At 49.7% G+C, this 131393-nt stretch overlaps 4 protein-coding genes across 8 annotated transcripts in view; 2 read left to right on the top strand and 2 right to left on the bottom strand.

The window, feature by feature from the left end:
- Positions 1–40626, bottom strand: part of OLFM2 (olfactomedin 2) — a 73431-nt gene extending 32805 nt beyond the window's left edge. The window contains exon 1 of one of the 2 annotated variants that reach the window (XM_040240762.1): positions 40465–40626. In XM_040240762.1, coding sequence (XP_040096696.1) covers positions 40465–40539 — 75 coding nt within the window. In that variant the 5' untranslated portion in view covers positions 40540–40626. Of the gene's footprint in view, positions 1–21746; positions 21890–40464 lie in introns of those variants that run through there. The other variant, XM_040240761.1, reaches the window with a different exon arrangement.
- An 18561-nt stretch (positions 40627–59187) lies between these two features.
- Positions 59188–104719, bottom strand: COL5A3 (collagen type V alpha 3 chain). The gene is made up of 67 exons (XM_040240760.1): positions 104471–104719; positions 100498–100656; positions 100225–100414; positions 99993–100149; positions 98345–98464; positions 97890–98027; positions 95104–95217; positions 94852–94998; positions 93250–93297; positions 93136–93177; positions 92754–92816; positions 92214–92288; positions 92029–92112; positions 91601–91657; positions 91449–91502; positions 90856–90909; positions 89903–89956; positions 89767–89820; positions 89520–89573; positions 88920–88964; positions 88755–88808; positions 88526–88570; positions 87675–87728; positions 87497–87541; positions 86312–86365; positions 86166–86210; positions 85975–86028; positions 83942–83986; positions 83779–83832; positions 83534–83641; positions 83061–83114; positions 79497–79550; positions 78518–78562; positions 78283–78336; positions 78114–78158; positions 77656–77709; positions 77511–77564; positions 77208–77261; positions 76966–77073; positions 76700–76789; positions 76291–76344; positions 75122–75229; positions 74920–75027; positions 74776–74829; positions 74075–74128; positions 73336–73443; positions 73206–73259; positions 72800–72853; positions 72640–72693; positions 72449–72502; positions 71558–71665; positions 70830–70883; positions 70612–70665; positions 70319–70372; positions 70080–70133; positions 69303–69410; positions 69072–69125; positions 68371–68424; positions 68075–68182; positions 67660–67713; positions 67544–67579; positions 67063–67116; positions 66314–66521; positions 66116–66228; positions 62808–62876; positions 60295–60534; positions 59188–60197 (listed from the first exon to the last, which is right to left on the bottom strand). Exons 1-67 carry the CDS (start codon positions 104556–104558, stop codon positions 60051–60053), a joined length of 5238 nt encoding a protein of 1745 aa, XP_040096694.1. The 5' UTR covers positions 104559–104719; the 3' UTR covers positions 59188–60050.
- Positions 104720–107084: 2365 nt separating this feature from the next.
- RDH8 (retinol dehydrogenase 8) lies at positions 107085–113673 on the top strand. Its single transcript, XM_040240759.1, has 6 exons — positions 107085–107187; positions 109892–110053; positions 110696–110875; positions 111867–111960; positions 112325–112508; positions 112619–113673. The coding sequence occupies exons 1-6, from the start codon at positions 107085–107087 to the stop codon at positions 112832–112834; spliced, it is 939 nt and encodes a 312-aa protein (XP_040096693.1). The 3' UTR covers positions 112835–113673.
- Positions 113674–127395: 13722 nt separating this feature from the next.
- The window catches only part of LOC120863991 (complement C3-like), a 29823-nt gene continuing 25825 nt past the window's right edge, over positions 127396–131393 (top strand). For 3 of the 4 annotated variants that reach the window (XR_005721116.1, XM_040240756.1, XM_040240757.1), the window contains exons 1-7: positions 127396–127560; positions 127673–127880; positions 129488–129662; positions 129809–129879; positions 129968–130056; positions 130140–130222; positions 130473–130560. Coding sequence is in view for 3 of the 4 variants with exons in the window: in XM_040240756.1 (XP_040096690.1) it covers positions 127490–127560; positions 127673–127880; positions 129488–129662; positions 129809–129879; positions 129968–130056; positions 130140–130222; positions 130473–130560 (785 nt within the window). In the remaining variant the exon portion in view is untranslated. The remainder of the gene's footprint in view (positions 127561–127672; positions 127881–129487; positions 129663–129808; positions 129880–129967; positions 130057–130139; positions 130223–130472; positions 130561–131393) is intronic. The other variant, XM_040240755.1, reaches the window with a different exon arrangement.

Genomic DNA, 131393 nt, shown 5'->3' with positions numbered 1-131393 from the left:
CTTCCCCAGTGTGGCCCTGGGACTTCCTTTAGCCAGTACCGTGTGGGTGGAAGTGACCTCCGGGGAAGAACTCTAACAGCCAGTGCGTGATTTGCCACATTCTTGCCTCAGTAACTGGAAGAGCATGTGGATGAGAAGCCTCCAGCAGTTGGCCACATGAAGCAGAGACCCCTGCCAACCGGCATGCAGCGTGAGCAACTGCTCATTTGGTTGTGCTAAACCACTGAGATTCGGGGACTGTGTGTTAGGCAGTGCAGCCTTGCCTGCGCTGACGGGCACAGAGCCTGAGCGTGTGAGATGGATGAGTGGCACATCTGTGTCCGTGTGGCCAAGAACACACGTGAGTGCGTAGCCGAGTACAGGCCTAAGTGTGCAAGCATCAGCAAGGGTATGGAACTATACACATGAGTGTATAAAAAGGGACTGAGTAAGAGTGTGCAAGGCTCTGTAGGTGGGTAAGAAAAACGTGAACATGAATGGCCAGGCACTGCACTGCACTGCACAACTCCAGGGGGCACTGTTCTCCGAGAACCCATCCCCTAGAGTCGGGGCATTGCTGTAAACATGAAAGTATCATAAGGTGGGAAGCTGTGTCTGAATGTGCTGCCTTGGCTGGCTGGCAGTGTGTTTGTGATTCATTCTGTGCCCGTGTGTGTGTGTGCAAGGATTTATATACAGCTACCGTATCAATGTGCATATATGTCCAAAGCGTGTTGCTGTGGGTTTGAGGAACGTGTATGGGTTTGGATGCTGTGTGTCTGTGTGCTGCAGTGTGATCTGACCCCCTGGTGTGATGAGTCTGTGTGAAGTGAAAGCACCGCTCTAGTCTCCATCAGAGTGGTCACAGCCAGCATGGAGGGAGGCATGGCCACCTTGGGCATTCCCAAGCTGTCAGCTCTGCTGAACATGTTTCTGGGCTCAAAGGCCTGAGCTGGCTTCAACTTACATCCTAGGATGACCTGGCACTGGAAAATAAAATTCACTTCCCCTCATTAGTCCTGGGACATGCTATGTCATTTACAGTGGACATTAAGCAGCAGTACTCAACTGTTTGAGCAAAGTGGCTCAACAGGTAGGGAGATCCCTGCTCTCCTCAACTTCCCCAAGAGAAGCACAGTTTCTTTTTCTATCCTCATAACCTCTTCTCTGGTCTCAGGATACGAGGTCAGCACTGGTCCATCTCAGGGAAGTGAAAGAAGTGAAAGTGTTAAGTTGCTCAGTCGTGTCTGACTCTTTACAACCCCATGGACTGTAGCCTGCTAGGCTCCACTGTCCATGGAATTCTCCAGGCAAGACTAGTGGAGTGGGTTGCCATTTCCTTCTCTAGGGGATCTTCCTGACCCAAGGATGGAGCCCGGGTCTTCTACATTACAGGAAGATTCTTTACCATCTGAGCCACCAGGGAGGCCCTTGGTCCATCTCAGGACTTAGGTTCAACTCTGGTCCATCTGAGGACCTGGATTTGACCTTGCCTACTATCTCAAGCTTGAATTGTAGCCTCAATTCATCCAGGACTTGGGTTCATTCCTGGGCTCCTAGGTCTCCTAGGACCAGGTTTATCTTTGGTCTATCCCTAGACTGAAGTTCAGTCTTTGCTGATCCAGGGCTTGGGCTTGACCCTAGACTGTCTCAGAGTCAACTGTGGAGTATCTTAAGACCTCATGGGTATATCTCTGCTCTGCAGGGCTTGAATTACTCTCCAGTCTCAGAACCTGAGTTAAGTCTGTTCTGACTCAGAGCCCAGCTTTCCCCAGATCTATCTCAGGATCTGAGCCCCCCTTACCCAAGCTCAACTTTCAACAATCAGTGGTAAACCCACAGCTGACATTTCCTCTTTCTGAGCATCTCCTTACTCATGGATCACTTCCCCCAACAAGTGCTTAGGCTTCCTGAATGAATGTCCACTTCAAATGATTGGTGTGTCCCATGATTAATGAGGGTAGGGGGATTTTCTCTCTCCAATGCCATTATCTAAAATTCACCAGCATGAATTTTATGGGTCTTTCAAGGATTATTGCAAGGCTTTCTTGATAAGCTATTACAAGCAGCATTAATCTTCAAGAGTTGGGGAGTTTACGAGAATCCATCATGAGTCCTAACTCATAAACACTGGAGTTGGACACCCCCTCCCCATCTGATCTCTCTCTAGGCTCAGAGGCCCAATCTGAGGCCAGGAGCTCAGTAGCAGACTTTGAAGAGGGCCTTCTTCATGGGCGTGTACAATGGGAACAAACACCTGCACACTGTCATGGGGCGACTTGAGCTAAACTGGGAGGCTCAAACTATTCTCCATTTTCCTCCAATGTTCCCTGAACTCCCAGGGAAAATCATAGCCATAAAGTGGACCCTCTCTTCTCCCCTGACATATTTTACAAACATTTGCTCCAGTCTGGCCCCTCCCTCCTGTTACAATAGAGGAGTTGCCCTTCATTTCAAAGACCATGCATCTCTTCTTGCTTTGGTCCTCTTCTGCCTTCTTATGTTGCTGTTGCTCAGTCGCTAAGTTGTGTCTGACTCTTTGCAGCCCCATGGACTGCAGCACGCCAGGCTTCCCTGTCCTCCACTATCTCCCAGAGTTTGCTCAAACTCATGTCCATTGAATCGGTGAACCATCTCATCCTCTGTCGTCCCCTTCTCCTCCTGCCCTCAATCTTTCCCAGCAGCAGGGTCTTTTCCAATGAGTCAGCTTTTCGCATCAGATGGCCAAAGTATTGGAGCTTCAGCTTTAGCATCAGTCCTTCCAATGAACATTCAGGGTTGATTTCCCTTAGGATTGACTAGTTTGATCTCTTTGCTGTCCAAGGGACTCTCAAGAGTCTTCTGCCTTCTTATACGATCTCTTTTATCTGTATTTATCTATTTATCTTATTCATTTTAAACTTTTTATTTTGTAGTGGAGTATAGCTGATTAGCAATATTGTGATGCTTTCAGGTGAACAGCGAAGGGACGCAGCCATACGTATACATGCATCCATTCTCCCCAAGCCCCCCTCCCATCCAGGCTGCCACATAACACTGAGCAGAGTTCCCTGTGCTCTACAGTAGGTCCCTGTTGGTTATCCATTTTAAATACAGCAGTGTGTGCATGTCGATCCCTAACTCCCTAACTATCTCTTCCTCCCATTCTTCCCCCCAGCAACCATTAGTTCGCTAAGTCTGTGGATCCATTTCTGTTTTGTAAGTAAAGAACTTTCTCATTGGTTTTTAAATAAACTCAAGTCTCTCCTATGAAAAAACAAAACGCCTTACTTGACTCCTCCTTCCATCTGTCTTCAGCTCCCCTCCTTCTCTTTTCAGTTGCCTACACTAACTGCCTCCGTTTCCTCACTTCCTGAACTAGCACCTCCACTGCTCCTGTCTAGTTTCTGACCCCATCATACCACCGACACAGATTTTGCCAAGTCCACCCACGGCTTCCATGTTTCTAAACACGATGGCCATTTTTCAGCCTGCCGTCTCTCTTGACCTCTCATCAGGGTTCAACTCTGTTGACTCTTCTCTCTTTCTTGACATATTTCCTTCCCTGGCTGCCTTAACACATGTTTGCGTGGTTCCTTCCCACCCTAGTGCATCTCCTTTGCAGACTCATCTTCCTCCACCTGGTCATTAAATGGTACTCAAGATCAGGATAAGTCAACCTGAGCATGACAGATATTGTGGCCAGATAACAATTCTGTGCATTGTAGGATATTCAGCAGTATGTCTGGCTTCTACCCGCTAGACACCAGTCGTATCCCCTTTCAGCTGTGACAACATGTCCCCAGACAATGCCAAATATCTCCCTGGGTGCAGAATCACCTCCAAGTTGAGAACTAGTGCTCCAGACTCAGTCTTAGGCTCTCTCGTTCCTTCGATCTTTCTCTGAGGGTATTTACTCTTACCAAATCTCCTGTCATCACTTGCATGCATGTACATCCTCAGAACTCCAAATACGTATATATATCTGACTCCTTGATCCCCTCACCCTCACCCAAGACCCTTGGACATCTCAAAAGCATCTCAGTCCCCAAAATGCTCAAAATGAAATGCAATCTTCTCTCCTGAACCGAGTTCAGATCCAGATTCCTATGTTAACTTCTCCAGCCCCTTCCCTACCCCCAGGCAGTGGTTCAGATGCCCAGGCATTACCCCCACCCCCATTTCTACTCTCTCACTTGGTCTAGTTGACTTAACTCCTAGATACTTTTACAACTCATGCAGGGTTCTCCACACTGTATCATCACTCAATGGTCCAAGCCACCCTCACAATTCAGAAAGTCTATCTGATCTGTCTTGATCTACCATTTCTCTTACCAGTTCACTCCACACATGGGAGCCTCAGGAACCTTTTTTTATATATATATTCCTTACTCCATTATGGTTTATTACAGAATACTGAATATAGTTTTCCTGCACTATACAGTAGGGCCTTGCTGTTTATCCCTTCTGTATAAAATAGCTTGCATCTGCTAATCCCAAACTCCCAATCCATCCTTTTCCGTGCCCCTCCCCTTTGGCAACCACAAGTCTGTTCTCTGTATCTGTGAGTCTGTTTTTGTTTTGAAGATAAATTCATTTGTGTCATATTTTTAGATTCCTCATATAAGTGATATCATATGGTATTTGTCTTTCTCTTTATGACTAACTTCACTTACTATGATAATCTCTAGGTCCATCCACATGGCTGCAAATGGTATTATTTCATTCCTTTTTATGGCTTAATAATATTCCATTGTGTATATGGACTACATCTTCTTTATGTATTCATCTGTCAATTAATATTGAGGTTGTTTCCATGTCTTGGCTACTGTATATAGTGCTGCTATGAACACAGAGGTGTGTGTATCTTTTTGAATTATAGTCTTGTCTGGATATATGCCCAGGAGTGAGGTTGCTGGATCATATGCTAACTCTATTTTCAGTTTTTTGAGGAACCTCCATACTGTTTTCCACAGTGGCTGTACCAACTGACATTCTCACCAACAGTGTAGGAGAGGAGGGAACTTTTATAATGCATACTGATGATATCATTCTCCCAACCAAAACCTCAGTGGCAGATTTCTTTTATTCTTAGGATACAGATAAAACCCCTTAACACAGCCACGAGGCCCTGCCGGCCTGACCTGTATTTACTTCTCTGCTTTCATGCTACGTTGTCTCTCCCTTCCAAGGCCATCTTTGGTCTGCCATATAGTGTGCCTCATCCCAGAGCCTTTGCATAAGCAGTTCTCTCTGCCTAGAATACCCTTTGCTCTCTGCTTCAGATGTCAGCTCTTACTTCCTCTGACTTTCCAAATTAGATCAAATCCCCTTATTAGACGCTCTTTTGACATCAAGAATCTTTCTTCAAGCTGTTATCACAGCTGCCATTTATATTTATTTGTGAAATTTGGTCATCACCTGTCTTTCTGTTTTGAAGGAGGCTCCATGCACTGCTTGGCTCACCATCTTATCCCCCAAGAAGGACACATAGTTGGTCCTCAATGGTTATTTGTCGAATAAATTAATGATTGGATAAATGGCCACACTGCTTTCAGGATCAAGTTAGAGTGATGTGCTCTGGCATTTGAGAATCTCCATGACCTCGAGGACTGAGCTCTCAGTCCAGGTAAAGGTCAGAACAGAGACCAAAAGGCACAAGACACAAAGTGGAGAATAATAATTCTGTAGAAGTGGGAAGTCAGAGGCAGGGATGACCAAGAAAAAACAGGCCCTTCAAGGAGCGTGGGGGGTAAATCTTGGGGAATGAAATGCCCTTCACAGAACTTAGAAGGGAAATTCAGGCCATTATATCTACCTGATTATTAATGGGCAGGGTGACCCAGCTGGTATTTGGTCTGCTCTATTCACCACCCTCCACACCCCAACCTTTAGAAATGGTTCCTAGGTCTCTGGTTCTCTACAAACATCACCCCATTTCTCTGTTCCTCACTTTCTCCTCCCCGATGTCAACTGGGTCCATCAGCAAGCCCTGATGGCTCTCCCCTAAGAAACGTGCCAATCTGCCCACTGTTCACTTTTCCAGAGGCTTCTTTCCCAGCCCAGCCACCTCTGGCTTTTGCTTGGACCATTGCAGTCACCTCCTCCCCGATCTCCCTGCTTCCACGCTCACTCACTGGTATCCTTTCCCCATCACCGAAGTTAGAGGGATCTTTAAACAATGTGAATCAGATCATGGCTCCCCTCTCCACTGCAACTTATCCAGCAATTTCTCATTGCATTTAGAATAGAAAACTCACTTTGGCCCGTGAGGCCCTGCATTAAGTGTCCCCTACCAACCTGTAAGACCTTAGTCCTCTCCTCCTCTTGAGTAACCCAGCCCTCTTTCCAGAAGGCATGAAACTCATTCCCATGTCAGAACATTTGCACTGTGGTTCCCCCTCCTAGAATGCTCTTCTCCCAGAATGCTCTTCCCTCTCCCAGAATGCTCCTCTCCCAGAATGCTCCTCTCCCAGTTCTCTCCTTCTCTCAGAATGCTCTTCTCCCAGCTCTTTCCCTTTCTCAGAACACTCTTTTGCCAGAATGCTCTTCCTTTTCCAAGAATGGTCTTCCCTTTCTCAGTTCTTTCCATGGCTGGCTGCTTCTCATCTATCAGGTCTCTGTTGACATGTCACCTCTTCAAACTTCTAAGATGAATGAATTCTGGGGATCTAACGTACTGCATGGTGATAATAGTTAACAACACTGTATTATATACTTGAAAGTCGCTAAGAGAGAAATCTTAAATGTTCTCACCTCACACACAAAAATGGTAATGATGTGAGGTGACGGAGGTGTTAACTAACTCTGGTGAATATCATTTTGTAATACACGTGTGTATCAAATCATCTTCTTGTACACCTTAAAGTTACACAATGTTATATGTCCATTATATCTCAATAAAGCTGGCAAAGAGTCACCTCCCCAGAGAGCCCTATAATGGTGTCTTGACAAAATGAAGTTCTCTGGTCACTTTCACTTGTTAGTTTCATTACAGCACGTATCTCTCCAAAACGAACTTGTTTATATATCTGCTTAGATGTTTGTTGCGTCTCCATGTAATATACACATCACAAGACTGAGGTAGACCCATCATATTCACAGATGCATCTCAGCCCCTACAACAGTGCCTGAGACTCTAGGCATTCAATCAGAGTTTGTGGAGTGAATGCATTCATGAGTAAATGAGTGATGATGTCTAGCACTGCTTCCCTTCCCAGTGACCCTTCCAAGAGAAAACTCCTACTTGTAAATCCCAACTGGGTGGAAGACCTCCAAACCACATGTTCCCAGGCACCCAGGGTGTCTGACAAATTGGACAACAAGTGGGTTCCTGATACAAGTTGAAAGAGACAAATTCTCTAGTCCAGGGAGATGGAATTGGAACATGGAGGTCAAGGCAATTAAAAGGTATGGGGGCCAGTGAGGCCCTGGAGCTGGAGATGCATGGCGGATCAGGGGCTGCAGAAACCAGAGCCACGACAGGCTGGAATGAGGAGTGCAGAAATGAAGACTCCTCAGAGTAGGGGGTGGACAGAGAAGAGGGTTTCCTCCTGAATCCATAGGAGCCCCACCTCCACCACATCCCTCACCCTAGTTTACGTCTGCACGGTGCTGTTACCGGCTGATCATCTCTCATTTATTACCAGTCTCTTTTCTTAAGTATAATTTTATTTATTTACTTATTTTTATTTTTGGTTGTGCTGGGTCTTCGCTGCTGCGCAAGCTTTTCTCTAATACAGCAAGTGGAGGACTACTTTCTAACTGTGATGCTCAGGCTTCTCACTGTGGTGGTTTCTCTTGTTGCCAAGCACAGACTCTAGGGCATGCAGGCTTCATTAGTCGTGGCTCCCGGGCTCTAAAGCACAGGCTCAACAGCTGTGATGCATGGACTTAGTGGCTAAACGGCATGTGGGATCTTCCCGGACCAGGGATCAAACCCATGTCCCCTGCCTGCATTGGCAGGCAGATTCTTTACCACTGAGTCACCAGGGAAGCCCTGTTACTGGTCTCTTTCCACTAAAATATCAGCTCCATGAGAGCAAACACCCTGTTTTTCTTGTCTACCTGGCGCCTAGTAGGTGGAGAATAAATATTTGCCAACTGAATTGCTAAATGAGTGAGTGAATGACAGCTTCCCGAGTCCCTGAAGTCCCTGTTATTGGGTTTTCTGAGACTCCCTGTACTCTTTATCAAAAACTCTTACTTCACTGGGCCATATTAGGGGTTTTTTTTATTCCAAATAGATGTTCCAACATCCCCAGGCAGACAGACAGGAACTGTGATGTTTGGAGGCAAATAAGAATGAAGAGAGATGTCAGGGAAGAGTGCACAGTGGGAGAGGAAACCATGGCTTTAAAGGACTGACTCTCAGAGCAGGAGAGAAACAGATGAAGCTGGAAGGCTACTGGGACACTATGATGATAATGCCAGGACTGAAATGCAGAGGATAAAGAATCTCTTTGCATTTCAAAAATATTCATAATAGGGAACTTCCCTGGCGGTCCAGTGGCTAAGACTCTGTGCTCCCAATGCAGGGGGCCTGGGTTCCATTCCTGGTCAGGGAACTAGACCCCACATGCCACAACTAAGAGTTGGCATGCTGCAGCTAAAGACCCCTTGTGCTGCCACTAAGATCTGGTACAGCTAAATAAATAAATAAATAAAAGAATAGTCATAATGATGATTCTATTCCGTGTTAGAGATAGTCCCTAACACACGCTGAGCTCCACCTGTGCTGGGTGCCACTTTAAGCCATACCTGAGCATTGGCAGCCATAACTGGCCCTGATGGGAGAGGGGTGTCAAACAGGGGAGAATCTCAGCTAAGACAGCCTGAGTGAGGCTGACTCGGGGCTCCATATTTGCACTTGTGTAACTTGGGTCTTCTCCTCCATGGTTCTCTAAAAAGGGTCTGAAAAGGTCACTCATGCTGGCTTTGAGATCTCATTTTGCCAGGAACCCTGGAGAATTTGGGGGGGAGGTTGGTCATTTGCATCCCAAATAGTGACATGTGGGTACTGGGGTACACAGGGGGCTCTGTGACTGTGGACATCAGGGCCCATCCACAGGCACCTGCGAGCATCTGCATTCTGGACATACACAGAACATCTGGACACATCTGTGACGAGTCGTGTGCACGGGCGCATAGGAGCATACATCGAGGGCAATGCTGGTGGGCATCACTGGGTGAGGGCAAATACACATGCCTCTTGCACTGTTGTCCATAGCTGTGAACATTCCCTTCGTTCAGACGTGTTCACAAGCGTCTATTCCCATATGCAATTTGTGAGCCCACAAGTCAGTCTGCATAAGGACTCTTAAATATATATATATACATATTATACATACATATGTACATACATATATATATATGTATATATGGGCTTTCCAGGTGGCTCAGTGCTAAAGAATCCACCTGCCAATGCAGGAAGACTCGGGTTCAATCCTTGGGTCGGGAAGATCCCCTGGAGAATGAAATGGTAACCCACGCCACTATTCTTGCCTGGAGAATCCCATGGACAGAGGAGCCTAGCAGGCTTCAGCCCATGGGGTCACAAAAGAGTTGCCATGACTTAGCAACTAAACAACACAACATATCTTTATATAGATCAGTGTACACTGCATACATGTGTATTTATATACCTCTCTCCTTGAGTCCTCAAGTCCATGTGCTACTGTGTAGCCACGTACAGAAATGCACACTGCTTAATCCAGAAACTGCACCGCCACAGTGCCCATCACAGAAGGGAATGCCCCCTTATACATACCCATGACCCTCTGTGTGCTAATCTGCACAGCCATGTACGTATCTGTGTGTCTAATCAGGAGCCACAAGCATGTCACACATTTGTGTCCATTCAAGAAGATCCCTGCCCTTCCATGTATTAATATAACTCTCCATGTGCATTTGTGTCCATCTGCCTGTAACAGTAACTATTTCCACATTCCTCTCAGCAGGAACTGACATCTGTATATGTTCTGTCAGTTGCCCTCTTAGGTCTCCTCAACCAATTCATTAGCATGGCAGTCAGTCCTGAAATATTCCTGCAGAATTTATGCTTTACTAATAAGCCTGGTGTCCTGCTGAGGTCACATGGCACTTTACAAGGGCTAATGGAGCCAGCTTCGGCCAGCAGGGCTGGGGATTCCTGGTCTCCTAGAATAGCCAGAGAATGCGCTCACTGGAATGAGCAAATTTCTCTTCCTTCTCACTGCACCAAATGCCCCAGCCAACGCCTGTCTGCAGAACGGAAGTCACATTTCAAGGTATGTTTATCACCCAAATGCTACCCTGGCATCACATTAAGGGGGGCATCATCATCTTTGTCATTATACTGAAGGCTGCATCGCTGGTGGACACTATGCTGAGGGCTGCCTCAACAAACTGTGCAGTGGGAAGGGACAGGCAGAGGTAAGAAGTAATCCCAAGGGACCTGGTGGGACTAGAGCAATGGAAGAAATGGGGACCCTGGCGCTATGTCCTGGGGGAGGGAAGCTACAGAGGAGCAAATAGGGCATCAAGACTTGGCACTCAGGGACTTCCCTGGTGGCCCAGTGGCTAAGACTCCAAGCTCCCAATGCAGGGGCCTTGGGTTTGAGCCCTGGTCAGGGAACTAGATCTCACATGCTGCAACTAAGACCCAGTGCAGCTCTGGGGGAACCAGCAGGTCTCCAGCCTCTGCTTGAGTCTATGCACCTGAGGCCACCTTGCTCTTCTGGATGGATGGATAGGGCAGCGGGGAGAAGGCTGTTATAAATTAAACATTGAGACACCATCTGAGCACCAGACTGCCGTCACCTCATTGGCTGGTTCTCTCCCAGGAGGCTGCGGGACCGCAGGGTGGGGGAGAGGGCGGGGGAAGTGGCTCGCTTAATTAATTAGTCCTAATTGAGATATCTTTGTAAATACCCCTTTATGGAAGGACACGATCCCATCATTTCCTGGGAATTTGCCATCTCTATTTGTCCGCAGCCCCTGAGCATCGCAGAAATGACAACAAAAGAAAGAGCAGTCCAAAAGACTGCTGGAGATTTATCTGTGCTTCTGATGATGACAGCAGCACCGAGGGGTTGGGGGAGGAGGCTCAGAGATACACAGAGACCCAGGCGGAGGGGCAGGCAGAGAGACAGAGAGGTGCAGGCAAGGAGAGATGGGGAACTGAAATACTGGGCAGGAGGCGGCAACAAGCAATAGGGAGACCAAGCGACATAGGCAGAGTCAAGAAATTCAGGCTCTGGAATACAGGAAGAGGGAGAGACAGCCAGAGATGGGCGGAGAAACTTCACACCAGGGAAGACCAGAAGTGGGGACAGATGGACCACGGCTGGGCCAACAGACCTTCCTCTGCCTTTTCCCGCCTCGCCCGGTCTCCCCATCTCTTAGGCAAACTACCCACTGCGGCAGCGGCAACCATCAAGCCTGATTCCTCTTTGGCCCTTGCTCCCCTCCCCTTCGCTCTCCCTCCCCCAATCACTCCTGCAATCATCTTCCTTGTTCAAAATGAGCTTCCGCAGCTGTAGCCCAGACAGCTGTTCCATCTTGGAGCCAATGCTGGGTCCTGGTGGCTGGGTCCTAGAGGGACACCCTCCTGGGCAGCAGAGTGGGTGGGGGAGGGTGGGGGAGGGTTCAGGCTCACCAAGAGCTTGGGCACCCACTCACCCTTCACCCCAGACTCCCATTAAAGTGTGCCTCCCATCCCCAGCATCACCAGGGGTACAGACACTCCCCGCTTGTCCCTCTAGGGCCTTCAAGGGCTGATGCTGGCCTGGCCCATCCTGTCCCACTCACTGAATCCTGCCCAACACAGGTTCCAGCTCTGTCCTATCTCAGGAGCCCTCTCAGGTCTGAGAATTTGAGCCTCACCCCGACCCCCTGCCAGAGTCCTGGACTGTGATGCGGCAACTATGGCAATTATGGAAACAGAATCCTAGAGAGAGACACAGATAGACAGAGACTGAGAGACAGATGTGGCTTCCCACGTGGCACAGCAGTGAGGAATCCACCTGCCAATGCAGGAGATGCAAGAAACGAGGGCTCGATCCCTGGGTTGGGAAGATCCCCTGGAGAAAGGAATGGCAACCCACTCCCGGATTCTTCCCTGGAGAATTTCATGGACAGAGGAGCCTGGTGGGCTAGAGTCCATGGGGTCGCAAAGAGTGGGACGTGACTAAGCACACACACACGGCATGGCCCAAGAGCTAGACATGGAAGAGATATAGTGACAGACACATCAAGAGGCAGAGATGACAGAACCAGAGCCAAAGAGACACATAAAGACACAGACACACAGGAAGGGGGAAGGAGACTCACAGACAGAGAGAGACAAGAGAGAGATGGAGAGAAGACAGTGGGACAGAGACAAAGAGAGGCAGACATGAGACACAGGCAGACAAACAGATAACCATCAATATTCACTCAACAAACACTCTTTGAGGGGACTTCCCTGGTGGCCTCGTGGCTATTATTCCACACTCCCAATGTGAAGGGGCCTGGGCTCGATCGCTGGCCAGGGAACTAGATCCCACATGCTGCAACCAAGAGTTCACAGCTGGCAACTATTAATAAAAGATCCTGCATGCTGCAACTAAGACTCGGTGCAACCAAATAAATACAAATAATAAACAAAGGAAAAAAGCCTCCATTTATTGAATGCCTATTATGTGATGAATCTGCCTGCAACGTGGGAGACCTGGGTTCGATCCCTGGGTTGGGAAGATCTCCTGGAGAAGGGATAGGCTATCCACTCCAGTATTCTGACCTGGAGAATTCCATGGCCTGTACAGTTCATGGGGTTGCAAAGAGTCGGTCACGACTGAGCAACTTTCACCTTTTCACTTTCTATTATGTGATAGCGATACACAGTGAAGATAAAGAGAGAGGAATAAAGTAGCAAATGAGACAAAGATATGAGAGACAGAGAGAGAGACACAGAGAGAGACTTAAAAGACAATGTTTAAAAATAGAGAAGCATCAAGGCTGAGACAAGAGAGGACTGAGAACCAGCCTGGTCCCTCAGATCTCTCAGTGGCAACTTCTTCACTCCCACACACAAAGACACCCAACCCCACATCAAACTCTCTCCAAGCGCCTGAACCTCCCCCGGAAGGCTGCTTTTCTTCCTCGCCCAGCTTCGCGGCTGCTCCTCTCGAGCTTCACAAAGAGGCGTTAGCCACCCAGGGCCAGAGGTGAGAAGGATGCTGGGGGGAATGCAGACACCAAGAGGCAAAAACCAGAGCTTCCCTCTGGAAGAGGAGGAAGCCAGTTTTAACTACACTCAAGCAGCCCCAAGGTTCAGACTACCCTCCCTTGGTAGCTGTCCATGGTGCTGTTAGTGGTGCCAATTGGATGGGCAAAGGCAGCATTTCAAGCCATTTCTATGTGTTGCATCAAGCTCGGGTGGTAGTCAGCAGCACCCAACAGCTTGGTCCCTGCCTATCTCACCAGATCATCAAACAGAACACCTGCCATTCCATCCCAACACCTTTACATCCCCTGTTCTCTTGGCCTCTCTCCCTCCAAGTTACCAGCTCCGTCTTTCCCCAGCTCTTACTCATCCTTCATGTCTCAGGGCAAACATCACCTCCTCAGGGAAGGTGACTAGTCCCTCCCAACTTCCTGTCCTCATAGTTCCACACCTTCTCCTTCACAGCCCCCGCTAATTTTTTAATAATCTAGAAGCCATTTGCACAATTCCAGGTTCACTGTTTCCCTACGAAGCTTTGTGAGGAAAGAGACCAAGTCTTCCCTGTTCACTGCTGTATCCCCAGCCCTCAGCACAGGACTTGGCACGGAAGAGCTCAGAGATCGCTAGTCGGGGAAGATTGCTTTCTGGTTGCAAGATCACTTCATAACTTTTACGTGGGCTGCTGGCAATGTGCCCGTTTGTTGGACATCCATTCAAACAGAGAAGAGTTGAGAAACAAAGACACAAGGAGAAAAAAAGTTTTAAGAAACAGACATTTCTGAGGAATTCTCTAGCAGTCCAGTGGTGAGGACTCTGCACATTCACTGCTGAGGGTGAGGGGTCAATCCCCCATTGGAGAACTAAGATCCTACAAGCCACAGTGCCAAATTAATTAATTAATTAAATAGAAAAGAGAAAGAAACGGGCACTTCTGAGCCACGGGGGAAGGTTGAGTTTTTGTTATTCAGTTGCTAAGTCATGTCTGACTCTTTACAACCCCATGGACTCCAGTGTGTCAGGCTTCCCTGTCCTTCACTATCTCCTGGAGTTTGCTCAAACTCATATAGTCACAGAAATACTCAATCAAGGCTCAGAAGTTTCACATAGCAGAAAGAAGGGGCAGTAGTGTCACGGGGCAGAACTGAGACCATTCAAGAAATACCTACTGCCCCAAACGAGACAATTCCAGTACAAACAAGAGGGACAAAAGTTTTTGCTTGCACGGCGCAACCATTCTGTTGGTAGAAGACAGTTACAACATGATTTCAGATCAGTATGAGTACTGGGAAAATAACAGAACAGGTTCAAATAATAAAGTGGGGGCATTTTAGCTGGGGAGGCCAGGGGAGCTCTCTCTGAGGAGATAATGTTTGAGCCTGAATCAGAGGGGTGAGAAGGAGCTGGCTAGAGGAAGGATGTTCCCAGAAGATGGGAACAAGTTCCAGAGGCAGGAACTAGCATGGGATAGCAAAGTGGTCCTTCCTAGATCTGAAACTCAGGCAGGTATGGATTTGTGATAATAATAATAGCTAACCTTCACAGGCTCCTTCCATATGCCGGGCACACTGCTAAACACAATGCTATACGGTATATAATATATATATATATTGTTGTCCCCATTTTATGGATGAAGAAACTGAGGTTTACTGAATTGGGCCAGGTAAGGAGTTTAGATTTGGTGCAAGGGAGATGGGGAAATTTTTAAGTGAGACAAATTTCACACTCATAGTCTAGAAGGATATGCTAACAATTAGGCCTCTAGAAAAATGCATTTCCTGCTCTGAAGTCCTCCAGGTCTCCCATTCTTTGACACTCAGAACGAGATAAAGGCAGACTTCCCTGGTGGTGCACGGGGTAAGAATCCGCCTGCCAATGCAGAGGACATGGGTTTGATCCCTGGTCTGCGAGGATTCCACATGCCACAGAGCAACTAAGCCTATGCACCACAAGAATTGAGTTTGACCTCTAAAGCCCACAAACCACAACTACTGAGCCCACACGGTGCATCTGCTGAAGCCCATAAGCCTAGAGCCTGTGGTCCACAAGAGGAGCCATCGCAATGAGAAGCCCAACATAGAGTAGCCCCCACTCAACACCACTAGTGAAAACCCTCACCAGCAAGGAAGACCCATGCGACCAAAAATAAAAATAAATAAATAAATAAATTTTTTAAAAGAATGAAGTATAGGCACCTCAGGCCAAATCCCATCATGACATGGTCCCCCCTGGCCACTTAGGCCACTTCCAAACCCTTCCCATCCTGGTACATATTGGTGTTTAATAAATAGCTGTTAAGTGAATAAATGGGATGCCAAGGAGGGTGCTGAGCACAAGAGGGATGGTGACTCAGGTGTTCAGTTTTTCTGAATTGCTTGCATCTCTCTGTCCTCAACAGGATACTCCTCACCTCCGAGCCTTTGTCCCTGCTGTTCCTTCTGCCTGGAGCCCCCCTGCTCTGCTTTCACCTGGCCAATTCCTTCTCCACTTTAAGACATCACCACCTCCAGGAAAGCTCCATCACACCTCGGCTGATTTCAATGCCCCTCTCCTGTGTCCCCGCAACACTCTAGAAATATCCCTGTCTCCAGGCATACCATGACGTGTCACAAGTACTGTGGATGAGACAGTGATCTGATTGAAGTCAGGGCTTTATTCACCTCTATATTCCACAGTCCAGGACCCTTCCCAGTACAAAACAGGTACTCAAATATTTCCTGACATATTGAGGTGTTTGAGCAGAAGCCATAGTCCACAATTAGGAGCAGGTGAATAGGCAGGTGTGGGTGAAATCCACAATACTTCACCTCCTTGGTTCCTGCCCTGGTCCAGTCCCCATCATCACTCACCTGGACCAGGGCTGCAGCCTCTTCCCCAGTCTCCTGGCTCCTGCCCTTACCTCCCACAGTCTGTCCATCCTACAGGGGCCAGAGAAAAACTGTGAACACCTGAGTCACCACCCCTCTATGCTCAGCATCCCCCTGGCATCTCATTTATTCATTTAAAAACTGTTCATTGAACACCAACTGTGTGCCAGCCCCAGTGCTAAGGCACAGGGGCTACGACAGTCAACAAAAATGGATTAAAAAAAAAAATCTCTGCCCTCATGGAGCTAGCGTTTCAAGGGGGAGGATCAGACAACAAAATAAACAAATCAACTACACTGTGAGCAACAGAAGGTTAAAAGTGCAATGCTGAGGGCTTCCCAGGTGGTCTAGTGGTTAAGAATCTGCCTGCCAATTCAGGGGACAAGGGTTCAATCCCTGGTCCAGGAAGATCCCACATGCAGTGGAGTAACGAAGCCTCTGTGCTGCAACTACTGAAGGCTGTGTGCCTTGAGCCCGCGCACCACAAGAGAAACCACCACAACAAGAATTCCGAGCACTGCAACAAACAGCAGCCCCCTCTTGCTGCAACTAGAGAAAGCCCGAGTGCAGCAATGGAGACCCAGGCACAGCCAAAATTAAATAAATAAATTGTTTTTTTAAAGTGCAATGCGGAAAAGGAAAGCGTGAAAGGAGGACAGATAATGTGCAACAAGTTGCAAGTTAAATCTAAAATCCTTGCAAGTCTCTCTCCCACAAACATGAGGTGGCTCCCACCACCTCCCTACCCTCATTTCTTCTTGCTTTCCCCCTCACTCACTCTGCTTCAGCCACACTGGTTTCCTCACCGTCGCTCCAAAACTTCCGACATATTCCCACCTCAGGGCTTTTGCATTTGCTGTTACCTCCACTTGCTTCCTTCAGATCTCTGTTCAAATGTCACCTCCTAAGAGACATCTACTCAATCTAAATAGTCTCCCCAAGACTCTCCACTCCCCTTATACTGCTCTATGGTTCTTCACAGCACATTTATCACTCTGTGTGTGGGGGTGGGGGGGGTGAGGGGGGGTGTGAGCTCAGTCGTTTTAGTTGTGTCCAACTCTTTTTGACCCCACAGACTGTAGCCCACCAGGCTCTTCTGTCCATGATATTCTCCAAGCAAGAATATGGTTGCCATGCCCTCCTCCAGGAGATCTTCCCAACCCAGGGACTGAACCCTGCATCTCCTGCATTGCAGGCATATTCTTTACCGCTGAGTTACGGGGGAAGCCCTGTATCACCATGTATATATTATCAATTTATCTGTGCACTTATCTATTTGTCCCCCTTCCTTCCCTAGAATGTCAGTTCCCCCAGGACAAGATATCTGTCTGTTTTGTTCACGGTCATATCCTTGCCATTTTGAAGAGTGCCTGGCATGTAATAGGTGCTCAATAAATATTTGTTGAATGAATTAATGCATGGAGAGAATCTCCAAGAGAATTCTTGTTATAGAATAAGAGGAGGAGGGATCAGTAGTATACAGCCATGTTTAGGGTTGTTCATAAATATCTGGCCACGTCTCTCTGTTCCAGGTCATAGTAGGGCCCCCTGTCTCACCCTCTTTGGGGTTAAGCATGCCATGTGACTTGTGCTGGCCAATGAAATGTGAGCAGAAGTAACAGGGGGTTTCCAGGGGAAAGCTTTAGGAGGCAGTGAGGGGGGCTATGCTGTGCCTTGCTCTCCCTGTTTCAATGATCATGTCACCATAGAGCCTCCCTCATTCCAGGCCCCTGACTACCACCGACAGAGCTCACCAGCCAACACGGATGCATAGTGCAAGCACAAAATAAACCAGGGCAGTGTTAAATCCCTGAGTTGTGAGGCCACTTGCTACAGTCCTTCCTTGCCTCAACTGACTGTGTATTAGGGTCCTTTCCCCACTGAAAACCATCAAGAAAAGAAAAGGATTCTGAACTTTGGTTCTTACTGGGAAGGCCTCAAAAAGCCTCTTGATGATAGCTGCCAGACGGTCCCTGTTTCTCCCAGGAGGAAAATGGTCCTCCCCAAACAGAATATTCCTCCTTCATCTCCCTTTCCTTCCCTCCATCCCTCAAGCAGGAGGGGATGGACAAGGGCATAACATATAAGATGCAGGTAACTCACTTCAGGCCCTGTAATGACGGCAGCCGCTGGCAATGGGGCTGACAATGCTCAGTCTGGCTCTGAATTTATGACCCCCAGGTGAGAAACCATTCCGCTGAAGGCTCCCATCCCACAGGGATGGTTTATGGCTGGGAGTTGGCCAAAGGTAGTAGCAGAGGCAGTTCCCCCTCCCCCTCTCTTCCAGAGACAGTTTGTAACAGCATCTCTCAGAATCTCTTAGAATGCTAAGCTGCTTCTCTGGATCAGATCAGGGAGGTGAAGAACGGCCAGAGGATCTGGGCTCATTCCATCCTCAAAGAGACCCTTTTTAAAGGGTCTGCTTCAGGACCAGGAATTCTCACTACCCAGGTTCCTGAACCCCTCAGCTTAACCATGTTGCTGCTATGTACCTTCCCGCAACTCTCCCCTATTAAACACCTACTCTGCGCCTTCCATGTGTTCCTCAATCCTTATGAAAGTGGATTACTGATTTGGACACTTGACAAATATTTATTCCATGTCTATTATGTGCTTGGCTGTAACGGCAAACAGAGAAGCCTCTCCTTACTGAACCTAGCCATTTGTTTTTATTTGAAGGTGGAATCTGTATGAAGATGCAATTGTTGATTCAGCCACTTGATAAATACTTATTGTAGGCTTACTATACATCAGGTCTGAGGTTTCAATAATGAGTAAAACACAGAAGTCCTCATGGATCCTGTGGTTTAGTGGGGACCCTCCTTGACAAATGAGGATATTGGAACTTAGAGAGATTAAATAATTTTCCCCAAGGTCATACGACTGGTAACTTGTAGGACCAGAATTCAAACCCAGATTCATCTGACTCAGAGTCCTGCTGCTGAGCATCTACTATGTCAGGCACTGAACTGGGGTTTTCAGGCATACACACACTTGACATAAAGAAAATACTCAATAATTTTACTGAATAAACAAAAGAGTTGGATGGATAGAGAGATGGATGGATGGAAGGATGGATGCATAGAAGAATTGATTAAGAGATAATGAATAATAGGTGAATGGAAAGATAGATGGATGGAGAGGTGGATGGAGACACAAGTGGAAGGATGAAGAGATGAATGGGTAGGAGGATGGTTGACTGGATGAATGGATGGATGGAGAGGTGAGTGGATGGATGTTTGGGTGGATGAAACAATGAGTATAAAAATAGTTGGATGGATAGATAGATGAAAGGATGAATGGATGAGGACCTGGATGACAGCCCTCTTACCCACAACAGTTCTGTGAGGTAGAAATTATCATTCCCATTTTATAGATGAGGAAACTTCTGCCTACAGTGGTCACGTCGCTGGCCCGGAGTGCAAGTCATAGAGCAAGCTGGGGCAAAGTGTGCATTTCCACCTGTGTCTACAGAGTCTCAAGACCCTTTCTAGAGCACCCTCATGTCACAGGCTCCTTCTAGGTGCTACCCTGAGTTCTCTGGCATCTCACTCCATAGAGCTCTTCTAGCAAGGCTGAGTGAGACTGAGGGATGGGGATGGGGATCAAGGATTCGAGAACTACTAGCTTTTAGTAGGTGACTTCATGGAAGCATTGGATCAAGGTCCTGCCAGCTACAGATAGGCTAGAGTGGAGACCACGTCAGACCACACACCCCCTCACACTTACAGAAAAATTGACACACACAGGAATCCACCCACACATATAAACTAGGCACACACACCATTCATAGATAAACACTTGAACATATATGCATGCACTTCTAAAGACATGTCCACATTTATATGCACACGAACGTATCTGCAAAGACATATTTACACACACAAAGTCATAATTCAGAGACATGCTCTTACACACTTATGTACACATTCCCCAGACATTACCCATATGCTGTACATAATACGAGCACACATTTACACTGACTCACACTTTTTAGATGGTAAGGGAGTGGAATAATCTGGCTTCTGATTTCAATGAGACGCCATCTCTCCCCGCCCCCAAAAGGCAACAGTAAGAAGTCTGTCTCAGAGTCATGTAGACAAACATATGCACACATGCAATTACATACATGCAAACCCACAGTCAGGGACATACAACTGCAGATACACACTTAGACACATCCACACCCAGACACAGTGAGTACCCAGGGACACACCCACTCAGTCTGGAATGCACCCTTACATACAGGCAGACACATCTATGCCCTCATGCCAGCAAAGCACATGAACTTTCTCAAAACCTCCACTCACACACGCCCCCATACACACACCAAAACCCAGGCATAGACAGATACACCAGGACATTGCTTGATGTGACTGACACACAGGAAGACATTGTTTCACACACTGACTTCAATTCTGAGGATTCAGACTGAAAGCCCTCACCTGGGCCAACCCCAGTGACAATTCCTTCCACGGGCTGATGAAGCCTGAGCACAGGACACAGCACCCCTGCCTCTACTTGCCCACAACCCTTGGGAGCAAAGACCTCTTTCCTTTCAGGGTGGTGGCCACTGGAGGCTAAAGAAAGGAGCTAATGAAGCTGGGGGACCGTCAAGCAGGAAAGGGAGACCCCATGAATTCCAGATCCAGATAATGGGAGGAGTCCCAAAACCAGACTGAAAAGGGGAAGGGATGAGGGGTATGGGGCATACCTAGAGGAGCCTGAGGGAAATTTGTCCAGGAGCATGTCTCCCCAGGACACCAAGACCACCGTTATTAACCCTGAAGGAGCACCGCCCCCCCCCCCCCACCCGCCCGGACACACACACATCCTGCCCTCTCTCCTTGTGCCCCCTCAACCCCAGCCAAATTCCATGGCTTGGGAAGCTAGAGGATGAAGGTGATAGAAGAGGATAGGATGGTATGGGGAAGGCAGCAAACCTGGAGTTTCTGGGGGCAGCACAGAGCCCCACGCCCTGCTCTCTGCACCCCCCTCCCGCAGAGTCTGAGACCCCATCTACCTCCTAGGGTTTCAGCACATGGTGAGAGGTAATTAGAAGGGAGATGCTGGGGGGTGGGGCGGGGTTGCACAGGGGAGAGGAAAGGAGAGACAGAAAAAAAGAAACACTAAGTCAGAGACAGCTCAACAGAGACTCACAGAGAGGGGAAACAGAGAAACAAACCAGAGGAAAAAGAAATCAAGGAGACAGAGCGAGACAGACAGGGAAACCCACAGACAGAGACAAAGCTAGAAGAGAAGGAGAGAGACAGACAGATTGATAGGCATACGGGACTACTCAGAGACATCAAGACAAGCAGGGAGAGACTGTGACAGTGGAGACGCTCTGAGACCCCGAGATTTCCCCATTCAGAGGCTGGGTTCCTCCCAGACCCCCGAATCTACCCTCCCTCTTCGCCCCATTCAGCCCGGACCAGGCTCAATTCCGCAGCCCTTGCTGCCCGTGCCCCGGGGCCGGAGCGAGCCTAGTACCTTGTTGCCACTCGGACACTGCACATTAAGCCTAAGAAATAATCATAACAATAATAAAGGCGCCGCGGAGGTGGCCGGGGGTCCCAGGGCGCCTCCGCCTCGGCGTCCAGCCCCCAGCCCAGGGAGGGCGCCCCTGGGACCCGGCGCGCGGAGAAAGCAGGGGGGCGGGGGCCCCCGGGGGCTGCGGCGGCGGCTCGGGCACCACGCCCCCCCTCGGGAGCGCCCCCTGCGCGGCGGCCACTCACGATTTTCTCGGAGGCGCCCGCGCGGGACACGGTGCCGTTGAGCCCCACGAGCGAGGGCAGCGTCTGCGACATCCAGTTAGTGACCATGGCCATGGTGCTGAGCACGGCCCCGATCTTCAGCAGCGGCACCGACATCGCGCCCCCGCCTCATGCCCCGTGGCCGCCCGCCGCCTGGCGCTCCGTCCCTCGCCGCCCAGTCGCCCCAGGGGACGCGAGCGCGAGCTGGGGGCCGGGCCGGGGCCAGGCCGGCCGGGGGGCTCCGGGACGCGGGCTGCGGCTCTGCGCGCCCGGCGGGGCTCCGCTTATAAAGCGCCGCCTCGGCCCCCCCCGCACCCCCTCCCGCGCCTCCGCGCCGGGCACTTCCAGCCGCCGTGACGTCACGGCTCCGGCCCGGAGCCCGGCAGGGGGCGGGGGGCGCCCGGACTACACCCCCCCGGGCCTGGCCGCCCCGCTCTGCGCGGGACCCACCCATCCCGCGAGGGGCCCCCTCCGGCGGCCTTCCCCACCTGCCCCACCCCCACCGCCGCGGCATCCCGGCCCCGCCCCCATTGGTGTCCCCGCCTCGTTACCCCCCAACACCCCCAACCCCAGTGAGGTATTCCCGGGCCACTCTCCACGCACAGCCCCTCTCTTAGACCCCCGGGTGCTCGGCCAGCGTCTAAATGGGCACCTGCCCCACCCCGACCATCCAAAGCTGGCAGGGGGCGGGGGAGGGGCGGCCGGAGTCACAAGTCCCTATCCACCTACTGCTAGGACACCGACACCGGCTCCCTGAAAACTGGGAGACCAGGCATGGGGTGGGGGGACTCTGGTGCGCTCCCTTGAATGGGAAGGCCAAGGGCCTCCTTTTCCTTGGGGAAGGGGCACGCCGGTACCAGGACCATTCTGGAGACCACTTGGTCGTTTTCGGACGAGGGAAGCCTAGAGTGGCGCGTCAATAGATGTGATTACTCGGATGAAGGTTCGGGAATGGGGTCACTTTTGCAGTAGGAGGACCCGCCCCCCCACATGACTCCAAGGGGCGACATGGCCACCCCCGACGGCTGAGACAGGAACTAGCCTTTTGCAGACAAGTCCCAGGCGGGTCTCCACTCACAACTTGAACTTAGGGTGAGGGCGGGGAACTGATGCTTTGGACCCTCCTCCAGACCCCAGGGACCAGCTCCCCGGCCCGCCCCTTCGAAGGACGGGGGCGTGCAGTGGCCCCCGACTTTCCAACCACGCACCAGCCGGCAGCGGGGGCGGTCAGGCCGCCAGGAGGAGAGCCCGGCAGGTTTTAATTTCCTCTGTTTTCCCTGCACTCACGCCCCCTCCTGGAGTCGCCGCATCACCTCGCGTGGCCGCCGCCACCGTCGCCTTCAGCCCGCGGCCGCCGCCGTCTGGAGGCGGCGATGACTCAGGCCTTTCCTGGGTAGTGGCCGCTCACCGCCCTCGGGAGAAGCGCTGGGCATGGGGGGTACTGATGGTGGGGGTCTTGAACAATCCTTTTTTTCTGAGCTTAACGATCCGGAGAGGCAGGTTCTGCCCTTTTGTGACCTCAAGAAATGACCTCTCTCTGCCTCAGTTTCCTCATCTGCAAAGTGGATGGTTTTAAGGACCCGCAGACCTAACACCTATAAATGGCTCCCCTGTCCTGACAATCAAGCAAAAGATTTATTGAGCATCTACTATGTCCCAAGCACCATGAACAACAGATTTAAAAAGCCCTGCCTTTGTGGAGCTGAACATTCTATAGCCAACAAAGTTCCTTCTAGTCATAGCTATGGTTTTTTCAGTAGTCATGTATGGATGTGAGAGTTGGACCATAAAGAAGGCTGAGTGCCAAAGAACTAATGCCTTCAAACTGTGGTGTTGGAGAAGATTCTTGAGAGTCCCTTGGACTGCAAGGAGAGCAAACCAGTCAATTCTAAAGGAAATCAACCCTGAATATTCATTGGAAGGACTGATGTTGAAGCTGAAGCTCCCATACTTTTGGCCACCTGATGTGAAGAGTCGACTCATTGGAAAACACCCTGATGCTGGGAAAGACTGAAGGTAGGAGGAGAAAGGGACAACAGAGGATGAGATGGTGGGATGGCATCACCGACTCAATGGACATGAGTTTGAGCAAGCTCCGGGAGTTGGTGACATACAGGGAAGCCTGGTGTGCTGCAGTCGATGGGGTCACGAGGAGCCGGACAAGACTGAGCAACTGAGCAACAATAGGATCAGAAGACAACAAATGGTGATGGAGAGGAAGGGGCATATGGACTAAGGAGGGGAGTAAAACTTTAATCGAGGTGCTTGGGAAAAGTGACATTTGAGCAGAGACCTGAAGACAGTGGAGGGAGCCACTTGGATATCTGAAGGAAGAGCTCCAGGCAGGAAGCATAGCAAGTGCAAAGGCCCTGAGACAGAAGCAAGTGTTCAAGGAACAGGAAAGACGCCAGTGTGCAGGTTGCAGCAGAGTAAGTTGGGGAGGGATGGTGCTTGTAAAGCACTTTGCTGCTTGTCTGGGACATCGTGTTTCATAAATAGCTGACATTGTTATTATCTGCAACTGATAATGAGCTTTAGAAAAATGAGATGTCTCTTTGCCTACTTGTACTACAGCTTGCATTTAGGAGTGCTGAACACTTTGCAAATATACTTGCTGAGTACTGGGTGAAATCTCCCGTAAAAAGTACAGCACCTTCCCTATTTACAAGAGAGGACACCACTCAGAGAGGAGCCAGGAGATAAATTTGAGCCCAGGATTTGAACCTAGGTGGGTCTGATTTCAGATCCCCAAGCCGTTGGGCTCCAAGCCCTCCCAGTTTAGAGAATTTGAAACAGGATGATACTCTCACTCACTAACTGTTGGTGATGCAGGAAACTGCACTAGCTCCTTCCAGCCAAACTCCTTCAAGGAGTGGTCTACACTCACATCTATACTTGCTGTCTCTGCTCCCTCACCTCCCATTTCCTGTATGCTTCCCCACAGTCCTCTCACTAAAGGACCAGTGGCCCTACAATTTGTTCATCCCACAGGCTCATTCGGTCACTCTCACAGGTAAGCCCTTGTGGATCATTCCCTTCTTGAAAGTCATCTGTCCTTTGAATTCAATGCTGCACCATCACTGTCTCCTGCCTTCTTCCTAAATGTCTCCTGGGGCTTTGTCCTAGGTTCCTAGCCCCTGTCATTCTGTATTCTGTGCCTGGACCATCCATCACACTCACTCCTAGGATTTTGGTTGCATTCAGCACACTCCCACCTCAGGACCTTTGCACTTGCTGTCTTCACTATTAACACAGATATACACGTTGTTTGTTCATTTTTAAATTTTTTACTGAATGTATTTATTTCGGCTGTACCATGATATGTGAAAGCTTCCCTGTTGGCTCAGATGGTAAAGAGTCCGCCTGCAATGTTCAAGACCCAGGTTCGATCCCTGGGTTGGGAAGATCCCCTGAAGAAGGAAATGGCAAACCACTCCAGTATTCTTGCCTGGGAAATCACCATGAACAGAGGTGCCTGACAGGCTACAGTCCACGGGGTCACAATGAGTTGGACACAACTGAACTACTAACACAGGCGGGACAAATGGCATGTGGGACCTTAGTTCCCCAACCAGGGATTGAACCCAGGCTCAATACATTGGAAAACAGAGTTTTATCACCACTGGACCGCCAGGGACGTCCCTAACTTTATTTATTTATTTGGCCATGCCACCTGGCATGAGGGATCTTAGTTTCCTGGCCAGTGATTGAATCTACACCCTCGACCGTGGAAGCACAGAGTCCTAACCACTGGATGGCCAAGGAAGTCCCTGTGGTTTATTCCTTCATTTCACTTATATTTCTGGGCTCTCATTGTGTAGGTCAGAGCCATACTCTACCTTTCTCCAGAAAACTACACTTCCCAGGTTCTCTGGCACCCTGGCTTCCTGTTAGTCCCACCCCATGAGAGGCCCTGGAGGGAGACTGGAGAGTGAGCAGGAAGGGAGAGGGCCAGGGTGTTTCTTCTTTCTCTCTCTGCTTAGGGTGGCAGTGTGTATTCTGACGGTGGCCACACCTTCTCTATGACCCCATGATCCCAGCTCCCACAGCCGCTTCCTCATCACACCCTTCCTTTTGTCTTGTGCCTCCAGTAGCTTTGTGCTGTGGCTTATTCCTGGATTCCCTGATCATTCCATCAGTTTGGCGTCTCAACTCTTCCATTTCGTGACAAACTAGTTCTCTATATTATTAATACACTTCCTCTCGCTGAAACACGTAGACTGGTTTGTTTCCCTGCCTGGACTCTGAGTGATCTGACCGCTGTATCCTGAAGACCTCCCCTGGCCACCCCCGCCATCTCCATCAGCACCACCAACACCACTACCACCTCTCCATCCCTTACTCCGCTCTACTCTTTCCTGAACAATATCTATCACCATGTGACACTGTATTGTACTTTTGTTTCTGGTCTGTCTCTTCCACTAGACTTTCAGCTTCACAAGGGCTCCTACATGCCTATGTTTTCCACAGCTGCATCCTTACAGCTTAGGATAGTGCCTGGCATATAATAGTAAGTGCTCAAGGGGCTTCCTGGGTGGCTCAGTAGATAAAGAATCTGCCTGCAATGCAGGAGACACGAGTTCAATCCCTGGGTCAGGAAGATCCCCTGGAGGAAGGCACGGCAACCCACTCCAGTACTCTTGCCTGGGAAATCCCATGGACAGAGGAGCCTGGTGGGCTGGCTACAACCCAAAGGGTCACAAAAAGTTGGACACAACTGAAGCGATTGAGCACACACGCACGCATGCACAGGTGCTCAAGAAATTATTGAATTGACTGAATCTACAACTGAGACTCCCAAAGGTATTTCTACAGGCCTTATCTCCACCTAGAGCTCAAATTCCTATGCCCATCTCCTCCTTGCACGTCTCCACCTGTGTCTTTCACAGGGCTAATCACATATGACATCCACCAGCCAAACCTCAATCAAAAAGACAGGCAGAAGCAGGTGCTGGTGATGATGTGAAGAGACCAAAACCTCTCGCTAGTGGAAATATAAAATGTTGCAGACTTCTCTGAGGGCCCAGTGGGTAAGAATCCACCTGCCAATGCAGGGAACATGGGTTCGATCCCTGATCCGGGAAGATCCTATATGCTGCAGAGCAACTAAACCCATACACCACAACTTGAACCTGCACTCTAGAGTCCCTGCTCCTCAACAAGAGAAGCCACCACAGTGAGAAGCCCCTGTACCACAACCAAGAATAGCTTCTGCTCACTGCAGCTAGAGAAAACCCATGCGTAGCAAGGAAGACCCAGTACAGCGAGCCAAAAATTAATTTAAAAAGTAAAATAAACTGTTGCAACTACTTTGAGAAGCAGTTTAGCAGTTTCTTAAAATGTTAAACAGAAATTGACCTTAAGACTCAACAATTCCATCCACTCAAGAGAAATGAAAGTATATGTCCATGGAAAGACTTGCATATGAATATTCATAACAGCATTGTTCACAATTAAACAATTCAAACGCTCATCAACTGGTGAAATGATACACTATGTGGTACATCCATACACCGTGGTACATCCATACCATTGTGGCTCAGTGGTCAAGAATCTGCCTGCCAATGCAAGAGGTGTGGCTTCGATCCTTTGATCCAGGAAGTTCCCACGTGTGGCAGAGCAATTAAGGCCATGTGTCACGACTACTGCACCTGTGCTCTAGAGACTCGACTACTGGGCCCACAGGCCCTGAGCACCCTAGAGTCAGAGCTCCACAACAGGAGAAGCCACTGCAGTGAGAGCCTGAGCTCAGCAACAAAGGGTAGCCCCCGTTCAATGCAGCTAGAAAAAAGACCTCACAGCACAACTAAAAATAAATAAAATTTAAAAAAGAATAATAAGGAACAAACAACTGATATATGCCTCAACATGGGTGAACCTTAAACATATTTTGCTAAGTGAAAGAAATCAGATACAAAAGGCCACATTTTGTATGATTTCTATTTACACAAAATGTCCAGAAAAGGCGAATACAGAGACAAAGAAATTAGAGCAGTGATTGTCTGAAATGGGATGGGGTGGGAATGAACTGCAAACAGGCGTGAGGTATCTTTTGCACGTGATATAAATGTCCTCAAACTAGATTGGGATGATGTTTGCACAACTCTGAAAATTTACTCAGTCACTGAGTTGCACAGTTAGGTGGATTTAATGGTATACAAAGTGAAAATGAAAGTTGCTCAATCATGTCAGACTCTTTGCGACCCCATGGACTGTAACCTGCTGGGCTCCTCTGTCCATGGGATTCTCCAGGCAAGAATAGTGGAGTGGGTTGCCATTTCCTTCTCCAGGGGATCTTCCCGACCCAGGGATCGAACCCAGGTCTCCTGCATTGTAGTTGGATTCTTTACTGTCCGAGCCCAGAGAAGACCAATGCTATATAAATTATACCTCAAAAAAACTGTTTAAAAGGGGGACCATCCCTAAACTTTCCCTGGAAGCTCCCTCCCCCGAGGAACCCTATACTGACATGAGAATGCAGCTGCTGGTGCTAAGTCACTTCAGTCGTGTCCGACTCTGTGTGACCCCATAGACAGCAGCCCACCAGGCTTCCCCGTCCCTGGGATTCTCCAGGCAAGAGTACTGGAGTGGGGTGCCATTGCCTTCTCCGGACATGAGAATGAGTTCTTCCTTAATTTTTTTTTTTTTTCAGCATGTGGGGTCTTAGTTCCCCGACCAGGAATTGAACCCACAACCCCTGCAGTAGAAGCATGGAGTCTCACACTGGGCCACCAAGGAAGTCCCTTCCTTAAATTCTACATTCTATATTTCTTGCTTGCCCTACCCTGGTCCCAGCCCAGATGTACACACAGTTAGAAACTATCGATTATGCCCCTCTTGTGTTCTTTCTCTGTCCTACTTCTCCATTCATATTATCACCAATGCCAGCTGAAACTGATGTAGAAATATCTCCAGAAAGTGTCCCTTTTTCACTGTCACCATCACCACTCTAAACATCGTGTTGGGGAGTGCTACAGATTGAATGTCAGTATCCCCCTACTCCTTCCAAATTCACATGCTGAAAGCTAACCTTCAATGTGATAGTGTCTGGAGGTGAAGTCTTTGGGAGGTGACTGGGTCCTGAGGGTGGAGTCCTCATGTACAGGATTAGTGCCCTAACACAGAGACCCCCAGAGAGCTCCCTCTCCTTCCACGTGAGGACACAGTGAGAAGACACCAAATAGCTGGTCCTTACCAGACACCAAACCTACCAGCACTTTCACTCTAATCCGGGGCTTCCCCAACTCCAGAACTGAATAGAATTCTGTTGTTTATAAGCCACCTGGTCTATGTTATTCTATTACAGCAACCTGAACACACCAGGAGCCATGAGAAGAAATCTTTTTCCCCTGACCTGAAAATTATCAGGAGGAAAAAAAGTTTGTAACAGTCAGAAATAGTGACAATAATTGCTAAGGTTTATTGAGTACTTATTATGAGAAGGCAGTGGCACCCCACTCCAGTACTCTTGCCTGGAAAATCCCATGGACAGAGAAGCCTGGTAGGCTGCAGTCCATGGGGTTGCGAAGAGTCGGACACAACTGAGTGACTTCATTTTCACTTTTCACTTTCATGCACTGGAGAAGGAAATGGCAACCCACTCCAGTGTTCTTGCCTGGAGGATCCCAGGAACAGGGGAGCCCGGTGGGCTGCCGTCTATGAGGTCGCACAGAGTCGGACACGACCGAAGCGACTTAGCAGCAGCAGCTGCAGAAGCAGAAGCTTTCTTTGGAAGGAAAGCTATGACAAACGTAGACAGTGTATTAAAAAGCAGAGACATTATTTTGCCAACAAAGGTTCATATAGTCAAAGCTATGGTTTTTCCAGTAGTCATGTAAGTATGTGAGAGTTGGACCATAAAGGAGGCTGAGCACTGAAGCATTGATGCTTTCAAATTGTGGTGCTGGAGAAGACTTGTGAGAGTCCTTTGGACAGCAAGGAGATCAAATCACTTGATCCTAAAGGAAATCAACTCTGGATATTCACTGGAAGGACTAATGCTGAACCTCCAGTACTTTGGCCACCTGATGCGAATAGTCAACTCATTGGAAAAGACTCTGATGCTGGGGAAGATTGAAAGCAAAAGGAGATAGGGACAGAAAAGGCTAAGAGAGTTAGATAGCATCACCAACCAATGGACATGAATTTGAGCAAACTCTGGGAGATAGTGAAGGACAGGGAAGCCTGGCATGCTGCAGCCCATGGAGTTGCAAAGAGCTGGACACAACTTAGCAAGTGAACAACAACATGAGCTAGGCACCATTTGTAGCAATGTACATGTAATCACTCATTTACCCTCAGAATACCAATATGAAGTAGATAATTTCAATTTTTAAAATGAGGAAATAGTGACACAGAGATGCTAAGAAATTTTTCCAAGATCCCCTGGAATCTAGCCCAGACTCTGGAGCCTGTTCCTGGATCATTCGGCCCTATTCAAACGGGAAAGAATAAATGTTGATCTGTACCTCACGTCATATACAAAAACCAATTCCAGGTAGATTTTACATCTAAATATGAGAGGTAAACAATGAGTATTTTAAGTAAATATAGAAGAACATCTTCATGCTGTAGGATGGGCAAAGATTTCTAAAACAGGACACTAACAAGCACTAACCTTGAAGGAAAAACATTATTATTTAAACTACATTCAGGGACTTCCCTGGTTAGTCCAGTGGTTAAGCATTATCCTTCCAAAGCATGGGATGTGGGTTTGATCCTTAGTCAAGGAACTAAGATCCCACATGCTGTGGGGCAACTAAGCCTGCAAGCTGCAACTAGAGAAGCAGCACAACGAAGACCCAACCCAGCACAGCCAAAAATAATTAAAGTTCATTTGTTAAAAAAAAAAATACCATAGTTAAAAATAAACTACATTCAAATTAAATTCTATTTATCAAAGACATTAAGAGAATGAAAAGACAAGCCACACAGTGGAAGATACTTGCAATCCTATGTCCAACAAAGAACTGATATCCTAATTTTAATTTATATGAGAAACAGAAATACAGATACAAAATTTGGATGTATACAAAACACATATTCTTACAAATCAATAAGAAAAAGGCAGACAGCCTAATAGCAAAATGGGCGAAAGACTTGAAAAGGCATTTCACAAAAGGAAATACTCAAGTGGTCAATAAACATGTGAAAAGGTATTTAAATATTATTAGTCATCATGAAGTGTAAATTAAACCCAAAATGTGATACCACTATACACCCATCAGAATGTCTAAAGCAAAACAAAGACAACACCAAGTGTTGGTAATGACGCAGAGCAACTGGAAGGCTCAGACTCCACTAGTGGCACAGTAAACTGGTAAACTCTTTGAAGAGTCTTTGAAACTTTCGAAGACTGTTTGGCACCTACCTCCTCAAGTTCAATATATTCCTCCCCTGTGTATGCGTTCAGTTACTAAGTCATATCTGACTCTTTGTGATCCCAAGGACTGTAGACCACCAGGTTCTTCTGTCCATGGAATTCTCCAGGCAAAAATACTGGAGTGGGTTGCCATTTCCTATTCCAGGGGATCTTACTGATCCAGAGACCAAACTCGTGTCTCCTGCATCTGCTGTATTGGCAGGCAGCTTCTTTACCACTGAGCCACCTGGGAAGCCCATATTCCTCCCCTATGACTCAGCAGTCCTTCTAGGTATATATACTTGAGTCTCACTATTTGTGGGTTCCGTGTTGTCAAACTCACCTACTCACTACAATTTATTTGTAATCCCAAAATCAATCCTCCTGGAGATTTTGTGGTGATCCATGGATGTCCACAGGGTAGCAAAAATACTGAGTCACTGACACGCAGGTTCCCAATGGAGAGCCAATGCAGCCATGCTGTGGGCCTCTTGTTTCAGTTCTCATAATTGCAAACAACTTTCTTTCTCACAGTCTACTTGACGCTGAAATTTTCAACATTCTTATGCACTTTATTGGTGATCTCGCTGTTTTAAGGGACCACGTGCACAGTGCTAAGTTCTGTCTAGTGTTCTAGGCAAAGGAAGGTTGTAAAGTGTCCTCTAGAGAAAATAGGACTCATTGATAAGCTTTGCTCAAGAGTGTCTTTGGGGGACTCAGTTGGTGGTCCAGTGGTTAAGAATCTGCCTTACAATGCAGGGGCCGCAGGTTCGAGCCCTGGTTGGGGGAACTAAGATCCCATATGCTGAGGAGTAACTAAGCCTGAGTGTTTGCCTGCATGCTCTGGAGCCCGTGCACCACAACTAGAGAGCCCCTACGACGCAACTACTGAACCCTAGAGACACAACTAGAGAAAAGTCCAGGCACCGCAAGGAAACATCCCACAAGACGCAAGATCCCGCGAGCCACAGCTAAGACCTGATGTAACCAAGTAAATTAATTTAACTAAGTTTTAAAAAAAGAATGCCTTTGGCCATGAGTTTGATGCCAATGAATCAGCAACATATATTAAATAAAGTATTTTTAAACACAAACATTCATAAAACGGGTTTGCATATCGTTTCGTAAACAAAAATGTGACCAGAGCCTTGCAGGAATCTAATGCCATGATGACTCAGTATTCACAGCATACAGTCTTTACCTCACCAATTCTTTATAGAACATAATCACTTCGAAAAAAGAGAATCTACTGTATATATACACCCAACAGAAATGCAAACAAGCATCACTACAGGCAGGGATCAGGGTGTTTATTTAAGAATGTTTGTGTCAGCCACAAACTTCACCAACCCAAATGCCAAGAATGGATATATCACACTCGAGATATTCACACAATGGAACACCACAAAGCAATAGAAACAAGCAGTCTACCACAAAACAATAATATGGAGGAATGTGACAAGCACTATGCTGAGCAAAACAAACTAGGCACCAAAAACAATATATTTAGTGACTTCATTAAGTTGAAAAGCAGGTCAAACCAGTGCATAGTAAGACTGCACTAGGTGGACGGGAACGTGAAAGCGCAGATGGGAACTAGAAGAGGCATCGGGGGCCCCGGATTCTTACAAAGCTCTGTTTCTCTAGCCGGTACTGGTCACATTATGTCACTTTAAGACACTTTCTAAAGAGCACTGTTATGATTTGCATACCTCTTTGCAGATATGTTTTATGTCAAAAAGGAAGTTCGCTCAAAAATATGAACTAAGATAGCAAGCATAAAGAGACTTCCCAGGTGGCTCAGTGGTAGAGAATCTGCCTGCCAATGCGGGAGGGCCGGGTTCAATCCCTGGAGAAAGAAAAGACAAGCCACTCCAGTATTCTTGCCTGGGGAATCCCATGGACAGAGGAGCCTGGCAGGCTACAGTCCAGAGTCCTAAAAGAGCCGGTGACGACTTAGCAACTTAACAACAACAACCAAGTATAAAATGTAAGTGTCATTTCTGTTTGATATGCAGCAGGTAAAAATGCTAGAATGTCCAGTGGAAAAGCTAGAAAACAAACCAAGCAAAACTCAGTGTCCTTTGCAAGAAGCCAAGTGGCCTCTGTCAAAGGGACCATGCTGGCTCCCATGATATTTCATTCACACAGAGGAAAGGCATGGATTTCTGTGCACACATACAGAGCTTTGCATCCCTCAGAACACACAGACACACATGGTATTAATCTTCTAGCCTGTGCCTGCCTTGAGCTTTTTTTTTTTTTTTTTTTTTTGCTTCGTTACAACAAGTGTTTAGAAATGGTGTTGAAACATCTTCTCCCAGGAATTCTCTATCTTGCCATCTCTGCTTTCCTGTCTGGTTCAGAATTCCAAGAGGAGACTCCAAAGGAGACAGCAGGCCTGGCTGAGGACTTCGGCCACTAGTCAATGAGACGCGCATTCCCCCTACCCGCTAAGTGTTGGTCCTGCTCTACCCACGGCTGCCGCCAACTTGCCTCTGGTTTTGTTAGCTCTTGTAATAATTCTGTTTTCATACCTTTACTCTCCCTATGCCAGTCTGTCTTCCAAGTTACAACCAGAGGATCTCTCCCTCTTACAAATCCAACCATGTCTCATTCTTGGCTTTAAAACCTTGTATTTAAACAACAAAAAAGCAGACATCCCAATTTTGAAAATGGACAAAGGTCTTGACTAGACATTTCTCCAAAGAAGATATACAGATGGCAAACAAAAAACACATGAAAAAATGCTCAACATCATTAGCTCTTCTTTTTCCAACATCACTTAATGAAATGCAAATTGAGGCCACAATGAAGAACCGCCTTACACACCTGCAAATGAGAGCCCAGGAGCCACAACTATTGAGCTGATGTGCCAGAAGTACTGACGCCCAAGCGCCCTAGAGCTGGTGTTCTGCAACAAGAGAAGCCACTGCAATGAGAAGCCTGTACACCATAACTCGAGAGGGGCCCCCATTCAACACAACTATATAAAAGCCCACGAGCAACAAAGACCCAGCACAGCCAAAAATAAATAAATAAACTAAAAATAAATAAAATTTCTTTTTAAAATAATAACACTTTTTTTTTTTTTTAAGAGTAAACCAGCACTGAGAACCTACTGGGTTTCCCAGAAGCAGCACAAGTCAGTTTCTCTGCACAGGCTTCATGGAACCTATTCTGACTCCTCTCTGCTCCTTCTGGTTTCTTCTTGATCTGTGGCTGAGCTCTGAATGGATGAGGGCCTCCCTGGTGGCTCAGATGGTAAAGAATCTGCCTGCAAAGCAGGGGACCTGGGTTTGGTCCGGGGATCAGGAAGATCCCCTGGAGAAGGGAATGGTTACCCATTCCAGTATTCTTGCCTGGGAAACCCCAGAGATAGAGCTATAGTCCATGGGGTCTCAAAGAGTTGGAACACAACTGAGCAACTAACACTCTGAATGGATGGGGGTTGTGAGACAGACCAGGCTTCTGTTCTGGAAGTGAAGATAAATCAGTATTCTCAGACATGAGTTCCTGGAAAAACGCGAACAAAGTCTCCTGCCCCTGCCACAAAGCCCTTCTCCCCAACACAGCCAGGCTCAACTTGAAAGAAGTTAAATCTTCATCTCACTCCTTGAAAGCTCAAACAGTCACCCAGCCTCGGTGTCTGGTATAAGGCTTGAAACACAGAAGACTCACAATGGATGCTTTCTAAATGAATACATGAATGCATGAATAAATGAAAACAGCCAGTCACTGCTTCCCAGGCACTGGCCACCAAATTCTGGGGACAGAGTCATTGCTAACACCAGCTGCTGAGATCATAAGAAATCTACACACATCCATGTGGTCAACTTGTATGGATATAGAAAATCACTGTGCCTATATACCCATAGGGGAGATACGGCACACGTGTGTCCCGGTGCCCAGTTTGACCAATGCCAAGAACGTGGCTCCTAAACGTACACACATACGCGCATGGACACTATAGACACACTACTGTTGGGGCAGGGTTAGAGTGAAGTGAGTCACACACAAGCAGACTTTGATCCCGCCTTTATTTAAAATTTCATTATTTTGTTCATCATGGATTTTTTTTGCATTGATTTTGATTTTCTTAAAATATTGCATAAAAATATTTATCTTGGGGGCTTCCCAGGTATCCCAGTGGTTAAGAATCTGCCTTGCAATGCAAGGGACACTGGTTCGATCCCTGGTCCAAGATCCCACATGCCACGGAGCAACTAAGCCCGTGGACCACCACTACTGAGCCTGTGCTCTGAAGCCCTTGAGCCACAACTACTGAACCCACAGGCTTCAATTACTGAAGCCCGAGCACCCTAGAGCCTGTGCTCCGCAACAAGAGAAGCCACCACGATGAGAAGCCCGAGCACCCCAACGAAGAGTAGACCCCCTCTCGCCTCAGCTAGAGAAAAGCCTGCGTGCAGCAGTGAAGACCCATCACAGCCAAAAAGTAAAAATAAATCTTTTTTAAAAAATATTGGTTTCTGAAACTATTGGCCCCTCCTTCAATTCTGCACCCAAGGCGAGTGCCTCACCTGTCTCACACCCTGGCCAGGACTGTGATTGACACACACCCCCGACCAAGGGCATCTGCCTGTACCTTCTCACCAGAGTCAACGGGACACACACACAGTCTCTGCACAAACCTCATTCTACCGCTAGATGTCGCCCCAGCTCCTTCAGCTTGAGCTCAGCAGCAACCCCTTAGGAAGAAAACGTCCAATTCACTTAATTATCTGGGAGTCCTCGAGATTTCCTTTTACTTCCCTCCACCCGAAACATTTACATTCTCTAATGAAGCCCTGGGGGAACAGCGTCTTAATCCTAAATAGTGGTGCCCTGGAGTGCTAGAATTTTTAGGCACAGATGAAGACGGGTTTTCCTAATGCCTGTGATCCAGGAGCGATGGTTGACTTGAAATTGGTGTGGGATAACCCAAGGGGACCTTCCCTTGGCACGAGTCCCACTGTTTGAGAAAGAAAGAGACTCTGTGGGGGGAGGAGGAGGAGGGACTGATCCATTCATTCGACAGATATTTTTTGAGATCCTACTGCATGCCAGGCTCTGCTGTAAACACTGATACAACAGATCACCGGACCCCGATAAGTTGCCCCTCTAGGGGGAGAGAGACAATAATTTGTTGTTTTGTTGTTGTTTAGTCTCTAAGTCATGGCCGACTCTTTTGTGACCTCATGGACTATAGCCCGACAGGCTCCTCTGCCCAGGCTCCTCTGTTCCTCTGCCTGGGATTCCCCAAGCAAGAACACTGGAGTGGGTTGCCATTTCCTTCTCCAGGGGATCCTCCCGACCCAGGGACTGAACCCATGTCTTCTGCATGGCAGGCAGATTCTTTACCACGGAGCCACCTAGGAAGCCCAATAAGTGAATAAACAAATCCTGGAAATGTAGTGACAAAGGCTATCAAGAAAAACAGCACGGAGTCAGAGCTCTCAGAGGAGGCGACATTTAAGCAGAAGAGGAGGGAGGAAGTTGAGTAGCCACCTAGGGGAACAGTCTCCCAGGCAGAGGGAATGACACGTGCAAAGGCCCTGAGGCATGCAGTATAAACTGAGCTATTCCTCCTGTCCCATCCTGTGAGGACCCCAGGAAAGAGGGGACCCCAAAGTCACACAGTACCAGAGATGTAGCTAGATCTTTTTTATTTTTTTGACTGCTGAGTCTTCATTCCTTTGCTCGGGCTTTCTCTAGTTGCTACAAGTGGAGACTACTCTCTGGTTTCGATGCAATGGCTTCTCATTACAGTGGCGTCTCTTGTTGTAGAGCACAGGCTCCGGGGCACACAGGCTCAGTAGCTGAGGTGCACTGAGGCTTAGTAGCCCTCCATGGCATGTGGCATCTTCCCAGACCAGGGATTGGACCAGTGTCCCCTGCATTGGCAGGTACATTCTTAACCACTAGAATACCTGGGAAGTCCCAATGTAGCTAGATCTGAAACAGGACTTCCCAGTGGCCAGGAAGGGAGCATCTTTCCAACAGGAAAGATGGTGAGCCTTGAAGCTATCAAGCTCTCTGGTAGCTCCAGACCCTGGATGGATGGACGACAACTCTGACATGTATTACTTTCCTGTTCTCAGGGTAAAATCCAAGCTCCTATCCACAGCCCACAAGTTTCTACTTGGTCTGATCCTTTTTTGGCTTCCCTGGCCTCATCTTCCCCTCGACTTTTCCTTCCCTCACTCTTCTCTAGCCACACCAGCCTTCTTGCTGCTCCTCAAACACTCCAAGCTTGTTCCTACCTCAGGGCCTTTGCACTTGCTGTTCCTGCTTTGAAAGCTTTCCCCTTGGACACAGAAGGCATCTCTCTCACTTCTCAGGGAGCCTCAAATACCACCTCCTTAGAGACACAGTCTCTATCACACCTGCTAAAGCAGCTCCCCACCCCACCCACCACCATCATTCTTTAACCTCCTTTGTTGTTTAGTCACTAAGTGGTGTCTGACTCTTTTGTGACCCCATGGACTGTAGCCAGTCAGGCTCCTCTGTCCATGGGATTTTCCAGGCAAGAATACTGGAGTGGGTTGCCATTTCCTTCTCCAGGAGATCTTCCCCACCCGGGGATAGAACCTGCATCTCCTTGTGGATTCTTTACCACTAAGCCACAAAGGAAGTCCTTAACCTCCTTTACCCTGTTTAATTATTCTTCATGCCACTTGCACTGTATTATATATTGATTTAGTTGTTCACACTGTATTATATATTTATTCAATTTTTGTCTGTCTCTCCTACTACAAGGTCAACCTCAGGAGGGCAGGGACTTGATGACTTGGTTCAAGGCTGTATCTCCAGTGCTTCATCATATCTGTTGATTGAATGGACAAAGGCATAATTTCCAGAAAGGACCCCTGGTGGAGCCCAGGGCCCATCAATGACGGGGAAGGAGGTTCTGGGAAACAATGGAGGAGACTAGGAAGGGACAGAGTGTCCATTTTCCAGACCTCTCTCTTCGCTGGGGCGCTAGGCTGGGTGGTGTCACTCAGACACCACTTAGTGACTAAACACAGTAGCGCCCACTGTAGCTAGTGGTAGGACCCGACCAGCATCACCCCAACTGCTTACCCCAGCTAAATTCTGCCCCATCCACCGTTTAGCCCCGCCTCCCGGACTCAGTTTAGTCCCGCCCCCAAACAGCCTCATTTAGCTCCTCCCCCATGAATTTTCATGTGAGCCCCGCCCCCAAGCGTCTCCCACCCTTCTCTGGTGTCACCCAACAGCACCTCTCACTGCACTCTCCCGCACCCCTAGACAATCTTGGCCACAGGACAGGAAACCTAGTTTCCTAAAGGTTAGCAGGGGTGAGGGAAGAGTCCCCAGATGGTGGTTCCAAGGATCCTTCTTGGAAACGCAATTCAACTTCCCTCCTTGTGCATTTTTATCCACCAATCTCTTGAGTGTACGCATCTTTTGGTTTCTTGTCTCTCACTCAGCTGACTTTCTTTACTTCTTTGGGATTCGTGTATCAATCGAGCACCTGTAGTGTGCAGCCTGATGCCTGGCATTAAGCACACTCCCCATCCCAGTCAGTACTTGGATACTGTGATGGGAGAACAGAGTGAGGGAGGGGACCTCTTGAGGTCTTCTGTGACCTGGAAATCCTTCTACCTAGAGTCTGATCTCCATCCCTCCCAATGTCCCCAGACCCCTAGGGTGGGCACAAGGGTCTGATTTCTTTCTTCTCTCTCTCTCTCTCTTTTTTTTGCCACACCACGCATCTTGTGGGATCTTAGTTCCCTGACCAGGGATTGAACCCAGGCTCTCAGTAGTGACAGTACAGAGTGCTAACCGCTGGACTGTCAGGGAAGGCTCTTTTTCTTCTCTTGACCACAAAAGAGAAGGTACCAGGACTGTTCTTCCTCTGAGTTTCTACCTAGAAACCCTTCTAGTGTGTACACAGGCACAGTCCACACCCATAGAGTAGATTATTTAACAAGACAGTAAATGTGTGGGTTCAGGAGCCTTGGTTCAGTCCTAGCTCTGCCACACCCTAGCTGTCTGAGCTTAAGCAAGTGACCTAACTTTCCAGTGCCTTGGTTTCCCCATCTGTAAACTGAAGGTAACATGAGCACCCATTAATTACTGATTAAATACCTTAGTTCATTCTGTGTGCTTGAAACAGTGCCAGGCACATAATAAGCATTTAATAAGTGTTAGCTGTTATCATAATTATTATTTTATTATTTTGGATTCCAGCTTCCTTCTGAGCTTCTGAGATGAGAATTTAGGGGGCTCCCACCCCCATGATGGAGGAGGAAAGAGGTTTCCCAATAGCATTAGAAAGCTGGGACCACCCCTCCTTTTGCAAAGCCTGCTCAAGAGGTGAGGTAGCATGGAGAGGGAGACATGCTTCTGTGAAAGCATGGATTGTGCAGTGCACACACACACACGGATATACACGTTTGCACACACAGTCCTTGCCCCACACACCCCCTTTTAGAATGACTTGGGCACAGAACAACACACAATTACCCAAAGCTCCCGCACAGCCACACACCTGGCCGCACACATTTTGTACAATACCCAGGCAGATGAACAGAGTCATGGGAACACTGACACACACAGTCCTTTACACACGGTCACAGCTGCCCAAATGCCACTGGGATTAACACAGACCTCACTTGCTGCCACTCTGCCAGTCACACACACATACACAGCTCCAGGTTGCAGACCCACAAGCCTCCCACTGTCACAACAGCCCTTCAAGTCACAGCTTCCAGCTGTGACACTCAGACTCTGCCTCACGTACACACACCCTCTCCCAATCCCGCCCCAACTCACGCACAGCCGGCCCCACACCTGCACAGCCACACACGCAAACTCTCAGTCACACCCAACCGTGACACAAAGGCCCCCACGTTTACCCAGCACCCCTCCAGCACCTCACACACAGCCCCATCAGTCACACACATGTGAGTCCCACCCCCTGCCCACACTGGGGGGTGCTGGAGAGGAGTGGTGGGGCTGTGATGGGGGGAGTGAAGGACAAGTAATGCCCAAACCCCCCTGAAGTCCCCTCCCACAACCCCACTAAGCTCGAGCGAGATGGCGAGTGTAGGCTCCGGATCACCAAGAGGTTGAGAACCCCGAAGCTGGAGTCAGGTGGTCCCCCAAACCTAGGATGCTTTGAAGCTGAATTTAAAGCTTCCCTTATTCCCAAAGCCAGGGTGGACGGCCCAGCCCCTCCCCCGCTGCGACCCCCCTTCCCTCACCGCCCCGGGGGGGAAGCCATGGAGCCCCCAGTCCCGTTTCTGCGGGACCTCCTGAGCCCCCTCCCCTCCTGGAGCCCTCCGCGCCCGCACCTGCCCGCCGGGCCCCTACCTGTCCGGCGAGGCCTGAACACAGTAGCAGCAGCAGCAGCGGCGGCGGCGGCGGCGGGACCGCGAGCGGCCACATGACGTGCCCCCGGCCCGGCGTCCCGTCCCCCGCCCGCCCTAGCGGCGCCTCGGCCCGGGGACCGCCACCAGGCGCGACCCCGCCCGCCCGCCGGCCAGGGCGACCCTCCGCCGCCACCTCCCCCGCCTCGCCGGCGGCTGGGATCCCGCCCCACCCCCGCCCCCCGCGCTCGCTCAGAGTCTTTGTTGCGGGCTCCGCCCCCCAGCCCAACCCCCAGCTCGTTTTTCGGGAGCGGATCTTACTGGGTCTGGGGGTGGGGAAGAGGGGGAAGGAAGAAGGGGAGGGTAGCTGGGGACGCGACCCAGAACCCCAAGGCCATGGGGGGTGGTCAGGGAGATGGGGGGAGGGAGTGAGGTTCCATCACGTGCTTGTCAATTTCCCCCTCCCTGGACATTTCCTACGTTGTCGTGAGGGGTGGGAGGGGGATCAAGGGACGGATTAGTAGGAGGAAGGCCTGGTAGCAAAGAAGAGACAGTGAGAGGCCTCATGTTTAAAGAAGTCAGGAGTGAACGGAGAAACTGAGGCAGAGTGTGTGAAACTCTTCTTTGCAGGAAGGGGTCACGGCCACGACATGGGGGGCGACGGGTGGAGTGGAAGAAGGAGACAAAAAGGAAGACAGATGCAGCGGGCGGGAGATCGTTAGACTAGGCCGAAAGGGGTGACCAGCTGGTGGGCACCTTGTTTTCACCTCTTCCCCTTCTCCAGGGGTCCTCGGGCTGTCTCCCTTCCCCCACCACATCTGCGACTGTCTCTCCCTCTCATTTCAATGCCCCAAGGCTGGAGACTAGAATCCTAAGAGAATCAGTACTAATGCCACCTCCGCACGAAGCTATTTGCAGATGAAGAGCGTCCTTGTCTTGCCTCCATCCTTTCTCTGCCTCCCGGCTCATCGGCTTCCCCAATCATCTCTCCAAAGTCCTTCCATGGCTTTTTTGAGGGGGAGGGGTAGTAAGGGAGCAGGCCAGTCAGGTTATAGAGGAATTGATCATAAATATTGGGAATGGGGAAGCATGGAATTTTGCTGATCCTATTGTGTGGGACAGATAACAAGTTATGCGTGTTTTTGTCAAAGCAAGGAGAAAGAGCTTGTTATACGATAAGACCTGGGTTCCACCCTGGTCTGTCCCTTCTCGGCCATGCAATGCCAGGCAAAGAGATTTCCTTCTCTTGGGAGAACTGTTTCCTCTTGAGTTGTTGGGGACTTTGTGACTCACGCATAAAGAGAGCACCTAGCCAGCGCTCAATTCCCAGAGGGCATTACTACAATGAAGGATATATTAAAATTATGATCAGGTCATACTCCGGTCAGGGTCATACTCGGTGTCCTGATTGTACATTGTCAGTTTGGACATCAGCGCCATTGGGTGTCCTCACCATGGTTCATTCAGTTCCTGCCAGGTGGCCGTTACCCTGGTAACCCGCTCCTCCCTCTGCTGCTTCAGCCCTTGGAGGTAGTAGCTTGCTACTCCTGAGTAGATTCACTTTCTCCCATTTACTTTTAAAGCCTAACTGCCATCTCTGTGACTAAATCCCCATATACAATTCTTGCTATTGAACTATCTGGTGTGAGCTCTGTTTTTCTGACCGGACCCTGACCAATACATTCAACAGCTGTGGTCAGTGGCCAATTTCAGTGTCCTGATCCTGCTGTAGTCAGTGTCCTGTTAAACTATGATCTGTGCTGGCATCAGCATCCTGGTCCTACTGGGGTCAGCCCTGCAGTCAGTACTCTGGTCTCTACTGGTCTTAACTGTGCTGTGGTCAGTGTGGTGGTCAGCTTCCTGGCTGTGTTGTGCTCAGAGTCACAATCACTGTCCTGGTCATGCTGTGGTCAGGGTTCTGACCTAGCTTTGGATGGTGCCCTGGCCACGCTACCATCAAAATCATGATCAGGCTTTACTGTGCTCAGTGTGATGCTCAGTGTCCTGGTTGTACAGTTGTCAGCTTTGAGAGCAGCATCACGGTCAAAGCTATGATGAGAATGGTGTCTGCCTTCCTCTGTGGTTAGTGTCGTGGTCAGAACTGAGCACAAGCATTGAAAAGAGATCGGCTTCTCAAAGACCTTATACAACAAAACTGTTGGGCCAGGGGGCTTGGGGTTTGGCACTGGCAGTTAGCTCTCCACAGTGTGCAGAGGTAGGGTAGAAGGGCAATGGATCCCTGCCAACTCTCATCAGGTGTCATTGGGTTTTCTTAATTGGTGCTTGGGTATCCATTGGCTTTACTCATCTATGACCCCTCTATGTGTCCAGCTAGAGGAAGAAACAGTCCAAGCCTTTGTTTTCCTTTACTCTTCACAAAGCCTGACATGGAGAAGATGATCAAGAATAATTTAATGAGTAAATTAACCTAAGCCGTGCATGTCTACCCATGCCTTTGCTCTTGCTAACCCCACCATATATTATTCAGTGCTCCTTTGATAGCAAGTAGCAGAAAGACAACTTGAATTGTCTTAAACAGTAAAGACTATCTATTATCTCACAAAACTGATTAAAAAAAAAAAAAAAACAGAGGTAATGGAATTTAGGCATGGCTGGATCCAGGGATTCTGTTATATCATCAGAATTCTGTCTCTCCCCATTTATCATCTCTACTATTCTCTATGTTGTTGATGTTGTTCAGTCACTCAGTCATGTCTGACTCTTTGTGATCCCCTGGACTGCAGCACGTCAGGCACCCCTGTCCTTCACTATCTCCCAGAGTTTGCTCAAACTCCTGCCCACTGAGTCAGTGATGCCATCCAACCATCTCATCCTCTGTTGCTCCCTTCTCCTCCTGCCCTCAATCTTTCTCATCATCAGGGTCTTTTCCAATTGGCTCTTGGCATCAGATGGCCAAAGTATTGAAACTTCAGCTTCAGCATCAGTCCTTCCAATGAATATTCAGGACTGATTTCCTTTAAGATTTATTGGTTGGATATCTTTGCTGTCCAAGGGACTCTCAAGAGCCTTCTCCAGTACCACAATTTGAATGCATCAATTCTTTGGCACTCAGCTTTCTTTATAGTCCAACTCTCACATCCATACATGACTATTAGAAGAACCATAGCTTTGACTAAACAGACCTTTGTCAGCAAAGTGATGTCTCTGCTTTTTAATCCCTATTCTCTATAAGGGATCTCTTTTAGCCAGGAGATGACATAGATACTTCCCAGAAGCTTTCATCTTCCAAGCTTAGCAGCTTTAGCAAAAAGAGAGCTTGCAAAATAATGAATCTCATTGGCCTGTCTCAAGTTATGTGCCTATCTCTGAGCCAATCATATTTCAGAGGACTTGATTGTGTAGCTTGACCAGACCTGGTTCATAGATCACCCCTCTGGAGCCAGAAAGAGGAGTTAGCCTCATTTAAACTATATTGGATAGAAAACAAGGGAGTAGGGGTGGAGGATATGAAACTTTTACCATTGAAAGAGGGAAAAAATTATGTGTATCAAAACCAAGAGACAATGAACTGTCTCAGCACCATCCCAAGCCCCTAGTGTGCCTTCCTATACTACAGAAGCTGCCAAGCTAAAAACTATGTTTGCCAGACTCCCTTGCAGCTAGATTTCTGTATGGCAGTGAGATTCCATCAATTAGAAGCATGAGATGTGGGTGGGGGAAGTGAGTGAAGGTGGGTGGAGGTCATCTTTCTATTGTGTTACAGTGATGCCTAGCAAGCACAGATGTAGAGACACTAGGTTTTCCTGCAGGAATGCTGCTGTCTACAGTCACCAGTGTCACTCACTTTTGTTGAGAGGCAGTTGCAAGTGACAATGATGGAAGCTTCCAAATCTCTAAGTTAAAACCAGGGAGAAATATATGTGTGTGTGTGTGTGTGTGTGTGTGTATTTAAGTTTTATTGAGATATAATTCACATACCATATAATTTGCTCTTTAAAATGTACAGTTCAGTGGGGTTTGGTATATTGCCGTATTAGTTTTTTTAAGTTGTAGTAAAATACATGTATCATAGAATTTACCATTTAAACTATTTTTAAGGGTACAGTTCTGTGGTATTAACTACCTCTGTGGTGTTGTGAAACTATCAACACTATTTTTTTCAATTTTTAGTTTTTATTTATTTATTTTTAATTCATTTTATTGGAGTATAGTTTATTTACAAGGTTGTATTAGTTTCAGGTGTACTGAACAGTGAATCAATTATACATATACACATATCCACTCTTTTTTATATTCTATCCCCATATCGGTCATAACAGAGTACTAAGTAGTTCCCTGTGCTATACAGTAGGTCCTTATTAGTTATCTATTTTATATATAGTAGTGTGTATATGTTAATCCCAATCTCCCAATTTATCCCTCCCCCATGAAACTGTTTTCAGAACTTTTTCATCTTCCCAAAATTTTAGATATTCTATATAAGAAGAATCATACAGTATTTGTCCTTTTTTGTCTGGCCTCTTCACTGAGCATAATGTTTTCAAGGTTCATCCATGGTATAGCATGTGTGAGAACTTTATTCCTTTTTGTGGCTGAATAATATTCCATCATGGGCTCCCCAGATGGCGATAGTGGTAAAGAACCTGCCTGTCAATGCAGGAGACAAAGAGATGCGGGTTCGATCCCTTGGTGGGGAAGATCCCCTGAGGGAAGGCATGGCAACCCACTTCAGTATTCTTGCCTGGAGAAGCCCCATGGACAGAGGAGCCTGGAGGGCTACAGTCCACAGGGTCACAAAGAGTTGGACACAACCAAAGCAGCTTAGCACACAATATCCCAATGTATGGCTGGACCAGATTTTATTTACGCATTATGGTACATTCTTGAAGTCAGTAGTTCCCAGTGTGTTATTCCCCACCTTCCTGTGAATAATACAGGCAGAAGCTCCTGGAAGCACAAATTTCCCGGATTTTGGTCCTTATTTCCTACAGCTAATCCCTGATTGACACGTGCTTGGAACATGCATTCCTCTTATTTGTATGGAGAAAACCTCATCATTCACGAAGCCCTAATACCCCGGGCTATGTGAGACTACCCACTCAGGTCTACATCTCTTTAAAAAAAATTTTTTACGGCCATGCCTCACAGTTTGTGGGCCCCTAACCAGGGGCCAACCCCATGTCCCCTGCTGTGGAAGTGTGGAGTTTTAACCACTGAACCAGCAGGGAATTTCCTACATCTCTTTAATAACAACCATCCCACTCATCGAGCTCCCACTTAGGACTCAACACCAGGTGAAGTCTTTTCCATTGCTTGTTTGAATTCCTCCAACAACCCTTGGGGTAGAAATTACTATCCCCATTTTAAGATTGAAAAGTCTGAGGCTCAGAGAGGCCAGGTAACTTGGCCAAGGCCGCCCAGTTATGAATAGCAGACACAGAATTCAAACCTAGTTCTGTCTGACACAAAGTCAACCTATTGACCTCCGTAGTATTTTATTGGGTTATTTGTTCTGCATCTTTCCTTTCCTATCAATTCCGATTAGACAACTGAGGGTCAGTCCTCCTGGAGACCCCTGGGAGAGTGTGTAGATGCTGGCTGCCCTTCAAAATTGTCCCACAGGAGGGTGAGGGAGGTGGGTTTTTATTCTCCAAGTCCCACGTGTCACTGGGGCAGGGCTGCTCCCAGAAGTGTCAGCTCCTCAGCATTTCTGGTCTGGCCAGCCTGTGAGCTGAGACATCCCTGAGGCTGAAATGTGCATGGGAAACCCTGAAGGCAAGGGGTATACAGGCAGGGAACTGACATCATCTGCCTTGGTCCCATTTTCCAGATGGAGAAATTGAGGCTCAGAGAACTTAAGACACTTGAGCAAGGCCACAGAGGGTGTATAGTAGAGCTTAAGACCATAATTTGATTCATGTCCAATTCCAGACACAACGTACTTTTTTTTTTTTAATTTAGTTTTAGCTCCACTGGGTCTTCATTGCTGCGTGTAGTCTTTCTCTAATTTTGGAGACCGTGGGCTACCCTTCATTGCAGTGGCTTCTCTTGTTGCAGAGCACAGGCTCTAGGGTGTGTGGGCTCAATAGTTGTGGCACATGAGTTTAGTTGCCCCGCAGCACATGGGATCTTCCCAGACCAGGGATGGAACCCGTGTGCCCTGCATTGGCAGGAGAATTCTTAACCACTAGACCACCAGAGAAGTCCAGAAGACTCTTAATGCTGTGGTTGCCAGGGATATCTGGGCCAGCTCCTCTGGTGTCACATGGCTTCCAAAACACCTGGTCTATCCCAGGTGAGCTGAGCATCATCTCTTCCCCCTCCCCAGCTTCCGCATCTCCATGGCGATCATTCCAGGGCCCTTCCAGTCCAGGGCTCCCAATCCTGCCCCTCCCACTGCTCACCCAGAATGGAGCCCAACTCTCTTTCCGTGTCCTGGAATAGGTTCCAAGGTTGAGCCCTTGAGCTTGGGGTTCCTCACAGACTGTCCCCACCATCCAGCCCCATTCTTTCCTTCTTGTGAGGCTTTCTCAGTGTGGGACTGTAGCCACCCAGGAAATCCCTCCTCTCCAGGTATCACACACACACACACACGCATACACACTGAATGAGCACATGAAAATAGGAATTTGTCCTCCAGTTGCATAAGACCGGCCTCAGGTCAACTGACACACAAGCACACAACATGAGCATACAGTCACCCAGGGACACTACACCCCCATAAGTGGTCCAGGCACAACGCCATGCTCAGACCGAACAGTGTCACCCAGAACCAGTACACACAACCACAATCTACATACAGCCAGATACGTGTTCCAGGCACAAGGGTCCATAGAAACCACCCCACCACCGCTGACACACACACACACCCATCAAAGGGAGGAAGAACATCAGAGGTGAACCAGCCAGTTACCCAGGAACCAGCACTCACACAATTGACCCAATGCACACACAGACCCCCAACAGAAGAAATACACAAACCCCAGAGTTCCGGCACACAGATTCACACACATAGAGATTTGTAAACAGATTGTTACTACATTGACATGCGGGACTTCCTTGGTGGTCCAGTGGCTAAGACTGCACTCCCAATGCAAGGGGCCCAGGTTTGATCCCTAGTCAGGGAACTAGATCCTATATGCTGCACCTATAAGTTTGCATGCCACAACTAAGCCAAATAAATAAATAAACATTTTTTAAAACTACAGTAACATGCACAAACCCACAAGACAATCACACAAAACAGGACGGATAGACTACATGCAACACCATTCAGACACAGTCACACGCACAAAAAGTACAGGCAGACAGCTCAGACACACACACAGACCCACAGGGACCCATGACACGATAACAGACATCCTGGACACGCGAACCCCAGGCCGGGGCAGCGTGGGAACGAGGCTGTGAGAAGCTGGGAGAGGGGAGGTGGACCAGATGACTCAGGAGGCCTCTCGGGGAGGAGGTGGAGGAGGGCAGGCGGATGGGTGGGCAGGCGTCCAGCGCATATGGTTCCCATTAAAGGCTTGGGAATTGAGGGTTGAGTTGGCGGGACAAGGAGACCCAGCACTGCTCTCCAGCCCTGCCAAGCCAGGAAGGAGTGAAGGCCTAGTCCAAGGTTGTGGGGCTGGAACTTGGCTCTGAACCACAGAAGCTCCTACCAAGAGTGGTCTATCCTGAGCCAGGTTCGGCTGGGGCTCATTTGAACCCCTGCAACAGCCCTAGGAAGGGTTTCACAGATGAGGAGCGTGAGGGGCTCAGAGGGGTTAAGACACTTGCCTGAGTTCACACAGCCAGGAAGCAGTGGAACTGGGATTGGAGCCCAGGTGTCTCTGCAGCTGCTGCCCCAGCCCCAAGACAGATGCAAGGACTCCTCCATTTAGCCAGCAGCAGAGACCTGGAGCTCAGTCTGGGCCCAGCCTGAGGCAACCCCATTTTCAAATAATTGAAAATTAAGAGTGGGGCAGGGTTTGCTGACTGGGGGTGTCAGCATCAGAGAGTGACACCAGAGTTATAACCTGAAAGCTGAGTAAGAGCTGACAGGGTGTGTTGGGCAGAAAGAAGTGCAGGTGCAAAGGACCTGAGACCATAGGGTGCAGAAGGCTATGTCTTCTGGTGAGTTATGGTGACAAGTGAGACCAGAGAGGCAGGTAGAAGAACTTGGACTTTGTCTCAGGGCCAACAGGGAGCCTCAGGAGGGCGGTGAGCTGAAAGGTACACAGTGAAGTTTGGACAACCAGCATGAAGATCATACTCAGGATAGATGAACATGTACTTTCTCCCTGACCCAGAATTTCCTGTTTTATTATATATTTATACAATCTAGAAGGGGAAGATCCCCTGGAGGAGGGCATGGCAACCCTACTCCAGTATTCATTCTTGCCTGGAGAATCCCATGGATGGAAAAGCCTGGCTGGCTACGGTCCATAGCGTTGCAAAGAGTCCGACACGACTGAAGCGACTTAGCACGCACGCCCTGGATACACTTAGCCATATGCACACATGCCTGGATGTTTGCAGAGGAACAAAATGGGAAACACCTAAAAGTTTATGAGTAAGAAAACAGCTAACTCTGTTGAGGTAAACCTTTTCAAAGCAATTAAAAAGACAAGATTAGAAATACTTGTGTCTTCATGGAGAAGTTGGGGGAAAAAATCTCTGGCTGAGCTGACAAAGCAAGTCGCAAAAGAGCATGTTCAATATTGTACCCGTGTGAGACAGTTTAGAAACTTGCCAAATCATGTTGTGCATCACCCCTGGATACAACTTCCTGTATGAGGTAAACATGGAGAAATAATGAGGTCAAAAATTCCCACAACCTAGGGAAAGGAAAAAATAGGGAGTTAGGGTTTTATGGGGACAGAGTTTCAGCTGGGGAAGATGAAAAAGTTCTGAAAACGAATGGTGGAGATGATGGCTCAACAATGGGGCACTGAACCAGACATTTAAAATGGGTAAATGGTTTAAATTTTATAGTATGTACTTTCAACCACAATTAAACCCATGTTTTTTCACTAAAATTCATCTACACTTGGTGGAGAAGGAAGAGAAATGCCATGGTGGAAATATACTCTTGTGTGTGTGCGTGCTAAGTCATGTCTAATTCTTTGCTACCCTATGGACTGTATCCCACCAGGCTCCTCTGCCCATAGGATTCTCCAGGCAAGCATATTGGAGTGGGATGCCATGCCCTGCTCCTTCCCAACCCATGGATCTCAACTGTGGTTGTGATGCTTTATTCTTAGGTTGGGTGGTAGGCGTGTGTGTGTTCATTATTAAATTTCTCTCTTTTTCTCTCTCCATATGTGGATGTGGATGTTGTATTTAAGTGTTGGATATATACGCATATTTTTATATATGCAACACTTAAATACAACATTTGTATAGCATTTACCTCATGGCAGACATTGTTCTAAGTGTGTGATCTCTTTTAACTAATTCAACCCTCGCACAAATCTGATGCTGTAGGTGCTATTATTCACCCCATTGTACAGCTCTGGAGACTGAGACTCGGTGTGGTGAAGATCACATCTGTTATAGCAAAGGAGCTGACACTTGCACCCTGTGACTTGGCTCTAATACATTCTGCCACACAGCCTCTGTACAACTTCCATGTTTCATTCATAGGTTTTGTCACACATGGAATGGATCTGAGAAGAGGGTGTGTCTGCGGGGGGGCATGGGAAAGGACGTGAGGAATTTTCTGGGTGCTGGAAACAGTCTACGTCTTGTTTAGGGTGTGTAGACAATTGTCAAAATTCCTCCACAAGAACACTTAAGATCTATGCATTTTATTGTACATCATGTGTGTCTGAATGAAAACAACTTCTAAAAAGAAATAATACCCAATCCAGCAATTCCACTTCTGAGTATAGATCCAAAAGAATCAAAAGCAGGGTCTCAAAGAGATACTTGCACTTTTATATTTATAGCACCATTATTTACAGTAGCCAAGACCTGGAAGCAAAGCAAGTGTCCATCAACAGATGAATGGATAAACAAAACGTGGGCCAACCATCCATTGGATTATTACTCATCCTGAAAAAGCAAGGAAATTCTGACACATGCTATAACACAGATGAACCTTGAGGATATTATGCTAAGTGAAATAAGCCAGTCACAAAAAGACAGATATTGCATGATTCTACTTGTATGAGGTCCCTAGAGGAGTCAAATTCCTAGGGACAGGACTTTCTAGGTAACCCAGTGCTTAAGAATTCACCTGCCAGTGCAGAGGACATGGGTTCATTCCCTAATCCAGGAAGATTCCACATGCCATGGAGCAACTTAGCCCGTGTGCCACAACTACTGAGCCCGGGCATCCTAGGGCCTGTGCTCCACAACAAAAGAAGCCACTGCAATGAGAAGCCCTCGCACCACAACTCAAGAGTAGCCCCTCATCGCTGCAACTAGGGAAAGCCCGTGCAGAGCAACCAAGACCCAGCACAGCCACAAACAAACAAACAAACAAAAAATTAAAGGTGAGCACCAGGGATTGATGAGGGGGAATGAAGAGTTGTTTAATGAGTATAGGTTTTTGGCTTTGCAAGATGAAAAAGTTGTTGCCCAGCGGTGTGAACATACTTAACACTACTGATCTGTACAGTTAAAAATGGTAAATGGTAAATTTGATGTTATGTAGTTTTTCAACACAAAAATACAGTAAAATAAATATTGCAGGGGAGGAAAAGCGTATATAAGGGAGATGAGACCAGCATCACAGGGACAAGACCATCTCTTGATATCAATCTGGTCTTTCGTCTGCTCAGCCTCCCATCTCTCCTGTGCTACACAGTCATCTTCAGGGTCCAGGCCCGTCCTCTCGAAAGGAAGTTCTGATACGTCTGGGACACTGAGCATGGGAGGCCACACGTCTGCTCCGGTGGGGTCGGGACCTCTTTGTGTGACCAGGTGGGGATCGGCATGGTTCTGAGTGGTTCACTGCCTCTGGGCCTGGCTGTGTGAGGTGTTGCTTGGCTCCCTCTCTCTCTCTGTATGAGCCTCCACTTCAAAGATGCCTTCTCCAGAAAGGCTTCCCTGACTACCCTGTCGTAAAGAACACCCCTCTAGTCCTCCTCCCTGCCTTATTTTCAGAGTGCCACCTGACATATATATATATATATATCTGCTTACTGCCTGTCAGCCCCACTAGAGTGTTAACTCCACGAGGGCAGGGAATCTTTGTTTTGTTCACTGCTGGGTCCCTGGAGCCTAAAACAGTGCCTGGCACATGATAGGTACTAAATACAGATTTCTTGGGACTTCCCTGGTAGTCCAGTGGTTAAGAATCCATCATGCAAGGGAGGGGACAATGTGGATTCAGTCCCTGGTCAGGCAACTAGGCTCCCACATGCCACAGGGCAACTAAGCCCGTGCATCACAACTACTGAGTCGCCCACGCCACAACTAGAAACTGTGGGCCCCTGCAATGAAAGACAGAGAAAGCAATGGCACCCCACTCCAGTACTCTTGCCTGGAAAATCCCATGGATGAGGAGCCTGGTGGGCTGCAGTCCATGGGGTTGCTAAGAGCGACTTCACTGTCACTTTTCACTTTCATGCGTTGGAGAAGGAAATGGTAACCCACTCCAGTGTTCTTGCCTGGAGAATCCCAGGGACGGGGGAGCCTGGTGGGCTGCCTTCTGTGGGGTCGCACAGAGTCGGACACGACTGAAGCGACGCAGCAGCAGCAGCAATGTGAGATCCTGCATGCTGCAGCTAGGACCCAGTGCAGCCAAATAAATAAATTAAATATTTTTTTTAAAAAATCAGTGGATTGATTGAGTGAATGAATGTGTGGGCAGAGCAAGGGTTGTCTCTGAAACAACCATGATGGAGTTTACCTGGACCCACATCTGTGGCCTGTATGTTGGTGGCAGTCTCTGTGTGTGGGGTTGTGTGTCCGTCTGTGTATCTAGCGTCTGCCAGGATGTGGTACTTCTGTGTGTGACAGTGAGGATCTCCCTCCAGAGGTGGCTCCATCTCTGAGTGTGGGTTTGTAAACACAGTTGTCTGGGGGGCTCTGGGTGTGCATCCAGACACAACTGTGTGTGGCCTGCTATGCATGTCACCATATCTGCATCTGGCTAAGGATGTAGGGGTGTATGTGAGGCAGGTCTGCCTCTCTGAGTCTGCTTGTGGGCCCAGACTTGCAGCTGTTGGTGGCAGAGGAGGAGGGGAGGTGACAAGATGCGGGTCAGATTACACCTGCCCTTGGTCTGTGTATGTCATTGTTTGTATCTCTGACAATGTTGTCAGTGAGTATGTGTAAATCACCCTGCTCCAGCCACCCTCTACAGCCCTGTCTAAAGCCACAGGCAGGCCTCCCCACTGGCAGTCCCATGCCCGCCCCCCCCCAACCACCACCTCGAGAGTAATTGCTCAAGAAGCACTAGCAGTGTGATTAATTATGGCTGCTGAATATGCAAATCAGCTGGGGGTTTCCTAGCAGCCGCCTGGGTGCTGGTGATGATGCTGAGTAAATACACAGAGCAGAGGCGAGCCAGGCCTAGAATTCCCTCCTTACATCTTTGTCAATTACCCTTTAATTTAGCAGGGCAGATTTCTAATTCTTTAATGAGCTTTTACCTAATTAAAGAGTCCTCATTACACTATTAATTGGTCCTCCCCTCCAAAATACCTGTACCAGCCTGAGATTGGAGTTGCCAAAGCAGATGCTGGCTGGACTGCACTCAAACCCTGGGGTGTTATTGGGTGTAATTTTTAAGATTATGTTGGAAATAATTCCCTTTAGGGAGAAGATAGCTTTTTGCTTAGCAAAATCTTTAGCTGTAGACTCTGGGCAAGTTACTCTCTACCTGTTTCTTAGCTCTGTTATCTGCAAAAAGGAGGTAGTAAGAGAACCTAGTGTCTCAGACAGTAAAGAATCTGCCATCCTCTGGAGAAGGGAATGGCTAACCACTCCAGTATTCTTGCCTAGAGAATTCCATGGACAGAGGAGCCAGGCAGGCTACAGTCCATAGGATTCCAAAGAGGCGGACACAACTGGAGTGACTGAGCACAACAGAACCCTCCTCAAAGGTGGTGATGAGAAATAAAGCATTCAGGAAAGACATTTGATGAACAGTGTCTGGCATGGAGACAATTGATGGTCTTTATTAATATTATTAACAGTGTGAGTTGAACTAATCATGGATCATGTGGGCATGGAGACAGGGTCTGAACCAAGGGTTGAGGGGATTGCTCTTCATAAGAAAGAGAGATAAATTCGATCTAGCAAGATAAGTTTGATCCAGGGAATTCCCTGGTGCTCCAGTCATTTAGGGCTCTGTGCTTCTACTCCAGGGGGTGTGGTTTCGATCCCTGGTCAGGGCACTAAGATGTTACAAGCTGCACTGCATGGCCAAAAATTAAAAAAAAAAAAAAGAGCAGAAAGACTTAGAGGAAGGGAGTGAAGACTCAGGCAAGGAGAGCTACCAGGGAGGGAAAGATGGTCGGGTGTGGGAGAATGGTAGGAAATCTGGGCTTGGGAAGAGCATACCTCCAGTGACAGATTCACAGTGGTGGACACATTTGAAGATAATGATATTCAATAGTAAACTTTTGGAGAAGGCAATGGCATCCCACTCCAGTACTCTTGCCTGGAAAATCCCATGGACAGAGGGGCCTGGAAGGCTGCAGTCCATGGGGTCGCTAAGAGTCGGGACACGACTGATCGACTTCACTTTCACTTTTCACTTTCATGCATTGGAGAAGGAAATGGCAACCCACTCCAGTGTTCTTGCCTGGAGAATCCCAGGGACGGGAGAGCCTGGTGGGCTGCCGTCTATGGGGTCGCACAGAGTCAGACACGACTGAAGTTACTTAGCAGCAGCAGCAGCAGTAAACTTTAGCTTGATTTTCCTGCAATGAGACCTCCTGGTTTGCACACATGCTTACATGCTGATCTTCAGTAAAAGTTGGATTTATTCACTGTGTTAGGATAATTAATGATAGCTGCTGTTAACAAGCAACTCTTAAAAATCTCAAGGGCTTAAAACAAGTAATTTCTTAATCATATCTAATGGAGTTCTCCCTGACAGCATTCTTCCAAGTGCAGTTGACCCTTGAACATGAGTTTGAACTCACAGTTTTTTATATGTAGATTTTTTTTCCAATAAATATTTACAGTACCACAGGCTTCCCTGGTGGCTCAGCAGTAAAGAATCTGCCTGCAAAGCAGGAGCCACAGGAGATGTGGGTTCGATCCCTGGGTCAGGAAGCTCCCCTGGAGGAGGGGATGGCAACCCACTCCAGCATTATTGCCTGGAGAATACCATAGACAGAGGAGCCTGGTGGACTACAGTCCATGGGGTCACAAAGAGTTGGACGTGACTGAAGCGACTTAGCATGCTCACATAGTACTATAATGACCTGAAGTTGGTTGAACCCATGGATTCGTAATCATGGATGCAGAGGTCTGACTATAAAGTTATGTGCAGATTTTTGACTATGCAGGGGTTGGCTTTCCTAAACCCAGCCTTGGTTCAAGGGTCAGCTGTAATAACTAATGGAAGCAGTCTTTCTAGTTTCACATCTGATACTCTCATCTGACACATGTGATCTCCAAGATCTTCATGGATGGAGAGAAAGAGCAAGGAGGGCTGTGTGGGAGGTTTTATGGCTACACACATGCTATTGGCCAAGACCCAATTGTCCCCAACTTGACTACAAGGGAAGCTGCGAGATGTGATCTCAATTATGTGTGCCCAGGAAGAGGAAAATAACATACAGCACTGGTGATTCTATTATGCATTCTTCTGGGGGGCTGTGATGGGTCTTAACTGCAGCACGCAGGATTTTGATTGCTACACGTGGAATCTAGTTCCTTGACCAAGGATGGAACCTGAGCCCCCTCCATTAAAAGCTTGGAATCTTAACCACTGGACCACCCGGGAAGTTCCCCCTATAGGCCTTCTTTTTTCTTTTTTTCTTTAAAAGATGCATTTAATTATTTATTTTATTTAGCTGTGGTGGGTCTTTGTTGCTGCATGCAGACTTTCTCTAGTTGCAGCGAGCGCAGGCTACTCTCTAGTTGCAGTGCGCGCGCTTCTCTGCCGTGTATTCTCTTGTGGTGGAGCACAGGCCCTAGGTTCGTGGGCATCAGTAGTTGCAGCTCTCAGGTTCTAGAGCACAGGCTCAGTAATGGTGGCGCATGGGCTTAGTTGCTCTGCAGCATGTGGGATTTTCCTGGACCAGGAATTGAACCTGCATCCTTGACATTGCAAGGCAGATTCTTAACCACTGGACCACCAGGGATGCCCATCATATGCATTCTTGAGTTAAAGATGTTTGAGAGAGGAACTAAAAGAAGGCAGGGCCAAGTCAACATTTGGAATGATAAAAGTCAGGATGAAGAAATCAGCAAAAGCCACACATCCAGAGAAGAGGTGACTGGGAGAAACACCATCCTCTCAAGAGCCCTCATGGGTATTTGATGCTTTCCGGGTTCTGACACTGTGTGTCAGATACTTCCTTAAGACTTCACATGGTGAGTTCCCTGGTGGCCTAATGGTTAGAATTTGGGGCTTTCACTGCCATGGCCTGGGTTCAATCTCTGATCGTGGAACTGGAATCCCAAAAGTCAGGTGGCCAAAACAACCTCCATACGGCTCTTCTCTCACATCCTTCAGATCTCTGCTAAAACACCAGCTCCTCAGCAAAGCCTGATCTGACCAACCAGTTCCAAGCAAGCCATTACTCCATCAGTCTCTATCCATGCAACTTGTTTGATTTTCCTTCACAACAATTGAAAGTGTTAGTGGCTCAGTCGTGTCCAACTCTGCGATCCCATGGACAGAGGAGCCTGGAGGGCTACAGTCCATGGGATTCTCCAGGCAAAAATACAGGAGTAGGTTGCTGTGCCCTTCTCCCCTTCTCCAGGGGATCTTCCCAGCGGACTCTTTACCATCTGAGCCACCAGGGAAGCCCTCACCACAATCACTACCACCTGAAATCATATTACATAGCTATTTGTATATAATCTGTTTTCCACGGGAATAAGATCTTAAGGGCAGACACCACATCTTTCTTTTATCCCCAGCATCTGGAAACACGCCTAGTTCAGAGTACACTTGCCACAGAGATAAATGAATGAATGAATAAGTAAATAAGTGGATGACCTCTGGGCATCAACATTCTTCACAGAATTTCAACTCTTAGTAACATTTATTGAATGAAGCTAAAGCTGAAACTCCAGTACTTTGGCCACCTCATGCGAAGAGTTGACTCATTGGAAAAGACTCTGATGCTGGGAGGGATTGGGGGCAGGAGGAGAAGGGGACGACAGAGGATGAGATGGCTGGATGGCATCACCGACTTGATGGACATGAATCTGAGTGAACTCCGGCGGGTGCTGATGGACAGGGAGGCCTGGCATGCTGCAATTCATGGGGTCGCAAAGAGTCGGACACAACTGAGCGACTGAACTGAACTGATTGAATGAATAAATGAATCCAGGTGGCCTTAGAGAGCCGGCTGGCAGAAATAGTAGAGTAAGCCCTGGTTTGGGCTTCCCATATGGCTCAGTGGTAAAGAACCCACCCGCCAGACTCGTGTTTGATCCCTGGGTCAGAAAGATCCCCCAGAGAAGGAAATGGCAACCTACTCCAGTATTCTTGCCTGGGAAATCCCATGGACAGAGGAGCCTGGGGGGCTACTGTCCATGGGATGGCAAAGAGTCAGACATGACTGAGCATGCATGCATGCAAGCCCTAGTTTGGAAGAGGCAACTTACTCCAACCTGTTACTTCTGCCCACCCAATCCCACCTGATCCAACTTAATGCACACCAGCCCTCCCTCACTCCTAACTCAATAATGTCTATCAACCCAATGAATGGATAAACAAAATGCAGTAAATTATTATTCAACAATAAAAAGGAATGAAGTTCTGATACATGCTGCAACTTGAACTGTGAAATTATGCTAAATGAAAGAAGCCAGACACAAAGGACCACATGTTGTATGATTCCATTTATGGGAAATGTCAAGAATGGGCAAATCCATAGGGACAGGAAGATTAGTGCTTTTCTACCACTCAGAGGTTTGGAGGAGATGATGAGTGACTGCTAATGGATATGGGATTTCTGTCTGAGGTGATGAAAATGTTTCAAAATTGATTGCGGTGATGGTTGCACAAGTCTGTGAATACCCTAAAAACCATTTAATTATGTACTTTAAGTGGGTGGATTAGATGGTACGTGAATGACATCTCAATTCAAGCCGGTGGCTTGTGGGATCTTAGTTCCGCCACCAGGGACTGAACCTCAGCCACAGCAGTGAAAGCACCAAGTCCTAACCACTTAATCGCCAGGGAATTCCCAATCAATCTGTTTTTTAAAACCCTCAACCCAGGGACTTCCCTGGTGGCGCAGTGGATAAAAATGTGCCCACCAATGCAGGGGACGTAGGCGCAGTCTCTGGTCTGGGAAGATTCCACGTGCTGCGGAGCCACGAGCCCATGCACCACAGCCCGTTCTCGAGCCCATTCTCGAAGGCCTGTGAGGCCCAAATACTGAGCACACGTGCTGCAAATACAAAAGTCTGAATGCCCTAGGGCCCGACAGCCAGGACTAATGAATACCTGTGCCACAGCTACCAAAGACTGTGCGCCCCAGAGCCTTCGCTCCACAAGAGAAGCCACTGCAAGAAGGAGCCTGCACGCTGCAACTGGAGCAGCCCCTGCTCTCCAAAATGAGAGAAAACCTGCGTGCAGCAACACCCAGTACAGCCCAAAACAGATAAAAATAAAGCAGTGTGTACACGTCAAAACCAAAGTGAAAATCCTCAACCCAACATCTAATCCCCAACACAAGTCATCCCACATCCAACTCATCTTAACTGATCCCATTTTGACTCACCAAATAGGCAACCCTCCACCTCAAATTCATAATAACCCCTACTCACCTCTACTCCACTCAATCTACTTCTTAAGTCAACCCTAATTCAGCTCAATCCAGTATCCAATTTCAAACCCTTAACTCAGTCCTCTCATCATTTCAACCTCCAACTCAACGGATCCCCAGACCGACTCAACTCACTCCAAACTACCCTCCAACCCAACTCATCTTTAACCCACCTCCCCAGTGGCTCAGGGGATAAAGAATCTACCTGCAATGCAGGGGACACAGGAGGTGTGGGTTCAGTCTCTGGGTTGGGAAGATCCCCTGGAGGAGGAAATGGCAATCCACTCCAATATTCTTGCCTGGAGAATTCCATAGACAGAGGAGCCCGGTGGGCTACAGTCCATGAGGTCACAAAGAATCAGACACAATTGAGCATGCCCGTGAATCACTAAAGCTAACTCTACCAAAAGGCACAATTAATTAAGACAAGTGATGGCAAGATGCCTCGGGTAAGACAAGAGCCAGACCCTAAGAGAGCATCAGTTGACAGACACAGACAAGGAACCTCCCTGGTGGTCCAGTGGTTAAGAATCTGTCTTGCAACGCAGGGAACATGGGTTCTATCTCTGGTCTTGGAAAATTCCATATGACTCGGGGCAATTAAGCCCATGCACCGCAACTACTGAGCCCACACTCTCACACTCTAGAGCCCACAAGCTGAAACTACTGAACCCATGTGCGCTAAAGTCCATGCTCTGGAATAAGAGAAGCCACTGTGATGAGAAGCCCAGAGACCACAGCTAGAGAGTAGCCCCTGCTCACTACAACTAGAATAAGGCTGTGCACAGCAATGAAGACCCAGCACAGCCAAAACTAAAAATAAATAAATAAAAACGTAAAAAGAAAGAAAGACACAGACAGGACACAGTTCACTGATTTATTCTCAGACTTGAGATGCCAATTATGCCCTATGGCCTGGGGCAGGTGGTGGTATGGGGGAGTTAGGGCGGGGGGATGGGGATTTCTCTCATCATATCCCAGCCTTCCCTAAGGAGGAAGCAGATTAAATATACAACAGAGGGGATTCTCCCTTTTAATACAGACCCAGGTATAAATAGGGCAGCACCATTAGAATCCTGGTTTCCCCCCAACCCCACCAGTTCGGTCCCCACGCCACCTGGCATGGCAAGGTGTATTTGGGGAGGCATGGAGGGAGACAATATTCAGAGCTGGGCTGAGGCAGCAGAAAGAGTACGCAGCTCAGTCCAGGGAAGTCCCACTTCCCTCCGTAGTCTGACATCAATCCCTTCACTGCAAACCCACCTGAAAAGAAGAAATGAGCGAAGGGATCCCAGTCTGGGTTCAGGAGACATCCAGTGCTTAACTATGGAGAAGGTAGCACCAAAGGGTGTTGAGAGCACTGACTGAGGGGGTGGGAGGCGGGCGTGGGTGGGGGCATTCATCAGCTCTGAGTTAGAAGTTCATTGCTGGGGTGGGGGTGGGGGTTCAGGGGAAGGAGATGAGTGATGGGCACCGAGGGGAGAAAGAGCCAGACTACAGTTATGCCAGCCGGGGCGCAGTGCAGAGAAACGGGACCCATGGACCAGGGTAGTCCAGCCCCCAGACCCCCTGGAACGGAGAAGGAATATTGTTTGACCATGATGAGCAGACCGTTTCCTGGCTCCACGCAGTCACAGGAGACGATAAATCCGACGGCTTCAAAGCCTCAGCACCAAATGTGGCCCATCTGGGGGCTCCCTCATTGTCCCTCCAGCCCCCGAAGCTCTCAGCTGCTAAAGCAGACGGGGCCCAGTTCAAACCCAAACTTCTGGTTCGTCTGGCCAAAGTCAGCAGCTGCCACGTCCAACAAGGGCAGAAATCCCACTCGGGAGGAGCTGAACTCGAAGAGGGTCTTCGACTGTCCCTTCCGGAGCTGACACGGGAAGACACGGATGGTGGATGAGTCAGGGGGAGGGGAGTAATCACAGGCTCCCCTCCCCAATCTGGCCAGTCCCTGCCCTCTTCCTTACCCTGCAGCCATCGTAGGGGACCGTGATGGTGGCGGCTGCCGTCTGGTTGAAGGACAGCTCCTCCCCATTGGCCCCGAGGAAACGGGCAGAGCGGTTGTGGTCACCTGCAGCTTCGTCCAGCCAGGCGGCCGAGTTCTGGCAGGTGTACGTGAAGCTCTGGCGGGCCGTGGCACTCAGCAACTTCAGGAAGGTCAGCTGTACCACACTCACCGGGGCCCCATCGGCATCCACGTAGGAGAACTGGAGGTGGGACAAAGAGGAGGTGAGGGTATGTCCTTCGCCTCGACTCTTTCCAAGGTACCCGCCTCCCAGGATCTCTGTCCACTGCCGACCCGCCCCTGCTGCCATGACTTCCTCTTTGGCTGCCCCACCAGCCATCTGATCATCGCTGGTTCTCCTGCAAGCCCCTAGGCCTGTGTGGCTATTGAGCACTTGAATGGTGGCTGGTGAGACTGAGAAACTTTTCATAATTTCAGTTAAATTTTAATTTTGGGGGGGCGGCACTCATTTCTTAAGAATTGAAGTATAGTTGATTTACAATGCTGTGTTAGTTTCAGGCTTATAGCAAAGTGATTTAGTTATATGTATATATATGTATATAGATATACACACACACATATATATATACATATATTCTTTTCGATTACAGTTTACTACAAGATACTGAATATATAGTTCCCTGTACTACAGTAGGCCCTCGTTGTTTATCTATTTTATACATAGTGGTGTATAGTGTGTATATGTTAATCCCAAACCTCTAATATATCCCTTTCTCCCTTTCCCCTCTGGTAACCATAAGTGGGTTTTCTGTGTCTGTGAGTCTGTTTCTGTTTTGTAAATAAGTTTGTTTGTGTCATATTTTAGCTTCCACATGTAAGCAATATCATCCGATATTTGTCTTTTCTGACTTATGACACATAGTATGATAACCTCTGGGTCCATCTATTTAAATTATTTAATTAAAAAATGTTTAACTTCATTTAATTTATAACTAACAATTGAGCCTCAGTCCATTTATCAGAAAACTGCCGTTTGGAACAACTTGAAGATGCAAATCTACTTTTTCAACTGCAGGTTTTATGCAATCTAAGTATTTCCAAGGAAATTTAGTATCAAAATTATGATGTGCTATAAATATAAAATATGCACCAGACTCTGAAGAACTCACAGGGAAAAAGTTGAAAATGCTTCAGTAATCTTTATATTGATACGACAATATTTTGGATATATTGGGCTACATAAAATATATTATTAAGTTATCACTGGCTTGAGATAACTAGCCCAGTAACACATCTTTTTTGGCTTCCTTCTCTTCCCTGTATCATTTCACATTTCCTGATTTATGTTTTCTGGACTCACATCACAGATCAACCCCTCGCAATTGAGTCTCAAGTCTGTTTTAGGGGAACCCAAACCCATATACCACTTGACATTATATGATAGCTTTGTTTCCTTGGTTATTCTCTGTCTGTTTCCTTGGTCCCATTCCCAATAGAATATTAACTTCAGGAAGTCAGGAACTGTGTTTCCTTTGCTGCTATGTTCCCAGTGCTTAGCACACATACATATGTTACATAAACAAATCTCAAATGGACCCAAGATCTCCCCACCACTGCATAAACCTGATCCTCTTCCCATTTATTTATCTCAGAATCTCACTACACTGTTCTTCAAACCAGGAACCTAGGCATCATCTCTATCTCTTTATTTTCCTGCCTTCCATCTCATCAATTACTCATCTCATCAATTAATATTGATAGGTCCTATTGACTTGCCATCTCATCAATTAACTAGGTCCTATGGACTTGCCCTCTTAGATAACGTTCTAAGCCATTCCTCCTCCTTCATCCCCCATGCCACTAGCTCCAGCCTCTTCCCTTCCTTGCCTTTCTAAACCAACACATCAGTCTCCTTCTGGGTCTCCCAGCCTCCAGTTTCCCCACAACCACCAGCAGCAGCCCAGAGGCATTTTCCTATCATAGAGATTGAATCTCAGTCCCTCTCACTTAAACACGTTCCATGGCTCCCTACTGCCCATAGTCTTTCTCAGGAGGTGGTCTTAGCTCTCACCTACCTGCCCAGCCTCGTCTCCTACCACATTCCCCCTCACTCTCTCTAGAGCAGAGCAAGTTGCTTTTTCTTCTTTTAATTTACCAGGCTTTCTCTTGACTCTGGGACTTTGTATATGCTGTTCCATCTCTCCAGAACACCCTTCCTTGTCCTTCCAAACTTGCAAACCAGTTAATTCCTTAGACCTCAGCTGAGCTGTGACTTCCCTCAGGAAGCCTTCAGGTCCTTCCAGCACTGCCTTTAGATCAACACCATGCCCTGTGTTTCCCCCCATATCACACATCTGGTGCTGCTCCCTCCCCCCCGCCGCCCCCCCCCCCAAGCCTATAATCAGCATAAAGGCAGAGACGAGGCTATCCTGCTCATCTCGCCTCCTCCAATTCCCCATGCTGGTTTACACCAATTTTTATACCATCCCCACCCTGGCTTTGCAGGCAACTCACCTTTTTCCCTCGACGGAATGTGCTATACCAGCCACCTGGCTTTTCTTTGGACCAAGAGGCCAGTTTCACCTGGGGGACAGAGGGAAGGGTGTAACAGGTGCCCTGGGGTGGGGGGGCTGGCAATGTGTCAATTTTGCATTTACCACCCCACACTGAAAACCATGAAATTAAAAGACGCTTACTCCTTGGAAGGAAAGTTATGACCAACCTAGATAGCATATTGAAAAGCAGAGACATTACTTTGCCAACAAAGGTCCGTCTAGTCAAGGCTATAGTTTTTCCAGTAGTCATGTATGGATGTGAGAGTTGGACTGTGAAGAAAGCTGAGCGCCGAAGAATTGATGCTTTTGAACTGTGGTATTGGAGAAGGCTCTTGAGAGTCCCTTGGACTGCAAGGAGATCCAACCAGTCCATTCTGAAGGAGATCAGCCCTGGGATTTCTTTGGAGGGAATGATGCTAAAGCTGAAACTCCAGTACTTTAGCCACCTCATGCAAAGAGTTGACTCATTGGAAAAGACTCTGATGCTGGGAGGGATTGGGGGCAGGAGGAGAAGGGGACGACAGAGGATGAGATGGCTGGATGGCATCACTGACTCGATGGACTTGAGTCTGAGTGAACTCCGGGAGTTGGTGATGGACAGGGAGGGCTGGCGTGCTGCGATTCATGGGGGCGCAAAGAGTTGGACACGACTGAGCGACTGAACTGAACTGAACTGAACTGAAAGCTACTGACTGTAGGGGACTTCCACGGTGGTCCAGAGGCTAAGACTCTGCACTCCCAATGCAGAAGGCTCGGGCTCAATCCCTGGTCAGGGAACTAGATCTCACATGCTGCAACTAAGATCCAGTGCAGCTAAATGAATAAAAAGAAATCTATTGCCTATAAATATCAGGAACTCTTAGGTTATTCTCTGGCTGTGGGACTGGGCTTGGCTGGTACCCAGGACAGATCCAAGAGGCTGGGGGTTTCTGACTTCTGAGGGTGCCTCCACTGATGATTGACAAGAGCTAGTGGATAAATGCTCTGGCTCCCACTTCCCCCCAACCCCTCCGAGGTGAGGTAACTCCCAGGAGCCTGCCCTACACTGACTCCCTGAAGCCTGCTGTGGATTGGAGCCTTGGGTGTCCAATGGTGATGTTTTAACAATACACCCCTTGGGATTTCCCTGGTGGTCTAGTGGTTAAGAATCCACCTGCCAATGCAGGGGATACGGGTTCAGTCCCTGGTCTGGGAAGATGCCACATGCTGCATAGCAACAAAGCCTGTGCACCAAACTAATGGGCCTGTGGGCCACAACTGCTGAGTCTGTGCACCTACAGCCCATGCTCCTGAAAAAGAGAAGCCACTGCAATGAGAAGCCTGTGCACCACAGCAAAGAGTAGCTCCCGCTCACCACAACTAGAGAAAGCCCACACACAGCAACGAAGACCCAGTGCAGCCAAAACATAAATTAATTTAAAAAAGAAGAACATTATTACTGTGCACTTCTGCAGGCCCTGTGCTCGCTATGTGGATTACCAGCAGTAGAGATATTAACGAAAAGTGTTAGTCAAGTGACTCAGTCGTGTCCAACTCTTTGCAACCCCATGGACTGTAGCCCGCCAGGCTCCTGACTGTCCATGGAGTTCTTCAGGCAAGAATACTGGAGTGGGTAGCCATTCCCTTCTCCAGGGATCTTTGCAGGGATCTTCCCAAACCAGGGATCCAACCTGGGTCTCCTGTACTGCAGGCAGATTCTTTACCATCTCAGCCACCAGGGAAGCCCCAAGAGGTACTAACACAGCACTGCGCACAGTCAGGGTATCAGTGTCATCTGATATGTGTCCTGGTCACATGACTGCACAACTACCCTATGAGGGAGAGACTTTCTTGAGCCCCCACTTTACAGATGAAAAAACTGAGATAACAGATCTGGATTCCAACCCAAGCAGTCCAGGGTCCAGAGGCTCACTGCTCACCCACTGCTCTCTACAGCTAAGCCTGGTTCTTAGTGTCAGAGACTGGTTAGGCTCCCTGATGGAGAACCCCAGGACTTCTGGGGGACCAGATGGGACCTGGAGAAGGCGATGGCACCCCACTCCAGTACTCTTGCCTGGAAAATCCATGGACAGAGGAGCCTGGTAGGCTTCAGTCCATGGGGTCACTAAGAGTCAGACACGACTGAGCGACTTCACTTTCACTTTTTACTTTCATGCATTGGAGAAGGAAATGGCAACCCTCTCCAGTGTTCTTGCCTGGAGAATCCCAGGGACAGAGGAGGCTGGTGGGCTGCCGTCTATGGGGTCGCACAGAGTCAGACACAACTGACGTGACTTAGCAGTAGCAGCAGCAGATGGGGGGCAGTTAACCCATGGGACCTATAAGACAGCAGGTTAGGAGGCAGTGTAGATGGGTGGTTAAGGGCTGAGACAAGGGCCAGGTGGTCATGGGTAATCTTGTCCTCCATGCCTCAGTTTCCCTATCTGGGGGGTGATAGCGGAATTGTTATTTTTTTAAATGGAGACAGAGCTGACTTCCAATGTTGTGTTACTTGCAGGTGCCCAGCAAAGTGAGTCAGTTACACATATATATCTTTTTTTCTTTTCCGACTCTCTGCCCTGATGTTGGTGTTTAGTCTCTCAGTTCTGTCCAACTCTTTTGTAGCCCGATGGACTGCAGCCCACCAGGCTCCTCTGTTCATGGGATTTCCCAGGCAAGAGTACCAGAGTGGGTTGTCATTTCCTCCAGGGGATCTTCCTGACCCAAGGATCTGACTCAGATCTCCTGCTTAGCAGGTGGATTCTTTGCCACTGAACAACTAGGGAAACCCTTTCTCCCCTTATAAATTATTACAAGATATTGAGTATAGTTCCATGAGCTATACAGTAGGTTCTTGTTGGTTATCTATTTTAGGGATAATAATAAAATGACCACATCAGTGGCTGGGACTCAGTAAGTTAATGCAGCTGAGTGCTTAGGGCTGGCACATATATCCTACTATTTCAAGATTCACCACTATTATTGATTTCTTTACTATTTTTTCTTATCTGTCTTTCCCCACAGAAAATAAGCTCCATAAAACAAAACGGAGCAAAGAAGGGTTTTTTTTTTAGTTTGTTTGGTTTGTTTTAGATTCTCTGCCGTAGCCCCAGCATTTCAAGGACTTTGACATACAGAAGGTGCTCAATAGATGTCGGTTGAAGGAAAAATAAAATCCCAATCAGCTCCTGGTTGGGGGGAGGGGGTTGGGAGCGGTGAGGTATGAATGAGATATTTTCGAGTCCCTCCTTCCACCAACCCCTCCCAGCCCCCTTCGCAGGTACTCACGGTCTCAAACTTCTTGTCTGGGTAGAGGCAAGTTTCTCCTCCTGCCGTGAAGTTACAGAAAACCCTGAGCGCATCGCGCGCGCAGCCTTGATTGGGGTCAATCCAGTATTCCCCTGCCGCAGAGCCAGTGGGGAGAGGATGAGCCGGGGGCTGGATCCCACGGCTCCCCGCCCTCCGGGGGGAGGGGCGGGACCTCACCATCGGGCAGATGTGGATGGCTGCGCTGCAACTCTTTGCACACGAGGCCCGGGCGCTCAGCCGTGCCGGGAGGGTGCCGCAGCTGCTCTAACTCGAAGCTCAGCGACGCCATCGAGGCCAGCACCTCCTCCAGGCCGCCCTCCGGGATCCCCAAGCCTGGCAGGGAACGTCGGCGCCGGCGCAGCCCGTGCAGCTCCGCAGAGGGACCCTGGGCAGAGGTGGGGATGGAGGAGAGGAGGATGGCAAGAAGAAGAGACAGGGAGAGACAGGCAGAAATGAGAGATGTGGGAGGCAGAAAGACACAGGGGTGTGGGGGGAGGAAAAAGAGTAGGGAGAGATACAGACAGGAACCAAGGACATGGACAATGAGAGAGAGATAGAGACACAGGAAGGAGAGGGACAGAAAGGCTCAGAGATGGGAGGTGGAGAGAGGAAAAAGAAGAGCCAGAACCACAGTCAGACAAAAGAGAGAGACAGAGAGAGACCCGGAAGACAAAAATAAAGATAAAATAGTGAAACAACGTTTTGAGGTAGAGACAGAGAAAGTCCAGAGAGATGGACAGACAAAATCCAATCAGAGCCCCCATGGAGGTCCCCCCACCCCCTACACACAGCCCAGATCCTCCTTCAGCTTTTGAGCCACCTCCCTTCCCACCTGCAATCCCTGAACACGTGGTGTGCGCTCCGCCCACTTCTAGTCACTGAGGGACCAGGGGAGACACTTGGACAGAGCCCCATGGGGAACTTACCGGTGGACCAGGAGGACCTGGGGGGCCGGTGTCTCCACGAGGACCTTGGGATCCCTGTAGGGAGAAGTCACTTGGGTGTGAACTCTGTCTATGGAGACCCCTGCCTGCCAACACACACACACACACACACACACACACACACACACCACTGGAGGAAGGACATGCAATTTTCAGCCTCAAGCATAAAATGCAAATTTTCTTTCCATATTTGAACATCTCTGAAATCAGCATCTCAACATCTATGACAAGTCATCATTTACTTGGCAGAACTGTTTTCTTCTGTGCAGTTCATAAAACAATGGCGCATCTTACAATGGATGACATCTTAGATTTGATAAAATACAATGGTAAGTGTTGAAGAAATAGTTAAATGCCTGACTGAAAAACAAACGAATGAACCCAAAGGCATTGAGGGTTCTGGTACAGAGAAGGGGGCTGAGGAGCTGGGAGGTGAGAGCCCAAGGGAGCCGTGACTACTTACTGGGGACCCCTTTGAGCCTTTCTGTCCTGGAGGACCCTGTAGGGTAGAAATAGGGGGGCTTGGACTCCTGGCCCAACAGGGTGACCCCCCCACCCCCACAAACCCCTCATACTCACCACCACACCTTGGGGCCCAGGGTGGCCCAGAGAGCCACTGGGGCCAGGGGAACCCTGGGGAAAGGACATCAGAGTCATCACTGATGGGTTCATCCTTATGGTCCAGACACATCCCCCAGACCCCATGGACTGCAGCCTACCAGGCTCCTCCATCCATGGGATTTTCCAGGCAAGAGTACTGGAGTGGGGTGCCATTGCCTTCTCCGATCCCCCAGACAAGTCCCCTCAAAAGAAGACCCTCAACCCCAGACACAACCTTCAAGTCCCCCAGATAGAGCCCCACATTTCCTTCAGACACAATCCCTATTGTTCGAGACCCAGGCTTCCCAATCCCCCACACCCAAACAAGCCCCATTTCTGCTTTCCCATCCCCCTCGAACACAATCTTCCCTCTTGGGGCAGGATGAACACTCACCGGTTCTCCCTGGAGGCCAGGGGAGCCTTGCACTCCTGGCAACCCCTGATCCCCTTTCTCACCAGCCTCCCCAGGGGGGCCGACGAGACCAGTTAATCCAATGTGGCCCTGGAGGATATGACAGACACATGTGGGAGAAGAATGCGGGTGGGGAGTTGACAGACTGTTCCCTTCCAGCCTTGGGGTAGTGAGTTTGGGAGCAGAGGAGACCCCAATCTCCTAGCCCCCTGGCTATGGAGGGAGGTAGCTGGGGGAGAAGAATAAAATAAGAAGAGAATAAAAAGAGGCATCCTTACCTTTTCTCCCTTGGGGCCAGCATCTCCCTTCAGCCCTGGTAGGCCAGAGGGCCCCTGGAAGGAGAGTTAGGATCAGTTGAAAGAGACAATGTTAGTCACTCAGTGGTATCTGACTCTGCAACCTTATGGACTGCAGCCTGCCAGGTTCCTCTGTCCATGGGATTCTCTAGGCAAGAATACTGGAGTGGATTGCCATGCCCTCCTCCAGGAGATCTTCCCAACCCATGGACTGGACCCAGGTCTCCTGCATTGCAGGCAGATTCTTCACTGCCCTAGGGTCAGTTGTTAAGTCTCAAACAGAAAGCCTCATGTGAGTGACTGGGGGGGTGGTCAAATGGGAAATTACCTAGATTTCAAATGGAATTACCAGGGAAGTGGTCACGGGGGTGGTCAGGAGAGAGATGATGAGAGATGAATGGAGGGGTTTTTGGAGGATGGTCAAGATAAATGATCTGTAGTCAACATTGGTGTGGGTAGTCAATGTAGACTATTAAGATAGATGGTCAGTTTGGTCAGTGTAGACCATCAAGATGAGTGATCTGAAGAGACGGTTAGTATAGATGGTCAGGGTGGACCATCAGAAGGTTAGTCAGTGAGGGGTCAGTCTGCACTATCAGTACCCGAGGTCACTAGATGGTCACTGGATGGAGGCCCTGTGTGATTCTCAGTGCTGGGACCTCAGGGATGAAGGAGTCTCTTACCAGGGGACCAGGAGGGCCTAGCAGTCCAGGAGGTCCCAGGAGGCCTGGTTCACCCTAGGGCAAAATAGAACATGAGGGACCTGCACTCTGCCAGAACTCAGTGTGGCGCCCTCCCTCCCACCTCGACCAGGGTCAGCTCCTCCCAACTGTGATGACAAATTACAAGAAGTGAGCAGACAGGGAGGGCCTGATCCCACCCCCCAACCCCATCCCTATTCCCAGTCCACTCACCACAGGTCCAGGGATCCCACGAAGACCCTCAGGTCCAACACGTCCAGGGGGCCCTAGAGCCCCCACAGGGCCTGTCCTCCCTGGGGGTCCATCGGGACCTGGTTCCCCCTGAAAAGGAGCAACGTGGAAGGGAGGAGGCAGAGAGAATCAGGGGGAGCCTGCCTCCTGACCCTCTAGCCAAGAACCATCAGGGAGTGGGGAGAAATTGGGGCAACTGTGGTGGTCACAGGTCCCTCCCCATTCTGCTGGCCCAACTGTTGACCAACGGGTCAGGACAAGGACCACTCCCTGGGACTTCCCTGATGGTCCAGTGGTTAAGAATCCACCTGCCAATGCAGGACTGCTGCTGCTGCTAAGTCGCTTCAGTCGTGTCTGACTCTGTGCATCCCCATAGATGGAGCCCACCAGGCTCCCCCGTCCCTGGGATTCTCCAGGCAAGAACACAGGAGTAGGTTGCCACTTCCTTCTCCAATGAATGAAAGTGAAAAGTGAAGTCGCTCAGCCGTGTCCGACTCTTAGCGACCCCATGGACTGCAGCCTACCAGGCTCCTCCATCCATGGGATTTTCCAGGCCAGAGTGCTGGAGAGGGTTGCCATTGCCTTCTCCACCAATGCAAGGGACATGGGTTTGATCCCTGCTCTGGGAAGATCCCACATGCTGCAGGGCAGCTAAGCCCGAGCACCACAGCTAGAGGGTAGCCCCCACTTGCTGCAACTTAGAGAAAGCCCACACACAGCAATGAAGACCCAATGCAGCCAAAAATAAAAGGAACTCACCTTGGCACCTTTCTCTCCTTCTCTGCCTTCTCGACCCATGCGACCAGAAGGACCCTGAGGGGTGAGTAGAAAGTGTAAGTAAAGAGCTGTGAGCTGAGTAGGGGGTTGTGATGGTGAGTGGAGGGCTTGTAGGGATGAGTGGGGGCCTCTAGGTATGAGGGGAGCTTGTGGAGGTAAGGGGGGCCTAGGAGAGTGAGTGGAACCAAGTTAGAGCCAGGGGGTGGGGTGGCATCACTCACCCTTTTACCAGGAGGCCCAGGGGCACCAGGCTCCCCAGAAGCGCCAGGAGGACCCTATGGAGATTGTAACCAGCATGGGAGTCAAGGATGACAGTTTCAGGATGCCTTCGCTGGGAAGACAGCCTTCCCCAAACATCACCCCAGCACCAGCCATCCCTCCATCCCCCCCTGCCTCCTCCTCACATTCATGGTACAAAGCAGATGCATCTCTGGGGGCCCTGGGGACCTCACTAACCCATTCTCCTGGCACGACACCCCTCTTTAGGCACCACCTCCTCTGTTCCCCTACTCACCGGTCCCCCCACATCTCCAGGGTTTCCCTTCTCCCCTGGGGGGCCACCTTGACCCTGTGGTAGAGGAGATGAAGTTGGGAGGGGTCGTGAGGGCACAGCAGAATGTTGGGGGTGATGCTTGGAGGTTTTGCTTCATTGACCTCGCTCAGGTTTGTGATGAGATTGGGGACAGAGTAGGGATATGCTGGGCTTTGGAGAAAGAGGGGGGTAACACTCACCGAAACTCCAGGGTCTCCGGGGGGGCCTAGATCTCCTGGGAGGCCTGCGGGGCCCTGGGACACAGAATGATGAAAAATCATCTCTCTGAGTGAGGGAGCATTCATCCATCCATTCATTTATTCATTCATCCAGCTGTCCTCAGACACAGTTCTGGTTGCTGGGGATGCATTGGTAAAGAAAACACAAAACCCCAGCCCTGCTAGAAGGAACATTCTGGTGTTTAATGGGAGCTAAAAATGTTCCATGAATCATTTCACTGCATCCTCCCAGCTAGGGATTCACAGATAAAAATCAGAGAGGGGACCTGGTAAGGGGTGGGGTGCTGAAATTCAAATCAAGGTCCCTCAGACTCTGAAGCTCCTCACCACCCTCCCTCTCCACCCGGAGCCCCATCACCATGGCAGGAGGGGCTCAACCTCTACCCTGATGGCAAATCCCAATCAGCCAACCCTGATCCCTCAGCAGTTTCAACTTTGACCTTTCCAGCACTGTTAGAATGACTCTGTGGAAGCAAGTTTCCCCTGCTGCCATGACCAGTTACCACTGTATGTTTACACTGATTCATTCTTTCATTCAATCATTCATTCATTAGGCCACGTTCTAGGTTGCTTGTGGAATCAGCACACTGATCAGCACACAGGACCCCTGGCTGGAATTTGGGGAGCAGGTTCGAGTTGACACATGTGCCCCTCCCCAGGTCATGGCCTCCATGTGCCCCAGGACTCACCACATTCCCCTTTGCTCCATCCTCTCCAGGGGGTCCTTTCTTGCCTGGGGGTCCAGCAGCCCCAGATGGGCCTGTATCCCCCTTTTCACCAACTTCTCCCCTGGGGCCCTTGGCAGAAACAGAGGTCAGAGGTCAGAGTAGCCTCGACTCTCCAGGGGTCAAGGATAGCATACCTGAACTCAGGAATCTGCATGGCTTGGGACTTTCCTGGGGTTAGGGGTCAAAGTAGCCTAGACTGCCCAAGGGTCAGAGGAATCTAGGATTTACCAGAGTCAGGGGTCAGGGTGATCCAGTTGACCAGAGGTCATGGGCAAGTTTGGGCTAGCCCATGTGCCACTCTGGGGTGAATCAGAAAAGGGATCCCAGGACCTTCCTAGTGGTCCAGTAGTTAAGAATCTGCCTTGCAATGCAGAGAACACAAGTTCAATCCCTGGTCGGGGAACTAAGATCCCACATGCTGTGGAGCAACTAAGCCCACATGCCATAACTACTGAACTCTCGTGATACAACTAGAGCGTCTGTGCACCCCAAGGGAAGATCCCACACGGCCCACCTAACACTGGACACAGCCGAACAAATGAACGTCAATATTTTTAAAAGGGAGAAAGAAGGATCCCCTCTGGGCAGCTCATCCTCAAGCCAGGGCTTGTGCTTTAGATCTGAGCCCCACCTGCCCCCTCAGCCACACACCCTTGCACAGTACACAACCTAGAGAACTTGATGTAACAACCTTGACACCTTTCAGGTCTCTGTCATCAAGATAACTGGGGATGCCCAGAGGTCTGGGTCCATGAGTGACCTAGGGCTGCCCAGAGGTCATGGGGGCCCAAGATGCCCAAGGGTCGGGGATTCCCTGAGATGGGTACAGGGGCCCAGAAGAAAGTCACTCACTGGGGTGCCTGGGGTCCCTGGGGGTCCTGGGTCTCCAGGCTCTCCTGGCTCACCCTAAGGGAGGCAAAGTGAAAGTGAAGAGGGGTCCCCTCCTGGCAGCCAGAACTGCCACTACCACCTCCCCCCCACGCAACCAGGCAGGACTGGTTGAGCCTCCCCAACCCTGGGCAGCCCCTTGTTCTCTCTCTCACCTTCTCACCCACAGCGCCGGGCTGACCAACTCCCCCAGGCAACCCTGGAGGGCCCTGGAGAGACAACGAGGGGTACAGGTGGGATGGAGGGATTCCAACAGCCCCTTCTTGGGAAAGTGATGTCCTGAGGCCTCCTGAGGCCCTCCCCCCAAGTCCTTACCTCTGATCCGCTGGGGCCCTGGGGGCCCCGAGGGCCTGGAGCTCCATGGGGACCCTATGGGAGAGTCAGAATAGCATCCAGTGACCTCACAGCCCCTCAAAAAGCTCCAAGCAAGAGGAGAAGGGAGCAGCAGAGGATGAGATGGTTGGATGGTATCACTGACTCAATGGACATGAATTTGAGCAAACTCGGGGAGACAGTGAAGGACAGGGAAGCCTGGCGTTCGGCAGTCCATAGGGGTCACAAAGAGCCCAACACCACTGAGTGGCTGAACAACAAACCACAACCACCACCCTTGATACTGGTGACCCGCATGATCCTTAAAACAATGTGCCCCATGACCCCCCAAACCGATCTGATGGCCAACCCTGCCCTACCACCCCTCCCATTCCCCCATAGTTCATACCATGGACCCTACATCTCCAACTTCTCCCTTTTCTCCAGCAGGGCCTGGCATTCCCTGTGGAGCAAAGAAGCAAAATTGGGGCACAAAGTGGGGAGGACCAGAGGCCATACCCTCAAACTCAGACACCCACCTGTAGGCCAGGAGGACCAATCAAGCCAGGGAAGCCTCTCACTCCATCATCTCCTTTCTGCCCAAAGAGGCCTGGGGGTCCCCGGCGTCCCTGAGCCCCGTCTGCTCCCTAGAAGGACAGGGCAGGACACAGTTAGAGTCTGTTGTCAAGGGTTGGGGTTAGGTTCAAGGTCAAAATCAGGATGGAAGTTCAAGGTTGGGATGAAGTTTGGGGAGGGTCAGGGTTGGGTCTGAAGCTAGGGGTGCAGGTTAAGGGTCAGGGGGTTTAGGAATGAAATCCAGGACTGAGTCAAAGTTTTGAGATGAGACTTGGTGGAGAGTCAGGGTCAAGCTGAGGTCAATTAAGGTCCAAGTGGGGTTGCAAGGTAGGGTTGGGCTTGAGCTCAGGTCCGAGGTAAATTCAGAACTGGAGCTCAGGTTTGGGGTCAGTATTGGAGGGTGGGTCTGGACTGAGGTCAAGGATAGGACTGGGTCAGGTTCAGCTAATGTTGGATGTGAAGATAAGGTCTGAGTTGGGATTGAGGTTAAGGTCACAATTAAAATTAGGGTGTTAAAATTAGGGCTGTGATGGAGTTTGAGGGTTGAGGTCAAGACTGAGTCAAATTCTGGGGTGAGTTTGAATTGAGCATTGACACGAAGGGGTAGGGGTTAGGGTTGAACTGGGGCCTGAGTCACAGTGGAGAACACTGTCCCTTCCCATAAGGGATCCAGAGGAGGACCACAAAGCTGGGAGTACTCACCGGAGAGCCTGGGTGTCCCACCAGACCCCGTATCCCTGTTGGTCCAGGCGGGCCCTGGAGGCGGGAACAGAGTCAAGAAACCCTTGGGTTTAAGATTAAGGTTGCAGGTGGGGACCTTCCCTGGTGGTCCAGTGACTAAGACTCTGCACTCCCAAGGGGGTCAGGATTCGATCCCTGGTTCAGAAACTGGATCCCATGGGCCACAACGAAGATTAAAGATCCCATAAGCAGCAACTAAGACCCAGTGTAGCCAAATAAATAAATTTTTTTTTAAAAAATTGAAAAAAGATGAAGGGGGACACTAGCGACATCAATCACGGCACCCCTGTCCACTCCCCACTCCACTAGAAAACTGCGCTTCTCTCCCCACAGCCCTGTCTTCCTCGCCACCAACTCATGGGACCAGACACAGCATCTCTCATAAGCTTGGCCCATCAGAACGTTGGCCCCAAAGTCCCATCAAATTCCCAGGACTGAGCTGGCTTCCGGGTGATGGGTGCTGAGACTGAATTCCTGGAGGGAAGTTGGGAACGCAGTTGGCCCCTTTATTCTGGGTAGCTTAAGTGACTTCTGTTACTTGCAAGTGTCAAGATGGGGCTCAAGAAGGCAGGAAACCCCGTGACCCACCCCCTTGCCCATCCTCTCAATATCCCTTTTACCCTCTCCAAAGACCAGCTCCCTCTCTGGGGTGCCCCACTCACCGCATCTCCCTTGTCTCCTTTGCTGCCTTTGTGACCAGGGGCACCCACTTCTCCCTGCAAAGGAAACACAGGATGAGCAAAGACCCAGCCTCCCTCTTCCCCTCTCCTCCCCCAGCCCCTCCCTCTGCAACAACTCTCTCTCACCTTGTCCCCTTCCTCGCCAGAAGGCCCTGCAGCCCCAGGGGGTCCAGGAAGGCCCAGGGGCCCGGGGATCCCATCTTTACCAGTGGGGCCAGGGGCGCCACGTTCACCCTGTTAGGGGGAGTAGAAAGAGTCAGGGCAGAAATACAGTCTTGGTATGCAGAGGGCTGGTTCTTGGGGATGAATGGAGGGTGCAGGAACTTACCGGGGAACCCTTCTCGCCTGCGGGGCCCACGGGGCCTTGGCTTCCACTTTGACCAGGAAGCCCAATGCCCCCTGCTGGGCCTACAGGACCACGCTCCCCAGGGGATCCCTGAAAACGGGGGGGAGGGTCAGGAATGATAGCAATAACAGTAGATCTCATTTATTGGAGGGTTTGCAAGCAGCCTGAGTTAGGTGGTTACCACCAATCCAGGCCGTTCCCCACACAGCAGCCAGGGGGCGCTGTGAACATCCAAGTCAGAGCACGTGACTTCCTCTCCCTCCAAGGCTTCCACCTCACTTGGAGCGAAAAAGCTCTCCTGGCAGCTCCTGAGGCCCTGCGCGACCTGCCCCTATCTCCTCCCTGCCGTCACCTGCTCCCACTCACTTCCCTCCAGCCGCACGGCCCCCCTCACTGCTTCCTCCAGCCTCAGGACTTTGCACGTGCTGTTCCCTCTGCCTGGCACCCACTCTTCTAGCCAACCACATGGCTTTTTCCTCAGGTCTCAGCTCACATGTCATCTTCTCAGGAGACTCTCCCTAGTCAGCTTTTTAATTTATTTTTTGGTGCCTCAGGGTGGCATGTGGGATCTTAGTTCCCCCACAAGCGCCCCCTGTATTGCAGGCACGGAGCCTTCACCGCTGCACCTCCAGGAAAGTGCCCTGGCCAGACTATTTAAGGGCTCTCCCCTGCTCCCCACTAGCCTGTGTTATTTGGCTTTGTGGCATTCACCGCCGCTGATCCATTATCTCCTTGACTAGACAGTAGTAAGCTCCAGAAGAAAAGAGGTTTTTAAAGGGGCTCATGTCCAACTTCCCTGAGGTCCAGTGGTTAAGACTTTGCCCTTCCAATTCAGAGGGCACAGGTTTGATTCCTGGTCAGGGAACTAGGGCCCACATTTAAACGGTAAGGTCTGGGATGCAAGTAAGTATGCGTTGGACACATCATCTCATTGAGGTTTACAACCTAGAGACAGGACTATCTTACAGACAAACCAACTGAGGCTGGTGGAATGATAGACTGCCTGGCCAGTGAGTGGCAGAGAGGAGTGTGACTCAAGCCTGTTTGGCTCCCAAAATAGCTGAACATGATCATGACCATACCCAGCTTCCCAGATATTTTGAGACCCCTCCACCCTGCCCACCCCCCATAGCAGATGGATTTACACTTACGTTGGCACCGACAGGACCTGGGGGGCCCTTGTCACCCTTTAAACCAGTCGGTCCCTGAGGAGGAGATGATTCATAGTCAAGAGACCCCCAAAGGTAATTCACTGGTAGTCCAGTGGTCAGGACTCTGCTCTCATTGCTGAGAGTCTGGGCTCAATCCCTGGTCAGGAAACTAAGATTCACAAGCCCCCATGACTTGCTTCCCCAGAAAGAGAGACCCCCCCTCCCGAAAGTACTCCCAGGTCCTATGTTTACTCTGGGGGGCTCAGAGTTCCCACCCGCTTCCTGGCACTGAGATTCAGGGATCCATCCCTCCTCCTCCATGGTCAGGAGGCTATAGCCATATCCCTCCTAAGCCCCCCTTTCTTTCTCCACTTCACAGCCCAGCCAGGCACATGCAAACCATACTTACTGGTTCCCCGGGGGCTCCATGAGGACCAGGGAAACCTCTGGGTCCAGGTGGCCCTTCCTTCCCAAGGGGTCCCAGTGGTCCCACGTCCCCCTGCAGGAGTCCAGGGGAGGGAAGTCAGACTGTGGAGGAGGGGGTGTCTCCCCTCAATCTGTGAGTCTGGGTCCCCTCCCCCACAGGGTTGATGCTGAGCCTGGAGATGACAGTAAGGCCATTCCAGGATCTTTGAGGTCACTCAACTGAGATGTCCCATAGGGTGGTGGTCTCACCTTGGCCCCCTCTCTGCCTTCCAGGCCCGGAAGACCTTGTTCACCTGGAGGTCCAGGGGGCCCTGGGGGCCCCCTCTCACCCAGAGGCCCTGCTTCTCCTGTCTTTCCCTGGAGAAGAAGAAGGCTCATCTTGAATGGAGGTGGCCTGGGGTAGTGGTTCTGTCTGGGATCACCATCTCCCCTCCCCCCAAATATCCCCAAACTGGTGCAAAACTGGGGAGACCTGTGGGGGCCACTCTGACCTGAGGACCCACGACACCAGCCGGTCCAGGTGGGCCTGTCTGACCTTGGAAACCCTGAGGAGAAACATTGAAAGAAGGTGTCATGGGACTTCCACGGTGCTGCAGTGGTTAAGACTGAGCATCCACTGCACGGGGTGCAGGCTCCATTCCTGGTAAGGGAACTAAGATCCCACATGCCACAAGATGTGGCCAAAAGAAAGTTTTTTTTAATAAAATATAAATGAAAAAAATATCATGGAGTGGAAGAAATGAAGAGCCCAATGGGGTCAGGGGTCAGGGGTCAGAGGTCAAAGGGTTGCTCACCAATTCTCCTCTCTGTCCAGGGTGTCCAGGTAGCCCATCTTTCCCCTGGGGACCCTGACGGACAAAGCATGAGAGAGTTGAAGCACAATAAGGAGTTTCCCCTCTGCCTGGCTCCCGCTCCCCCCAGCAGGATATGCTGACTTACAGGGGGACCCTTTGGTCCAGAGAACCCAGGAGGACCTTGCAGGCCTGGGAGGCCCTGAAACGGAAGCAGAAATCATTAGAGCATCCTCTCTGCTTTCCTCCCCCTCCCTCTGAGTCCCACCTAATGACAACAAGCATTTTGGGTGCTTCCTGCAGGCCAGGCATGGGGTCAAGCATTCTGCCTGCAGGAAGTCATTTCATTTGCCACTGCAGCCCTTTGGGAGGGGAACTGTGGTTATTCTCATTTGGTAGAGGGAGAAACCAAGGCACAGAGAGGTTAGGTGACTCAACCAAGGTCACAGAGCAGGTGAGCAGCATAGTTAAGACTTGAACTCACAGCTCTCAGATATCAGAGGCTCTTTCTGCATTCTGCATTATAATGTCTCCCTACCTTCTGGGCTTGTCTCCCACCCAGAATCACACACACACACACAAACACACACTCACTCACTCACTCACCTTTTCTCCAGGGAACCCAGGGGCTCCATCCTGGCCCACATCACCCTAGGATAGAATGAATTAGACTCAGGCTGCAGAACAAACTCAACAGGGATGTATTGGGAGGGACTTGGTGGGCCTGAACCAGAAGGCTTGCATGGGGGTGCCTAGCCACCCGTCCTCTCCATACCTTAGGGCCCGGCTGCCCTGTGGCACCTGGTTGCCCTCTCTCTCCACGGGCACCCTGAAGAGAAAAGAAGCAAAGATTAGAAGGGAGAGGGTAGGGGGGCCCAGGAAGTGAGGCCAAGTCCTTAGGGTCCCTTCCCTCTGTGACCACCTAAGGACCACCAACATGCCCCAAACTCTCTTCCCACCCACCTCTCCCCTCGTAGCCCATCTTTCTGGCCCTGTCCCCATTTTCTTACTGGTGGTCCCCGCTCTCCTTCCAGGCCTGGCTGCCCGGCCTTCCCCTGGAATATAAATTGGGGTGAGGGGGAAGAAGAAGGTGATGATGGTGCAAAGACAGGACAGAAACACACAAATACACCCAGTCAGAGACCTGGAAAGATGTCTGTCTCACATTCACTCACAAGCCTTTCACTCACTCATATACATAAACACAACTTACACATCCAACTATGAACAGATGACACACACCCAGTTATATTATGATTGCACCTACAGGGTCCACACCTAGAAGCATGCTCACTCACACAGACACCTGTTAATTATCACAGCTGCATGGTGTGCATAGAGGATTGTGTACCACCATGGCATGCAAGGGGTAACCACAGCTTCGAGATGATACATGGAGCTTGTCGTGTAATATGTTCTTTGCCCATGTGTCTACCCAATGTAGTAAACACATATGTACGTGGGCTCATGTGAGGACACGGTCTTGATAAACACAGTAGTATACACGCTGGGTGCATATACACAATATCCATTTACATAGCTGCAGTGCACACATAGCCAAACCATGCATGCAAGTGTACACAACCCCTCAGGTGCACAGAAACACATACACCTATGTGTGTTTCCCTATTCTTTCGTACACATCAACATGCCCTCTCATGCATTTATGCCCACAGTCACACAACAATCATGTAGCTGGTGCCCTTGTTCACCCAGTCACAAGCCCCGAGGCTGCAGCATCCAGGCCCCATCTGATTTGCACTGAAGGGCATGTAGAATGCACATGGACACATGGACACACGTGCTGTAGTGCCAGGTGGGATCACTTACATGTGCCCTGCATTGCCTGTGGCAATGTGTGTGCACACAAGTGCTTCCAGGCATAGACACGCCTGCCTAAGGTCCCACCTGCTGTCACGCACAGCCACACACACTCCTCCTCTCCTGCAAGCCCTTCCCCTCCCCCCTGACCCCTAGATCATGACTCACCCGCTTCCCTTTTTCTCCTAATGGTCCCAGGGGTCCCGGAAAGCCAATAGATCCCTGAATCAAGAGAACGAGAGAGAAGAAATGGAGATGAGGAATGGGTGGTGGGCAATGTTAGCCCTCCATTTGGCCATCCCATCGTTTCAGGCATTTCCAGGCCACTGATTCCAGAGGCTTCTTTGGTCCCTCCAGCCCCTGCCTCCTCCAAGACAGCCCTCAGGCATCCTCGCCTCTCTCCTCTTGCTCTCTCCTTTCCAGCCACACTGGCCTCTTTAATGCTACTCACATACCAGTACATTCCTGCCTCAGGGCCTTTGCACTGTCTGCCTTTGCCTGAAATTCTCTTCTCTCAGATCCCCTCCTCATCTAGATCCCATTCAGATGTCACCTCCTTCCAGAAGCCTCCCACCACCATCTTGACCACCTCATCCTCAAATCACGCACTAACACATTTTCCTATTTTGTTTCCCCTGTAATATTTGTCTTGAAATGACCTTGCTTATCTGCTTACTTGTTCAATGACTGGGACATAATGCTCTGGTCCTAATCCCCACTGCCTGGCATATTAACTGACTCCAGTAGTTGCTCTCCTGCCCATCTTGGAGGCATCCTCCCTTGACCTGGGGGGAAGACACCATAGGCTCCAATATCCCCTCTCACCCCTCACTGTGTTTTGAATCCTAGATCCATCACTGGACTAGCTGTGTGGCCCTAGACAAATGGCTGAAGCTCTCTGAGCACCAGTCTCCTTGTTTGTAGCCTGGGATGATATGAACAAAACCTCCTTCACAAGGTTCTGGTTAGGATAGATGGGATATGTGTAGAAAGTGTCTTGTTTAGTTTTATTTTTGTTACAAAGTACTTGGTACATAGTATGAATTCAAGGAATGTTAATTGTCCTTTTATTCACGCAATTACTAACTGCTATGGGTTGAATGTTTGTGTCTTCTAAAAATTCATATGTTGAATCCTCAATCCCTAGTGTGATAATATTTGAAGGTGGGGCCTTTGGGAACTAAGTAGGTCATGAGGGTAGGGGCTTCGTATATAGGATTAGTGTCCTTATAAGAAGAGACTACACATACTGAGTGAAGGAAGTCAGACAAAGAAGGAGAAATATCGTATGACATCCCTTATGTATGGAATCTGAAAAGAAATGATACAAATATACTTACTTGCAAAACAGAAAGAGACTCACAGAATTAGAGAACCAACCATTGCTGCCAGGGGAAGGATGGGGGAAGGGATAGTTAGGGACTCTGGGATGGACATGTACACTCTGCTATATTTAAAATGGATAACCAACAAGGACCTACTGTAGAGCACATGGAACTCTGCTCAATGTTATGTGGCAGCCTGGATGGGAGGGGAGTTTGGGGAGAATGGATGCATGCATATGTATGACTGAGTCCCTTCATGGTTTACCTGAAACTATCACAACATTGTTAACTGGCTATATCCCAATACAAAATTAAAAGTTTTTTTGTTTTTTTGTTTTTTTTTAAGAAAGGAGACTATATCTCTCTCGGTCTGTGTCTCTCTCTGGCTCCTCCCTCTCTCCTTTGTTGTTCCAGGGACTGTAGCATGCCAGGCTTCCCTGTCCTTCACTATCTCTCAGAATTTGCTGATTTGTGTCCATGGAGTCGATGATGCCATCTAACCATCTCATCCTCTGCTGCCCCCTTCTCCTTCTGCCTTCAATATTTCCCAGCATCAGGGCCTTTTCCTCCCCTATGTGAGGACAAAGACAGAAAATGTTCATCTACAAATCAGGAAGAAAGCCTTCACAGAATCCAACCATGCTGGCGCTCTGATCTCAGACTTTTGGCCTCCAAAACAAATTTCTATGTTTAAAACATCCAGTCCAAGGCATTTTTATTCTAGCAACCCAAAACTGACTTCAACTTAACTAATACATCAGGCCTCCGGTAATGTGTTCAGTGCCTGATGCCCAAGGCACACTGCTCAGTCTTGGCTATGAGCCTTTGAATTTCTTTGAACTCCCAGGAATTCCTGCTCCAACAGGCTGAGTTCTGCTCCGAATTTTGGTGCCTTGAGTTAATTCCCAAACCTGTTTATAGCAGTTACCCTTGCCAATGGACTCATGTGATTTAATGAAAGCTTATGAAAACAGATGAAATGTAAAAAGGGAAAAGAAAGATATCTCTAAAATAAAGTTACATGGAAAAGACAAGAATTCCCTGGCAGTTCAGTGGTTAAGGCTCAGAGCTTTCTCTACCAAGGGCCTGGGTTCAGTTGTTGGTCTGGGAACTAAGATCCTGCAAACAGCAGAGTTCAACCAAAAAAGAGAGAGAGAGAGAAATGGAAAAGACTTAATATAAAGGAAAGCAATTAAAAAAAAAAATCACTGTCAAATTAGGCATGGGCAAGATAACTATGGGGCTTCCCAGGGGGCGCTAGTGATAAAGAACTCATCCGCCAATGCAGGAGTAAGAGAGGCGGGTTCCATCCCTGGGTCTGAGAGATCCCCTGGAGAAGGGCATGGCAACCCACTCCAGTATTCTTGCCTGGAGAATCCCACGGACAGAGGAGCCTAGCTACAGTCCATGGGGTCGCAAAGGTCGGACATGACTGAAGCCACTTAGCATGCACGCAGGCAGGGCATCCAGGCTATGCAGGGCCCTGGTTAAAGGGAAGCCTCAGAGGCAGCACCAGGGGCAGGGTCAAGAGTGTGGGGGCGGTTGGGTAAGGGGCAGGTTAGAGGCGGGAAGATCCCCTGCAGGAGGGCGTGGCAACCCACGCCAGTATTCCTGCCTGGAGAATCCCATGGACAGAGAGACTAGCAGGCCACAGTCCATGGGATTGAAAAGAGTCAGACACAACTGAAGAGACTTAGCACACACAAACGCAAGATAACTGTGCCAGAACAAGACGCCAAAAGTATGGAACTCGAGGATTCTGTGCTCAGATTTCTTCTAAATGTCTTTGATTTTTCTGTTCCACTTTATGTAAATAAAAACTACAAATCATTAGTGACGTAAAACGGGTGTGGCTTAGGCAGAAAGACATGGCTTACCAATAGCCTCATCCATCAAAATACTGGCAGCCAAAGGTACATTTTTACACAAATACACTCTAAGTTATAATTAATTCAAGATATGTAAGCTGCATGTTTTTTATGATTCTCCTCCTTACTGACTTTTTGTTTGAGCCAACCTTAATCATACCAGTAAGAAGGATCCTACAGATTTATTATCACCAAAATCATCAACATTATTATAATCAAATTGATGAGGTAGCTACTGCTGGTATCTCCATTTTGGAACTGAGAAAAATGGCTCAATAGACTTGTTCAAGTTCATTTAGCAGGTATTAGGGGGGTGACTTACTCAAGGTCACTTAGCAGGTGAGGAGTGACTTACCCAAGGCCACTTAGCAGATAAGGTTGGGTATTCGAGCCTAAGTTTGATGCCAAAGCCCACATCTTACACTTTCAGTGCCCCATGAGGTGGCCAGTTCACACCCCCAGACCACAGCCTAGAACCCCAGATGTTAATCAGTCTCTAAACCCTACCCTTGCCCACCACCTGCCTCCTAGCATCTGACCTTAGGGCCTGGACGTCCTGGATAACCTGGAAGACCCGGCACGCCAAGCTTGCCCTGCAGAGAGATTGTAGGAAAAAAGTCAGAGATTGCAATTTGGGTGTCATTGGGGGAGGAGCAGGATGGCTGGGGCACGGTGGCAAAGGGAGGAGGCTGGGATCCAGGGAAACATGGGTTCAACTCCTGGTCCCTGCCTGCTAGGGGCATGTTCTTGGACAGCTCATTCAATCGTTCCAAATCTCAGTTTACTTGTCTGTAGAACGGGGATAAAAATGTCTGTTGCCTGTAGTGGTTATAGGGGTATAAATAAGATAGAGTGCATGGCATTGCTCTATCATGCTGAGCTCCAGAAGTGAAGAAATGGAGAGCCTCCTAAAGTTGGAGATAAAACAACAGAAGGCTGAGGGCAAAGGGCCAGGGAACACCTTGGCTGGAAGCTGGGGACAGACTGGAGGGGGGTGACCAGGTCCACTCACCTTCTCCCCAGCTGAGCCTGGGGGGCCCTCCTCGCCAACCAGCCCCTCCTGCCCCTTGAGCCCTTCAGGACCATCCTCTCCCCGAGGACCTGGAGGTCCGGGTTGCCCCTGGAACAGAAAAGAGAAACCCTGATATCAGTCCTTCTTTGTCACCCCTGCCCCTTGTCTTTGCCCCAGTTCACCTCCTCACTGTTTTTCCCAAGTCTCCCAGATTCACCAGACTCCTCCCCTGGAGAGCATCTTACCCGATCTCCTTTAAGCCCCGCATCACCCTTGAAGCCTGGGAAACCGTCCTCTCCCTGGGTGGAAGACAGTACAGAGATCAGAAGCCAAGGTTTTCACGAAGAGGCAGAGTCAGAGCCCCATTATTAGGGTTCCCCTCTCCCAAGGAATCCCCTTCTTTCTTACCCTCTCTCCTTTCTCCCCCTGGAGGCCCCGGTTGCCAGAAGTACCCTGAAAAGAAAGAAGCTCTCAGTCCCCACACTTGCCCCCACTTAAGAAGGGCCCTGAACTCAGTCCTCTGCCTGAAATAGCCAGGACAATCCCAAGAGGATGCAGGACTAGAGGGAGGGGGTGGGGAGCAGCCCCAGAGAAAATTATCTTGTCCCATCATCTGCTAGCATGGTGTACGAGAGATTGCATTTCCTCCGTCCCTTCTCACTGGCAGCCTCCCAAGGTCATCTGTGTGGGGGTGTGAAGGGAAGGCCAAATTTCCAAGTAATTGATTTCCATCTCCTAGGGACACTGTGTCCACAGTTCCTTCTGGCAGGAGGAAAAGGATGAACATTCCAGAACCCAGCTTCATTCTAAAGGCGAAGGAATGTTTCCCATTGTGCTGGATACAGTGAGACTCTGTGCCTGGCAACAAGGGGAGTCTGTGCTTGGCTACAGCCCGACTGCTCAGTGCAAGCCCAGATGCTGCTCACACCAAATTCTTGGCTTGGGCCCGAAGAAAAGCTGCGCTTGGCTACAGTGTAACTGAGCTCAGTGAGTTAAATGAAATTGTACTTGGATTCACTATAACTATGTTTTGACAATAGCATGTCGGTGTCCAGCCACAGGGAGACACACTATAATGGAATTCAGTGACTACAATGAAGTTACACTTGGATACAATGTAACTATGTGTTTTGACAATATCATGACTGTCTCTAGCCACAGGGCAATTCGTTGACCACGATGTAACCAAGTTTGACTACAATTGTTCTCTGACCATGGCTATGGTGTAACTGCTGCTAAGTCACTTCAGTCGCATCTGACTCTGTGCGACCCCATAGACGGCAGCCCACCAGGCTCCCCTGTCCCTGGGATTCTCCAGGCAAGAACACTGGAGTGGGTTGCCATTTCCTTCTCCAATGCATGAAAGTGAAAAGTGAAAGTGAAGTCGCTCAGTCGTGTCCTACTCTTTGCGACCCCATGGACTGCACCTCACCAGGCTCCTCCATCCACAGGATATTCCAGGCAAGAGTACTGGAGTGGGGTGCCATCACCTTCTCCGATGGTATAACTAGACTCAGCCAAAACATAGCCTTCAACTCTATATAGAAAACCATGCCTGACTTCTAATGGAACTCTGAGTTTGGACACCCACAGGACTTCATGGCCAGCTACAACATAACTACACCTCCTTGGTTATAGGGTAACTAATCTGGTCTATAATGCAAAAATGTGAGGAGCTGGCTTTTAGACTGTTCTTAGACTAACCACTCTGTTCTTAGACTATAGGTAATGGATACCTGTACTTGGCTACAAGGTAACTGGACTTAGCTACCACACATTTTAATTACAATGTCCCTACAGCTGGTCAATAGTAAATCTCTATTCAGTACAGCTCTCAACTGATCCTAGCATTTCTAGGCTTGTAGATTGTAGGGCTCTTGGCTTGAGTTTTTGTTGCTTTTGTTTGTTTTAATTTATTTATTTTTAATTGAAGGATACATGCTTTACAATGTTGTGTTGGTCTCTGCCATCCATCAACATGAATCAGCCATAGGTATACATATGTCCCCTCCCTCTTAAACTTCCCTCCCACCTCCCACCCCATGCCACCCCTCTAGGCTGTTACAGAGCACTGATTTAAGCTCTCTGCATTAAACAGCACATTCCCACTGGCTATCTATTTGAGCTTTTAAAACAACCCTCTGCTTGATTATAATGTGTTGACCTGGGGATGTGATGTGTGTGCTTAACAGTGAAATGGGTTCAGCCTGTAATAGGTTTAACTATTCTCAACTACAAGGCGACAACTGTGCTGTAATGTTACCCTTTGGCTGTTCAGCTTCAAAGTAGCACACACCCTACTGTATACGGTCAGTCCTACCACACCTTGCCTGGCAGGCTGACTCCTCTCTCACACCCTTGCAGAAGTGTCTGACGGAGCCAGCTTCCCGAAGTCAGTGCTGATGAATCAGCCCTAACTGCAGGCCCCAAGTATCACTTACCTTCACACCCCGAGGTCCCGGATAGCCCAGAGGGCCTGCTGACCCTGTTGGACCCTGAGATGGAGATAAGATCAATGTCAACCTGTTCTTCCCCTTCCATGTTCCCAGTGCCCTCATCTCTCTTCTCATGAGACTCCTGGCCCTGCCTGCCAACCCCCATCCCCAAATCAGGCCCTCTTCAGGTCACTTACCTGGGCCCCTTTCTCTCCTGTTGGGCCCTCATGACCTGGATGACCCTGGAAGAAAGACGTTCTGAGTTGTCAAAGACCTGACTTGCCGTCCAAACTCCCAAGCCTCCCCCTTCTCCTTCCTCTTTCTCCCAGAATCTAGTTCTCACCGGAGGGCCTTCAGATCCTGGGAGACCTGGAATTCCTGGGTTTCCAGGGGGACCCTGGAAGATGAAAAGTAGGGAGAGATACAGGGTCTCAGAGCCTGGCATTCCACCAGGAACATCCCCGCTCAGACAGGCAGCTACCTCAAGGTTAGAGAAAAAGCGGATTCTACTGGTCACACAATCTATTCTCAGCAATTCCGAACTTGCTGTATGACCCTGGACAAGCCGCCTCCCCTCTCTGTGCCTCAGAAAGCCTCTGCTTCTGGGAGAATTCAGGCAAGGGATATAAAAACAGTGTGAGAGACATGCTGGGATGGGGGACTCCTTCCTTTAGAAGGCCCTTCAACCCATAGTTCCACCAAAGAGTGGTGGGTCTACACAGGCATGGGGTGACCTCTCTATGTCCTGCAAACAGTTGATGAGTCCGGAGGGGGGATCCTGGCCAGTCAGCTAAGCCAGTCAGACTCTCTCCTGAAATTTTAAGGGAAGTGACACCTTGCCTCATAGAAACTATGATCAGATGGATTTGGGTAAAGAAACTATAAGATCCTAAGGAGCTGGGGACTGAAATAGTGACAGCAGTACAAGATTGTGTAGAAATAGGATTTGGAGTAAGAACAGACTCAGACGGTAAAGAATCTACCAGCAACACGCGAGACATGGGTTCGATCTCTGGGTTGGGAAGGTCCCCTGGAGAAGAGAATGGCAACCCACTTCAGTATTCTTGCCTGGAGAATCTTGTGGACAGAGGCACCTAGTGGGCTACAGTCCATGGGGTCAGAAAGAATCAGACGTGACTGAGCGACTAACATTTTTGCTTTTTCAAGATGTATATAGAAAGAATCCTGTCCTTCAGGGGAGATGGAAACAGACTTGCAGAGGAACAAAGATGACACTGCAAGACCCCAAAGAAAAGGATTTCTTGGCCCATGAATCTTGGTAATACTTTCTGGCTTCTGAGAGATTCCCCCGTGTGTTGATAATATCCCCTTGTACTCTAAACTTGGTGGAGGTCTATTTCTCACAATCAGCCCTTCTCCAACAATGACACTTGGTTACTCTGAGCTTGTTTAGGGACTGTTGCAATTGATCATTATCCATGGCTTACAAAAGGGGCCCAATGGGAAGTTTTTCCTGCAGGCAGAGTTGAAGGAAGAGGGGAGGAGGGAAAGTAGGGCTGTCACTCACCTTCTCCCCAGGAGTGCCGATGGGTCCCTGGGGACCAGGAATACCCTGGAGATATTTTAAAAGAGAGAGAAGAAAAGCTTTAGAAAGGGACAGTGAGTGCAGAAGTTGGAGAAGCTAGGAATGATCTATGACCTTCATGGACCACCGCTCCCCCCCTTATTGGAAAAATAGCTCAAACCTGGGACCCAGGATTTCCCTGCTGTCCTGGGGGGCCTGGTTCTCCTGGAGGACCCTGGGGAGAAAGTGAGGTTTCTGTGAAGCTAGAAAGGTTGTGGTGTTGAGGTGTCAGTGAAGCTGAAATGAGGGAAGGGGTCATGGGAGTGGACAAGGATATGGGTGGCCATAGGGTCAGAGTGTCTGAAAGCATCAGGGGGACTTCCCTGGTGGCACCCTGGATGGGAATCCACCAACCAATGCAGGGGGCATGGGTTCAATCCCTGGTCCAGGAGGATTCCACATGAAGCGGGGCAACTGAGTCCTTGCACCACAAGTACTAAGCCCGAACTCTAGAGCCCACGAGCTGCCACATACTGAATGGGCCTAGAGCCCATGCTTTGCAACAGGAGAAGCCACCACAATGAGAAACCTGCACACCACAGTGAAGAGCAGCCCCGGCTTGCCACATCTAGAGAAAGCCTGTGCCCAGCAACGAAAACCCAGTGCAAACAAAACTTAACTAATTCATTAATTTAAAAGAAAGCATCAGGTGGGGCTTCCCTGGTGCCTCAGTGGTAAAGAATCCACCTGCCCATGCAGGAGACACAGGTTGGATCCCTGATTTGGGAAGATCCCACATGGCAAGGAGCGACTAAGCCCGTGCGCCACAACTATAGAGCCAGCGCTCTAGAGCCTGGGAGCGAAACTATGGAGTCCACGCTCTGCAACAAGAGAAGCCACTACAATGAGAAGTCTGTGCCCTGCAACTAGAGAGCAGCCTCCACTTGCAACTAGGAAAAAAGCCCATGCAGCAGCAAAGACTGAGTGTAGCCAAAGATAAAGAAAGCAAGCACCAGGTGTTGGAACACGTACCACATTTCCTTTGGCACCTGGAGCACCATCACTTCCAGTCACACCCTGGGGGAGGAGAGGGTGTGAGACCGGGGCAGACACACGTGCAGGAGCCTGCGTCTGAGACGCTGAGAGGCTCAGGGGGAACGGTGAGTGGGCAGAGAAGCCAGGCAGCAAGGAATGGACACACAGAGGAGAGAACGGTGAGGAAAGGACAAACAGGGATGTAGAAAGACAGCGACGTTCTCACCGGGCGTCCCAGGGGTCCGGGGGAGCCTCTAGGGCCAATCAGTCCTCGGGGGCCCTGCAAGGAAGCGGGAGCTAATGTTATTCCAGCATCCCTGCTCTGAGGCCCCAGGAGGCCTGCCTCCCTCCTCTGTGTCAGACAAGCAGTCCAGGGGTCCCTCATACTCACCGGCTCCCCCGCCTGGCCAGTGGGCCCCGGAGGTCCCTCTGCTCCCTGTGGGAAAATGGCATCACTTGGGGAGATAAGGGTATAATCTTCAGAGAATCACCTTCCCTCATCTGGGCATCCCCTTCCAGGGGCAGAATCCAGCCAACGGGGTGTACGTGATTTGAAATTCAGGCCCGTGACCCCAGTCCTGGACCTGCAGTCCTGGGCCTCACCTCTGAACTCTAGTTGTTGTTTAGTCTCTAAGTCAAGTCTGACTCTTTTGTGACCCCATGGTCTCCAGGCTCCTCTGTCCATGGGATTTCCCAGGCAAGAATACTGGAGTGGGTTGCCATTTTCTCCTCCAGGGGAGCTTCCCCACCCAGGGATGGAACCCATGTCTCCCGCATTGGCAGGTGGATTCTTTACCGCTGAGCCATAGGGAAAGCCCGGTAACTCTAGCACTAACCCCCAGCTCTCCATCTGTCTCTTTGAGCCCCTGATGGGGCCTCCTGACTCTCCAGTGCAGACCTTCACCCCTCCCCCCAGTCTCCTGAATGTTCTATTTCCCTCATTCTGGCTTTCTGGCTTCCAAACCACCCCCTAACTTGCTTCCAGACTTACCTTCCGCCCATCCTCTCCTGGGGGACCAGGTTTCCCCACATAACCAAAGTCACCCTGCAGTGGGGAACACAGAGGGCCATTCAGGGTCAAAAGGTGAGGGTAGAGAGCAGCCCCCAAGGAAGGGAGATGGGGTGTGAGGGGTGAGCACTCAGACACAGGGGTGGAGGCTCTGATATTGGGGGTGGGGAGAGGGTCATGAATATATTGGGAGGGGCTTGGGTGTGGGGGAGGGGCCTCACACACTCACCCTTTGGCCCTTCTCACCAGGCAGCCCTGGCAGGCCATTAAAGCCCCGATCACCCTGCACAAAGAGACAGCATCTGAGCCCTGAATCCTCTACCCTGACCGTCCCTCCAAGTCCCAGTCTTGGCCACATCACCCACCTTAGGTCCCGTGGTGCCTGGGAGGCCCCGAGCCCCATCTGCTCCCGGGCGGCCCTGTGGGGGAGGGGTCACATAGTCGAGATGCCTACTGCCATGTGTGGAGTACCTTCCTCATGCAGCGCCCTGTGCTGGCAGTTTCTCTGTGTACTAACTGAAGCTCTCAAGTATATCTCAAACCCATCCATTACTCTTTATCCCTAGTGCCCTTTCTCTAGTCCAAGTCACCAGCATCACAAAAATGAAGAACCCTCATCTTCAGGGAATTCCCTGGCAGTCCAGTGGTTGGGGCACCATGCTTCCACTGCAAGGGGGCAAGAGTTCCATCTCTAGTTGGGGAACTAAGATCCCACATACCGCATGGCCAAAAAATAAAATAAAATAAAAAGAGGACTTCCTTTTTGGTCCAGTGGTTGAGAACTGGTCCCTGGCCCAGGAAGATCCAACATGCCATAGTGCAACTGAGCCTGTGCACAACTACCGAGCCTGGGCTCTGAGCCCATGAGCTACAACCACTGAAACTCGTGGGCCCTGGAGCCTGTGCTCCACGAGAGAAGCTTGTGCACCACAACTGGAGAGTAGCCCCCACTCACTGCAACTACAGAAAGCCCTTCACAGCAATGAAGACCCAGTACAGTCAGAAAAACTAAAAATAAATAATATTTTTAAAAAGAGAAGAAAGAGTACACTTAAAAAAAAAAAAAGCCCCCATCTTCAGTCCCCATTAATCTCCTTGCTGTATGTTCCCCATGGAACGTTAATACTATCTGGAATTATCATTTCCCCTAATGTGCCAGTCTTTCCTTTTGCAAAACCCTCAGTGGCCTGCCATTCCCTGTCCTCAGTGCTCTTATCCCACCAATGACACCAGCAGACCCTGAGAGCACAGAGCCGAGGCTCGTGTTGGGTGCTGAGAGATGGCTAAGGGATGACCTGAAGACCTACGAAGCACTCACCATCTTTCCCTCTCTGCCAGGGGGCCCATGAGGTCCCTGAAGCCCTCGGGGACCCTAGAAGAGAAAGAAAAGGAGGCAGAAAAAGAATAACAAAGAGTAAGGACTTCCCTGTTGTGTTCAGTCACTAAGTCATGTCTGACTCTTTGCGACCCCATGGACTGCACCACGACAGGCTTCCTTGTCCTTCCCTATCTTCTGAAGTTTACTCAAACTCATGTCCATCAAATTTGTGATGTTATCCAACCATCTCATCCTCTGTTGCCCCTTTCTCCTCCTGCCTTCAATCTTTCCCAGCATCAGCGTCTTTTCTAATGGGCTGGCTCTTCGAATTAGGTGGCCAAGTTATTGGAGCTTCAGCTTCAGGATCAGTCCTTCTAACAAATATTCAGGGTTGACTTCCTTTAGGATTGACTAGTTTGATCCCCTTGCTGTCCAAGGGACTCTCCAGCACCACAATTTCAAACATCAAAAAGGCAGTAATTGCAAGTGTATCACCAGCCCTTTTGCCATTTTCCCCAACTCGCACTTTATCCTGTGGCCGTGGGAGACACCCACCTTCCCATCCACCCTGCCCCTCACCCCACCAATCTCACCTGCGGCCCCATTTCTCCCATCTCTCCTTTCAGACCTGGATACCCAGGGAGACCCTTGGAGGAAGAAAGATAGGGTGACGCACTTAGAGGGAGTGTGAGTTAGAGTCATCTCCACGGATGTGTCCCCTCTTCCATGCAGCCTCCTTACTCACCACGGGACCTGGGCGTCCAGTGAGCCCCACCGGGCCAGGAGGGCCTTTCATAGAGAGCTGAAGAGACAGAGGGGAACAGAGCCTCAGGTCCTCCACACCCCCACAAACTCATCGTCGAGAGTTAAATACCCACCTGTCTCCTGACTATTCACTGTCTCCCATCTTCGGCATTCTCTCAGTGTCCTCCCATTACCTCCCGACATGCCTGCTCAGCTGTATGCCACCTCATAGACAGTAGCCTGCCAGGCTCCTCTGTCCATGGAATTCTCCAGGCAAGAATACCCGAGTGGGTGGCAATTCCCCTCTCCAGGGGATCTTCCCGACCCAGAGATCAAACCTACATCTCCTGAATTGCAGGCAGATTCTTTACCGCTGAGCCAGTGGGGAAGCCCCACCCTCCAACAGTCCCCGGATTATCCTCCCCTCACCTGAGCTTGTTGCAGGACTGCCTGAGCCTGGGCCTGCTGGAAGGATACTGGGGGTCCTTTGTGAGAGCCTCTTGCAAACTGGAACTAGAGGGCAACTAGTAGTGAGGGTAACTTCTACAAGAGGTCCCCACTTCCTGGGTCAGGACTCCACTCCCCAAGGCCAGGCCAGCCTGTCTCCCTCTTACCGGTATCATGATCACAGTGCCTGGGAGTCCCCGGATCCCATCAATGCCAGGGATGCCTGGGAGGCCAGCAGGGCCCTGAGAGAGGAAGAGAGACACAGAGGGATGGAGATAGAGAGATGGAGCAAAAGATAGGGGAAGGAGGGGACAGAGAGAAACAGAGTGGGAGAGAGGGAGAGAGAGGGGCAGGGAGAGAGAAGATACAGAAGACAAGACAAACACAGAGAAATGGAGGGAGGGAGGGAGAAAGTGATGAAAAGTGAAAGAGAAACAGAAAGGAGACAGATGAAAGAGGGGTGAGGAAACAGACATAGAGAGAAAGAGACAAGAAACACTCAGGGATAGAGACAGAAGGAGGAAAGCAGCGGATGGTCCCACCCCCAAGATGGAAGAGGAGCCAGATGGCAATTCACAAATGGGGAGGGGTCAGTGCCAGCCCCAGCCCCAAGGTGGGGGCTCCAGCCCCAGCCATGCTCCTAGCTTCAGCTCCACAGCTTGAAATCTCCCTCCCCCGAAGGTTACATGCCAGAGAGACTCTCTTACCGGTAGACCACGGTCTCCAGGGAATCCTGGGGGCCCAGGAGGGCCTGAGGGGCCAACTACCCCCTGTTGCGGACAGAGGAACAGAGGTCATGAGAAGTGCAAAGTCTGAGCCAAGCGGACTTGCGCCCCACCACTGACCGCGGCCCTGTGTTGACCTTCCTACCCCATTGCTGAGCCACTCCTGGCCCCTTAATGCTATGCTGATCTATATAAAGCTCCAACTTTACCTCTCAATCCCCTTTTTTATTCATCTTTTGAGCCTCAAGTATCTAACAGTCTTTGAATGATCTGGCAACATTACACTCCAACTCCCTACCCCAGGAGATCAAACACCCCAACTGGAAGTAAAAGGCAAGAAGAGGGGAATGCCGTCATGACTCACTTGGGGTCCCGGGGCTCCTGGGGGTCCTTCAAACTGCTGTCCCTGGGGGAGAAAGGAGTGTGACCTCCATTCTTGCCCATACCCCTGCAACTCTACCAGCCCCAGACCCCTTACCTGTTCGACTACGGCCGGTTCTCCTTTTTCTCCTTTCTCCCCAGCACCCTGGGGCAGGGGGTGGAAAGAAAAGAGATGTGAGCCTGGAACTCAGACACAAAACTCTCAGCTAACTGACTTCACACTAAACACACGCACATACACGCATGCATACACAGAGTCCATTCTCTGAGCTGCCTCTGTTGTTCTTTCTTCAACCAATATGTTTCGAACAGCTCAGCTTCCAGTTGTGAGCTGGCTGTGCTGCAGCAAGGTGAAGACCATGAACTCTGGGGCATGCTGTGAGACCTTAATCCTGGAACTGCCTCTCACTTATTCAACTTATTCAACTCCTGCAGACTCACCTGCAAAGTTCATGGGTCAAAGCCTACCCTATACATCCCATGGGAGGATGAAGAAGTTAAAACAATGCTTAGTACATCACAAGAACTCAGGGTAAGATGGTTAGGCTTATTCACTTTCTTCCCTGTCCAACATCAAGGTTTGGTTGAATAGAAAGTGGTAACCTGGATGAGAGCAGTGGTGGTGGTTGGGGGGCCTTCCCTATCTGCGGTATTTTTCTAGACAATCTCCTCCAATCCCTGGACTAAAGATAGACTCTCTCTGCTAATGAGTTCTAAGTCTTTATCTCCAGTCTAGACCACCCCTTGAGCTCCAGAATTTTCTAGCCAATCACTTGCATGGACAACCGAACAAGGGTTGCCAATTTGTCACTGTTGTTTAGTTGCTCAGTCAAGTACGACTCTCTGGGACCCCATGGACTGAAGCCCCCGCCAGGCGCCTCTGTCCATGGGATTTTCCAGGCAAGAATATGGGAGAGGGTTGTCATTTCCTTCTCCAGGGGATCTTCCCAACCCAGTGATCGAATTAGCGTCTCCTGCACTGGCAGGCGGGTTCTTTACCACTGAGCCACCAGGCAAGCCCAGTTGCCAATTTAGCACATCCAAAATAAGATCACTGACCCTTTCCACCTGCTCCTCCCTCATTCCCCATCTTACTCAGTGGTGCCACCATGCATCTACCCAGTCATCTTAGCATCTTTCTTCACCTTCAGCAGCAAGAGCAAAATGGGGCATGGTTCAAATCAGTCCACTCCTGTCTATCTGCACCCCCACCCCTGCCCTCCCCCCCCACCACCACTCTCATCCAGGTTACCACTTTCTATTTTGCATGTGTGTGTGTATTAATTGAGCAGACATGTCCTACTCTCTGCACCCCCGTGGACTGTAACTGGCCGGGCCCTTCTGTCCGCAGGATTCTCCTTTTGCGTAGACCGCTAGTTTCCCTGCTGCCCTTCTGGCTCCCCCTACAGTCCATAGGCTGTTCAGCACCAGAGAGAGCTTTGAAAACTCCCAAGTCATGTTTCCTCTCCAGGGGCTTCTCATCATGCCTAGACTAAAAGCCAAATGAATCACCCTACCCACAGAGCCATTCATTAGCACAATGCCTGTCACATTAGCACAGTATCTGTAGATAAATATTTGTCAACTGCACTGGGGTGGTGGGAAGGCATTCTAAGCAAGAGCAAAGAAAGCAAAAAAGAGAATGTGGCCATGTGTGGCTCCAGGAAGGAGTCCCTGCACCTAAGCCACCCAGACTCACAGGAAAGATCTGGAACTCAGTATTCCATGACTGTTCTGCTGCCCGGAAGTGGGGGCCCATGGTGGGACCATCTTCTTCTTCATCTTCTGTGGCTAACTCAGTCTCCAGGGTCTCCAGTTCAGTTCCATTGTCAGGGTCCAGGCCCTCCTGAGGACATTGGAACAGACCAAAGTTTGCCCCTGACCTCTTCATCATCCGCCACCACCAACACCCTGGGACCTTCCCTTCCAGCCTGGTCCACTTCCCACCAACCTCTAGGATGGTGACATTGCTACCAAAGGTCACAGCTGTGGTGATGACCAAAGGCATGGATGTCGGAGACAGAGGTGGTTCTGGTGTCTCTGTCTTGGGGATGTCAGTGGAGGTCTGGAGGAAGGACAGAGAGAGAGTTATCAGGTCTGGGGCCAGGACAATCAAGGTGGAAGGGAGGGAACTTCCCTGGTGGTCCACTGGCTAAGATTCTGCACTCACAATGCAGGGGGCCCAGATTCAATCCCTGGTCAGAGAACTAGATGCCACATGCTGCAACTGAGAAAGATCCCACATGCCACAGCTAAGACAGTGAGAGTGTTAGTCACTCAATTGTGTCCAACTCTCTGCGACCCCATGGACTGTAGCCCGTCAGGCTCCCCTGTCCATGGGATTCTCCAAGCAAGAATACTGGAGTAGTTTGACATTTCCTTCTCCAGGGGAACTTCCCAACCCAGGGATCAAACCCAGGTCTCCCACATTCTGGGCATATTCTTTACCCTCTGAGCCACCTGGGAAGCCCAAGACAAGGCACAGCCACATAAATAAATAAATAAATTTTAAGGTGAAAAGGGAAGATACTTCAAAAAAAAAAAAAGGCAAAAGGGAGGTGAAGGAAGAGACAGACCCTGTCTCTCAGAGCACTCAGTCCAGGGAGGGGGACAGAGGCGGATTCTCAAAAAACATCAGAGGGGTATAGGGCACCCGCAGGCCTGTAGAGGCGAAGGTGTGCTGGCTGGATGAGGACAGCCAGCAGGGGGAGCCCTCGTGTGTGCAGGACACACAGGGCTGGCCAGGGCTGGGAGGCACAGCAGGACTGGATCCAAAGCCCAGTGGTCAAGGTCAATGTCCAGCACTCAGGGCCAGACTCCCAGAAGCCTAGCTCATGTGTCCGCTCCCAAGGCAGAGCTCAGCGGTCAGCCAGCCAGGCTGCAGTCAGAGGGGGAGTTCGAGCTCCTGCTGGCCCAGACAGCTGCAAAGGAACTGGGTCAGGGTGCAAAGTGGGTGGTAAGGGCCCAGGTGAAGGGTTGGCACTGAGGAAGGGGCTGAGGAAGAGTAGAACAGTCCTGGCATCTCTGTTTGAGGCTGAAGCGCTAACCTCTTTCTTCACACTGATGCTGAGAACAGAGGTAATGCAACCAGTGACCCTCCAAACAAGGACCCCAACAAAGGGCACCTACCAGGGACACCTACACAGTGGCCCTGCCAACTGATGACCAGCATCAATGGCCCTCAATTATTCCTACAGTCATGATCCACTGCATAAATGCATGCTAAGTCGCTTCAGTCGTATCCGACTCTTTCTGACCCCATGGACTATAGCCTGCCAGGCTCCCCTGTCCATGGGATTCTCCAAGCAAGAATACTGGAGCGGGTTGCCATTTCTTCCTCCAGGCGATCTTCCCAACCCAGGGATCAAACCTGCATCCCCTGCGTTGGTGGGTGGGTTCTTTACCACTGGCTCCACCTGGGAAGCCCAATTTAGTGACCCTCCAATTAATAACCTGTGATCAGTGACCCCCATTAAGAATCCTAACCAATGAATAACCAAAACACCTCCTAATAATCTGTACCATTGATCTTCCACCAGGTATTCCTATAACCAGTCACCTATCACTGGCCCCCCAATTAATGACTTCCATCAATGACCCCAACCAGTTACTCCTTCAGTCAGTGACCTCCCCAACCAATGACCCTCCACAAGAAGTACTAACCAGTGACCCCCTAACCAATGAATCCTCTTAGCCAGTGATCTTCCAACAATGAATACCCACAAGTGAACTCAACTAGTGCTCTCCAACCAATGACCCCCAGACAGTAATTTCATTAACCAATGACCCATCAATGACTTCCCAACTAATTACCCATCAGGGACTCCCAAATTAACCATGTCATCCATGATCCCCTCAAAGTCACTCCCCAACTAGTGATTCCAACTGGTGACCCCACTAGTGCTTTCTAATCAATGGTTCCCCACTGGCAACTTCCCCAATTAGTGATCCGCAACAATGACACTCCCCCACCATTGGCCCTAAACTAGTGACACCAATAACACCAACAGGGGCCTCCATCAATGGCTTCCAAGAATGAGCTCCAATTAGAAACCCCCAAACATCAACCTTAATAAATATCGCCTTACAGTAACCCATCTCAACCAGTAATCTCTATCAGGGAGTCCAAACAGTGTGCCCCTAATTGCTGTTGTTGCTGTTCAGTCACCAAGTCACATCCAACTCTTTGGAATCCCATGGATGTTAGAAGACCAGGCAACTCCATCCTCCATTATCTCCTGGAGTTTGCTCAAATTCACATCCATGGGGTCAGTGATGCTATCTAATCATCTCATCCTCTGCCATCCCCTTCTCCTATTGCCTTCAGTCTTTCCCACCATTAGGGTCTTTTCCAATGAGTCCCCCCCAGTGAGTGACCCTTCACTGAATAACTCCAACCAGTCAATGCCAAACAATGATAAACCAACAAACCCATCACTGAACCCAGCTAGTGGCTCTTCTTAAACAGCAGCCTTCACAAGAACCCTGCTAATAATAATGTACTCATCTGGGTGTGCCCCTTCCCTCCAGCACCCCCACCCCCAGAACTGGAGGTTGGGAGGAAGACATGAGACAGCTCCTAAGACAGGATCAGCACCCCCTCCAACAGTGACTGGTCAGCCGAGAGAAGTCAAAAGTCAGGGATTGGAGAGCAGAGGGGAAGACCCTGGATGAGGCAAAAGGGATCAGTGTGGATCAGAGGCCAGAAGCAGGGCGGTCAAAGGGCAGACCCCTTACCTGGTTGTCCAGGGACCCAGGAGGCGGACTGGCAGCCAAAGCATCCTTGTTCTTCTTCTTCCTGCCCTTCCCCTTACGACCTCGCCCTTTCTTCTTCCCTTTTCCTTTCCCCTTCCGCCTAGGGGGAGGGGTTTCTGGCTCGACCTAGGGAGAGGATTCCAATCAGATCCAGAGTCCCTGAGTGGAAGCTCCACCACTCAGATCACTGGAGGTCATGCTGGCACATGGTCCATTGGTCCTGTGTTTTAAAGCCAGGGCTCGCTCAGCGCTGGGAACTGGGGTCAAGGTCAATATATGATCTGGGGCCAAGGGTCAGTTATGTGACTGGAAGTCAAAGTCATTCATGCCTAGGAACAGTTTGAGGGCAGGGGTCACTCAGCCCCATGGACAGGGCTCAGAATTCACTTATTCCTGAGACCTGGAGCCAGGGATGTCTGAGCCAGTGACTGCAGGACAAGCCCCATACTCACCCTGGTGACTGTTGGATCCAGGTCATCACAGCCAGGAAGGTAGCGCTCACATGCCTGGAAGGCAGCCTGGGGATCTGGGCTTATCACCAGCTCCTGAACATCTCCCTGGGGAGAGAGTGGGGGTTGGGGAAGGGGTCCACAGGCCAACTCCAATCCCCATTCCAAGCATCAAGGTCTCATGTTTTTCCACTCAAATCACCCCTGCTAAGTATAAGGAAGGGATAGACCCACCACAGCCCCAGAAATCCCTCTGCACCCCAAAACTGAGAGCAGGAAGATTCCATCAGGGTAATGCCAAACCACAAGCCACACCCCGCAACGTCTGTCCCATCAGAGGCACATTTGTTCCTTTTTTCTCAGGCACATGGCGACACCTACTGTGAGTCAGGTGCCCTTCAAGGTACCAGGGACAAGAAGGGAAACAGAAACTTTCCCAGTGGTCCACTGGTTACAAATCTGCCAGAGCAGGGGACATGGGTTCGATCCCTAGTCCAAGAAGATGCCACGCGCTGCAGTGAAATGAAATCCATGCATCACAACTACTAAAGCCCACGTGCCCTGGAGCCCGTGTTCCCCAACAAGAAAAGTCACCACAAGGGAAAGCCCATGCACAACAACCGGAGAGTAGCCACAGCAGCAACGGAGACCCAGCACAGCTGTAACAATAGACATTTTCTTTTTTAGAAAAAGAAGGAAACCAGATGATGAGTTCCCTGGATTTCTATTACGCACATGACAATCACTTCATTGAAAACACATCTGTCACAGAGCCTCACGACACCTTGCCCTGCTGGCAACACACACCATCACAACAGCCAGTGTGGTCATGCATCACAGTCTTATCCTCCCACCATAAGCCAAGCAGGTGTGTGCAGGCCAAGTCGCTTCAGTTGTGTCCAACTCTTCGTGACCCCATGGACTATAGCCCGATAAGCTCTTCTGTCCACGGGATTCTCCAAACAAAGATACTGGAGTGGGTTGCCATTTCCTCCTCCAGGGGATCTTCTCGACCCAGGGGTCAAACCCACGTTCCTCTTGTCTCCTGCATTGCCAGGCAGGTTCTTTACTAGGAGTGCCACCTGGGAAGCCTAAGCCTAGTACGCACCATCACAAATGATTGATTCGTGGTTTTACAGCCTCACAGCACACACCAAAGATGCATTAGAAGGGGCTCCCTTCTCTCAGCTTCCTGGTGCTGAATTGAAGCTGGATACTTCCCTTCTCCAATCTCTTCTCTGGATTCAGGCTGCAGACAAACCTTCCTTCAGCCCTCTGCCTCAGTTTCCCCATCACTGAAGTGAAGTGAAGTGAAAGTCACTCAGTCGTATCTGACTCTTTGCGATCCCATGCACTATACAGTCCATGGAATTCTCCAGGCCAGAATACTGAAGTGGGCAGCCTTTTCCCTTCTCTAGCGGATCTTCCTAACCCAGGGATCGAACCCAGGTCTCCCACATTGCAGGCGGATTCTTTACCAGCTGAGACACAAGGAAAGCCCAAGAATAGTGGAGTGGGTAGCCTATCCCCTCTTCAGCGGATCTTCCTGACCCAGGAATCGAACCAGGGTCTCTGCATTGCAGGCGGATTCTTTACCAACTGAGCTATGAGGGAAGCCCAATCCCTGAAAGGCTACCTCAAAAGTCTCCTCGCCAAGGTCCTGGGTCCCCAGCACAGTGAGTCCTGCTGTACTGATGAATCGAGGTCCCTGAGCCAACATGGGGAGCTGAGGTTCACAATCAGCCACCAGGGTCACCATCCCACCGTCCACACTGACTGCCACACGGTGCCACCTGCAAGAGCACAGTCTCAGTGGAGGGGTGCTCCTCACCCACCCTCCCGGGATCCCCCACCCTCCCCATATTCACCTGCCATCCGTGAGGTTGACCTGCTGGGGGAGGGGGCTGAAGGATTCACCTAGGAGGTCCAGAGCTGGCCCCAAGGCCAAGCCCAGCTGCCGGACACCACCCTCATCATAGACGGACAGAAGGACAGAACGGTTGGTTGGCTGGCCCCTCAGGGTGATCAGGATGGAGAAGTTCTCGGGAAAGTGCCCATCTGGGAGGACAGAGGGAAGGGGGCAGTTCATGCTGTGACCCCAGCTCCCAGGATGACCCAGAGCCCCTCTGGCCCCAGCTCACCTTGGAAGAGCTCCTGCGTGGGGACACCAAGTGTGCTGGTCTTGCCCACCCGGAATGCTCGGTCACCCTCCGGGGCCCTCTGGGGGCAGAGGCCGGGGCCCTCAGGGATCCCAGCCTGGCCCCCCCGCATGCCCAGCGCCTTCAGCACATCCACAGGATCTGCTAGGGAAAGAAGGTGGGTTGTGGGGCAGTTAGAACAAGCCCAGGACTCCGTTTGAGCAGCTCCAGTTTGGAGGACTCAGCATCCCCAACTGTGTTTATGGGTCGGGGGAATGAGCAGGCCTGGGACCTGTGATCCCCTCACCCCACCACAGCTGTTCCGGCCTCATCAGCCTGTTGACTCCTGTTTTTTTTCCCTCGGTTTTTGGTGAGAAGAAAAAAAAAAAAAAAGCTGACCTAGTTCTGGGATGAATCAAAGCTTCCTGGCCTGAGCCCCAGAGCCAGGCGGTCCCCCTCTCCACACTCCCCCGCACCATCTCCCTGGGGCTGCTTCCCAGGCCTGAAGCCCCCTTGCCAGGGGAAACCCGCTTAGAGAGGAGGGGCTCCTTCTGTATGTTCTTCCCACCTCTTGCCTTGGCTCCACTCCCTCGGACCTCCTCCCTCTGACCACCCTCGTCCATGACTTCCTCTGACAACCTTCACCCATGACTTCCTCCCCTGACCACCACCTCTCCTGGCTCCTCCCTCTGACCACCATCACCCAGGACTTCCTGTCTTTGACAACTGCCATGTTGGATCTCTTCCCTCTGACCACACTTTATCTGATCCCCACTGATTTCTGGCCATGCCCTCTGACCTTCCTCTGCCTGACCCTGACCGTCTCCTTCTGACTACCCCCTGACCTCTTTCCTCTGTCTATCCCAGTCTCTTTCAACCCATGACCTCCCCATTTTATCACCCTCTCTGACCTTCTCCTCTGACCACCTTTCCCTGATAACCTCCTGACTTCCTCCCTCTGACCCTCTCCCTCTCATCCCAGCAAAGAAGGAGACTGGTCCAATCAGATCTTAACCCAGGCTGTCCTGCCAGCCCCACCCGGTGCAGCTTCCAGTGCTAAATAGAACCACATGGCTTGGGCAAGGGTGGGCGGGGTCCTCCCCTGGGCCCAAAGCCCTTGCCTGATCCCCCTCCCCTCAGCAGACTGTCCCACTGACCCCCTGACCCAGCCTCTTGGCAGGAGCCAGATTCTGCCGAATCTGCCATGACCTCACCCTGGGGGCGGCTCGGCTGAGCTCACCATTGGGGAGCCAGGGTGAGGGGCCAGACTTGGGGGAGATCGGGGCTCAGATGTGGGCTTCCCATCTCCACTCCTCCTGGGTCAGATCCCGCGTTCACCAGACTACAGAGCCCTGTTCTAGCCTCAGCTCTCTCTTGCCCCAAACTTCTGCTATTTTTCCTTCTCTCCCCCTCCCTGCCTTCTCCGCATCCCACTCTCTGTGTCCAACTCTGAATCAGTCCCTCTCCCTCTCTCTTTTGCTAACTCACGCTCGCTCTCACTCTCTAGCTCTCTCTGTCTCTGCCTCTTGGTACTTCCCTGGTTCTCACATCTGTTTTTCTCTGCATGCCTCTCTCTATCTCTATGTGTGGATTACTCTCCCCATCTCTCTCTCTCTTTCTCTCTCTCTCTCTCTCTATGCATACCCACTCCCCACCAACTCTGCTGTTTCCACCAGCCCCATCTTTAATTGCCTGAATTGCCTGTTCTGTCGCTGGGCTGTCATTAAGAGGTATTTGGGTTACAGCCCCCTGGGGCTAAGATCTGGACTCCCAGGCTCTCCTGACCACAAGGGTCACTCTAGGGTGGAATAATCAGCCCAGCTACTCTCTCTCCAGGCTGGAGCCCCGGAGAGGGCTGAGATCCATGATTCCACCCAGCGTGGCTCTCCCAGGCTCTCTTTTCACCCAGACTCAGAAGGATCTCCCCTCGACCAACTGCTCAATCACATTTTAAAAGCCTTCCCCATCACCTAACCCAAATGTCTCCTACTTCAATCTGTGTTCCTTCTGTCGTGGCCTTTCAGAAACTAACTGCCCTTTCTTTTCATAGCTGGCTTGGTGACAAGGAAATACACAAGAGGCATTGAGTTCTGCCTGCAGGGCCAGGAGGTGGGGGTCTGTCAAGCACCCAGCTTGCCCTTCTCCCCATAGACTCTCCCCCATGCTGGTTAGGACCCCAGGGAGATGCTGGGTGGGGTCTAGGATCTGGAGGGAGGCAGGCAGGGATCAGGCTGGGACATGGCTGGGACCCCTCAGATGTGTAGGGGAGCTTATCTATGAATGTGCAAATATGTGTGCGTGCTATAGTGTATGTGGGTGGGGCTGTGCAAGCATGCGTATGACTCTATATGGTCCAGGGACCAGCTGAGCGTGTGCTTTGCGGTGTGTCTATGTCTGTGAGTATTTGGCCTATGATGGAGTGTTTAGGTGCAGTTCTTTTCTTGTTCTGGCATCCCAGCAGTGAGTCAGAGGTTCTGCAGGTGATTCAGGGAAATCGGTGATTGTTATAGCTCAAACTTGAGCGAGATACAAGCGTGGGGTTATCTGCGAGACTGCGGCCAAGTCAGCAAGTGGGTGACTGGTTGAGAATATTTACTGCTTTGTGTAGATGCCAGTGGGAGAACGTGTGAGAGTTTGAAAGTGTAGGCGGATGACAAAAGCTGTGGCCGTGTGGTAGACGGCTGATGGGGTTGCCTGGGCGTGGGCATCAGGTGTTTAACATTCTTGGTGTCCCAAGGGCCTTATATTCGGAATGCATCCCTGAGATCGCACGACTGTGTGGATGTGTGAGCGTGGGAATGGGGCATAGGCTAATATGGGTTCATCTGAGTGAGCAGGGACCTCTCTGAACTGCTGAGAAAGTGAGAAAGTTGGAGGGGCCAGGGTGCTTGGGTTGGGGATGGGCTGCGTCTGAGCTCACCTTAGTGGAGGATTACCGGGAGGGCCTGACTTGGGGTATCTTAGACCAGGGAAGCCCCCTTAATCACACTTGAAGAACCACGACCTTCCCAAAGCCCGGGGGACCCCCTCCCCAGAACCCTGAGGGGCGGGGCGTGGCGTCCTGCCAGAACCGCACAGCTGGGCGTGCGTCAGCGCTGACTCATCCGTCCGGCGGCCCCCGGGACCCCCTGGGGGCCCCTGAGAAATTTCTCGGGAAAAACACACGAGGCTTGCTCAGCTTGGGGTAGCAACTTCCACTTCCCCCGCCAACCGGCCCGCACTCCGCCCCTCCCTTCCCTGAACCCCGCCCCGTCTCGCCCCTCCCCAGGGCCCTCCCGAGGCCCTGTCCATGGTGCTGATCCCGGCTCTGGGGAGCGCTGGGTGGGGGAGGGGGGCAGGGATGGGGGGGAAAGGAGGTGGGAGCACGCTAACTGGGGTCAAAGGAGGAAGAGGAAGAATAAGGTGAAGCCATTTGGGGAGCCGCCAAGGGAGCTCTGAATCCCAGGTCAACCCTCTCCCCTACAAGTCCCCACCTACCACCCCCCTTAGAATGATCCTCAGGGGCAGTTATTTAGCTATGTATCCCCCAAGTCACAACCACAGCCCTCATAGCGTCACCCAGAGACACACAATCACACACATAACACGCGCGGTTATTCTTAAAAATCAGCCCCCCACACAGACACACACTCGCAATACAACTCAATCACAGATTCTCCCAGGGATTATCCCATCGCCCATATTCATACAATAGTCAACTCCCACTCTGAGCACACACATAATTTCACTCTAAATGCCCCCAAGCTCATGGCTGCGCACGCACACATACCTATAAATTGCATGCATTCCCATGTACACACCACGAAACAGGGTCACAGGTTTCCATGCCTCCCCAAACTGTCACACGCGCAAACCGCCCAGAGTCAAACACTAGCGCCCCACGCAACGTGCACACCCGCATTCCCCACTCCGCGGCGTCTTTGGGAGCCTCGCTGGACCCTGCACTCCAGGTCCTATTTCCCCTCTCCCAGCTCACCCGCCTGCGTCCGGGGCAGAAGCTGCAGAGAGGCCAGGAGCAGGCAGAGGCCGGCCCTCGGCTGGCCAGGGCCCCGGCGACTCCCCATCCCGGCGGGGCCCACACTCAAGGCGGGGAACCAGCCCGGGCGGCTGCGGGGCGCGGCGTCTCCTCGGGCTCGGTGCAATCCCTCCGCGGCCGACTCCACTCGGGATCCGCAGGAGACTGCCCGAGACCCCGCCCTGGCCTCGCCCTGCGCTCCAGCGCCCGGCCAGGCGGAGCTCAAGGGAGGGGGGGCAGCTGACAGCTGGTGTGGGGAATTGGGAAAGTTTGTGCTGAGCGCTGATTGGCCAGCTAAGGGTGGAGCCCTGGGCCTGGAGCTGGGCCCTTTTTGCCCCACCCCACAGTAGCGGAGAGTAAAAGAGCCAGCTTAAAACTAAATATTATTTAAAAATCTAAGATCATGGCACTTGGCCCCATGACTGCAGCCATGAAATCAGAAGACGACTGCTTCTTGGCAAGAAAGCAATGACAAACCTAGACAGTGTGGTGAAAAATAGAGACATTACTTTGCCGACAAAGGTCCCTATAGTCAAGGCTGTGGTCAGGTACAGTTGTGAGAGTGGACGGTAAGGAAGGCAGAATGCCAAAAATTGATGCCTTCGAAATGTGGTGCTTTAGAAGACTCCTGAAACTCCCTTGGACAAGGAGATCAAACCTGTCAATCTTAGGGAAATCAACCCTGAACACTGGTTGGAAGGACTGATGCTGAAACTGAAGCTCCAGTATCTGATGTGAACAGCCGACTCATTGGAAAAGTCCCTGATACTGGGGAAGATTGAGGGCAGAAGAAGAGTGTATCAGAGGATGAGATGTCTGAATGGCATCACCGATGCAATGGACATGAACTTGGGCAAACTTCAGGAGATGGTGAGGGACAGGGAGGCTGGTGTACTTCAGACCATGGGGTTGCAAAGAGTCGGCCACAGCTGGCCGACTGAACAATAGCGGTGGTGGAGGAGGGTCACTCCCACCTAGCCTTAAATTCCGGGGTCCCAGACTTTTTCTCCAAACAGGCCCTTGTCGAAGAGCTTAGTGGCTTCCAAACCTGCACCCTCCATCTAGGGCCTGGAATTAGAGGGTAGAGCTTTATACCAGATCCTTTGTCTCAGTCAGGCCCCTAAATGGGGTCCCAGTTCAGTTCAGTTCAGTTCAGTAGCTCAGTCATGTCCGACTCTTTGCAGCCCCATGAATCACAGCATGCCCAGCCTCCCTGTCCCAGCCTGATGCTAAATCCTCACCCACCTGTCTGACTCCACAATAAGGTACCAGCCTCACCCCCTGACTCCCCTGTGTGTGCTCAGTCATGCCTGACTCTTTGGAGACCTCATGGGCTACGACCTGCCAGGCTTCTCTGTCCATGGAATTCTCCATGCAAGAATATTGGAGTGGTTTGCCGTTTCCTTCTCCAGGGGATCTTCCTGACCCAGGGTGAAACCTGGGTCTCCTGCATCACAGGCAGATTCTTTGTTGTCTGAGCCACCAGAGAAACCCAAACTCTTAATCTTCAAAGAAAGCCCCCCACCTCCATCCTCGATGCTCTTCTCCCAGACTCAGATCCCAGCGGGATGTCCCAGGCAAAACCCCCGAATCGTTACACATTTCCCTATTAAATCAGGGAGTCTGGTCCTACCCTCAAGCAGGGCACTGCTGCAGGGAGGGGTGAACCCCTGTCATTCCTGGGGTGAGGCAGAACGCTCCCTTTACCCCACTGGCAACCCTCCCCCACCCCAGTGTGAGGAGGACCCAGGGGGTCAGGTCAGGCGGAGCTGTCTGTGCAGTTGAACAAGCGCAGACAGGCAGGATCTGAGCGAGCTTCCGCAGGGAGGAACCCAAGGGGCGTGTCCCGGGCCCTGAACTGCCCCGCCCCCAATGGGGAAGAGGGAGAAGCCTCCCTCCCGGCCTCTGACTCGTAGACAAAGAGACTCTGTGTCCCTGGGGAGGAGGGAGTGGGCACCCATCTGGCGTGCGGGGGAGGGGGGGCCTTGAGTGGGAGGAGGGGAGGGAATCTCCTCAAGTCACTTCTCCCTCTTCAGGGACACTGGAGACTAAGACTTCCCTAGCTGAAGACCCATAAAGTTCCTGCCCTGCCCTCTTTTGTTGAGAAGTTCTTCCTATAGTCTAACCTCATCTTCTGTCATTTCTATGCCCTTTCTCTCTTTGAAAGGACCCTTCTGGGACCACATTCTCTCCACCAGAGATTCTTTGCCCAGGGTAGAAACAGCAAGAGAACACCCCTGCTCATTCCCCATGCACCCCAACCACCCCCCCACCAGCCCTGAATAACTTATCATCATAATAAAAGCCCCCAATTATGAGTGTATTGGGGAGGAGAGGAAATATTTGACAGATAAAAATAAAGGACTATATTGAAGTTAAGGGATTCTCCCCCACCCCTACCCTCCCGCCCTGTGGCTGCCTGTGCAAGGTCAGTTCATAATCGAGGGATCCCAGGTTCCCTTCACGCTGCTGGGGATCAGGTGGAGGGTGCTTAGGAGAGAGGAGATGAGCGGATGACAGGTGGTGGGAGTCAGCTGCTGGCCAGTGGAGGTCACGAGTCCAGGGAGGAATCAACATGGCCGATGCACCCCGGACTGTACTCATCTCAGGATGCTCCTCTGGGATTGGCTTGGAGCTGGCAGTGCAGCTGGCTCATGACCCCAGGCAGCGATACCAGGGTAAGGGGGCCTGGGGGTGGGGAGGACAGGCCAGGAAAGACAGGAGTGGGCATGGTTTCCCAGGACCTCTCGGCTCTCCCCAACTATTTCCACTAGTCCATGCCTTCAGCTGCCTTGGTGAACTTGGGGAGAACCCAGAACACCAAGAGGCCCCCTTCCCACCTCTGCTTGTGAATCATCCCCCATGCAAAGAAAGTTTCTGATGCACCTATTTGGGTCTCAGGTTTTAGGTGTGGAAATACAGCTGCGAAAAAAAAAATAGACAAAAATCTGGGGGAGGAGAGGGAAGACAAATACTAAACAGATAATTTAATTGTATTATATGGCTAGTGCTGATGAGTGGTCAGAAGCAAAATAAAGGAAGCGGGGTGTGCATGTGTGATATTTTTAGAAGGGCTGGGTGGGGAGGACTTTTCTGAGGTTTCACTTAGGCATTCCCCAAAGATTCCCCTCCCCCACCCCTCCCCAGATTACTATTCAGTGATAAGCCTCTTAAGTGACCTTGACCTTGAGGGTTTGTGGCGGGGGGGGGGGGGGGGGGAGCGCTGTAGATCTAAAGACTTGGCCTCCTGCCGCTCTGGAGTCAATGGCCCCAATCTGCACCCCGCCCAGAACCTCTGACCCAGAGCGCACTGGAGTCGAAGCAGCCAAAGGGCCATTACTTAATAGGATGCAAGGATGAGGACATTGCCCCACTTGGCAAGGCTGCTTCTCCTAAGCACTCTCTCTGTCTTAGAGACATGCACAACTTTGGCAAAACCCACAGTCAGAGGAGCCTGGCGGGCTACAGCCTACGGGGTCGCAGAGAGTCGGATTTGACTTAGCAACTAAACAACGAGGATAAATTAGGCAAGAAACTTCATTTTGTTGAGACTTGGTGAGTTAATGGGGATAATAACATTATCTATGTGTTCTGATTACTACTGTTAAAAACAGAGCACCCCCAGATGTATGGCATACAACAGCTGTGATCACCTTTCTTGAGAGATTTACAAAGGCTATGAATTTGGAGAGCTCCGCTGGGCAGTTCAGGCTCAAGGTCAAAGGCTACAATGAGAACAGAGAAGACTGGAGCATGTCAGGGTTGGGCAGACATCTCTCCCTTCCAGCCATCTCAGGGCTGCTTCGTGTGGCCTTTCTGTCTGGCCTGGCTTGGGCTTCCTCCCAGCATGGTGGCCTCAGGACAGGGCTGCTATAGGGTGGCTAAAGGCTTCAAGAGTAAGTGTTCCAGCAAGCAAGGCAGAAACTGCAACAGAATCTCCAAAGCCACACAGTGTTACCTTTACCACAGTCTACTGATTCCCAGCTAGTCACAGGATTCAAGAATCAGATTTCATGTCCTGCTGGGTGAGAAGCTACATTGTAGAAGAGCGTGAGCAATAAAAGATGTTGTGGCCATCTTTGGAGAATAAGTCAATGACCTAATCATAGGGTTCCTGTGAGGATTAGAGTTAGCATTTATTAAAAGATGTTTAGCATAGTATATGGCACATAGTCGGAGAAGGCAATGGAAACCCACTCCAGTATGCTTGCCTGGAGAATCCCAGGGACGGGAGCCTGGTGGGCCGCCGTCTATGGGGTCGCACAGAGTCAGACACGACTGACGTGACTTAGCAGCAGTAGCAGCATGGCACATAGTAGGCATTCAATAAATTGCGATCTATGCTGATGATGTAAATGTGGCTATTCATACTTACATGTGCATATTTGCACATATGTTCACTTTATTTTTTTATTGGAGGATAAGGTGGTGCTAGTGATGAAGAACCCACCTGCCAATGCAGGAGACATGAGAGATACCGGTTCAATCCTTGGGTCAGAAAGATGCCCTGGAGAAGGAAATGGTAACCCACTCCAGTATTCTTGCCTGGAGAATCCCATGGACAGAGGAGCCTGGCGGGCTACGGTCCATGGGGTCACAAAGAGTTGGACACGAAGTGACTTAGCACAGCACAGCTGCTTTACAATGTTGTGTTGGTTTCTGCCATACAATGCAAATCAGCCACAATTATATTATATCCCCTCCTTCCCACTCCCATTCCTCTAGGTCATCACGGAATGGAGGCTGGGCTCCCTGTGTTATGAAGCAGCTTCCCACTAGCTATCTGTTTCATACACGGTAGTGTATATATGTCAATGCTACATTCTCAGTTCATCCTACCCTCTCCTCCCCCCACTGTGTCCATTCTCTATGTCTGTGTCTCCATTCCTTCCCTGCAAATAAGTTTACCAGTACTATTTTTCTAGATTCCATATATAGGTGTTAATATATAACATTTGTTTTTGTCTTTCTGACTTACTTCACTCCGTATAACAGGCATATGTCGACTTTAGATGTTCACGCATTTCTTTTCTCAAACCAATCTATTCTATGCTTATTTTATTGTCTCACCTACTGGTTTTGAATTCCTTGAAGGCATGCACTTTATCTTATTTCATGGGATAGCCTCTGCACCTCGAATAGGGCATAGGGTAGAGTGGATGTAAATAAATGTTTGTTAGATGGATGGATGGATGGATGGAGGTACATATAAATGTCTGTACATAAGCATGCATTTGTGATTGTATGGTGAATGTAGATGTATAAACCTATGGGTCTCCATTCCTCTGTGACATTCCTCAGGCAGTATCACAGGAACATGGAAGTTCACTCACAGGGTAAAGGAACCCCAGTGCCTGCTCCAACTCTGCTCTCTGTTCCCAGTGGTGGCCACCATGAGGGACCTGGGAAAGAAAGGGACACTGGAGGCAGCTGCTGGGAAAGCTCTGGGTGAAACCCTCACCGTGGCGCAACTGGACGTGTGCAGTGATGAGTCAGTGGCCCAATGTCTCAGCTGCATCCAGGGAGGGGAAGTGGATGTGCTGGGTGAGTCTGAGCATCCCCTGGGGTCACTTGCCTCCTCCTTGGCCTAAGCAAAGATCCTCAGTCACACCAAGCCCTCTCCAGTGTCTGGGAACCAGCCCTCTTGTTTCACCAGTAACCTGAGGCAGTGTACGGAAGGGGTAGACCAGTTGACTAAGAGCCCAGGATCCCATTCAGTTTATTAAAGAAACAAAAAAAAAATTGAGATCTGGGAATAGGGTGAATTTTTTTAACGGAACTTCTCACGTATGAAGAAAACCATACGTGGTTGGGGAAATTAATTTGATGAGTCATTGAGGGAAAGGAGCATGATGAAGAAGCAACTCATGGTCCCTAAATGGTCCTCTAAGGAGGGGAGGATATGGCTGTTTTGATGCAATTTGGGGTCAGAGCTGAATTGCTCATGCACTGAAGGAGAGGCTGTTCCCAGCAGTCCTCCCCACCCAGGGTTAAGAGGCCCCTATAACAAACGCTAAACTGTATTTAAAGATTTTCAAGGATCCACATTTGTCTGCCCTAGATACCCTGGATTAACCCCAGACTTGGAGTGGGGGAGGGGTGGGACAATTTAGCAAGTGTCCCTGGGAGAGTGACCCTAGAAGGGTTGAGGGACTTCAAAGTAACCCTCACTCCTACCCCGCTTAGTGAATAATGCTGGAGTGGGCCTGGTGGGGCCCTTGGAAGGGCTCAGCCTAGCTGCCATGCAGAACGTCTTTGATACCAACTTTTTTGGGGCTATCCGTCTGGTCAGAGCTGTGCTTCCTGGCATGAAGAGGAGGCGACAGGGCCACATTGTGGTGGTCAGCAGCGTCATGGGGCTGCAGGGTGAGTCCTGAGGATCCAATGCTGGGAATCCTCCCAGTGTCTGACCCTCCCCCAGCTGGAAGGATGGCAACTAGGTTTTAACTCATATTCCCTAAATAGGACTGCATTGAGAAGAATACTGAACTTCAGGAGGAAAAAGTCCTGGGATAGATAAATTATGTCTAACATGGTACAGGAGTAGACAGGGCTGGTATACATACTGCCAATGGCCATCCACATCCATTATCAACCCCACTCCTGGAGACCTCCAAAAATCTCTTCCAACCATCCCACAAAACTCAAAGGAACCATCAGCACTCCTCCTGAGACTCCTTCTTGCCAGACCCCAACCAGACCCCAGAGATGTCTAGATCTGGGACTCTGAGGTTCTGTAGGAAAGAGAGTGGTGATTGACTAGAGATGTCTGCTATAGGCCTACTATGGAGGCCACCTACTTGCCATCCTTGTGCCTGGCTCCTTCCTCCTCAAACCTCTCTCAACTTCCTTCCTCTCCCTGGAAGTTTCCTTGGAGCTGCCCCTCTCTCCAGCAGCCCCCTAAGGAATCCATCCTACTTGTAACCTTGACATGGAAAATCTGCATTTACCCAGCTCTCTGGTCCCTCTTCCAGCTACACTCCCTGACTTTGGGGGGACACATGCACTGTTCAATAAAGTGGCCAATAAAGACCCTGGGGAGTGGGGCTTGTCCTTATGGATCCCAGGAATCCCATGACCAAGCAGCCCAAGCGTTTAGAGGATGGAGGGAAATAGGAGAGTTCCTTGGACTAAGGATGGATGGAACAATGCAAAGAAGAGATGGGACCTGGCACCCCAACTTCATCCTGACCCCACATGGTCCCATAATACACTTCCATACACCCATCACATTGGCCCCAGATATCCTCTGATCCCTAAATCCTCTTTGCTCTGTCTCCTAAGACCCCATCCCTCTGGACCCACCAAGCCCACCACCCAGACCCCCAAAGGGCCTGCCTTCCTGTCATCCTCTCAGGTGTTGTGTTCAACGAAGTCTACGCGGCCTCCAAGTTTGCCATGGAGGGGTTCTTCGAAAGTCTGGCTGTCCAGCTGCTACAGTTCAACATCTTGTGAGGCGGGCATTTGGGCAGTGATGGGGGGATGGAGGCAGTGGCAGGACAGACAAGGGGAGAGGAGTAGCAGAGGAGATGGGCGGGAGCAAGGAGGCATGAAATAACAATGGGAGGCGTGGGGAGTGAGGAGAAAAGAGGGACAGTATTGGAGACTTTCCTGGCAGTCCAGTGGTTAAGACTTCACTTCCAATGCAAGAGGCATGGGCTCAATCCTCGGTCAGGGAACTAAGATCCTACATGTCAGGCAGCCACAAAAAAAAAAAAGAAAAAAAAAAAAAAAACAGAGAGAGACAGCATTAGACAAAACGGGGTGTCTGGCATTTGGAGGGCACCAGACTCTCTCCCCTCCCCCTTTTCTCAGCATCTCCCTGGTGGAGCCAGGCCCGGTTGTCACAGAATTTGAGGGCAAGCTCCTAGAGCAGGTTTCCACGGCCGAGTTCCCAGGCACCGACCCTGACACCCTGAGCTACTTTCGAGATCTGTACCTCCCAGCCTCCAGGGAGCTCTTTCACAACGTGGGACAGAGCCCACAGGATGTAGCCAAGGTGAGGTGGGGCCTGGAGCCCCAAGACATGGCTCAGGTATGTGAGGGGGCCCCTCCCTACAGAAACCCTGCCCCTCCTTGGGTCCCAGAGCTCAAGGCTCCACCCCACAGGTCATCGTCAAGGTCATCGGCTCGGCCAGACCACCTTTGCGCCGACAGACCAACAGCCGCTACACTCCACTGACTGCACTCAAGGCCATGGACCCCTCTGGCAGCCTGTATGTGCGAACTTCCCACTGCCTGCTCTTCCGCTGGCCACGCCTTCTCAAGCTTGGCCTTCGGTGCCTGGCCTGCAGCTGCTTCCGCACCCCAGTGTGGCCCCGATGAACAGAGCCTCACCCAACCCTCCTCACCCCTGAACAACCAAGCCTCTTTAGTTCACACCCCTCTCTGGATGTGCAACCCTTCACTCATTCATTCATTCATTCAACAAACTCTGCCTGACACATTTTTGTGTCTGGGCATTGCTGGAACCCCAGAGAGCACTCAGCCTCCAGGCACAGACCCCTCTGTGGTCAAGGCTAGGAGCAGAGAGAGCGGACTCTGGGATCCTGGCATCCTGGGCTGAGGGGCCCAGATCAGAGAGCTGGAGTTGTGTCTGGGAAGGCAAGGAAGGCTTCCTGGAGGAGGGGGCATTGTCCCTGGACCTTGAAGGATGAAACAGGCTGTCTCAGTCAACCTCTGGACTTCATTATCTTCAATGTGGGGATTTAGGAATGATCCAAACATCCCCATCCCTCCTCCCCTCCTACACACACACTCAAAACTGGTTTGACTAAGGGGTTTCCAGACTTCCTGGTCACATACTCTATCAGGACGGCTTCCCAGGTGCTGTTAGTGGTAAAGAACCTGCCTGCCAACGTAGGAGATGTAAAAGATGAGGGTTCGATTCCTAGGTTGGGAAGATCCCCTGGAGGAGGACATGGCAACCTACTCCAATAGTCTTGCCTGGAGAATCCCCATGGACAGAGAAGCCCAGTGAGCTACAGTCCATAGGGTCACTCATGAATGAAGCAACTTAGCATGCACGCATTCCATCAGTAAAATGTGTTTGCAGACACACCAGCAATGTATGTACATTTTTTCATAAAATATATATTTGCAACTAATAGTAACCACTGTAAGTAATAAAGCTCAATTCCTCATGTATAAATAAAAACATTAAAAAGAAATAGGGCCTTTCTCACACCTATTAGCATGACTACATTTTTTTAAGTGCCCAGAAAATAGCAAGTGTTTGCAATGATGTAAAGAAATTGGAACCCTGTGCACTGTTGGTGGGCATCCCGGATGGATCAGCAGGTAAAGAATCCGCCTGCAATGCAGGAGACACAGGAGACTCAGGTTCAATCCCAGGGTTGGGAAGACCCCCTGGAGGAGGAAATGGCAACCCATTCTAGTATTCTTGCCTGGAAAATCCCATAGACAGAGGAGCCTGGCAAGCTACAGTACATGGGGTCGCAAAGAGTCGGACATGACTGAGCACTTGGCACATTAGGCATTAGGCAGGCACTGTTGGTAAGAATGTAAAATGGTGCAGCCACTATGGAAACTGGTATGGCAGTTCCTCAACCAATGAAATGAAATTATCACATGACTCAGCAGTTCCATCCCTGGGTATTACCCAAAAGAATTGAAGAGATATTGTACACCCATGTTCAGAACAGCATTGTCCACAATAGGGAAAATGTGGAGCCAAGCCAAATGTCCATCAACAGATGACTGAATAAACAAAATGTGATCCATCCGTGCGAGGGAATATTTATTCAGCATTCAAAAGGAAGGAAATTCTGACAATGCTAAAACATGGATGAAACTTGAGGACATTATGCTGAGCAAAAGAAGCCAGACACAAAAGGATAAACACTGTATGATTCCACTTATATGAGGTCCCTAGAGGAGTCAGATTCAAAGAGACAAGGTAGAATGGTGGGTGCCAGGGGCTGGGAAATGGGGGAGTGGAGAGTTAATGGTTAATGGCAGTAGAGTTCCAATTCTGCAAGATGAAGAAAGAGTTCTTGGAGATGGATGGTGGTGGCAGTTACACAACAATGTGAATGTACTTATCACTAACGAACTGGAGGGGCTTTGCTCGTGGCCCAGTGGTAACGAATCCACCTGCCAATGTGGAAGACATGGGTTCAAGCCCTGATCAGGGAAGATCCCCCACACCACGGAGCAACTGGGCCTATGTGCCACAACTGTTGAGCCTGTGCCCTAGAGCCTGGGAGTCACCATTCCTGAAGCCCGAGAGCCCGAGAGCCCGAGAGCCCATGCTCTACAAGAGAAGCCACTGCAATGAGGAGCCCAAGTACCAGAGCTGGAGAGAACCAGAGACTAGAGAGAGAGCAGTCCTTGCTCACTGCAGCTAGAGAAAGGCTGCACACAGCAATGAAGATGCAGCAATGCCAAAAGTAAGTGAGCAATTTAAAAAAATCTAGTCAACTATACACTTAAAAATAGTAAAGAGGGGCTTCCCTGGAAGTCCAGTGGTTAAGACCCCATGCTCTCCATGCAGGGGGTGCAGGTTCGATCCCTGGTCAGGGAACTCAGATCCTGCATGCCTCAGCCAAAAAAAAAAAAAATAGTGAAGATGACACATTTTGTATTGTATATACTTTGCCACAATTTAATCTTTTTTAAAACCAATAAGGATTCCATCTGAACCCTGAGACAAATGTCCCCCAAGTTTCTTGGCCCTCCTCTTGAGAATTCGGAAGCAAATGGACTCTGGGTGTAAATGCGGACTTTGCCTATCATTCAGTGGGTGGCCCTGGGCAGGTGACTCCCCTGGTGTCATCTTCTACCAAGCAGGACTAGCAATAAAGTGCTGAAACCAAAGTCCTCTGGACTGTTTCATTTCGCTTGGAATACTTGTGGCTTGGGGTTCAATAACCACCTTGGAATGCCAAGCTCCAGGCAAAGTTCTTTAATTAAAGTTGGCTCGGCAGCCTTATGAGATGGGGTCACTCAGAACATCCCCAGTTTCAAGAGACGGGGGTGGGAGGGGTGGGCAGAGGCAGGAATCCAGTCTGGGGCCATCCAACTCCGTCTATGCTGGTCTTTAGAACCTCTTCCAATAAAAGGGAAACTGAAAGGAAAATCCCAGATCCTCAGAAGAGATCTTTTTGAGTCAGTGCGGGGGCTACTCAATATTTTTTCAAATCAGTTCCTCCTTTCTGCTCCCTCTGTACTGGATTTTTGAACAATGTTAGAATACCTGCAAAAGAATATCTGAAAGTAGATAACGGTGATGGTTGCACAAGCTTATGAATCCACCCAAACCCACCGAATTGTGCACTTAAACAGGGCAATGTTTGTGGCATATAAATGATATCTCAATTAAAACAAATGTTTTTTGGAGTCTATCTGCAGAGGACAAGGGTTCAATCCCTGGTCAGGGAACTAAGATCCCCATCATGCTGTACATGATCCCCACATGCATGTGGGGCTCAGAGGGTAAAGAATCTCTCTGCAATGCAGGAGACCTGGGCTCTATCCCTGGGTTGGGAAGATTCCCCTGGAGAAGGGAATGGCTACCCACTCCAGTGTTCTTGCCTGGAGAATCCCATGGATAGAGGAGCCTGACAGGCTATAGTCCATTAGATCGCAAAGAATTGGACATGACTGGACAACTAACACTTCCATTTTCATCCCCATAATTTAACTTCACGTGACCTGAATACTGATTTTTTTAATTAATTTTTATTGTAATATAGTATTCACCTGTGATGTAGGAGATGCAGGTTCGATTTCTAGGTCTGGAAGATCCCCTGAAGAAAGAAACAGCAACCGACTCCAATATTCTTGCCTGGGAAATCCCACAGACAGAGGAGCCTGGCAGGCTACAGTCCAAGGGATCACAAAAGAGTCAGATGCAAATTAGTGACTAAACAACAGCACAATTGTGTTAGTTTTTGCTGTACATCAGAGTGAATCAGTTATACATATACATATTCTTTTTTATCTTTAAATCTTTTTCCCATTCTTTTTTAGATTCTATTTCCATATGGGCTTCCTGCGGCACAGTGGTAAAGAATCCACCTGCCAAAGCAAGAGACCCAGGTTAGATCCCTGAGTTGGAAAGATCCCCCGGAGATGGAAACGGCAACCTGCTCCAGTATTCTTGCCTGAAAAATTCCAAGGACAGAGGAGCCTGGGGGGCTACAGTCCATGGGGTCACAAAAAGCTGGACACAGCTGAGCGACTAAGCACATAGGTCATTACAAGTAATTGAGTAGGTCTCCTATGCCAATTTTTAAATTAAATTAAATTTTAAAAATAATAGGTGAGGGACTTCCCTGGTGGTCCAGTGATTGAGAATCCTTCTTCCAATGCAGGGGACTCGGGTTTGACCCCTGGTCAGGGAACTAGATCCCTCGTGCCACAGCTAAAAGGGCCCATGTGCGAAACTAAGACCAGGTGAAGCCAAATAAAATAAATAGATACATAAACACTGGGCTTCCCAGGTGGCGCTAGTGGTAAGGAACCCATTTGCCAATGCAGGAGACGTGGGTTTGATCCCTGGGTCAGGAAGATCCCCTGGAGGAGGGCATGGCAACCCACTCCAGTATTCTTGCCTGGAGAATCCCCTGGACAGCGGAGCCTGGCAGGCCCCAGTCCATAGGGTCGCACAGAGTCAGATACGACTGAAGAGAATTAGCACACACAAACATTTAAAATAAAATAAAAAAGAGTAGATGAAACACACATATGCGAAAGGTCTTTAACCAGGAGGCTCACCCAAGGATTAGATCAATCAATTTCCTTCACTCCGGCTTCCAGTTGCATTGGGTTCTGCCAGTGGGAGGCATCAGCAGGAGGTCAGGGGGTGGGAGGGGAAAGACCAGGGTGTTTGTCCCTTCCATGCAGAGTCCCTGTGGATTTGAAGCATCTGTCCATCTCAGGCCCTGACTCCAGTTTCTGAGGACCACTCCCTTCTTTTGCCCCTTTCAGCTAAAGATAGTGATGGGACCCCATGGTTAGCAGCACAAAGGCACTGCGTTATCCTCCATTAGGCTCCCGACCCCAGGCCCTTCCTTTAAGCGTTATGCCTGTCCCCATCATTCCCCAAATTACCCACTGTGAGTGTGCTAACTCTTCCCACCTGGGACGCTGACTGATGGAACAATCTGTGCACTTGGCAAGGCAGAGGAGCAAAGTGCATACACAGTAGCCTACCGTCAGACTCTACCATTAGAACGTTATTGATATGGCTGCCTGTCTCACCCCAAAGGGCTCCTCTGCCCTGACTTTTATGATTTTCCAGTATTTCCTTGCTTTAAAAAAAAAAAAAAAGAACTCCGATTTTTTTTTAGGACTTCCATATTGGTACAGTGATTAAGGATCCACCTTCCAATTCAAGGGACCTATTCAACCCCTGGTTGGGGAACTAAGATCCCACATGCCTTGGAGCAAGCCGTAACTACTGAGCCTGGGCACTCTGGAGTCCATGAGCCACAACTCAAGAGAAGCATACCTGCCACCACTGAGACTCAACACAGCCTAATTAATTAATGTAGAACCTCCTTTAGAACTCTCCTCAATATTCTGCGATAACCTCTGCGGGAAAAGTATTGGAAAAAGAATGGCTATATGCGTATATATAACTGAATCACTTTGCTGTACACCAGAAACTAACATAACATTGTAAAGCAACTATACTCCAACACAAAATAAAATCTGTATTTATAAAATGTTTTTAAAACTCCCTTAAGTAAATTATTTTAAAATACACAGTTACCTCCTTACCAAGAAGGAAGAGCCATCATACCCAGGATGAGTGAAGCTGAACTTGATTTTTATTTGCAGGTGGGGCAGACAGTATTCCAAACCCTGTTCACACAGATTTTTTTTTTTTTTTTTTGGCTGCTCTATGTCTTCATTGCAGCTCACAGTCTTTCTCTAGTTGCAGTGAGCAGGGGTTGCTCTTCATTCTAGTGCGCAAGTGTCTCATTGCAGTGGCTTTCTTGTTGCAGAGCATGGGCTCTAGGCACGTGGCTTCAGTAGTTGTGGAGCACAGGCTTGGCTGCCCTGCGGCATGTGGGATCTTCCCAGACCTGTGTCCCCTGCATTGGCAGGCGGACTCCTAACCACTGGACCACCACGGAAGTCTCCGTATAGACTCTTGGAACAAGAACACACCAGACCTTCTCTCCCAGCTTCCCTTGCAGCTTGAGGGCAAGCATGTGACCCTGATCCCACTCTGTAGATGCACAGGATTTAGAATGGAGAGCTGCCCACCTGGAGGAATGATCAGGAAGAGGAGGGGGCAGAAGGGATGCAAGTGTGGCATCACCAGTGTTGGCAACAAAAGCCGGAGCTGCTGGCTGGTTCCAGGAGGTGATTTAAACTGTGGTCTTAGCTGCAGTCCTGCCCTCACTTTGTCCTTTTCCATCTTCCGAGGCTAGTGATCCTATGAGCCCCCAGTATCCACCCAAGAAATTCCTCTGCAGCTTAAATCACCTTGAGTCAGTTTCTGTTGTGAATCAGGAAGAATCATCATCAATCCAGAGAGCAACTCTACAAACAAATGCAGAGCCTCCCTGGTGACTCAGTGGTAAAGAATCCACCTGCCAATGGAGGAGACATGAGTTCAATCCCTGGTCCGGGAAGATCCCACATGCCACAGAGCAACTAAGCCCGGGCATCACAACTACTGAGCCTGTGCTCTAGAGCCCTCTCGCCCTAGAGCCTGCAACAAGAGAAGCCACCACAATGAGAAGCCCACGCGTGGCAACTAGAGAATAGCGCCTGGCTTGCTGCACCTAGAGAAAGCCCACCAACAGCAAAGAAGACCCAGTCAAAAATAAATAAATAATTTACAAAACAATTGCAGTGGGAAGAGAAAGGCTGCTATTAAATTCTAGGTGGATGCTACCACTGACCAGCAGAGACTGGTCAAAGCTCAGAAGGTGATAATAACCAGCCTACCTTTGACTCTTGATTTCTACACTCACACACCAACCCCCCCCATCCCATCTTCCCATCTTAGCAAAAATAAGTCCATCCTAACTGCTCAAGCCAAAAATCTTGGCATTATCTCTACTTTCTTTCACACCTCATAGATGATCTATCAGGAGATCCTGTTCACCTGATCTGCAAAATATTCTCAGAACCAAGTACTTCAAAACACCTTCTTGGCCTCCAGCCTAGTCCAACCACCAAGATTTCTCACCTAGAATATTGCCCCAGCCTCCTCCCCTTCTGCATTTTCCTCCCTACAATATAGTCTCCAGACAACAGCCCAGAGGACCCTTAAAAATATCTTTCAAATAGTTAAAACATTCACAGTGCTTTTCAAAATAAAAAAAATACAAAAGAACATACCTAAAAATAAAAAATACATATTAAGAAATATTTTTAAGCCATTCTCTGACCCTCCTCGTTACTCAGCTACCCAGTTTCTGATTCCCCACCCCTGCCTATTATGACTTTCATGAGTTATTTATCCAGATTTTCTTTCTGAATATACAAGGGAAAAAAAACCCTAATGAATGGATAAATGAACTGTGATATATACACACAAAGGAATAGTATTCAGCCTTTAAAAGGAAGGAACTTCTCTGGTGGTCCAATGGTGAGGAATCTGCCTTTTAATGCAGGGTAGATGGGTTCAAGCCCATGTAAGGGAACTAAGATTCCACGTGCCACCAGGCAACTAAGCCTGCATGATGCAATTAGAGAATCCCACGCACTGCAACAAAGACCCAGAGCAAGCAAAATTTTAAAATAAAAGGGAAGGAAATCCTGACCTGTGCTACAACACAAATGAAGCTTGAAGACATTACACAGATGAACCTTGAAGACATTATGCCAAGTAATACAAGCCAGATGTCAAAGAACAAATACATTGCGTGATTCTATTTATATGAGGTACCTAGAATATGTAAATTCATAGACAGGAAGTAAAATAGTGGTTCAAAGAGTCTGAGGAATGGGAATGGGGAGTGAGGGTTTAATGGGGATAGAGTTTCAGTTTGGGAGGATAAAAAGAGTTCTGGAGATGGATGGTGGTGGTGGGTCAACAACAATATGAATGTACTTAATGCCTGTGAACTGTACACGAAAAATGATCAAAATGGTCAATTTTATGTTGTGTGTATATTACCACAACTTTAAAAATAAGGGGGCTTCCCTCATGGTTCAGTGGTTGGGACTGTGCCCTACCAAGGCAGAGGGGCATGTATTCCAATCCTGGTCAGGGAACTAAGATTCCACATGCTGCAGGGGTGCAGCCAAAAATAATACAAAAATATTTTTTTTTACTTAAAAAAAAATTCTCAAATACTGCCTACATTTAAAAAATAAATAAAAATAAATGTGTAGCATTTTAGTGGAAAAAACGAATATACACTTTTAAAACTTTTTCACAAAAAGCAACATACTATACACATAAGGGTGAGGAGTGAAGTGAAGGGATCCTTCCTTGAGTATGTCCTGGGAGTTTTCCCACATCAGCCGGAGCAGACTTCCTCATTCTTTGGTTCAGCCGTAATATATTCCATTGTGTAGATGGAGGGTAATTTATGCAACTGGTCCTGGAGTTCATGAAGAATCTTAGGGTTTCTCTGCAACCTTTGGCTATGATAGAAATGGCTGCAACGAATAACCTTGTGTTTATACATCATTTCACACATGTGCAAGCATTTCTATCATGGGATTTCTTGGCCAAAGATGCTAAGCATTTGTAATCTTCATGAACATCGTCAAATTCATCTCTACTGGGGAGGACTGAAGTCCATATATTAATATGCTCACTTTTTAACAGCTCAACCATATTGAGTATCGTTTTGCCAATCTAACATGTAAAAATTGGTATCTCACATTCCTCTTATTTTAACTTGCATTACTCTTATTAAGAGCAAGGCCCAGTTTCTTTTAATGCATTAAAGAACCCTTGTGTTTCATTTTTTTGTGAACATTCTGACTACACCATTTGCTCAATTTTTTCCTATGGGATTTGCATATTTTGTGTAAATATATAAATTTATATTTATATGTTTATCATTAATTCTTAGAAACTCTTTACATATTATAGACATTAAGGGGTCTATAATATGAAGTACAGTTATGTTTTCCCAGGTTTTTTTAACTTTTCTGTGGTGGCATTTGGCCCTTTTTTTTTAATGAAGGTGCATTTGTTTATTTATTTATTTATTTAGACTACATTGGGTCTTCCTTGCTGTGCTGTGGTGAGCACAGGCTACTCTCTAGGTTCAGTGCGTCAGCTTCTCATTGCAGTGGTTTCTCTCGTTACAGGGCATGGGTTCCATCCAGGGCACACAGGCTCACTAGTCGTGGCACTTGGACTTAGTTGCCCTGCACCATGGGGAATCTTCTTAGACCAGGGATGGAGCCCATGTCCCCTGCACTGGCAGGCAATTTCTAACCACTGGACCACCAGAGAAGTCCTGGCCTTGTTTTTATGTTGTGGAATTATTCACCTTTCTTCTCCTTGTTACTTTTGGATTTCAAGTCATAGTAACAAAGAGCATCCTCAGACTAATTTGCTAACACAGAAAGAAAATGCCCCTCCCTTCTTCAAAATTCTCCACGGCTCCTTCTCTTAGACAAATCCACAATGATGAGGCCTCCTACATGATCTGATCCCTGAATATTCATCTCAAATTATCTCCATCACTCTCACCATCGCTCACTCCAGTCTCGGAACACAGGCCTCCTTGCTGTTTCTTAAACCTCCACACACACTTCCGCCTCAGGGCCTTTGCACTTGCTGTTTCCTCTGCCTAGAACACTTTTCCCAAATACCCGCAGGTCTCCCTCCTTGATCTCATACAGGGACTCAGAGTGCCCCTCCCTGATCACCACAAGATGGCGCAAGCAGCTTCATTGTATGCCTTGGACCTGCTTTATTTCTCACCACCTGACATATTGTTTCGTGCCCATCTCCACCCATTAGAACATCGACTCCACGGGGAGGAGACTGTTTGTGTGCTCAGTTGCATCACCAGCACCTATGGTACACGGTTGCTTGTTGTTCAATCACCAGGTCACATCTGACTCTTTGCGACCCCATGGACTGTAGCTCACCAGGCTCCTCTGCCCATGGAATTCTCCAGGCAAGAATACTGGAGTGGGTAGCCATTCCCTTCTTCAGGGGATCTTCCCGACCCAGGGATTGAATCAAGGTCTCCTGATTTACAGGCAAATTCTTTACTGTCTGAGCCACCACGGAAGCCCTGAGATACTCTGATTTCAGCCTCAATACCACTTCCTCCAGGAAGCTTTCCTTAACTCCTCAGACTAAATGGGTTAGCAGGCTCCTCTGGGCTCTCACATCTGCTTATTTATGAGTAGTTCTCCCTAACCTGGCTGTGAGCTCTTTGGGGACACATATTATTGAAATTCCATGGTGCTTTTAAACCCAGTAATCAACCCCAAATGTGATTGCTAAATTATTCTTTCTCCTCTGTTGGCAATAAGCTTCCCTGGAAAACTCTGACAGACTTCAGAGACCGCCTTTGACCAGCAGAGAAGGCATGGGACCCCCGTAGGAAACAGGAAGCAAAGCCAGTTCTTGAAGCTCTGAGGAAGCCAAGAAATGGCCCAAGGAGCCTGAGCTAGGACTGGAAGTGACTAAACTGGCCACATCCTGGCCATCCCTTCCGCACTGAGAAGCTCCTGACTGCCCCTACCTGAGCAATCAACCGTACCTCTCTGAGCGTCAGTTTCCTCATCTATAGAATGGAGCAGTTGGTGGAAAGTCCCACCAAGCGCAGGAATCCGTAGGTGTGCTACAAATGACAACTATCCGTTGTTATGTTGTTATGGGTGTTATTCCCTGTCTCCTGGGTCCTTCCCGGCCTTTCCCGGGAAGCCTCGGGCTGGAAGCCCAGGCGGAGGGGGACGAAAACAGAGGCCACAGATCCGTGCAAAGCCGCTCCTCCCGCCTCGGCCTCCTTTCGGCAAGCCCGGAGTCCCAGGGAGGGAGGGGGAAGGAGGGCGGAATCAGCGGCGGCGGCAGCAGCTGCTCGGCTCTCCGCCAAAGTTCCCTCCCTCCGCCACGGACATTCCTGCGGGAGGAGGCCGAGCGCTACTCAGCGTCTGGCCGGAGGTTCGCGGGCGCCCTCTCGTGGCCAAGTTCAAGAGGTTGGACTTGATCACTGGTGGCTGCCGAAGACGTGGGTGGAACCCGTGGCTGCTCTCCCCAGTTCCTACCCTTCTTTTTGTTTTGTTTTTAATCGAAGTAGAGTTGATTTACAGTGTCTGTGTTAGTTTCTGGTGTAGAGCAAGGTGATTGAGCCAAAGGCTTCTCTGGTGGCTCAGATGGTAGAGAAGCTGCCTGTAATGCTGGAGACCCGGGTTCCATCCCTCGGTCGGGAAGATCCCCAGGGGGAGGAAATGACAACCCCCTCCAGTATTCTTGCCGGGAGAATCCCATGGACAGAGGAGCCTGGCGGGCTACAGTCCATGGGGTCGCCAAGAGTTGGGCACCACTGAGAGACTAACTCTTTCATATACATATAAGCATATTCTTTCTCATATTCTTTTTCACTATTTCTAAGCCTTTATTGAATATGTTACAATATTGCTTTCTGTTTTGTTGGATTTTGGCCCCCAGACATGTGAGCTCTTAGCTCCTCGACCAGGAAAGTGAAAGAAAATTAAAGTCACTCAGTCGTGTCCGACTCTGTGCCACCCCATGGACTATACAGTCCATGGAATTCTCCTGGCCAGAATACTGGAGTGGGTAAGCCTTTCCCTTCTCCTCGACCAGGGATGGAACCCAAACCCCCTGAATTGGAAAGCAAAGTCTTAACAATGGACCAACAGGAAAGTCCTCTCCATTATGATTTATCACAATATATTGACTGTAGTTCCCTATGTTATACAACAGGACCTCATTGTTTATCCATTTTATTGATATATATATATATTAGTTGTTTGCATCTGCTAATTTGGGCTCCCTCTTAAGTCCAGATTTCGAGGCACAGTTCCATCTATTAACTTGCTGTGTGACCCTGAGTGAGTCACTTAACCTCTCTGTGCTTCAGTTTCCTAGCTGTACAGTTTAGGGCAGGAGACTTCACTCTGAGTTTTTTTCATGTGCAAAATGGGCCAATGCTGGATCTTTAGATTGCTGAGAGGATTCAGAGTCCAGGTGAATGAGGCTATGGTAAATATCCACTCCAGGAGGGCGCTGGTTTCCATTCTGTTCACTGCTGCGTCCCCAGCACCTACAGCAAGGCTGCGCATGCAGTAGATACTCAAATTTATTTCAATTATTGAGCAAACACTTACCATTTTTCTTTTGGGGGACCTGGATTGGGGTGGGATGGAGGGGTCAGGTGGATGAGATATGAACCCCTGTTATCACTCATTCAGTCAGCACCCATTCTCACCCCCACCCATTAGTTCATTGGATGACAAGGATCTCTCAAAGGATCCCCACCCGAGTAGTCTGCTTCCTGCCTCCTCTGCTGCTCACTGGCACCCTAGGGCAGTTTTTCTTTCCTGGACCCACTTCCAAATCAAAATACTGATAGAAACTCAAGAGACTGCTGCAGGCCTGAGTGTGCTGAAGAGAGGCTTGGAGGCACCTACCTGGCAAAGATTCCCACTCAGGAGACAGATGCATTGGCATGGAGGAAGGAGCCCAGACTGGAGAGAAAGATGAGATTATACAAGTCTCTGCAGCCGCTCACCATTGGGTATCCCCCATCCTGGACATGTGGGGGCCCCTGGGATGGGTGGGGGAGATGTGAACACCTGGTGTAGGGATGAAGACGTGAAGTGGGAGAGCTCACTCCAGCCAAGGGAGAGCTGAACAAGACCAACAGAGGTTCCCTAAGATCCTGGGACAGCGGTAGAACATGCCACCCCAAATGGACACCAATGTTCTAGAACCTTCTAAATTAGGTCTCACCTGCATCCCTGATCCAGGCTGTAATTCCATTCTGTTGATTCTTTGTTTCATAAGAGACTGTTTACCATAGACTTAAGGTAAGGGCATTACCCAACCCGCAGGGCTCACGTGCCTGATGTGGGGGAAGTTGCCCACCATCTCTGGGCCTCGGTTTCCTCATCCATACCATGGGTGGTAACTCGTACTTCCGCATGACTCTGAGACTTCAGCGAGTGTACATCTGGCACATAGTAAGTGTGCAATAAGTGCCTGAGGAATAAATGACTACCTTCTTTGTGTCTGACACACTCAGTTTCCCAGCTCTCAACATAGGTAGAATCCACAAAGTGGGTACACAGCGAACCAAGGTCATGGGAAGCTATGAAATCTAAGGAGAAAATAAGTTCTCAGAAAAGTATCCACTCCATGAAAGCAGAGACTTTGTCTATTATCGTCACTGCTGTGTCCCCAGCATGCTAAGTAGGGCCAAGCTTGTAGTAAATATTTGGTGAATCTTTGTAGCATAAATGTATATTATCATTGTTTGGGGAGGTCTGGGTTCCTCCTAGGCAAGACTCCCCAAGCTAGCAGTGTTGCCCTCATCGAAGAAGGAGACCTCTTTTTATTTATCTTTGGTTGCACTGGGTCTTCACTGCTGCGGGCCGGCTTTCCCTAGTTGCAGCGTATGGGGGCTACTCTTCAGGTGTGGTGCATGGGCTTCTCATTGCAGTAATGTCTCTTGTTGCAGAGCACAGGCTCTAGGGTGTGCGGGCTTCAGTACTTGAGGATCCCAGGCTCAGGAGTTGTGGCTCGCAGGCTTTGTTGCTCCGTGACATGGGGAATCTTCCAGGACCAGGGTTCGAACCTGTGTCCCCTGTATTTGCAGGCGATTCTTACTTATCCACTGTTCCACCAGGGAAGTCCAAATAGAGCATATTAGACAGCCAGTGAGAATGATTTCAGGTCAAAGAAAGCCTTCTTCCAGGAATGCTTCAATCAGGATGTGTTTCCCTCCATGGTTTAATGGCAACCCAGTTCCAGTATTCTTGCCTGGAGAATTTCATGGACAGAAGAACCTGGTGGGCTACAGTCCATGGGGTCACAAAGAGTCGGACACGACTGAGGGACCAACACTTTCACTTTCACTGTAATAGCGTATAATTTGCCGTCTGGAAAAAGAACCCAGAGAGACTGCTGTGATTTTGGAATAATGGACAGTGGGCGATTTACCAAGTGTAACTGTCTCCTGCTTCCCCAATGGCTCAGATGGTAAAGAATCTGCCTGCAGTACTTGAGACCCGGGTTTAATCCTTGGGTCAAGAAGATCCCCTGGAGAAGGGAATGGCAACCCGCTCCAGTATTCTTGCCTGGAGAATCCCATGGACGGAGGACCTGGTGGGCTACAGTCCATGGGGGTCGCACAGAGTCGGACACGACTGAGTGACTAACACACACAATCGTCTCCTGCAAGGAAGGAGAAAAGCCATGAGGTTCATGCTGAGTGAAAGTCGCTCAGTCGCTCAGAAGCCCAGTAAGAGGATTTGACCTGTGCATTTTCCATGAAGCTTCCCCTACAGTGGGTCCCAGGGCCAGATGGCTAAATGCCTCATACGGTTGATCACACCTGCGATTGGGAAATAAAAACATAATGCCTGCTTTGCCCTTGTTAGAGCAGCTACCCCAGAAATTCTTGCCAATTTCACAAGGGCAGAGGTGGGGACATCCTGTCTCCTCCTACCCCTACCACCCAATCCTAACTATTTTCCGAGTGTGTGCTGTGCCCAGTGGTCACCTGGCCTGGGAGGTGACCTCCTCCCTGCTGTGGGAGGAGAGGGCTTCAGGATGAGACCCAGTGGCTGATGGGAAAGCCAGCCCTCCACACACTCTGGCCCCCAAGGTGGGGGTGGGGCTGGAGTAGTCCCGGTACAACTTTCCCCACCCCCGACCCCCGCAGAGCTCTGGCTGAGAAGGGCGGAGCAGCCCCCTCATCTTTCACTGGATTTATGGGAAGTTACTCCCCTTGTTCGTTTAGACATTAACTCAACCAGGACAAGCCAAGGCAAACAGACCAGCGCTGAGGTGGACAAGAAGACAAGCATCTTCCACCCACTGCCATGGACGTGCCCTGGGGCCTGGGGTTGCTTCTTCTCCTCCTGGGGATCCCCGTCGCCCAGGCTGAGCCGCTGTGAGTCAGAACTGAGGGGACCCTGCCGCTGGCATGACTCCTTGCCTTTGACCCCAGTCCGTCACTTCCCCAACTTGAATCCCCCCATGCCCCCGTGTATGTTCACTGGCAGGTACATCCTGGTGACCCCCCGGGTCCTGCGGATCGGCAGCCCGGAGACCATCCATGTGGAGGCTCATTCTGACTCCAGTGAGCCCCTCAGCCATCCTCTTGAGGTGAATCTCAGCGTGTGGGATTTCCCCAAGAAGAATACTCTGGTGGCCAGGAGAAAGCTCATTCTCTCACAGGAAAACCACTTTATGGATCAGGCATCAGTGACGGTGGGTGACAGGCCAAGATGAGTGGGCTGGATATACTCACTGCTCCTCTTATGTCCTATTTTTTGTTTAACTTATTGAAGTATAGTTGATTTACAATGTTAATTACTGCTGTACAGCAATAGTCTTCCCTGGTGGCTCAATGGTAAAGTACCCACCAGCAGTGCAGGAGACTGGGATTCAACCCCTGGGTCGGGAAAATCCCCTGGAGAAGGGAATGGCTACCCACTCCAGTATTCTTGCCTGGAGAATTCCGTGCATAGAGGAGCCTGGCAGGCTATAGTCCATAGGGTCGCAAAGAGTCACACACAACTGAGCGACTAACACTTCTTTTTTTTTTTTTTTTTCCAGAAAATCTCAGAGTAATCAAGTGAAAGGTTGAAGGTGGGAAGGAGAAGATGGCTTTGTTTCAGGGTGAACAGTCTGAGCAAAGACCTGGAAGGGAGGTGCAGCATGGTGGTTTGGGAAGCAGAAAAAGATTTTAAAATCTTTCTTATTAGGCCTCAGCTCAGTTAGTAAAGAATCAGCCTGCAATGCAGGAGACCCCAGTTTGATTCCTGGGTCGGAAAGATCCACTGGAGAAGCAATAGTCTATCCACTCCAGTATTCTTGGGTTTCCCTGGTGGCTCAGATGGTAAAGAATCCACCTGCAAGGCAGGAGACCTAGGTTTGAACCCTGGGTTGGGAAGATCCCCTGGAGAAGGGAATGGCTGCCTGAAGAATTCCATGGACAGAAGAGGCTGACAGGCTACAGTTCATGGGGCCACAAAGAGTCAGACACAACTGAGTGACTTTAACTTTCATACATTCTTTTTCATATTCTATTCTATTATGGTTTATCACAGGATTTTAAATAGAGTTCCCTGTGCTCTACAGGAGGACCTTATTGTTTATACATTCTGTATATATCGGTTGGCATGCTTTATCCATTTAGAAATTCAAAGTCCCCTAAGTCTGGGCTCCACGAAAGGCCTTGATTAGCCCACATGACACCTCTGTGCAAATCTAAAAAGAAATAATACCAATCAACTTACAAAACAGAAAGAGACTCACAGTATTAAAGAACAAACTTATTCTTGCCAGAGGGGGAAGGATGTGGGGGAGGGATAGTTAGGGAGTTTGGGATGGACATGTACACACTGCTTTATTTAAAACGGGTAACCAACAAGGACCTGGGAACTCTGTTCAATGTTATGTGGCAGCCTGCATGAGAGGGGAGTTTATGGGAGGGGAGTTTGAGGAAGAATGGATACATGTACATGTATGGCTGAGTCCCTTCACCATTCACCTGAAACTATCACAACGTTGTTAATCGGCTATACCCCAACACAAAATAAAAAGTTAAAACTAAAATAAAATAAATCATAGCTTGAGATTTGAAAGAATAAAAGGCGCCCTCTGCTGGTGATTTGGGAAACAGCCTAAATGGGATTGCATCCGGGCTGGCTGCACTAGCTCGGCAGCAACCTGGGCGTCGTCGCACGCGGGAATCCCCAACGGCAGAGCCCGAGAGCTCCCACTCAATTGCTTCTCCAACACCTGGCCCAGGGCTTTGCCCGCAAGGATGGAGACCCCAGCAGACCCTAAGGAGTGTGGACATCTCTCCCCAGATTCCCGAGGACCTGGTCTACCCCCCAAAACCCGGGACGCAGTATGTCATCATCCAGGCAACCTGGGTGCCCACCTCACTCTCCTCATCCATGGAGAAGCTGGTGTTGGTGGCTCCCCACGCTGGATACATCTTCATCCAGACGGACAAAACCATCTACACTCCCGAGCAATCAGGTACAACCCCCCTGGGCCCCAAGTTCCACCTCCCAAGGGGTCCTCTTGTCCAAGGCCCCCCTCCCTCACCACCCAAGATCCTCATGACGATACCCACCCCCTCTCCAAACCCTAGCCCATGCTCAGAGTCTTCCCTCCTTCTCCAGTTCAATACCGAGTGTACACTGTGAACCACAGGATGGATCCTGTGCCAAGGACTTTCACTCTGGACATCAAGGTGACCTCTCCTGAGGGGAGGGTGGATCCCAGGTTCTATCACGTGCTGGAAGGCTGGGGTGTGAACCACCCGCTGTCTATTCCTGCAGAACCCGGAGGGGATTGCTGTGATCAGCAAGGATCTCCTGCCCGATAATGGTGTCTACATAAATTCCTTCACCCTCCCAGAGCGTATCAGGTACCCTGCCAGGAGCTCTAGAGATGGAGTGGGGGCAGGTCTTCCTTCTCAGGCTCCAACTCTCCTAACTCTTTGTGCCTCAGTATTGGGACCTGGACCATTGAAGCCAGTTACCAAAGTGCTCCCAAGCAGAAGTTCAAGACAGGCTTTGAAGTGAAGGAGTACGGTGAGCAGGGCGTGCCGGGGAGGACAAGGTGGGTCCCCGCAAGGAGTGGAGCTGGAAAGGCAAAGAAGGTCTCATGGTGCATGTTCCAAGTGCCAGGGCCTGAGCTGGGGGCTGGTGAACAGGACCGTGTGTCCAGCCCACCAGGGCTGCCAGAAGCATCAAGGAAGGAGCAAGTGGGGCAGGGAAGGGGCGGGAGTGGGGCAGGCACAGTGAAGCGCTGAGGGTAAGTAACTCTCTTTACTCCACCCAGTGCTCCCATCTTTTGAGGTCCAGCTGACACCCAACAAGACTTTCTTCTACCTCAGGGATGAGGTTCTGGGTGTGAATATCCAGGCCAGGTGAGTTCCTTTACCCCTAGCCTGGCCAGAGGACCAAGGAGGCCAAGAAGCTGAATGGGCAGAGAAATGAGCCCTTCTGTAGCTCTTAGGGTATAAGAGAGACACTCTCTGCCACCCATGAGACATTCTTGTCCTGTGAGGTTGTGCACACCATCCCCTAGGTCTCCAGGGTTGCACAAGCCACCTTGTCTTCGTAACGAAGTTACACCATATCTCATGGTTCGGACCATCTCTAAAGATCCATGAAGTCGCATAGGCACCTTTGCCATCTCCTGAGACTGTCCAGGGCATCTCTGGAGCTCAAAGAAGCTGCAAATGCCACATTCACTGCCTTTGGGAATTTTACAGACCAGTTCCACAGCTCTATAAGGCTGTACAGACCATGTTGTCTGCATAGGGTTGTAGTGGCCGTGTCTGTCACTTCTTGACATTATACAGACCACTTCTTCAACTCTATCATCCTACACAGATCACGTAGACTTCCTGATGAGGCTTCACAGACTGCCTTTGCCACCCCAGGGTTGTTCAGACTTCCCTGTGGCTCCATATGGCTGTACAACCTACCTCTACCATCCTGGGAGGTTGCATAGGCCACATCTGCAACCCAACAAGGCTTCATGGGATTCTTTTGTCACCTCCCAGGCTTGTGTTGGTCAGTAATGGAATCATCTTAGTCACCAGGGGCCCCCTCCACCCTTCCCAAGTGTTACAGCCTTTCCTCCAGCTCCATGAGGTCCTACAGGCTGTGTCTGCAGACACTTGAGGTCGTGTCTGCAGGCAGACACGTGAGGTCGTGTCTGCAGGCAGACACGTGAGGTCGTGTCTGCAGGCAG

Source organism: Oryx dammah, unplaced genomic scaffold, assembly GCF_014754425.2.
Source record: "Oryx dammah isolate SB20612 unplaced genomic scaffold, SCBI_Odam_1.1 HiC_scaffold_5, whole genome shotgun sequence".
NCBI lineage: Eukaryota > Metazoa > Chordata > Mammalia > Artiodactyla > Bovidae > Oryx > Oryx dammah.
Note: the sequence above shows the minus strand (reverse complement) of the source record. Positions and strands in the feature narration are given on the sequence as shown.

Bases quoted from the DNA above. Each gene is read 5' to 3' on its own strand.
- COL5A3 (XM_040240760.1), bottom strand. From the start codon at position 104,558: ATGGGGAGTCGCCGGGGCCCTGGCCAGCCGAGGGCCGGCCTCTGCCTG. The intron at 86,366-87,496 runs GTGAGTGACAGC...TTCATCTTCCAG, and splicing joins TCGGCACTCCTGGGGAGAAG to GGTCCCCCTGGAAACCCAGG. The intron at 78,337-78,517 runs GTAAGAAAATGG...TTTTCTCTTCAG, and splicing joins AAGGAGAGCGGGGACCACCA to GGTGCCCGTGGAGAGAGAGG.
- RDH8 (XM_040240759.1), top strand. From the start codon at position 107,085: ATGGCCGATGCACCCCGGACTGTACTCATCTCAGGATGCTCCTCTGGG. The intron at 107,188-109,891 runs GTAAGGGGGCCT...CTCTGTTCCCAG, and splicing joins CCCCAGGCAGCGATACCAGG to TGGTGGCCACCATGAGGGAC. The intron at 110,876-111,866 runs GTGAGTCCTGAG...TCATCCTCTCAG, and splicing joins CAGCGTCATGGGGCTGCAGG to GTGTTGTGTTCAACGAAGTC.